Source organism: Haliotis rufescens, unplaced genomic scaffold, assembly GCF_023055435.1.
Source record: "Haliotis rufescens isolate VD_foot unplaced genomic scaffold, xgHalRufe1.0.p SCAF_7, whole genome shotgun sequence".
Taxonomy (NCBI): Eukaryota; Metazoa; Mollusca; class Gastropoda; order Lepetellida; family Haliotidae; genus Haliotis; species Haliotis rufescens.
Window position 1 is genome coordinate 3,097,883 of NW_025964361.1, and position 106,633 is coordinate 3,204,515.

General features: G+C 42.3%; 3 protein-coding genes across 14 annotated transcripts in view; 1 reads left to right on the forward strand and 2 right to left on the reverse strand.

Moving 5' to 3' along the window:
- LOC124139657 overlaps window positions 1-9,420 on the forward strand; it is a 37,009-nt gene extending 27,589 nt beyond the window's left edge. Inside the window, exons 13-18 of one of the 2 annotated variants that reach the window (XM_048387278.1) lie at window positions 1,892-2,005; window positions 2,982-3,069; window positions 4,307-4,344; window positions 5,039-5,119; window positions 6,545-6,679; window positions 8,808-9,420. In XM_048387278.1, the coding sequence (XP_048243235.1) occupies window positions 1,892-2,005; window positions 2,982-3,069; window positions 4,307-4,344; window positions 5,039-5,119; window positions 6,545-6,679; window positions 8,808-8,924 (573 nt within the window). In that variant the 3' untranslated portion in view covers window positions 8,925-9,420. The remainder of the gene's footprint in view (window positions 1-1,891; window positions 2,006-2,981; window positions 3,070-4,306; window positions 4,345-5,038; window positions 5,120-6,544; window positions 6,680-8,807) is intronic. The other variant, XM_048387279.1, reaches the window with a different exon arrangement.
- A 2,384-nt stretch (window positions 9,421-11,804) lies between these two features.
- Window positions 11,805-73,228, reverse strand: LOC124139607. 11 transcript variants are annotated; one of them, XM_048387774.1, is made up of 23 exons: window positions 73,147-73,228; window positions 65,257-65,356; window positions 48,892-49,013; window positions 41,284-41,340; window positions 40,879-40,949; window positions 39,808-39,910; window positions 38,693-38,761; window positions 36,734-36,825; window positions 32,255-32,328; window positions 29,939-30,021; window positions 29,012-29,095; window positions 28,696-28,748; window positions 28,059-28,136; window positions 26,884-26,944; window positions 25,209-25,323; window positions 24,718-24,782; window positions 23,366-23,468; window positions 21,951-22,087; window positions 20,157-20,414; window positions 19,396-19,446; window positions 15,843-15,902; window positions 15,358-15,447; window positions 11,805-14,087 (listed from the first exon to the last, which is right to left on the reverse strand). In XM_048387774.1, the coding sequence occupies exons 2-23, from the start codon at window positions 65,309-65,311 to the stop codon at window positions 13,968-13,970; spliced, it is 2,001 nt and encodes a 666-aa protein (XP_048243731.1). In that variant the 5' UTR covers window positions 65,312-65,356; window positions 73,147-73,228; the 3' UTR covers window positions 11,805-13,967. The 11 variants fall into 11 exon arrangements, with proteins under 11 accessions (XP_048243731.1, XP_048243729.1, XP_048243732.1 ...); XM_048387772.1 differs by lacking the exon at window positions 73,147-73,228 and adding an exon at window positions 71,142-71,273; XM_048387775.1 differs by lacking the exon at window positions 73,147-73,228 and adding an exon at window positions 71,149-71,272.
- Window positions 73,229-75,483: 2,255 nt separating this feature from the next.
- Window positions 75,484-81,820, reverse strand: LOC124139606 (60S ribosomal protein L31-like). The gene is made up of 5 exons (XM_046506795.2): window positions 81,728-81,820; window positions 80,157-80,257; window positions 79,026-79,151; window positions 76,263-76,375; window positions 75,484-75,553 (listed from the first exon to the last, which is right to left on the reverse strand). Exons 2-5 carry the CDS (start codon window positions 80,252-80,254, stop codon window positions 75,522-75,524), a joined length of 369 nt encoding a protein of 122 aa, XP_046362751.1. The 5' UTR covers window positions 80,255-80,257; window positions 81,728-81,820; the 3' UTR covers window positions 75,484-75,521.
- Between the last annotated feature and the right edge of the window lie 24,813 nt (window positions 81,821-106,633).

The window sequence follows — 106,633 nt, forward strand, 5'->3', positions numbered from 1 at the left end:
GTCGAGGGTGTGGAGGTTGGTCGAAGGTGTGGAGGTGGAGCGAGGGCCAAGGGTGTGGAGGTGGGTCGAGGGTGTGGTGTTGGGTCAAGCTGTGGAGCGAGGGTCGTGGGTGTGGAGGTGGGTCGAGGGTGTGGAGGTGGAGCGAGGGTCGAGGGTGTGGAGGTGGGTCGAGGGTGTGGTGGTTGGTCGAGGGTGTGGAGGTGGGTCGAGGGTGTGGAGGCGGATCGAGGGTGTGGAGGCGGATCGAGGGTGTGGAGGTGGGTCGAGGGTGTGGAGGGTGTGGAGGCGGATCGAGGGTGTGGTGTTGGGTCAAGCTGTGGAGCGAGGGTCGTGGGTGTGGAGGTGGGTCGAGGGTGTGGAGGTGGAGCGAGGGTCGAGGGTGTGGAGGTGGGTCGAGGGTGTGGTGGTTGGTCGAGGGTGTGGAGGCGGATCGAGGGTGTGGAGGCGGATCGAGGGTGTGGAGGTAGGTCGAGGGTGTGGAGGTTGGTCGAAGGTGTGGAGGTGGAGCGAGGGCCGAGGGTGTGGAGGTGGGTCGAGGGTGTGGTGTTGGGTCAAGCTGTGGAGCGAGGGTCGTGGGTGTGGAGGTGGGTCGAGGGTGTGGAGATGGATCGAGGGTGTGGAGGTTGGTCGAGGGTGTGGAGGTGGGTCGAGGGTGTTGTGGTGGGTCGAGGGTGTGGAGGTGGGTCGAGGGTGTGGAGGTGGATCGAGGGTGTGGAGGCGGATCGAGGGTGTGGAGGCGGATCGAGGGTGTGGAGGTGGGTCGAGGGTGTGGAGGTTGGTCGAAGGTGTGGAGGTGGAGCGAGGGCCGAGGGTGTGGAGGTGAGTCGAGGGTGTGGAGATGGAGCGAGGGTCGAGGGTGTGGAGGTGGGTCGAGGGTGTGGTGGTGGGTCGAGGGTGTGGAGATGGGTCTAGGGTGTGGAGGTTGATCGAGGGTGTGGAGGCGGATCGAGGGTGTGGAGGCGGATCGAGGGTGTGGAGGTGGGTCGAGGGTGTGGAGGGTGTGGAGGCGGATCGAGGGTGTGGAGGTAGGTCGAGGGTGTGGAGGTTGGTCGAAGGTGTGGAGGTGGAGCGAGGGCCGAGGGTGTGGAGGTGGGTCGAGGGTGTGGTGTTGGGTCAAGCTGTGGAGCGAGGGTCGTGGGTGTGGAGGTTGGTCGAGGGTGTGGAGGTGGGTCGAGGGTGTGGTGGTGGGTCGAGGGTGTGGAGGTGGGTCGAGGGTGTGGAGGTGGATCGAGGGTGTGGAGGCGGATCGAGGGTGTGGAGGCGGATCGAGGGTGTGGAGGTGGGTCGAGGGTGTGGAGGTTGGTCGAAGGTGTGGAGGTGGAGCGAGGGCCGAGGGTGTGGAGGTGGGTCGAGGGTGTGGTGTTGGGTCAAGCTGTGGAGCGAGGGTCGAGGGTGTGGAGGTGGGTCGAGGGTGTGGAGGTGGAGCGAGGGTCGAGGGTGTGGAGGTGAGTCGAGGGTGTGGAGGTGGGTCGAGGGTGTGGAGATATGATCGTGGGTGGAAAGTGGGACGAATGTGGGTTGGTAGAAGTGTGTGTGTGTGTGGGGGGGGGGGGGGGGGGGTTGTTAATGGTAGGAAGATGGGTAGAGTTCGAGGGTGGGCAGGAGGTAGAGGGGGAATGGAAGGTAGGGAGGTAGGTAGAGGGTGGGGAGGTGGGTAGAGGATGCGGAGGTGGGTCATTCCGGTGAGAGTTAGGAACAAACCCCACAGCTGTGTGCCGCCTACATCCGACATCGGGACATTTTACTGGAGCTTCAAAATATACATCAAGCAAAATGTGCTTTCAAAGCCTCATTTCGCGTGTCAAAAGTTTCGATGAGATGTTTCATTCACGAACATGACCTCAATATAGTAAAACCTCCCTTGGTTTCATTTGTGTATTGGTATTTACAGAGGACGGCGGGTGGGAGGAACTCACAAACTGTGAAACGTCCGCCTCCACTGCAGAAGAGTATGACCATGAGCAACTTCTTCGACAGTGTGGAGCAAGACAGGCGACGAAGTATGGTAGGTGAAGTGACATCCTCGATTATGAAGGGTATTATACCTACGTGTCATAATATAATGGAGATACAATAAATACACTGGATAATCGAGGATGATGAATAAAGTGAATAGGCCTTAGAATAGGTCTTCGGCATCACATGCTTGTCTTAAGAAGCGACCGTGCTTGTCGTAAGAGGCGACTAACGGGATCGGGTGGTCAGGCTCGCTGACTTGGTTGATGCATGTCATCGTATCCCTATTGCTGTTGTTTGTTGTTGAACGCCGCACTCAGCAATATTCGAGTCTGGGCCAGACAATCCAGTGATTGACATCATGAGAATCGATCCACGCAATTGGGATACGATGACATGCATCAACTAATTCAGCGAGCCTGACCACCCGATCCCGTTAACCGCCTCTTGACAAGCACAGGTTGCTGAAGACCTATTCTACCCCGGATCTTCACGGGGCCGTATCCAAATTGCGAAGATCGACGCTCATGATGTCAATCACTTGATTGACTGGTCCCGACTCGATTATTAAAAGACCGCCGTCATATAGCTGGTGTATTGCTGAGTGCAAACAACAAACAAACAAAACCTACATCAATTACATGTGCTTCTGTAGCTCACTCAACCATCAGTGAGTAAGTGAGTGAGTGAGTTGGGTTTAACGCGGCTTTTAACAGTATTCCAGTTATATCTCGGCGTGTCAGCTTAATGTGGGAAGAAATCCCGAAGTGATGCAGGTCTCAGACGTTTACAACTTCGGTGAAACACACGAGCACGGGATATTGTGCTGACAAACCTAGAAATATAATCGGGGCGAACCGGGATTCGAACCCACAATCATAGGTTTCTGGCGTGCCCAAGGGACGCAACTCTTCACAGCGAATCGCGGCCCCTTAGACGAATGGGCCACCCGTGCCCACCTCAACCATCAGACGGACACGTAATGCAGTGTCGGGTTAACACTGAGTTGTGTACTGTTTCCCCAGCAGGGCGGGGAGGATGGAGACAGCACGTTCTGGGCGATGAGACTGAGAGGACCATCCTTCCGTCAGATGATGAGCAAGAGGAGAATTGGTAACCACCCAAACCATCTTTCACGCTAGACGAACTCTTATTATTGTCAGGATTAAGAATATTTGCGTACGGATAATCGAAAATACATAAATTGCAAGCGCTACCTTGGTATTTGATTGGCTAACCAATACTTACTTTCATATATGTTTCTATAAACCGAATAAATATTAGGCACGGGCACTTAGACACTACTGTTTCCTGATTGGCTGATAATAGTATGGGCGGGGCTTGTTTTGAATTATTGGGCTAAACGATGTCACTGATTTCGTACTGTTGTCTACATTTTTTTGTGTTAATCGTTAAAACGCAATCTGTGAGGTAATATTTATATATATAAGAATTCAATATGTTTTGCGTCTATGGAGGGATAAACGTAAAACACACTGTGCAAACTGTGCAAATCCGCGTGACACATTTCCGGGCCTCACCTTTTCTTTTTTCGAGCCCCTTAACAATACGTGACCACACGCTTTGTGACGTAATCACGGTAGACCATTCCAAGCCCACTGAAGACATCAAACTGTTCGCCACCTGCCGTTGAAGTTGTATTGCAAATGAAGCCACACAAGGAATGCTATTCAATAAGTAATGAAAACATACCTGAAAACCTACTTTTTTATACTGGTGATAATTTTGCATCGTAACAATCGTATGTACCGATTATGTATCAGCTGTTGTTTGTAAACTTCCTGTCTGTAATGTCACGTGACCATGGTGAGCATCTATTTTTAACTTGGCTGTCATGGAGGGGCTCAAAATCAGGTGACGATAACAAAATGGCAACTGATCGACTCGTCTCGCTCGTCGAGGTATCATCGCTTTTAAATTAAGAAGACATGAGTTAACAGAAATAAATTTTCCCAAAAGTTTAGCGTACTGGGATCATTATGAGAGACGTAATCAAAATAATTCTTAGGGGCTCGAAAACCCTAAATACGAGGATACATTACTCTGTTCTACTGTTGACTATAGATTCGTTGGAATGATTCAGAATGTAATGTTTTGTTTGTTGAACAAAAATAAATTGAATATTATTACGAAATATAAAATGTATGCCGTAATATCATTGGAAGAAAATGTTGGTTCCATGCCGGGTTCTCTATGGGTCATTTCAATAATATTCATCACGTGTTCATCTGCTGAAAGAAAAAGAGGAAATAGACTATTAAATACGCTTATACCATGCCAATGGCTGTCACCACATTATTTCATCATTTATATTTATTGTTTCTGGCAGGGTCAAGGTCGAACAACAGAGCAACGTCTGCACAAAACGTAAGTCTTATCTAGGAATACCAGTTAAGATCCACTGGTGCTTGAGAGAGTGTTCTAACGACCTTTGAATGTTCACATGGTAGACTTGTGATATCCCAGAAATATACTCATCAGGAAAGAAACGTGTGTGTGTGTGTGTGTGTGTGTGTCTCTGTGTGTGTGTGTGGGGGGGGGGGGGGGGGGGGGGGGGGGGCTGTGTGGCTGTGAGCGTGTCTCTTTGTGTGTGTGTGTGTGTGTGTGTGTGTGTGTGTGTGTGGCTGTGTGGCTGTGTGGCTGTGTGGCTGGTTGATGTTCCGGACTTATGCTGGTTTTACAGCTAGCCCACTGAGATGCATCGCTGCAATTTAATATGAATACCCCGTCCTTGTTTTATTCGCTTTATGCCGAGGGCCAGGCAGGGCATCAAGAAGTACCAGCTTTTAATGTGTTTGGACATGACCCATTCCAGACAGGGATAAGGTAATGCGAGCATACGGTACAATCAAAAACGTATTCATGTAAAACTGCGACATGGTATCTCAGTGGGCTAGCACTATAAAACCGGCATTAGTCGGACAAGTACAAGCAGCCACCCACACACGTCGCAATTTAAGTGCACTTATCTTGGACGCGGCGTTAAACCCCATTTAACCTCATCTCACCGTATAGTGGGTATTTGTATGTTGTATAATGTATGGTGAATATTTTATGTCAGATGAAGAAGTTGGACTTTCTCCGAGAAAACGATTCCGTGTCATTCGCTGAAGTTGCGGAGCTGAAGCAGGGGGCTGTATTTGTAAGTATTACCGGCCGCTTATTTATTGGAATATTCATATGATATTTCACTTACATTTGTCGTTACCTTTTGCAAATTAACACGATTTGTCTTACAAATATGTGATAAATCATATGTAAAGAAGATATTGAATCGCTGAAAAGTGAAACGAAAATGTCAAAAACTAAAATGAAAATACAGATAACTATTTCCACCGCGGTGTTAAGATTTTGATTAACGAATCGCTGATGAAAGAGATCTGATCTGTCGGGGTTCAGACTATTCAGATTAACAAGATCCGGACTGTCAGGGTTCGACTTGTTAAGATGCAGATTGACGAGATCCCAACATTTGAGGTTCGATGAAGTGAGTTTGGTTTTCCGCCGCCTTGGACAGTATTCCAGTTATATTACGGCGTTTCAGGTTGATTTTTGAGGAAAACCCGAAGTGAGGCATGTTTTAGACGTTTTCCACTTTGGGGAAACCCACGAGCACGGGCATGATGGTGTCATGAAACCAAGAAACATTATCAGAGCGAACCTGGGATTCGAACCCAGGATCAAATATTTCTGGCCAGCCTAATTAATTGCGACGCCACAGATGACTGGGCCACCGGTTGCGCTATATACGAGATCCTGACTATTGGGGTTATAATAAATGACGTCCAGATTAACGAGGTCCGGTCAATCCAAGTTCGCACTACCGAGAATCAGATTAACGAGATCTAGGTTATTTTGAATAGATTAATGAGGACCGCATACCCGTGAAGATCCGGTGTAGAATAAGTCTTCAGCAACCCATGCTTGCCGTGAAAGGTGACTATGCCTGTCTTAAGAGACGAAGTAACGGGATCGGGTGGTCAGGCTCGATGACCCGGTAGATGCATGTACAACAAACAAAGAATGTCATCGTGCGTGGATCGATGCTCATGATGTCAATCACTGGATTGTCTGGTCCTTACTCGGTTATTTACAAACCGCCGTTATATAGCTGGAATATTGCTGAGTGCGGCGTTAAACAACGATCAAAACAAAATCAATCTGTTCTCAATGAAATTATTGGAAACAGACAATATTGACCTTATTCTCTCCTTACTAGTGCTGAGTGCGGCGTTAAACAACAAACAAACAAACAAACGAGGTCTGCATCGTGGATAGAGCTCAGTCCATCATTCCTTACTACGTAAAGGCGACTAACGGGATCGGGTGGTCAGGCTCGCTGACTTGGTTGATGCATGTCATCGATCCCAATTGCGTGGATCGATGCTCATGATGTTAATCACTGGATTGTCTGGTCCAGACTCGATTATTTACAGACCGCCGTCATATACCTGGAATATTGGTGAGTGTGGCGTTAAACAACAAACCAACCAACCAAATCCTTACTACAAGAACTCACTGATACATCATATCTGTATTGACCTGACCCCCTGAATCCTGTCCCCAGGGCCTGGAGTCCCTGGTACACCGCCCCGCCTCCTCCCTCACCCTGGTCAGCCACGGAGCCGAGTGCCTCTTCGTCTCCAAGAAACTCTTCTTGCAGGAAGCCAACATCAAGACTCTGCGCGTCGTTAGTGATATGGTCAGTTGGTTTAAATATATATTATTATCCCCCGCAACGCAGTGGAAGGGGGATATAGAAATTGATGCTGTCTATCGGTCCTTCCGTCCGCCACGTTTCGTTTCCGGAGCAGAACTAAAAAACCATAAGATATATCTTAACCACACATGGATAGCTCTAGTGGTTAATTGGCATCTTCCCGAGGCAAGAAAGTTAACTGATTTTAAAAGTCCAGTTTCAACCCTTGCCGAACTAGGCTAGAATTACTGGGCTCGATCGTTGCGCAACCAGTGGCTATTACCAATTATGTCCCCTCTAAGCCTCTCCTATGGACCAATCAGATTCCACCTCTCGTATCACTTGCGTTTGCTTCACACAAAATGGATAATCAAGATCCATATTTTGATAAAACGGGTCTTACATCGCGAAATGCATCAAATCACGTGAGCACCTTGATTAAAAACATGAAAGGATTTGGAAAATATCTGCTGACAACGAATTGGCGATGCACATGCTTTGCAAATCCTGCAATCGATCGAAATCTGCACGACAGTTTGCGAACCGGATTTTGATTTCGGTGCGCGATTTCGATTGGACTATACATAGACTCGTTAGTCGAGACAAAACATAACTCCATGATACCAGCCTAGTTCGGCAAAGGTGGAAACTGGACTTTTATTGTCAGTTAACTCCTTTGCCTCGGGAAGATGGTTACTTGGTGGCTTTTGATAGTTTGGGATTTTAATTTTTAAAATATTTTTCGAGTGTCCATAGCAACGACTTTGACTTATACTGAAAATGGTCCACACAACTGGACATGTCATATTGGCGGGTGATATGAGTATTTCATGCTTGTTCATAATGGGATTGGGTATTAGTTCTCCAACTTTGGACGCCTGCTATAGCCAGTTATAACGCACCCAGCTGGGATTCCGGGTTAGAATTGACCATCAACATAGGGGAGGCGACTGGAATCGGGTTGTCAGCATCTTCCCGAGGCAAGGAAGTTAACTGACTATAAAAGTCCAGTTTCCTCCCTTGCCGAACTAGGCTGCAATTTTGGAGTTACATTTTGGCTGGACTAACGAGTCTATGCATAGTCCAATCAAAATCGCGTAACGAACGGTTCGTAAACAACATTGATTTCAACGTGCAGATTTCAGTCGACTACAGGATTTGCAAAGCATGTGTACAGCCAACTGAGCGTCGACAGATATTGTCCGAATTCTTTCATGCTTTTAATCAAGATGCTCACGTGAGTTGATGCACTTTGCGGGATAAGACCCGTTTTATTACAATATAGATCTGGATCATCGAGCAGATCGTCTTGACTGGGCACCGCCATTTTGTTTGAAGCAAATGCAAGCGTTATATGAGAAATGGAATCTGATTGGTCAATAGGAGGAACATAGAAGGGATATAACTCGTAAAAGCCACTGCTGGCGCTACGATCTATCCTGGAAATTCCAGCCTAGTTCGACAAGGGTGGAAACTGGACTTTTATAGTCAGTTAACGCCCTTGCCTCGGGAGGATGGGTTGTCAGTGACGTGGTTGATCGCGTGTCAACGTTTCGACGGCGTTGATCGTTGCTTCTAATATCAATCACTTGTCTGTCTGGTCCAGATTCGATTATTTTGTTTTTACCATGTCCTTGGATGTATCAGACAAGGAAAGATATGGCGTACCACATCAAGGTGACAAGTTAATCCTAAGAGACATTTTCTTTTGGGTAGACCTTGGTTTCAATCCTAACTTATGACCACTATGTACCTGAATGTTTCCCCTCTGATGTTGCTTCGGGATGACTTAAAAATAGGGGCGGTCGGGTAGCCTAGTGGTTAAAGCGTTCGCTCGTCACGCCGAAGACCCGGGTTCGATTCCCGACATGGGTACAATGTGTGAAGCCCATTTCTGGTGACCCCCGCCGTGATATCGCTGGGATATTGCTAAAAGCGGCGTAAAACCATACTCACTCACTCACTTAAAAATAAAACTCAATTAATAATTTACTTGTGTACAAATACCATATAGTTTGTAACTATGGTTATACAGTATTTAATTTCAAAATTAATTTGCTACGACTTAATCTGTGAGGTGTAGGTGCGTTGGTAGACTGCTTTGAAAGGGGGTCTATTTTGTCTTTTAAAGGTGATGAGCTACCCATCACAGGTTTTCATCCGCGAGCAGGTCAAAGTTCACCGTGACTGGATCAAGTACAGACGCGGTCTGGTGAGCGAGGTGACGTCCAGATATGAGGGTTCTTGACGACCTCCAGCACTGTTCACACTGCCCCAACTTAACCGTTAAATGAGAATGGCTGCTCCAGGTGTCCATTCCAGTCTAGGTCGAGAACTGTAATTAGTGCCATGTGGGAAACTGGGACTTGACTCTCGTTAACGTTGGATTCACACTACGACCGCGTAAAAAGTCCGACATGATGTTTTTCCTGACATAACTAAACTCACTGGAACCGAATTTTGAATGCGTTGCGTTCCGATACTGTGAAAAAAAGCACTAGAATGACAAAACGTCCCAGAAATCTGAAAAAACAACCCCCAAACCCCCCAAAATAATCCTTAATTTCAAACTTGAGTTGGATTTTTTTCTCCAGGGTCTGATGCACCTAATGCCTGGCCAAAGAAAGTGTACACTTTGACAAAAAAATTACAAACGTTATCAAACGTTATAAGGCTGAAACACAACACACTTAATGTCCAACACAACTATGATACCCGTATCAAATACATCACGATCGAATAACCATTTCTTGTTTGTTTTATGCTTGGTCGGGTAGCCTAGTGGTTAAAGCTTTCGCTAGTCACGCTGAAGACCCGGGTCCGATTCCCGACATGGGTACAATGTGTGAAGCCCATTTCTGGTGTCCCCCGCCGTGATATTGCTGGAATATTGCTAAAAGCGACGTAAAATCATGCTGACTCACTCACTGTTTTTTTTTTTTTTTAGCAACCATCAACCAAAGTGTTTACTTTCGTTTTTATCTTACGCACCGCATTTGAATCGCAGTTCAATATACATCGCACTAACTTTAGGGTTGTAGAGTGAATCCAGACCATACTACTCAAAATAAGTTGATTCTTTCATATGACTATACTTAATCTTTCATGCCCATGCTATATTAGTTTATTTGCGTTTGTTCTTTAACGCCGAACTCCAGTCTGGACCAGACAATCAAGTGATTGACATCGTGAGCATCGATCCACGCAATTGGGATACGATGACATGCATCAACCAAGTCAGCGAGCCTGACCACCCGATCCCCTTAGTCGCCTCTTACGACAAGCATAGTCGCCTTTTACGGCAAGCATGGGTTGCTGAAGACCAATTCTACCCCTGATCTTCACGGGCACTATGACACTAACTGTAGTCATATAAAAGAATCGGGTATTCCTTAACTTCTTTTGAGTTGTATATGTTTGCTAGGACTACGGACCGACCCTGGTCCTCGCACTCATAATCATACATGGTTACTAGTTATGTTTGTAAGTGTAATTTCAGTGATCTTAATAGACTGCTGTCTAATCGTATGTGGGTTACCGCTATGCGATGATATTCGGGGCTGTCGGGTAGCCTAGTGGTTAAAGCGTTCGCTCGTCACGCCGAAGACCCGGGTTCGATTCCCGACATGGGTACAATGTGTGAAGCCCATTTCTGGTGTCCCCCGCCGAGGTATTGCTAAAAGCGGCGTTAAACCTCAATCACTCACTACGCGATTATATACAATTGTTTGGCCTTTTGTTTTTATTTGTCGGTTTATATAAGGTTTGGCCTGAAAGTCTAATTTAGGTTGTCGAAAATACCATAAAAAATTAACTGCCAGATTAGTACTGTACACATGAATGAAAAAACAAACTCGAACGTCACATCATTACAGAAGTACGATTGAGAAACGATAACGAAAGATAACTCATTGTTCTTATTTTTCTATTAGAATGAAAATGTATATATTGATTATTCACCATTTCTTACGAACTGCGGTGATAATATCTCGTGTTTTTCCTTTTCACAGTTGCCCCTATTGTATTTTTGTCAGATTCCTTGTATGTAAATGTACGCTTATGAAAGAGTAAAGAAGATTTGACAATTATATTCGTGTTTTTAACTCTGAGTATAATCAATGTTCTTTATTGTTTACTTTATATACACTAAGTATAATATTATACGTATAATCAATTATTGAGTTCTTAGCTGGGGGGGGGGGGGGGGACCTAATGCTCCTCTGGACAGAAGAAGTCCACAGTACCCCACGATTGTCGTAAGATGCGACTATCTTGAGGATTTGATGTCATAATGGATGATCTGTCTGGCCGTGTGTCATCACGCAATGATGACGTGGGGCATATCAATCACTGGTTTGTCTGGTCAAGACTCAAGTATTTACAGGCATGTGATTAAGGTGGGGTACGGGTGACTTGGAGAGAGAATAGGCTGGTTCCGGCGATTGTCCATAAAAGCATTTATGAAACAAGTTAAGCTGTTTCTCGACCCCATTACCACGTGAGGCAGTCGGTAACACGGATGTTTAAAGCGTTCGCTCACCAAGGTGTTTTTTTTTCCCTCATGGATGGACCGCCTCCGTGGTCTAGTGGTAGAGCGTCCGGGGTTCGATCCCCGGCCGCGTCATACCAAAAGACGTTAAAAGATGGTACTTGTTGTTACCCTGTCTGGCGCTCGGCAGTAAGGGACTGGTCGGCTCGGAGTCAGTATACTGTGTCTGAGTGGGGTATTCATGTTAAACTGCGGCATGGTATCTCAGTGGGCTAGCACTATAAATCGGCATCAGTCCGGTCTAGTACAAGCAGCCACACACACACACACACGTGCATGCACGTCGCTATATTAGTGCAATAATCTTGGACGCGACGTTAAACCCAATCTCACATCACTCTCCTCATGGATACAATGTCTGGAGCCTAAATCTGGTGTCTCTCGGAGTGCTATTACGAACCTGTAGCTAAAATCGGCTTCAAAACCCTACTCACTCACCCACTGTCATGTGTTATTTACATGACAGCCCAACCAATGAACATAATCTATCAAAAATATTTACCGCACTGTACTAGTAAAGTAGTAAAGTTGTTTTAGTAAAGAGTAGTTCAACCAACTGTTCAATCATCAGTGAGGAAGTCAAGACATAATGCGATTTAATTCAGTATAAAAAACGACACATTTGTCAAAAACAGTTCAAAATAGTATCTACACAATGTACAAAATATATCTCGGTCCTGACAGATCGTAACAAGGCTATCACAGATATGGGTATGACAGCTCGTGGTGGCGTTATCACAGATACTGAATACGTATCACAGATACACATCAATATCAATAAATATAATCCGACGGTGGAATAATTTTGACGAACTTGGGTCATTCGGTCAGATTAAGTGTATGGAACACACCAATAATACTAAATATAAGCGGATTGGATAAGCCTGTACAACGCAGCAGAATGTATTCGACGAAGGTCCAGTCATGTTGAAGTGCACAAGGACAGGACGTCTCTATTTAAGGCCATCAAATCCTATTGAAAACGGGACCATTCTTTCTCCATGTTATATCTTGCCTGTATAGAATGCAGTTGAAAGTGTTGAGTCGACCTAATCCATTGTTTGACATATGCAGGAGCCTCTGTAGCTAATTTACAGTTAGTATTGTAATGTTTCAAGTTGCAAGCAGTGTTCAAATTTAGTTTTGGAAACTAGGTAAGCGTGGTTTATACTGACAACCAGTAGCTGCGAAAGAAATGCGATACAAGATTTGATCAATACAACCTTTTCGAACATTGCATTTAAGATGTCCCTTTGCTGAATATTTCCATCTTCTCTTCCCAACACATCTCACTTTCCAAAATGGCGGACCGGAAGTGAAGAACTAGCATTGTTCAAGAGACGCTGTTGAGACCTAGGAGCGCCAGGTAACATACACCAGTGTGAAGTGGCCTCTCCGTGGTCTTGAGATCTCTCTTGAATTCACGTAAATTCCAATACCACACGAGAATATGGATGAGAGTTCATTGCTATACACCTGCAGTACGGGAGTAGATGGAATACTGCAAGCATCCGGGGCATTGCACTTTGTTTAGTTGTCCAGGCGGGAAAGTATGTTACAAAGTAACCGTTCGTAGTAAATTTCATATAACTGATAAACTTACAACAGAAGCGTGTGTCATGAGGTCATCCTTGACAAACTCACAACAGAAGCGTATGTCACAAGGTCATCCTTGAAAAACTCACAACAGAAGCGTATGTCACAAGGTCATCCTTGACAAACTCACAACAGAAGCGTATGTCACAAGGTCATCCTTGACAAACTCACAACAGAAGCGTATGTCATGAGGTCATCCTTGACAAACTCACAACAGAAGCGTATGTCACAAGGTCATCCTTGACAAACTCACAACAGAAGCGTATGTCATGAGGTCATCCTTGACAAACTCACAACAGAAGCGTATGTCACAAGGTCATCCTTAACAAACTCACAACAGAAGCGTATGTCACAAGGTCATCCTTGACAAACTCACAACAGAAGCGTATGTCACAAGGTCATCCTTGACAAACTCACAACAGAAGCGTATGTCACAAGGTCATCCTTGACAAACTCACAACAGAAGCGTATGGCATAAGGTCATCCTTGACAAACTCACAACAGAAGCGTATGTCATGAGTTCATCCTTGACAAACTCACAACAGAAGCGTATGTCATGAGTTCATCCTTGAAAAACTCACAACAGAAGCGTGTGTCACAAGGTCATCCTTGACAAACTCACAACAGAAGCGTATGTCACAAGGTCATCCTTGACAAACTCACAACAGAAGCGTGTGTCATAAGGTCATCCTTGACAAACTCACAACAGAAGTGTGTGTCACAAAATCACCATCCTTTTCTCAATTTGCCAATTCTCACACCATCATTGACAAACGTGCAACAGGCGCTTATCTTATTAAGTTCCCATCCATTGTAATTCTTACAACATCCTTGACAAACGTGCAGCAGAAGCTTATCTTATTTAGTTCCCATCCATTGTAATCCTTACAACATCCTCGAAAAACTCACAAGAGAAGCGTATGTTACAAAATCACCATCCATTGTAGTTCTTACAACATCCTGGACAAACGTGCAACAGAAGCTAATGGTATAAAGTCGCAATCCTTGGAACCTCTCACACCATCCTTGGCAATCTCAAGTTAGGATGTATTAAGTTATTAAGTGGCGGTCACATCTTCCACCCAATCTGACGGCCTTCGTCCCTGTCTGTGTCCCGTGACCCCGTGACCCCGACCCAAGTGTTGACTATGTCCGCGAGGTCACACTTCCGACCAACCTCTCCATCAACACGCTCTTGTATTGGCTCCAAGTCTCCTTGTTGTACAACACGTCCTTAGCCTCATCAGTCGTGATGTACTCGCGTTGCTGAAATGTAAGTGTTCGGTGTTATGATGATAATCTTTAAATTTGAAGTTTACACGACATACGGCTTTTCCATTGGACGAGAGGTCGGTCACATGACAGCCAAATTGACCATCATAAGAATAGGAATGACACAATTTGACGTTCGTACGTTTTTGACGAGACCGTGTTCTTGAAATGGCGTAAACATAGCTTATGGTAAACTTTAAACAGTTTGGCCCTCACACTATGAGTGAGTGAGTGAGTGAGTGAGTTTTTTTTTTTTTAACGCCGCTTTTAACAGTATTCCAGTTATATCATGGCGTGTCAGCTTAATGTGGGAGGAAAGCCCGAAGTGATGCAGGTCTCAGACGTTTACCACTTCGGTGAAACCCACGAGCACGGGTATCTCACACTATGAAGGTTCAAACTCCAATGAACTTACACAAAGTGAAAGTCAATTCTTAATTAAAAATCCAAGCTATTTACGAAACAAGAAATTATAGGAACATTTTTTCGTCCTCACCGGGTACGTTTATCTATACAGAAATATGACATGTAACAGTTATCTGGACAATACAGTGAAACCTCGTTTTCCAGATGGTTACTGTTGAGCACGTCTATAGATCATTAAAGGAACATTATTGAGTATTAATTCGTCCTTAAATCTAATTACTGCTTCCTCAATCACGCAATTTATTCATCCTGATTTTACCGTCAGGACGATCGAGGTTTCACGGTTTCCAACGTGTCTATCACCTGTACTGAAGTCAATTTCCGTCCAGAGCGGAATACTTACCCCTTTGGACAGAGCGGAATACTTACCCCTTTGTACAGAGCGGAATACTTACCCCTTTGGACAGAGCGGAATACTTACCCCTTTGGACAGAGCGGAATACTTACCCCTTTGGACAGAGCGGATTACTTACCCCTTTGTACAGAGCGGAATACTTACCCCTTTGTACAGAGCGGATTACTTACCCCTTTGGACATAGCGCACACAACGCTGAGGTCAACCCCTCAAAGGCCCGGTTCCACAAAGCGACATAAGCGCAAAGACATGTTAACTCCAATATTTTACGACATATATTTACGACAGTCGTAACGCTAAGATCCCTTTGAGGGGTCGGGCCATGGTGCCATAATGACGGCGTGGTAGGCCAGCGGTTAAAGTGTTCGCTGGTCATGCCAAGGACCAGGGTTCGATTCCCCACATGGTACAAAGTTCCTTTTTGGATTCGGGTCGTATTGGTGTGACTCTCTCACTCACTCACTCCTGGTGCACTATACTTACCATAGTCTCCACTCTCAACATGGTGTTGTTCTGGGCGAACTGAAGGAAGAACCTCTTGCTGATCTTCACCACTTCCGCTCCGTCGCTCACCTGCGATCAACACAAGCTATATAAACGCCTGTTAAGTGTCCCCCCGATATTTAAAGAACAGGCGTTATTTGATCAAACAATATTTTAAAATATGTAACATTGAAAGATAATAATTGTTGTTGTTATATATTTTATTATATATATTTTATATAATATATTATTATTATTTAAGATAATAATACAACAATATTGATAATAATAAATAAATGATAAATAATAATAAACAGGATTAGTCTAAAATGTCATATTATTATTATTATTATTTACAGATAATAATACAACAATAATGATAATAATAAAAAAATAAATGATAAATAATTATAAGCAAACAGAGTAATAGTCGAAAATGTCATTTTATTATTTTTATTATTATTATTATTTAATACAAGACTTACTAGACTGATGGCAGGCCCCTCCATGTACGCCAAGGGGGGAGGGTCAAGGTTCTCTAGGCCCTGGAGGAGAGGAACAGGTTTGCATGTAAAACTATGTCACAGATACTTAAATGTGTGATGATACGAGAAACTAAATGGATTTAAGTATATAACTGTTATACTTATAACACATATTATTCACTAATGATGTACATAGCACGTATTTAATTTACAAGTGTTGCATATACTACACAGACCGCCTCCGTGGTCTAGTGGTAGAGCGTCCGCCCGGAGAGCGGAAGGTCCGGGGTTCGATCCCTGATCAACCTCCCGGCCGCGTCATACCAAAAGACGTTAAAAGATGGTACTTGTTGTTACCCTGTCTGGCGCTCGGCATTAAGGGGCTAAAACAAGGACTGGTCGGCTCGGAATCAGTATACTGTGTCTGAGTGGGGTATTCTTGTTAAACTGCGGCATGGTATCTCAGTGAGCTAGCACTATAAATCGGCATCAGTCCGGACTAGTACAAGCAGCCACACAAACACACACACGTACTTACACGTCGCTATATAAGTGCAATAATCTTCGACGCGACGTTAAACCCCATTTCACCTCACCTCACCTCATATAGTACACCCCACATTTTTCAGACTCCGAGCCGACCAGTCCTTCATTTATCCCCCTAATGCCGAGCGCCATGCAGGGTAACAACAAGTACTATCTTTTAACACTTCTCAGGTGTTTAGTATCACGCGGCCGGGGGATTAAACCACTGACCTTCCGCTCTCTGGGCAGACGCTCTACCCACTACGGCACGAAGACGACCGTTGTACTAAGCATGGGCATATTGTACAATGTTGTTATGCGAAACTTAGAACATACAACTGTTGCCTTGTTTCTTTTTTCAGATTCTGCAGCGGTTTATTTTTGTGTTTCGGAAATGACGATGGAACATATGATATAATATATAATGAGTGAGTGAGTGAGTATGATTTTACGCCGCTTTTAGCAATATTCCAGCAATATCACGGCGGGGGACACCAGAAACGGGCTTCACACAATGTACCCATGTCGGGAATCGAACCCGGGTCTTCGGCGTGACGAGCGAACGCTTTAACTTTAACCACTAGGCTTAACCCGACCGACCCTGATATAATATGAACAGATATAAAAGCATGTTTTCTGTTCGAAACTCGAGGCGATGTTAAATATTAATTAGTCATAGTCTAGTCATATAGAGTAGTCTCGGTAGTCTGGACACCCCACTTTCCGGACGATTTATTTTTGGAACAATTAAATGAAGACTTGTTATTTAACGCCGCACTCAGCCGCACTCAGCAATATTCCGGCTATAGGACGGCGGTCTGTAAATAACTGAGTCGGGACCACACAATCCAGTGATTGACATCATAAGCAACGATTTTTGCAATTGGGATACGATGCGATGCATCAACCAAGTCAGCGAGTCTGTGACATTACTTAGTAACCATGATGCGTTACTCCGTAAGATTATTTAGGAACGCTACCATTCGGATTAACGAGGTTTCACTGTTCTGAAAATGGACATCAGTCCATTATCTAACAGTGAGTGAGTGAGTATGATTTTACGCCGCATTTATCAATATTCCAGCAACATCACGGCAGGGGACTCCAGAAATGAGCTTCACACATTGTACCCATGTCGGGAATCGAACCCGGATCTTCAGCGTGACGAGCGAACGCTTTAACCACTAGGCTACCCGACCGCCCCCCTTTATCTAACATTCTATAGTCTATGCAGTATGGGTTTATAATGCATGATATAGTCCCAGAGAGTCGGGAATTGTACCAGCACACGCTAGTTGTGACAGACCGCAATAAGTAGGGTAAACATGCAGTGTTTGAAATAAAACTAAATACCAGGCTGCCACCAGGACAACAAGACTTTAGAAACAGCAGGCCCTGACGAAACTCTTCAGGAAATTTTAAAAAATACCTGCATCTTACTGTGACAAATGAATTGACACGTAAATTCACTGCAGGCTACAAGGACCCATACAACTTTGAAACTACGGCCTGACTCGAAATCTACATGCAGGCGCTTATTTCGAACACTGTATACATATATAAATGATATACTTTTACTAGAATGTAATTAGTAGCTAAACAAGCACGCAGTTAATAGTGAGTATAGGTAAGCACAGGCAATATGGTGAGACAAGTGAGTTGATATTTTTTTTAACTGTACTTCAGTTATACATTTACCATCTTCCCGAGGCAAAGGAGTTAACTGACTATGAAAGTCCAGTTTCCACCTTTGCCGAACTAGGTTTGTATTATGGAGTTACGTTTTGTCTGGACTAAAGAGTCTATGCATAGTCCAATCAAAATCGCGCACCGAAATCAAAATCCGGTCCGTAAATTGTCGGGCTGATTTCGATCGATTGCAGGATTTGCAAAGCATGTGCATCGCCAATTCGTTGTCAGCAGATATTTTCCAAATCCTTTCATGTTTTTAATCAAGGTGCTCACGTGATTTGATGCATTTCGATATGTAAGACCCGTTTAATCTCAATATAGATCTTGATTATCGATCAGATCGTCCTGGCTGGGCGCCACCATTTTGTGTGAAGCAAACGCAAGTGATACGAGAGGTGGAACCTGATTGGTCCATAGGAGAGGCTTAGAAGGGACATAATTGGTAATAGCCACTGGTTGCGCAACGATCGAGCCCAGTAATTCCAGCCTATTTCGGCAAGGATGGAAACTGGACTTTTAAACGCCCTTGCCTCGGGAAGATGTACATTTACATCAGGAGAACAGTCCGAAATGACGAACCCCTTTAGTGAAGACCATGATCGATGGTATGGTGGTGATGTACCCATAAATTATATCCCTGCCGAACTGAAGCAAGTCGAAAGTATTTTACACTTACATGGAATCCATGAGACAAATAACCATGTCATGACAGCCCGCTTACTCGTTCCGTGAAACTGCAGAGCACTGTGGTGATAGACCATAGATCATACCCAGGGCTTATCTGGGATTCGAACCAACCAGTAGCGTAGCCGGGCACGGATAAGGGAGACAACTCCTCACAGTTAATTGTGGCGCTTTGGACCATGCTTTGGACCACCCGTATCTCTAAGGAGAGGCGAGAACGAGAGAGAGACACACAGAGAGCCAAAGAGAGAGGGGGGGGGGAGACAGAGAGAGAGAGAGAGAGAGAGAGAGAGAGAGAGAGAGAGAGAGAGTTGTAATAGTAGCATTTAGACAGGTCATGCTCTATACTAGCATGCTAATCATATGCCGTACATTCTTAAGAGACGCCTTAATATGTGAATGTGATATTTTGGAAAGGAAGTTCCAATAATTGTGCTTGTTTAATTATCAAAGTTGACCTTTCATCGAATGGTCGTGTGTTTTTTCATGTTTATAAGTTTGTTGAACTACGTATACAACCCTTGCTGGGTTTGGATTTCAGAAGAAATTAAAAAAACAACATGCATTCACAATATCTGCCTAAGCGTCACCAAAGGATACACGGCGTACCCAATAACCATATGACGTCATAGCTTGATGACGTCATACAAACCTCATCATCCTTGGGTTGATATCTGAACTTTACAGCGATATCGTCCAGACCCTATAGTTAGGTATAAACGTCACAACACGTTAGGAACAACAACAAGCAAATAAACAAACTGCAAATAAAATATAGGTAATAACACACATCACTAAAGAGATAAGCGGGGATTACCTTAAGTGTACGTCAACAGACTTTAGGGGGGTGTTGAATCTGAGTTGGTGAACTAAATTCAGGTCGAACTATTCGAAAGGGTATATTTGTATGCGGTTTTTGTATTGTTTCGGTAATAAATATGCATCATTTTTGCAAATGAAGACTTATAGAAAAGTGACGTGTGTTTGAAATACATAGACACATCCAAACCATGCTTTATAATTGGTTAGGTTAAAACACATTGTTATGTTAACAAAACTCACATGTTTCAATTTGTACCGATATTTGAAAAAAATGCTTTTTGAAAAATAAACGGTCTTTTGTTATGGCTGGTTGTTCATATGCGATAAATAAGCCAAACACTGTCTACAATATTGGTGAAGAAATACAAAGAAAAAACTCCAACAACATTGATTAAAACTGAAATAATTAACAATAATTAATTTACTAAACATTGCTCTTCGACACAAAGGCTCTTTGTGAAAGGAATAAAAACGGACGATCTTGACTTTTTTTTATAAAAGGACGAATAAACTCCAAAAACAAATTTAGCAATAATGTTATACAACGGCAAACATGATGTTAGCTCCCCGCTCCCACATATTCCCACTTACAAACACGTCCCCCGGGCTGAGGGTGTCCAGCTGAAGATACGCCCTCCTCTGGATCAGGTCTTTCTTTCTTCCAGGGGAGAGGCCAGCATCAAACTCCGTCTTCTCACGGGTGAGGAACGTACCGTGAGGGGTCATGTGATCTGCCCCCCTCGGAGTGGACTTAGCCAAGGTGGCACTACCCCGGGGATTTGTCCCCGGCTGTTTAGGGGTGGGGTGGGTTACAACTATTGGAGGAAGCTGGAAATGGTCTTTGCTTTTCTGAAAGAGTAGATGAGTAATATGGGAATTATAGGGTTGATAGAAAACATGAATTCATAAATTGCCGGGCAAAAGAAAGTGTACACTTGAACATTGGATTTGAGCAAAAAATTTGAAACTTTTTCAGAAGGTTACTAGGCTGAATTTTTTTGGTCCAAACACTGTAAACGTAAGATCCATACAATATTTATGAATCAAATACATCACCATCGAAAAAACATTTTTGTTTGTTTCATTTTTAGCCTCCGTCAAACATGAGTGAATACTTTCTTCTGCTGGCAGTTTATGTATGTTTGTTGTTTAACGCCGCGCTCACCAATATTCCAGCTATATGACAGCGGTCTGTAAATAATCGAGTCTGGACAAGACAATCCAGTGATTGATGTCATGAGATCGACCCACGCAATTAGGATACGATGACATGCATCAACCAAGTCAGCGAGTCTGACCACCCGAACCCGTTAGTCGCATCTTACTGCAAACATGGGTTGCTGAAGACCTATTCTACCCTAGATCTTCACGGGTAAGTTTATATATGTGAGGTGAGGTGAGGTGAAATCGGGTTTAACGTCGCATCCATGATTATTGCTTTTATATAGCCATATGTGTGTGTGTGTGTGTGTGTGTGTGTGTGTGTGTGTGTGCGTGCGTGCGTGCTTGTATAGCTGCTTGTACTTCCGGACTAATGCCGGTTTCATAGTGCTAGTTCACTGAGATATCATGCCACAGTATAACATGGAAACTCTTCACCAAGTCTAATGACTCCAAGATGGTCATCAAGTAGAGTTTGGTTTAACGCCGCTTTTAACAGTATTCCAGTTATATCACGGCGTGTCAGCTTAATGTGGGAGGTCTCAGACGTTTACCACTTCGGTGAAACCCACGAGCACGGATATGGTGCTGACAAACCTAGAAACATAATTGGGGCGAACGGGGATTCGAACCCACAATCATAGGTTTCTGGCGTGTCCAAGGGACGCAACTCTGCGTAGCGACTGGACCACCAGTGCCCTCTATTCCAGTAGAGGTGAGGTGAAATAGGGTTTACCGTCGCGTCCAAGATTATTGCAGACACAGTATACTGACTCCGAGCCGATCAGTCCTTGTTTTAGCCCCTTAATGCCGAGCGCCAGACAGGGTAACAACAAGTACCATCTTTTAACGTCTTTTGGTATGACGCGGTCGGGGATCGAACCCCGGACCTTCCGCTCTCCGGGCGGACGCTCTACCTCTAGACCACGGAGGCGGTCCTATGCCAGTAGAATATGTCATTTACTATACATATATGCAATGAAAAAAAGCATCTGGACATAAATGCAATAACATTATAGTAAAAGTCTTCTTTGGGACAAAAAGTACAGTTACTCAACGTGTAAGATTATTCTATGTAACTGTTTTTCAATCCATATTTCGCAAAATATGAAGAAAAATATAAACAAGCAGAAAAATGGAATATTGTCAGTAATGGTTATTGTATGTACACTTTATTGACTGATTGATTGAATACATTCCTACATGTATTTGAAAGCTTAATACCTTTTCTGGTGAGTCTGTGGGTGAGGACCCCGGAGACCGTTGTCCCCCTGGGGTGGTGGAGGGAGTGGTAGAGCCGGGGTTGGGGCAGGCTGAGGTGGGGCTGGTTGTCACGTGTTCAGGTTCAGCAGCAGGATCCTCTGGAGTAATAAAGTTAGCTATCATGGTTATCACTTCTCAAGAAAATGTGCTCAACAAAATATTATCAGTGCACATATGTTTGAGATAAGACTAACTTGGATCATCTAGCGTATTATATCGTCATTGTATTATTGTCATTCTCCGCGGATTCATTCAGTTTGCGACCCGTGAAGAAGCGACCCGGGTAGAATCATCTTCCTGAGGCAAGGGAGTTAACTGACTTTAAAAGTCCAGTTTCCACCCTTGCCGAACTAGGCTGGAATTACTGGGCTCGATCGTTGCGATCGTTGCGTCCCTTGGGCACGCCAGAAACCTATTATTGTGGGTTCGAATCCCGGTTCGCCCCGATTATGTTTCTAGGTTTATCAGCACCATACCCGTGCTCGTGGGTTTCACCGAAGTGGTAAACGTCTGAGACCTGCATCACTTCGGGCTTTCCTCCCACATTAAGCTGACACGCCGCGATATAACTGGAATATTGTTAAAAGCGGCGTTAAACCCAACTCACTCACTCACTCACTCTCAAAATGGTGGCGCCCATTCAGGACGATCTGGTCGATAATCAAGATCTATATTGTGATAAAACGGGTCTTACATCGCGAAATGCATCAAATCACGTGAGCACCTTGATTAAAAACATGAAAAGATTTGGAAAATATCTGCTGACAACGAATTGGCGGTGCACATGCTTTGCAAACCCTGCAATCGATCGAAATCCGCACGACAGTTTACGAACCGGATTTTGATTTCGGTGCGCGATTTTAATTGGACTATGCACAGACTCGTTAGTCCAGACAAAACGTAACTCCATAATACCAGCCTAGTTCGGCAAGGGTGGAAACTGGACTTTTATAGTCAGTTAACTCCTTTGCCTCGGGAAGATGGGTAGAATAGGTCTTCGGTAACCCATGCTCGCCCAGCCTGGTTCCCTGGGTATGCTGCGCTGGCGCAGTGTAGCGCCCGCGCAGCATACCCAGGGAACCAGGCTGATGCTTGCCGTAAAAGGTGACTCTTCTTGTTGTAAGAGGCGACTAAGGTGATCGGGTGGTCAGGCTCGCTGACTTGGTTGATGCATGTCATCGTATCTCAACTGCGTAGATCGATGCTCATGATGCCAATCACTGGATTGTCTAGTCCAGACTCGGTTATTTACAGACCGCCGTCATATGGCTGGAATGCGGCGTTAAAAACAAACAAACAAACAAACATTCAGTCTGCACATCGGTTTTACGATTCATGCCTCAAAGAACCGAAACAAAATACACAGGCAATTGTACCTTTCTCTATAAAAGTGGTTGATTTTGATTTCTTGCGGTTGTGCGATCTGTCAGTCAGTGACCCAGCTGATAGACGTCCATTCAACTTCCGCCGCTTCATCAACTACAAAGATAGATGGGTGAATGTAACAACAAATCAAGCTTCTGAAACGTATTCAAACTTTATTCAACATTAGTGTATTCCTGCTGGGGACTGCTGCGTCACGAGAAGCGCACGTAACTGTTCTCTAACTGTTCTGTGTGTCACAAGGCATGGGGCACGACAGCCTACAAGTCTAAGGCGACGCAATTCACAGCGCAGAGTTGCATCCCTTAGCCAAGCCAGGATCAGTTGGTTGTGGGTTCAAATTCCAGATCCAGCTTTAGGATACTTGGTCTGTCAGTACCATGACCGTGCCCCACATGGGTACAATGTGTGAAACCCATGTCTCATGTTCCCCGCCGTGATATTGCTGGAATATTGCTAAAAGCGGCGTAAAACCATACCCACTCTCATAACCGTGTTCGAGACATAATCAAAATGGTATTCGTAGCGGCTTAAAACTATCCCCAGTCACCCTCTCACTCGCAAATCTCCAATAAATGTGTCCTATTTGAGAAGTGTAATTTAAGATTTCAAAGTGAAAAGTTCATTTCACATTACTGACTATTTACCTACCTGAGTGCGTGTATACATGCTCCAAATGGAAGTTATAGCTTAGACACAAGGGCACAACAACAACAATAATCACAACAACAATAGCAACATTATTATTATTATTATTATTATTATTATTATTGTTGTTGTTGTTGTTGTTATTGTTATATAGAAATATATCACTTCGGGCTTTCCACCCACATTAAGCTGACACGCCATGATATACGTAACTGAAATACTGTTAAAAGCGACCTCAAACCCAACTCACCCACTCACTCACCATTTATATTGCGCTATATTTCCGCACCACAAAGGGACATGCTTAAAGCGCTACTAGCCTATACACTATTACCCCGGCCACTGGATCAGTGTGCACTCGATTCCATTCTCAGCTCCCTGGGGTGCATGCAACTCAATCTGCCTGTGAGGCGGTAGAAGGTTAACCGTCATCCTACCTGGTACCCATTCACAACTGCACGAACAGAGTCATATTTCGAACAAAGCCACTTGCCTAATGAGACACCACATGTGCTACATGTGTGGGGCAGGACCAAAGCTGAAGAAACTCTCAGAGTCAAGCCGTCACCCATCCAACTACTCACCGCCACCAACGTGGCTTAACTATGCGCTGTACACATGACCACGTGCCACCACGTAATATCAAATATTGTGAAGTAAAACAACACTCACACACTCTCACTGCCTGACATCTTACCTCGGGTAGATTGATGTCACTCTGACCCTTCAGTTTCCGCTGTTTAGCCAGTAGTCCAAGCATATCTGACGAATATACAGCAGCAATGTTGTACGAGCAGATACTTACAATTCTTAACTAAATCCCTAGAACATTGCACAGTGAGAAGCAAAGTTTAACACAACTCACTCACCCATTCCGGGTATCATGGCACATCGATATCTGATATGGATACGCGGGTTATCTTCCAAATCATACCTCTTTCATTTTGATTTCGAAGATCCGAGGTATCACAACACCTATGATTGTGGGTTCGAATCCCGGTTCGCCCCGATTATGTTTCTAGGTTTGTCTGCACCATACCGGTGCTCGTGGGTTTCACCGAAGTGGTAAACGTCTGAGACCTGCATCACTTAGGGCTTTCCTCCCACATTAAGCTGATACGCCGCGATATAACTGGAAAACTGTTAAAAGCGGCGTTAAACCCAACTCACTCACTCACTCACTCTTACCAGAGGCATGGCTAAATGCCCTTCCGCAACCTAGTTCCTCTGTGTTCTGTGACGCGAACATAGTATCATTCCGCACGTCCACAACGAACTGAACACGAACTACTTTCACGTTCCCCTGAAAAAAGTAAAATAAATGAATTTCAACGCTTTAACCACAAGGCTCCTCATCCGCCGATGAACGATCTGGTGGAGTACCATTACGCACAGCCATCCTCAATAGTCCTGGGTATTATATCGCTATTCAATTACGATATATACCTTGGACCCAGAGCTTCGTTTTGAGACCGATTGGAATAACACGATGATAAAATGAACGAACGGAATTCTGTGCTAAGGTATTGACAGAGAGCTGCATATAAAGATAGTGACGTCACTTCTGAATGGGTCCAGAGAATATATCGTAAAAGAATGAAGGTACAACACCCTGATCAGTCGTGGATGGTTTACAGCAATCATGGGTTTCATAATAACAATACCGATGCCGGACCTAGCTTGCTAGCGATCAAGGTAAGGTGAAATTGGGTTTAACGTCGCGTCCAAGATTATCTAGCGACGTGCATGCACATGTGTGTGTGGTTAATTTGTACTAGTCCGGACTGATGTCGATTGATAGTGCTAGCTCATTGATATACCATGCCGCAGTTTAACATAGATACCCCACTCAGACACAGTATACCGACTCCAAGCCGACCAGTCCTTGTTTCAGCTTCTTAATGCCGAGCGCCAGACAGGGTAACAACAAGTACCATCTTTGAACGTCTTTTGGTATGACGCGGCCGGGGATGAAACCCCGGACCTTCCGCTCGCCGGGCGGACGCTCTACCACTAGACCACGGAGGCGGCCGCTAGTGATCAAAGTGGAAGCCGTCGTTGTATTGCCGAAATATTGCCGATTATGATATGAAGTCAAATGATAACACATTAAAACGAAGCGATCACTGTAACGGGATCCGCTGTCGTTTGTTCGAATCCAAAATTCGCTTTGATCACGAGCCCAGTCGCGTAAGGCGCTGCAATTCCTATACAGAGTTGCGTCCCTTATACGCGGCCCACAAACCCAAGGTTGTGGGCTGGAGTCCCAGATTTTCCCTGAATATTGATCATTCAGATCGTGGGTTTCTGCATCAGTTCGGGCTTTGCTCCCACATTATGCTAACACAGTGTGGTATTACTGAATATTGTTGAAAGCTGCTTGAGGTTCTACTACACAAAATCAGAACCAGTTGGGACAGTGCGGTTTTAGAGCCTTCAGTGCAGATCGAGAGATATCTGCAGGCTGTGATTGGAGGATATTGTGTACGATTTTATGTCTTTTAAATGTACATCCATCCATTTATTAAAACTGACCATGTTTTTCTTTATTTAGTACTGTCTTTTTCAACATGATGACTTATGCTGAATGTGACCACAGCTATTTTCAAGTAGGTGACATTTGGTGCGAAACTGGGGTCGGTGTGTTTAGCTTCCTGTACTCGGAAAAGGAGCTGGTTAAGCTAGTCATTTATTTTGTTTTTATTGCTGCTCTAAGGCCAAACTGTGCACACACGTACATGTAATAGCTGTTGAATGCTTAGTTATTTAAGAAAATATATAACGTTACTATAGAAGCCCATGGGAAAACATTTGGTTGTGTGTAACCTTGAACGTAACAAACTCTATGTGAAGTTGTACTTACCGATTTTATAACGTAAATCCAAGGTGAATTGTGAGCATCTTTTGCTATTACTCGATTCTGACTGAAACACGAACACATGAGATGCAGTGGGCGATACTTACACATGCTAATTACCATACACATCATTAATAGGTCCATTCGCTGTGCAGAGTTGCGTCCCTTGGGCAAGCCAGAAATTTATGATCGTTGGTTCGAATCCCGGTTCGCCCCGATTATGTTTCCAGGTTTGTCAGAACCACATCCGTGCTCGTGGGTGTTACCGAAGAGGTAAACGTCTGAGACCTGCATCACTTAGAGCTTTCCTCCCACGTTAAGCTGGCACGGTGTGATATAACTGGAAAGTACTGTTCAAAGCCGCGCTAAACTCACTCAATCCTTAACAGGTTATATCGCAAATAAGTTGGCAAGTCAGAAATACATAAACGTGCTGTTAATATGAACTCTCTGATAAGACTCATTAGAAGACAACTATTTGCTGGTCGTAACGTTAGAGGTGGCTAAATGGATCGGGTGGTCGGGCTCAGTGACTTGATCGTCTGATTACATATATATCCCCATCCCCCCCCCCCCCCCACCCCACCCCCCCACCCCCACCCCCACCCCCACCCCCCACGCCCCGGATATAAAACTGACATTGATGATATTGATTGATTGTACATAAAAAAAATATATAGAAAAATTGCATTTCAGTAACCTCATTGACCTGTTTTCACCTCCAAAAATGAAAATAAAAACGTTTATCCGGTCCACACAAATCAATCGATTTTTTAACGTTTTCCCAAAAAACAAATCTTTAGTTGGGAATTATGCCCCTTTGTATAGAAGTTGACGTTTCCAACAGTAACCCAACTGACTAACTTATTCAGGCCTAGAGGCCGATTAGGTCTCATGTTTGTTTGTTTATTGTTGAACACCACACTCAGCAATATTCCAGCTATTAACGGCGGGCTGTAAATAATCGAGTCTGGAGCAGACAATCCAGTGATTGACATCATGAGCATTGAACTAAGCAATTCGGATACGATGACATGCATCAACCAAGTCAGCGAGCCTGACCACCCGATCCCGTTAGTCGCCTGTTGGGACAAGCATGGGTTGCTGAAGACCTACTCTAACCCGGATCTACACCGGTAAGGTCTCATGTAATAAGCCTCAGTGGGCTGACGTTGTGTTACCCGTAGTAGGTGAACTCTATGGCGTCATGGTTGTGCAGGAACTGGTCGCAGGGGAACTCCTTAAACAAGTCCAGTGACCTGGGAGGGAAACATGTCACCATGAATATTGACTGTGATGATAATCACTGACAGCAAATCCTAGGAAGTTAAATCATAACAAAATTAACATCGTCGCATGACGTAATAAAGTGTATTTATGTTATTGACATTGACTATATGTTTGTTTCATATATTGTGATGTATATGGCAACCTAAACAAGGTTAGCTGAAGCTTCTTCCTGGCAGTTGTATGCAGATATATCAGTAAGCTACTGGGACGGGTATGTTACGGGTATTCTAGGGGTATGCTACGGGTATGTTTGGGAAATGTTACGGGTATGTTACGGGAATATTAAGGAAATGTTTCGGGTATTCTACGGGAATGCTACGGCTATGTTTGGGAAATGTTACGGGTATGTTACGGGAATATTAAGGAAATGTTTCGGGTATGCTACGTGAATGTTACGGGTATGTTACGGGAATGCTATGGGAATATTACGGACATGTTACTGGAACGTGACGGGTATGTTACGGGTATTCTAGGGGTATGCTACGGGAATATTACGGGCACGTTACGGGTATGCTACGGGTAACCTACCATAGAAAGTCTATAGGTGGGCTCTGGGTTGTGTGCTGAAGTCGGATGAAATCCTGAAAGTAAAACATCTCTGTTTATTATTCTATGGAAGCAATGTTAATACAGAGCTTTATCATTATGCACATACTAACACCTCTGAAACGAGGGATCAATATCTAGATACTGCCAATACCTGGGTAAAACTCTCTCGCCTACTCGAATGCACATTGACCAGATTTTCTGTTTCTCAGAGTCAAACCCACTTGCATTAGAAACGACTCTGACATAGGTAGCTGTTTGGATCAAAGTCATGTACTGCGTTGCTATGGTTACTCACATCTCTGTGTAACATCAAAACCTCAACGGGTCCCTTGGCAACCAGGTGAAACTCACTGGGAAAGGTGCCCTCCACATCCTCCGGCTGAAAACAAAGGAGCACAGATGCAATGATACACATGACACGTGATTACGGCGAAACCTCGTTAATCTGGACGGTACCTTGCCATTGTAACCGTCTGGTTAGACCCATGTCCGGATTAACGAATCACGACTATGGAGGGATGTTCCCTTGTATATGCACATATGTTCCCAACAAGATCGTCCATGATTAACAGGGTCCTGGGAAAAGAGGTTTCACTGTATATGATGGTGCCAGCTGTACAAAGCGATCTTAGCGCTAAGGTAATCGTAACTCCCATACCTTAAGGTTAGAGGTACGACAGTCGTAGCGCTAAGGTTGTTTTGTACAACGGCACCCTGGATCGTAATATGAACAACAAAAGTGTTAACTACGTTACTTCATCGGGTGAAACCCCGTTAGGCCGGACAATTAACGCTTTGGAAAATTATAGTTGGGCACGTAAGCATTTGTTTGTTGACTTGTTAATCCGTCCCATTTCTATAGGAACGATACTCTTGATTAACGGGGCTTAGTTTTTGGTTTGAGTTAAGCTACATTTCCTTTCAATGTGTAGGAACGAAAGCTTATTCCTTAGAATAGTCGCTTTTACTTTTCTTTTTTACATTCATATTTTGTTTTCTGCTTTCGTGATGAAAGTGGAACTTAAAACAGTTTTCTTTTCGCAATTAAACGATTTATTGGTATTATGTTGCATTGCCGTCTATTTCGTATAATATATAAACCAAACTCTAGCCATGGCGGTGGTAAAACTCTGCTGTCAACATGATCTAAGGGTAGTAATCAGGACGGAGACAAACATACCCGCGATCTACGAGGATGGAGTTTCATAAAATTAATACTCACGTTTGACGTCATTCCCTTGCTGAGGAAACCCATGGATTTGTTTATACAGCCTGACGTCAGTCGGTACTCCCTAAGTCGCTGGACTGGAATATAGGTACATTAAACTGCGGTTATAACGAACTCAAAGGGACAACACCTTTTTTGTTCGTTATAACCGTAGTTCGTTATATGCATATATACAGCATATATACAGCAAACGAACGGGATCAAAACACGTTTCGTTATAAACGTGTTCGTTATAAACGTAGTAACACTGTATAGAATATACAAAAACCCAAATACATTCCATACATGCATATAAGAATGTATGCATGCACACTATACATTTTACACATGCATACCTAGATATATACGTATGCATGTGCACACCTATATTTAACCTACACGCACACACACGAACCTCATGCTGTATACATAGGTGAGGTGAGGTGAGGTGAGGTGAGGTGAGGTGAGATGAAATTGGGTTGAATGTCGCGTCCAAGATTATTGCACTTACATAGCGACGTGCATGTACGTGTATGTGTGTGTGTCGCTGCTTTTCTAGTCCGGACTGATGCCGATTTATAGTGCTAGCTCATTGAGATACCATGCCGCAGTTTAACATGAATACCCCATTCAGACACGGTACACTGACTCCGAGCCGACCAGTCCTTGTTTAAGGCTCTTAATGCCGAACGCCAGACAGGGTAACAACAAGTACAATCTTTTAACGTCTTTTTGTATGACGCGGCCTGGGATCGAGCCCCGGACCTTCCGCTCTCCGGGCGGACGCTCTACCACAAGACCACGGAGGCGTTCGCTGTATACATAAACGCATACCCACGAACTCAACATGCACCCTCACATTACACTGCCTTACAATCAGCATACTCCCTAGGGAGCTGAGAATACAATCGAGTGCACTCTAGTCCAGTGACCGGTATGATAATAGTGTAACGCTTTGAGCATGCTCCTGTGTGGTGTTGAATTATAGCGCAATATGAATTATTATGATTATTATGATTATCCCAACATGTCATCCACACACTCCCTCACAAATATATATTTTTAATATCCACTCACACACTCATCCATCCACTCACTCATCCACCCGTTCATCTATTGAAACATTGCGTGTTCAGATGTACATGCATATTATCCACCCACTCACTCATCGACTCGTTCATCCACTGAAACATTGCATGTTTAGATGTACATGCAGATTATTCACCCACTCACTCAACTCATCCACCCGTTCATCTACTGAAACATTGCGTGTTTAGTTGTACATGCATAATATCCACTCATTCACACGTTCATCTGCTGAAACATTGCGTGTTTAGATGTACATGCATAATATCCACCCATTTACTTATCCACACGTTCATCTACTGAAGCATTGCGTGTTTAGATGTACATGCATAATATCCACTCATTCACTCATCCACACGTTCATCTGCTGAAACATTGCGTGTTTAGATGTACATGCATAATATCCACCCACTCACTCATCCGCCCGTTCATCTACTGAAACATTGCGTGTTTAGATGTACATGCATAATATCCATCCATTCACTCATCCACCCGTTCATCTACTGAAACATTGCGTGTTTAGATGTACATGCATAATATCCACTCATTCACTCATCCACCCGTTCATCTACTAAAACATTGCGTGTTTAGATGTACATGCATAATATCCACTCATTCACTCATCCACCCGTTCATCTACTGAAACATTGAGTACGTTCATCTGCTGAAACATTGCGTGTTTAGATGTACATGCATAATATCCACTCATTCACTCATCCACCCGTTCATCTACTGAAACATTGAGTACGTTCATCTGCTGAAACATTGCGTGTTTAGATGTACATGCATATTATCCACCCACTCGCTCATCTCCCGTTCATCTGCTGAAACATTCATATTTTAGACAGGTTTGGGGGAGGGGGCAGGTGTCGCAACTCGTACCAAAAAATCTAACTCGGACTATTTTAAAAGGCAAAACATTAACAATTGGACTAGCCTCAGGGATTGAAGAGAAACGGGGGTAGGGGTGGACTGGTAAAAGCGTTAGCTCGTAATCTTTTAAAGACCTAGATTCGATTCCCACATGGGTACAATATGTGAAGCCCATTTCTGGTGTCCCTCGACACCAACATATGGTTTGAATATTTCTAGAAGTGGCGCAAAACTTGTTAACTCACTCACTAGAAAGAGAAACATGTTTTTATATGATAATGTGCCATTTCCCATCGAGACTCCAGCTTCAAGGAGGACACAGGTAGCCCAGTGATCAAATCACCATCGTTATAAACCTTTTAACCAACTTACTTCTTCCAGAGAGGATATAGTAGAATCTCTCCGGCGCCCGGCCCTGGTAGGCGAGATGGCGATTGTCATCGTACCTGTGATACATCATTATATCAATATTAAACAATACATCAGACTCGTCTACTTTCAACATAGTTATACGAGGCAACATAAACGTACATAACTGACATAACATGAAATATCTTTCAAATAAATCGATCATGGTTGAGAAGGACTTAAAGGGGCACTGATCTAACGCAATTCCCCGGACTGGTTGTTGCCTTTGTTATTGTTTTTTCCCCCGTGGGTACCCGGATGATACGCAACGCAACTGAGCGTGACCAGAGACTGGGCTACCGTCTGCAAGGACAGCTAAATAAACTTGGAGGCTGGAGGCAATATTTGTTTTACGCATTTTTGCATAAACACTGATTTGTTAACCGTGATCTAAAAAGATTTCGACAAAGGGCGCATGTTAACTAATTTCTTCAGCCTAAACTAACAGACAACAAGAACGGCGGAGCTCATCGGATGTCGTCATTTGGAAATACCCCAGATGGTTATAGTCAACACTAACAAAAGTATCCATGCAGTGAAAGCATTTTCGGTTTTTCGGATTGCGTCGATAATACGATTACTACTCCCTTGTTGTCATCCACGTTTTCTCGCATAACCCTACACTTGTGTATTTGTCGTCATTCACTTGATGCTCAGTTAATGAATTTATTACAGGTACAATTAGTGGTAGCACCACATAGATTACCTGACAAAGGTTCCCATTTGGCATTTATTGTGTCTGGGGTAATTATTCAATCTAAATCCAGGTTTGAAGTGAGGTAAAATGTGTGTTATGTAATATGCACGTGGCAGACCAGCAAGAGGGGAATGATCAGTTGATTTACTTTTTTTTGTAAATCAACGGATCGTTCCTAGTCATCAAAGGATTAACAGAAAATACGTTGATTGATTAATCACTGTTATCTTGCACAGTGGATATGTCAAAAGTGAGTGTTTACATGTCTAGGTTTACTAAAACAAAGGGAATACACACATATCATGGCGTGAAGTGCTGATGTAAAAACAACATACTTTGTTCAAATGGTGAACTGATAATACGTTGATTGATTGATCATTGTTATCAATCAATCAATGGATTTTTTAGGAACCGTGGACGTTATGAAAATAGTTGTCACGTGGGCTTTCTCAGCTGACCCTTGAGACTTGACACCTATGTGAAACACTTGAAACAATCCATGTGATCAGTTGAGAAACGAACACGGGTTATAATATCCCGAAACGATATATATATTTTAAAATATGTGATTGTTACAGAGACACGTGACATCGAATAGGTTTCTTTGTACAGCTGCAGACGAATGGGATATTGTTCCTTTGTGTGGATATTCACGGATACATTCCTCGAACAAGGAAGCTGCCTAAAATTTATACACATAAATTTGGTAGGTTGTAATTATGGTATTTGCATTTTGTTTTCCTTCATTTGCTGTAGCATTGAACCGATTCGTCCTTGTTTCTCTACGTCTTAGTTGGGAAATTCTTCAATGCGCGATATACGTTGTTTTCACAGGCCTTTTCCCTTGTAAGCGTGTATATATTACCGTCAATTTGTAAAATGTAATTCTCTCAGGCAATTTATAAAATGTGTAAATATTTCAGTCATTTTGACTAAAAAATCTGTCCAGATTGATTAAGGCGATCAAAAGGGCCTACAAACATCACAACAGATTATTATATAGGATTAGAAGCCAAACAACATAGAAATGTACTTTTCAACGTAACATTTTCAGTCTCTTGGTGATGACATTAAACATCAAAATGTTTGGAATTCGTTATCATAATAATACAGATGGAAATGTTTTTCAGTCACTTTGTTAAATAACTGAATATTTAGGCGCTGAATAAATTTGAAAATGTTACACATTTTGACAGTAAAAAATATACACACTATCAAAAAGCAATGCTCAGGTGAAATATTTACTTTGTGTTGCAAGTCAAAATAGTGTAAACGAAAATCGCAAAATTACCAAGCAAGTGACTTATCAAAACTTCTTCACCATTACCGATGCTAACCACAAAGATACCTACATTTCCTTATTATCTCCAAAACTGTATTTCATTTTGTTGATCAATGTGACCATACGCCCTCTATATTACTACCCATACAAGTGACTGTTGCGCTTACGAATGGCGCAGCAGAGGTCGCGAACTAGTCTAGATTTCTGCTATACATCCGGGTACTCACTGGGAAAAAACAATAACAAAGGCAACAACCAGTCCCGGGGAATTGCGTTAGATCAGTGCCCCTTTAAATCAACACAACATAAACGTGAAATCAACACAACCTTAACGTGAAAACAACACAACATAAACGTGAAAACAACACAACATAAACGTGAAAACAACACAACATAAACGTTAAAACAACACAACATAAACGTGAAAACAACACAACATTTTATAAACGTTAAAACAACACAACATAAACGTGAAAACAACACAACATAAACGTGAAAACAACACAACATAACCGTGAAAACAACACAACATAAACGTGAGAACAACACAACATAAACGTGAAAACAACACAACATAAACGTGAGAACAACACAACATAAACGTGAGAATAACACAACATAAACGTGAAAACAACATAACATAAACGTGAAAACAACAAAACATAAACGTGAAAACAACACAACATAAACGTGAAATCAACACAACATAAACGTGAAAACAACACAACACGCTAACGCCGAGAGGGCTATTTAAGTGTATGTGTTACGTAGATCACTGAAATATAAGCAACAAAACACTTTCCATATTCAATGGAAATCTTTGCTAAAATCAGAGTCGATTGTACGATTCCGACTATATCACGAGCATGTGTTTAAGAATCACTACCAAATAGCGATGATACCAGGTGTTCGCGAAAAGAAATCAGACAAGCAATCACAGCACTATGACAACCCAATTTTCACAGGGGACTAGGCACGGATCGGTTGGCATTATTTTCAGAGGACAAGGTATGATAAGGGCACGTGTCGTCCACAGTATTTCCATATCTTATAAAATGAACGAAACTTTTATGAGGTTTTCAGGAGGCATTTTTTAAATATTTGAAAATGTGCATGTCTTTGAATCAAGTTTTCTTAGATGTAGATACATACAGTGCAAGACAAAAAAGGCTAGTTGTCAACAATAAACATTGCTGATAATTTACATACCAATATAAGTTTTCAATAACTCCAAAATTCTACATTTCTTGCGGGCTAAAAAGGTTCCCCTATGTCTCTTTTTATTAATAATTCTTGTACATTCTACAACTTTTGTGTCTGGTAGCTCATGTTATGTATATCTGTCTAGTTAATGATGACTCTACTATCACACAGTTTCATTCCAGTCACTATTTACAATGGGTAGACCTGGGCTCACTTGCACAAAGCGATCTTAGCGCTGCGACTAGTGTAAGCCTATGTTAAAATATGGGAGTTACGATCATCGCTGGCAATAGCCAGAGTGTGGAACATGGTCTCCCTGTATAGTACTGGAGTACGGTAGTCACAGAATGGAATGCGGTCTTGGCATTGCCTTCTCTTGTGAGTGAAAGGGGTTTCTTGTCCAAGTTAGCAGGCGAGGAAAACAAACCATATCGTCGGTTACGAAGATACACATCTAGAAAGGCCACAGTATAGACTACGGTTATAACGAACTCGAGGGACCACTATGTTTAGTTCGTAATAACCGTAGTTCGTTATAAGCATACAGCATATATAAATTTACAACAAATGATCTTGACTAAAAATAAGTTCGTTATATCCGTCAGTTCGTTATAAGCGTGTTCGTTATAAACGTAGTTTACTGTACTAGTATATCCCTGATATAAACCCACTGAGGTTCTGTGACTGTTCAGATATTTTCACCAGTGGTTTCTCTGTTTGATCACCTAGGACACCAAGTGTCTGGCAGCAGGATATCGCGAGCTTGACATAAACGAATCACAAGAACCCTACGCCTATAGAGCTACCTGGCAAAAGAAAGCACACACCCGTGTGTGTTGGTGGTTAATATGAAACAAACAAGAATCGATTACCGATGGTGATGCATTTGATACGAGTTATATACAGTAAACTACGGTTATAACGAACACGCTTATAACGAACTGACGGATATAACAAACTTACTTTTTTGGTCCGACTATTTGCTGTAGTTATACTGTATATATACTTATAACGAACTACGGTTATAACAAACTAAAATTAGTAGTCCTTTTGAGTTCGTTATAACCGTACTTTACTGTAGCTGTTTTGAACCTTAAGCAGTGTTCCGGAGCCTGTTTTCAGCTTGGTGCGGTTTTGGTCAAATCCGATTTCCAAGTGTTTACTTTCTTTTGCCCGGCTGTTTAGTTAAAATAACGGCTTACAACTCTTTTTTGTCCCTTCTTGGGGCAGTACGAGAGGGAAATTGACAAGGGACACCCACCTTTCGTATGCGACAACTCGGGCTAGCTCCCTCTCCATCTCCGATGGGAACAGATGCTTGAAGGCCTTCGTGGCGCGCAGCACCCACGACACCTGCATTGAGAGAGAGAGAGAGTGAGTGAGTGAGTGAGTGAGTGAGTGAGTGAGTGAGTGAGTGAGTGAGTGAGTGAGTGAGTGAGTATGGTTTTACGCCGCTTTTAGCAATATTCCAGCAATATCACGGCGGGGGACACCAGAAATGGGCTTCACACATTGTACCCATATCGGGAATCGAACCCGGGTCTTCAGCGTGAAGAGCGAACGCTTTAACCAGTAGGCTACCCGACCGCCCCTGAGAGAGGGAGGGACGTCTTCTATTTGACTAACAGGCATAATTCGTGACCAGGGCACCGTTCCACAAAGTGATCTATCGTAAGCCAGTGTTAAAGTATGGGAGTTACGATCACCTTAGCGCTAAGATAGCTTTGTGGAACGGGCCCCAGGCGAAAAGGAACCTTATGGGTGCTGGGATACAATTGAGATATGACGTCATTAAGAAACACGTGTGACGTCAGCTTACTTCCGTTAAAAAATGTGTGCAGACTGCACAAAATTATTATTTTTTTCACCCCTTAGATCGTAATGTAATAACATTATTTCAAAACATTTCAGCATATATGTCTACTTTCAATTAATCAGACATTATATCTAAAGGATGCAATTATAAAAACAGTTAAGCGTGTGAATTGGGGCTTTGCATTTGGGAGTTCAAATGTTTGATACCACGTCACGCTGTAATAAATGTGAATTGAAACTTATGAATTGTATTTCTCTGATAGCAGAGGTTTACTGTAATTTTAAAATATAATAAGAAGTCAAAATGTTATATTTCGCCCATAAGGTCCCTTATCTCTGGGTTGGTCACATGTTGTCTGATAATGGAGATGTCCAAAGTGGCAAGAGACCCACAAGGCTTGGTGCACCCATCGTGTAAGTCTTCCAAATACTGGGGGCGGTCGGGTAGCCTAGTGGTTAAAGCGTTCGCTCGTCACGCCGAAGACCCGGGTTCGATTCCCGACATGGGTACAATGTGTGAAGCTCATTTCAGGTGTCCCCCGCCGTGATATTGCTGGAATATTGCTAAAAGCGGCGTAAAACCACACTCACTCACTCACTCCAAATACTGACGAAGCTTTTAGTGAGTTGATGTTTGCTTGATACATCCAGATAGCTTTCATCCCTATTTTGCCTTTTACGCCCAACAGTTTCGCCTGATTAACGAGCTTGTATTGGCTGGCGATGACGTTATACATTTACACTAGTCAGCGATATTTCAGCGACAGTAAAGCAGTTTGTAATAAATCGGGTGTCTTCAGGTACACCTGTGCTTGAAGTGAGTGAGTGAGTATGGTTTTACGCCGCTTTTAGCAATATTTCAGCAATATCACGGCGGGGGACACCAGAAATGGGCTTCACACATTGTACCCATGTTGGGAATCGAACCCGGGTCTTCGGCGTGACGCGCGAACGCTTTAACCACTAGGCTACCCGACCGCCCCCTGTGCTTGAAAGTATAGTGTGATCATCGCTAGTCGTCGCTGGGGAACGTTGCCACAGAATTAGAAAAGTCACCATTGTGATCCACATGATATTGTGGGGCACGGGTGGCCCAGTCGCCCCAATTCGCTGTGCAGAGTTGCGTCCCTTGGGCACGACAGAAACATATGACTTGGGGTTCGAATCCCGGTTTGTCAGCACCATACCCGTGCTCGTGGGTTTCAACAAAGTGGTAAACGACTGAGACCTGTATCACTTCGGGCTTTCCTCCCACATTAAGCTGACACGCCGTGATATAACTCAAAGACTTCAGAAGCGGCGTTAAACCGCGACTGATATTAACTATAGATAATAACTCTTCTTATTTCCGCCTATAATCCTTCACGAAACAAAAGATTATAAATGTGATGGATTGTGAACTTACCCTCTTCAGGTGGTAGTTACTCCTGTATTCGGGCTGTGTTGTAAGAGCTAACTGCATGTCAAAACTGAGCTGGAAACAAAAGCGAAAATATATTGTTTACATACATGTCAAAGTTTAACTGCTCATCTACAAAAGAAGGGGACATTCGTCTATAGCGCCGCAATTCACTGTGAAGAGTTGTCTCCCTTAGACGTGCAAGAATCCTAAGATTATGAGTGAGTTCGAATCCCAGTTTCACTTTGATTGTGTGCCTCATATCCGTGCTCGTCTTTTTCACCAAGGTAGACGCTCAAGGCCTTCGCCATTCCTTGGCTGTTCCAAGTTTAGCCACCATCAAACATGTGTGTGTAACTATCTTTTGCCCGGGAGTGTACTTGTCAAAATCGTACCGCGTCCTAAGTATAATGTGATGAAGCACATATGACTATGGTATCATCGAAATGCCAGACTGTCATGTACCGTGGACCCTGGTTCACAAAGCGATCGTAGCTCTACGACTGTTACGACTAAGTCAGTACTAGTCCTATTTTTGTTTGTTTAACGCCACACTCAGCAATATTCACGCTATATGTTTGTTTGTTCAATAACGCCGCACTTAACAATTTTCCATCTACGGGAAGGCGGTCTGAAAATAATCGATCCTGGACCAGGCAATCCAATGATTGACATCATGAGTATCGGTCCACGTAATTGGGATACGATCACATGCATCAACCATGTCAGCGAGCCTGACCACTCGATCCCGTTAGTCGCCTCTTACGACAAGCATGGGTTGCTGAAGGCCTATTCTACTCCGGATCTTTACGGGTCACTAGAGATAGTACTAGGATTGATTCGTGGAACCTGGGGGAGAGGGGGAACGGGGGGCCCAGTCGTCTACAGAAACCTATGATTGTGGGTTCGAATCCCGGTTCGTCCCGATTATGTTTCTAGGTTTGTCAGCACCATACCCGTGCTCGTGGGTTTCACCGAAGTGGTAAACGTCTGATATCTGCATCACTTCGGGCTTTCCTCCCACATTTAGCTGACACGCCGCGATATAACTGGAATACTGTTAAAAGCGGCGTTAAACCCAACTCACTCACTCACTCGTGGAACCTGGGACTGTTACTTACACTAGACTTGAACGCTGTTTTCGGTTGGCCATTAGTGGCCTGTTTCCGTCGCATTCGTCTGAGAACTGAAGTGGACACTTCCGGGTCATTCTCGTTAAAATGTCTGCAAATGAAACGGCGAAGAATGTCAAAGTCTATTCGGAACAGATGACCTGGCATTATTGCTGTGTGTTAACTGAAGTCTTCAGGCAAAACCATGCGAAAACAACCAAATCACAACACGTATAAATACTATTACAACAGGTAACATCACCTTATTGAATAAAAGCGTATTTGAATATGTGAATACGCCTCATCTCCATGGGTATATTGCTCTTTCATCCACTCTATATATAACCAGAAGAGGGGTCTTGCGATATGGCGTAATAGCATCTCACTGTCGCTTCATATCTCTTCGGGCGGTCGGGTAGCCTAGTGGTTTAAGCGTTCGCTCGTCCCGCCGAAGACCCGGGTTCGATTCCCGACATGGGTACAATGTGTGAAGCCCATATCTGGTGTCCCTCGCCGCGATACTGCTGGAACATTGCTAAAAGCGGCGTAAAACCATACTCACTCTCACTCATATCTCTTCATCCCTTCATACCCTTCGTCATCTCCCTCCCCCTCTTTCTCTCCCATCCCCCCTCTCTCTTTTTCTCTGTGTGTCTCTCTCTACCTCTCTCGCTCTCTCTGTCTCTTCCCCCTCTCTCTGTCTCTCTCTCTCGTTTTCTCCTTCCTTTCTCTCTCTTACTATCCCCCCCCTCTCTCACTTCTGTGTTTTGGTCTTCCTCAATCGACCATGCATTCATAAATATTTGATACACAACACTATACACCAGAGGTAAAGGAAAGGATTGTAAAATGAAGACATCCATCGATACCAAAAGGCCAGAAGACCTGAAGCAACACCTGACCTAAATACGTCACAATGGAATCCCTTTCTGCACAATAGACGGTGTTATAACCACAAGAAAACCAAAATGACGCTTAAAATAACGAAAGGCTCGTTTGTGGATTAAGCGCTTTATATACGAGCTCAGTAGCTTCTTTTATCTAGACTACAACGCGAATCCCATAACAGTACATACGTACCTCCTCCTGGGCACGGCTGACCGTGCTATCAGCCCCACCATATTGACGGCATAGGCCAAGCGATCCTGGGGCTGCAAACACATACACGTCTTCATTGGAATAGAATTCCAAACCAAACAATCCAGTGATTGATATCATGAACATCGATCCTAGCAATTGAATAGCGTTGTTATTAGTGAGTAAGTTTGTGAGTGAATATTTATAGTCACATCGGCAAAATTGCAGCCATATCATGACTAGATCAAGTTATACAGTATTAAAGCATACAGTTTGATCATAAAAAACAAGGGACAGTAAAACAACTGGATTATCACAGATCTATATCGTTTTGTTATTAGCACACGGGGTAGGTAGTACTTCGCCTTCACATAACGTATTGTGAAACACGTTTCCACACTCACTTACCCGCCATCCTTTGCGTCTCTCCTCCCGTATCTTCTGCGCGTCTGTATTTGTCACCTTCTGAAACATATATTTAGATCAGGTGTTAATGTATGTCTTCAAGCCTTTTCATATCGATCGATGGCTTCCTTTAAATCTCTAAATCATCACGAGGCACGTGTGGCCCACTGGCCTAAGAGACGTCCCTTGCGCTTGCAAAAAGCCTATGATTGTGAGTTCGAATCCCAGGTTCTCAATGATAAGGTTTCTAGGTTTGTTAGCACAAAGTGGGTTTCACCATAGTGGTAAACGTCTAAGACCTGTATCACTTCGGGCCTTCCTCCCACGGCTGACAAGCTGCGATATAACTGATATAACTTCAGTGCGGCGAAAAACCAAAGTCAGTCACTTCGGGCCTTCCTCCCACGGCTGACAAGCTGCGATATAACTGATATAACTTCAGTGCGGCGAAAAACCAAAGTCAGTCACTCGAAATCTAAGACGCGCACCTGTACAGAGTGGTTGATGCATGTCATCAATCCCAATTGCGTACATCGATGCTCATGATATTAATCACTGGATTGTCTGGTCCAGACTCGATTATTTACAGACCGCCTTCATATGGCTGGAATATTGCTGAGTGCGGCGTTAAACAACAAACAAACAACCAACGATCAAGCACGCAAAATTACCAAGGTTTCATTAGTAGGTTCACATGACGTCAGATTAACAAGGCTTAGATCGGACGATAAAGTGCTGTTGTACTTTGATGTGCGGCGCCTATCCAGCCAACAGCCTGAACACATCTCCAGGTGATACATGTTCAAAGTCTTGTGTACACGTCATAAATCATGAGGAGATTACGTCCTATGGTTGTCAACTGGGACATGGCTAAATCAAACAGTATAATTGTAATGTCATCTTGAATGGAATGTGTACAATAAACACATATGCTTGCGTGCTTGCGTGCTTGCGTGCTTGCGTGTGTATTCTTCCCGTAATAGTGGGGGGCACGGGTGGCCCAGTCGTCTAAGACGCCGCGATTCGCTGTGCAGAGTTGCGTCCCTTTGGCACGCCAGAAACCTATGATTTTGGGTTCGAATCCCGGTTCTCCCCGATTATGTTTCTAGGTTTGTCAGCACCATACCCGTGCTCGTGGGTTTCACCGAAGTGGTAAACGTCTGAGACCTGCATCACTTCGGGCTTTCCTCCCACATTAAGCTAACACGCTGTGATATAACTTGAAAAATGTTAAAAGCGGCGTTAAACCCAACTCACTCACTGTAATAGTGACTTTGATTCCATATCAACAGTTTTTGTTTCCCGTCACCGACCGACCCGGAATATTAAAAACCTAATGCATTCTTAATCCGGTTCCGCATTCAAAATGTTTGAAGTTTTTTGTCGTAAACCTTCATGGTAAAAAGTCATTGCATTCCTGATATATTTTCTAACAGAAGCCACATTGACCTATTTACTACTTAACTACATCTTTGTTTTCATTTAGCACGATTGTGAATACGTTCGGAGTCGTTCAGAAAAAAACAAAAAACAAACCATAATTAGACCTACCAATCCCTATATTTTTTAAGCGACGAGAAACGAGAACCTCTTAGTGAGTGAGTGAGTATGATTTTACGCCGCTGTAAGCAATATTCCAGCAATATCACGGCGGGGACACCAGAAATGGGCATCATACATTGTACCCATGTCGGTAATCGAACCCGGGTCGTCGGCGTGACGAGCGAACGCTTTAACCACCAGGCTACCCGACCGCCCCTCGAACTTCTTAGTAGATCACCGGAGTGGGCAACAGTAATCAAAGCAGCCATGCTGTCGTATAGTCAGGTTGTGAAGTTAACTGTCCATCACGCAATATTTACCCATGCAGATCAGCCCAGGGACTGCTATTAATTGATTAATGAAGATAACAGCTAATAATAACTCACTGAGAATATTAAGATGAATCAGGCGTGAAGATAATACAATCTGACCAGCAGAAGCAGCGAGGTAAAGACTATTGTGAATTGTAGTGTTAAACGAGATGGAGAGTAAGTAAATGCGTTGCTGATGAGGTGAACTCAGGTCAGCTAACAACAGCACGAAATGATCGTGTTGTTCTACACACACGTACCCGTATGTAGGACACCGATCACGTGCGGATTTCGAGGATGATGGTGAGGTGAGGTGAAATGGGGTTTAACGTCGCGTCCAAGATTATTGCACTTATATAGCGACGTGCATGTACGTGTGTGTGTGTGTGTGTGTGGCTGCTTGTACTAGACCGGACTGATGCCGATTTATAGTGCTAGCTCACTGAGATACCATGCCGTAGTTTAACATGAATACCCCACTTGCAGTATACTGACTCCGAGCAGACCAGTCCTTGTTTTAGCCCCTTAATGCCGAGCGCCAGACAGGGTAACAACAAGTACCATCTTTTAACGTCTTTTGGTATGACGCGGCTGGGGATTGAACCCCGAACCTTCCGCTCTCCGGGCGGACGCTCTACCATTAGACCACGGAGGCGGTCGAGGATGATGGGCTGAACACGTTGACCCTGACCTTGGCGCATCCTCGATAATGCAGTATATGTGTATGTATTTCTGTTATGATGAATGCCGTATTGCCTCTAAAAGACGCTCTCGTATTTTTCGGATGTAATAATAACTAAGCGTTGACTGACCGATGATCGGGCATTCACCAAATCATTCGCGTTGCATAATTGAATTTTGCCAGAACCAAAATAACGTTAGTCTCCGTTATGGCATGAGAACGAGAGGTGCTAGGACATATTTCATCATGTATCAAGTCAGTCACATACCCGTTACTACTTAGCTCTTTGTCGGAATAAATGAGAAGCATATCTCATCTATAGTTCTCGTCAATTGAAACAGAATCACGAAGTATCGTGACGGTTAATTAACGAAGATAGCTGCATGTGTGCTAATACTTATAATAAAAAAACAAGTAATTCCGGCGGAAGGAAAAAACCTGCAGACTGCGCTTTTACGAAAATATCCATTTTGCTAGCGATAAACATCATCATTGTGTTTTCATCACATAACCTATACAGTAGGATATCTCTCATGAGAGACACCTGTGAAGATCCGGGTTAGAATTGGTCTTCAGCAACCTATGCTTGCGACTATATTTATCGAACCACAAAACCGCTGTCGGGATATTTAGCGACTGACAACGTCGTTATCGGGATACTTATCGAACCAAAAAACATTTATCGGGATATTTATAGAATGACAAAACCGTTACCGGGATAATTATCGAATAAAAACATCGTTATCGGGGTATTTATCGAATAAAAACATCGTTATCGGGGTATTTATCGAATTACAACATCGTTATCGGGGTATTTATCGAATAACAACATCGTTATCGGGATATTTATCGAATTACAATATCGTTATCGGGGTATTTATCGAATTACAACATCGTTATCGGGGTATTTATCGAATTACAACATCGTTATCGGGGTATTTATCGAATAACAACATCGTTATCGGGGTATTTATCGAATTACAACATCGTTATCGGGGTATTTACCGAATTACATCATTGTTTTCGGGATATTTATGGAAGCGTCACACTTTGGTCAAAATATACATTTGATCAGGCTATTTATCGAACCACAAAACCGTTATCGGGATAGTTATCGAATAATAACGTCATCAGTACATTTATCAAATTAAAACACATTTATCGGGATATGTATCGAATGACAACTTCGTTATCAGGATAATTATGGAACCGTAACACCGTTTTCAAAATATTTGATCGGGATAATTATCGAAAAGCTACAACATTACGTGGATAATTATCGAACAGGTTCAATGATATCGGCATATCGAACTTGGACATTGCTACCATTTTATAGACATGTGTATAGAACAGTTGCAATGACATCGGAATATGCAGCGAATCAGAACCTTGGTAAGCATACAATATCGATAAAATGTAGATTGGATAGTTTAAAGTCTTGACTTACAGTTCCTAAATCTTGTTTTTTCGAATTTACCAAAAAAACATTCACAATCAAAGACGGTGTGTTAAAGTGCAGGTATTTATTTGTCAGATGACGTCACAACCCAGCAGCGTTGTGTACAGTGTCAGGTGTCTTCCCCTATACCGCGGTGGTATTCCCCCGTTATATCGCGCTATCGGAAACTATCAGCATAACAACAACTTAAGGTTTTTGTCTCCATTGATCTCCCAGGGTTTGTCTTGCATTCAACGTGATAAATGAATCGGGAATAAGCTCATTAATATAAGCCGACGCTAGTCCTTGATAATGCCTTGCGAAACCAATAGCTCGTTTTTTCATGCCTGCTTGTTGTCGGGGAATGTTGAAGACTTAACCTTTTCATGGGTTCTCGCTTGATTGAGGGACGCTAGTGAGACTGGAGAAGGGTGTTGGGGGTGTTTAGTAAGTGAGTGAGTGAGTACAGTCTTACGCCGCTTTTAGCAATATTCCAGCAATATCACGACGGGGGACACCACAAATGGGCTTCACACATTGTACCCATGTCGGGAATCGAACCCGGGTCTTCGGCGTGACGAGCGAACACTTTAACCACTAGGCTACCCGACCGCCCCGTTTAGTAAGTGACTAGGTGAGTTAGTTAGTGAGTGAGTGAGAATGAGTGAGTATGGTTTTAAGCCGTTTTTAGCTATATTCTAGCAATTTACGGCACGTAACACCAGAAATGGGCTTCAGACAATTTACTCATGTGGGGAATCGAACCCGTGTCTTAGGCGTGACGAGAACGCTTTAACCACTAGGCTACCCCACCGCGCCAAGGTCTCTTAATGCATAGTCACAAGGCAGGGTATCAGAAACATGCTCTAAATAAACACTAGGTAGTCACGTGGGTGAAGTGTTGGTTATACACGCAGAAGACCCGGGTTCGTTTCCCAAGATTGGTACAGTGTGTAACTACCAACTCTCCCTCTTATTGAATTGCGGGGACACGGGTGGCCCAGTCGTCTAAGGCGCCGCGATTCGCTGTGCAGAGTTGCGTCCCTTGGGCACGCCAGAAACCTATGATTTTGGGTTCGAATCCCGGTTCGCCCCGATTATGTTTCTAGGTTTGTCAGCACCATACCCGTGCTCGTGGGTTTCACCGAAGTGGTAAACGTCTGAGACCTGCATCACTTCGGGCTTTCCTCCAGCATTAAGCTGACACGCCGTAATATAATTGGAATACTGTTAAAAGCGGCGTAAAACCAAACTCACTCACTCACTCTTATTGAATTGCACATATATTGCTACCCCTGTAATTCTGTATAAATATACATGCATGCTCGTCAAAGATGTTTTGTATATATTCTATACTTATATGTATATGTATTAATTTGCTGAAATAATTTTGTACCTCTGATGCCGCTGATAGCGGCCTGAGTGTAAATCAAAGTTCAGTTCAGTAAAGCCTGTTTCTGGGGATGTTGCGGGAATATTGCTGAAAGCACTCACTCTCACACTAAAACATTACATCAGGAAGGCACGTGATAGATAATTAATTTCACACTTTTTCTAGCTTAAGTAATACTATACACATGATATTGTTTGTTCATATTATTTCGTCACTACATTTTTACTTGTGCAAGTATGTGCCTATTAAAGTGAAAAAAGCACTAATATTTAAGGAATATTCTTCTAAATTTACAAAAATATTGATGATAACCTTCAAATATATGCCAAACTGTATACCATTTAAAGGTATGTATAATTTGAAAACTATCACAAAATGTATGTTTAAAATGACCGATTACATTGGATAAAAATGGAAAATAAAGTTCACTTAATTAAAGATTAAAGTTCACTAATATTTGAGGATTACTCATTAATTCTAGAAATATGAGGTTGATGGGAATTCTAAACTTGTTTTGCAAGCTTTGAAGTGTTATGTTAAATTTCAGAAAATCAGAACTTATAACCATGACACTAATGATTTAAATGGTACATTTTATAAGAAAACAAACCGCATGTGGAGAAGAGAACGTTTATCAAAATATTACAAAATTCACCAATATCCGATGACGTATGAAACAATAAAACCGGTGATTTATATCTTTCGTAAATGCTGTGTTGTTTTCGTAAAAATACAATAATATAATTCTTGTTACATAATATATTTTTGTTGTTGCTTTCGTTGGATAACTTCAATAACAACACTGTTCATCGGCATAGATTTATTCTTTCTGAATATAAAAAATGTACCAAAACGCACCCTTTAATTGTCTAAAGGAACCATCCAAATTCTGAGTGAGTGAGTGAGTTGGGTTTAACGCCGCTTTTAACAGTATTCCAGTCATATCACGGCGTGTCAGCTTAATGTGGGAGGAAAGCCCGAAGTGATGCAGGTCTTAGACGTTTACCACTTTGATGAAACCCACGAGCACGGGTATGGTGCTGACAAACCTAGAAACATAATCGGGGCGAATCGGGATTCGAACCCACAATCATAGGTTTCTGGCGTGCCTAAGGCACGCAACTCTGCAGAGCGAATCGCGGCGCCTTAGACGACACCCGTGCCCCCTCCAAATTCTGAAGAAACATATTGTCCCTTCTCACCCAACCAGCCGTTTCGCCAAGGTCGAATTCTGACCGCACGTTATGTACACAAAATACCACATACCCCAGGACCTACATTGTACTATGGTGTTATACCTCAGATGATCAGCTGATTGGCAGGGCCAATCACTAATCAATCAGATATTGATTATACGTTTTCCGAACCATTCATTTCCTAAAGGTTGGACAGGGCAGTGGTAGATAGCACCGAGCCATATAATCTGACAGTCACCCCAGACAGAGTTGATCTGATTTGTATTAAGCGCTTATCGTTAGCAGATTAAAGGATTAGTAATATCCACAACCTGGAACCTTGTATTTACACTTACATATTTGGTAAATTCGAGATATTACAATAATAATAATTCAGGTTTTCGTCATATGCATCAGTTCAAAGAGGTGTTGGAGTGTCATCGAAAATGAAACATTTAAAATCGGTAACACAGTGTACAGGCGTGTACACTTTGTCTTATAATTGATATAATTGTTAAAAAATATGATGTCGGATTTTTTTATTGACATCATCATGCAAATGATACACGCAGTGATAACATATATTAATAATCGGGTCAGTTATTAATGTCAATGTATTTTAGTGTATGATGTCAATAGTGTTTAATTTTTTTTCAAAACTAAATTTATTAACTTCAAAAATAGAAGAAAACACACGACTATCAGTCTACTTATAATCGGTGTCTTCCTTAAATGTTTCAGGGGCGATTAAAGTAGGCCATGGTTGAAGTGTTTGCTCATCACGTCGAAAATCTGGGTTCGAATCTCTACATGATTTTTGCCAAAGCGGCGTAAACCTTAATCACTAACCCGTTTGCAGATAGAACATGTCACCTTGCGTAGGCTTGGATACATACAGCGCTTTTATAAATATCCCACTATGGGGGACACCACAATGGCTTTAATACATTGTACCAATAAAGATTCAACCTGGTTCTTTGGCGTGACGTGCGAACGCTTTCCCAACAAGGGTACCCGACAGTCTTCAACCAGGATGCATCTTGCGGACGTTAAAAGAAAATCGTACTCACCAGTATTCTTTCCATCTGCTGAGGATCCAAGTCCTTGATGAAGCTGGACATCTCAGCCCGTGGCTTGACCATCGCTTGGATCTCCGCCAGACGGTGGTTTATGTTCTCGATAGGGTCCTCATCTGGAAGATAGATAGCCACTCTCCGTTTTAAGGAGTCAAACTTCTTATACTGCCTTTCCTCAGCTTCTTTCAGCATCCAGTTGTGCTCCACCTCAAACTCAGCAGCCCTCTCGGCTCGTCGTCGGCCACCCTCCGCGGTGTCGTCTTCGTAAGACGCTGTTGACTCCGTCGCCCCGAACTCACTGAACTTCTCTTCCATCTCCCCAGCTCCAGCATATAACGCGTGGCCATAGCTTCCCTTCTCACCTCCACCCTCAAAAGATATACCTCCAAGATCCAAGGATTTTAAATTGGAACTGCTTAAAGAAACTCTATTGACCGATCCCTGTCGTTTAATCAAAGGTAACGTGAACTCGCGGTCTTGTAGAGTCGCCATGGCTTGGTGTCTGTTCTCCCTGAAGGGTTCGGTATCCAATGACGAACCGTTTGACTGGGTCAGCTCGCTGTTGTATTACGTATATCTAATCTACACAACAACGGCGTTTCACGGACAAATCGGGCGTAATAACACATAGGATTAATCAAGTCCGGGTATTATTAATCAGGGCTCGATTTCTCTGCACCGTTCGTCCACGTGCTGTGATTGTTACCCTGAGACATGTAACGTGATTTGTACCTGGTCCAACACGAGGGAGGCGACACGGGATTCAAGTAACTGTTATTGTTTCGCGCCGCCGGTTCAGCGCATATTGATCTTAATCAGTCACACGTAACGCTCAGGATTGTCTTTGAAGACGGGTCCCAGTCTTTCGTGCCGTCAGGCAAGGGATTGTCACACGCAGGTGCAGTTTTGTATGTCCATCACGTCCAGATGACCAGACAGTGGACACACCTTCACCGGTCACAGGTGTGCCCAAGTTCATTAACGCTCTGTACAACACGCCTCTCACCTGTGCAACAGGTATCTACAGGTAAAAACAGGTAACTTCAGACAACCCTTCTTTACAATGTCTCACGTAATAAATCGTAAAGAAATATATCCACAACTGAATGTTTTCGTCCAAGGTGTGACCTGGTTCATTAACACTTTGTACAACACGCCTCTCACCTGTGCAACAGGTATCTACAGGTAACAACAGGTAACTTCAGACAACCGATCTATTATCCCCCACGAATATATAGCAAATTATAAAAATCCATTTCTGAGTGTTTTCCTCATCGGTTTGACCCGGTTCCTTAACGCTCTGTTCAACACGCCTCTCACCTGTTGATTACAGGTAACAATTGGCTGCTTGACATAACGCTTCTAAATCCCCTCACACGTAATATATCGTATAGAATAATAAACTACTTATGGATGTTTTTTGTCCTAGGTGTGACCAAGTTCATTAGCACTCTGCACAGTCCGCCTCTCACGTGCACATCACAGGAAACAACCGGTAACTTGAGATGACGCTTGTATATTCTCTCTCATGTTTTATATCGTATTGAATAATAATCCACTGGTGAATGTTTTATGAGATCTATGATTGACTTGCGTGTTCCTCCAGTGTCGTGATTGAGAAACCCACTGGAAACCTGCTGTAAGGAATTGGGACAAAGTTTTACGACAACATAAATACACGTTTGATCAAATTGCAAGCAACGCCAGTAAGATTACATCGAGCATATTTATCTGGGACAATTTTGAATGCATTGTAAAACAATATTATATGAAAGAATCTTCGCATGCCAACAATGAGCAGGAAAGCAAACAAAAGACTGTCATAAAGATTGAACTGGCCCTGGCAAGGAGAATATTGTGTTTTTGTATGCCTTACAAAGAGGGCAAGAAAAACTAAAGATGTGTAAGTGGCATGGCAGCAGATAACATGAAGACTAGGACATCGAAGAGGCAGGAACGTAACACTGTGGGTTTAAATGGGGAGTCAAACAGAGCAGAAAGGGTCTGGTCCTTCTAAACCGAGGAAGGAGAGAATGTGATGTACCGGGTAGGTTTTGTATGCGAGGTTCTCGTTTAATTCTGGGAGTGTTGAGTATGTCTTTGAGGTGAGGTGAGGTGAGGTGAGGTGAAATGGGGTTTAACGTCGCGTCCAAGATTATTGCACTTATATAGCGACGTGTATGTACGTGTGTGTGTGTGTGTATGCGTGTTTGTGTGTGTGTGCGTGCGGCTGCTTGTACTAGTCCGGACTAATGCCGATTTATAGTGCTAGCCCACTGAGATACCATGCCGCAGTTTAACATGAATACCCCACTCAGACACAGTATACTGACTCCGAGCCGACCAGTCCTTGTTTTAGCCCCTTTAATGCCCAGCGCCAGACAGGGTAACAACAAGTACCATCTTTTAACGTCTTTTCGAACCCCGGACCTTCCGCTCTCCGGGCGGACGCTCTACCACTGGACCACAGAGGCGGTCGAATATGTCTTTGAGAACTCCCGAAGTAGGAGAATAGACTATCTGTGGGCTCCGGTACCGTGAACATGAATAGCGGATACTTTGGTTAAGGATGTGGGCGTGTTGAGTGAGTGAGTGAGTGAGTGAGTGCGTATGGTTTTACGCCGCTTTTAGCAATATTCCAGCAATATCACGGCGGGGGACACCAGAAATGGGTTTCACACAATGTAGCCACGTCGGGAATCGAACCTGGGTCTTCGCCGTGATGAGCGAACGCGTTAACCACTAGGCTACCAGACCGTCCCTCGTGTTGAGGGTCCGGGTAAAGAGATGGTAAAATGATCTCCACGGTTCGTTATCTTGAATTATCAGAAGTGGAGGCTGTCTTAGAAAGATCAGATCTTGGATATTACAAGGGTTGAGATCCTAATTAAAAAGTAAGGGACTGGTTGATGTGCTGGACGGGGAGGTCTGATCATGGGGATATTTAGTCCGAGTTCCAAGATTTAGGGAGAAAACGATGTTCAGGGTTTGGTCTTTGAATTAATGGTAGTAGAGGGTGTCGTAGACAAGCAGACCTAATCTAGGAGCTTTTTAGGGCCCGAGGTCCAATTATTGGAAGAGGGCATCGTATGAAAAGGCAAACGTAATCTTGGCGCTTTTTAGGGTCCGAGCCCTAATCATTGAAAGAAGAGGATGTCTTGGTCAAGAAGACCTTATCTTGGAGTTTCTGGTGTCCGAACTTCTGAACTATGGGGTAGAGGATATCTATTGTTCGGACTCCTGATCTGAAGGAATAGAGGATATCTATGGTTTAGGATCCTGACCTGAGAGTGGAGAAGATATATATGCTCCGGAATCTTGACCTGAGGGAGGAGAAGATATATATGGTCTTGAATCTTGACCTGGGAGAGAAGATTTCTATGGTCCGGAGTCCTAAACTAAGGGAGAATATATCTATGGTCCGGATTCCTAAACTGAGAGAGAAGATATCTATGGTCCGGAGTCCTAAACTAAGGGAGAATATATCTATGGTCCGGAGTCCTAAACTTGCTGCCACATGGACACTTAGGACATAGGTGTAAACGGAATGGGTGAGAAATGATTAAACACAATGGGGTCCATTTCACATGTTCCAGCCAATAGTCCCCCCACACTGACACAATACACCCATTACTGAACACAAAGCTGCGTAAATGCGAGCACTCTGACACATCTCGGCACGGAGCAAATGGGAGCACTCTGACACACCTCGGCACAGAGTAAATGGGAGCACTCTGACACACCTCGGCACAGAGTAAATGGGAGCACTCTGACACACCTCGGCACAGAGTAAATGGGAGCACTCTGACACACCTCGGCACAGAGTAAATGGGAGCACTCTGACACACCTCGGCACAGAGTAAATGGGAGCACTCTGACACACCTCGGCACAGAGTAAATGGGAGCACTCTGACACATCTCGGCACAGAGTAAATGGGAGCACTCTGACACACCTCGGCACAGAGTAAATGCGAGCACTCTGACACACCTCGGCACAGAGGAGGTCTGTTACTGGAGGTTGCATGGGGCATGACCTTGTCTTAGCAACTTTTGGAATAAACAACAACAACAATGATGCAAAACATTTACTTCATACGACAATCTAGTATGTTGTAGATGTCCATGGCAACCAGAACGTCAACAGACTTTCACAATGATTTGACACTGGTGATGACAAAAATAAACCTCGCCCTGAGACCATTAGTGGCAAGTGGTAATGTTTTTTTGACACAGTTATGTAGTTTTAGTCATTGCATTGAAACTAAGTGCAATCAGCGTGACAGGGGTGGGTAATTGACACACAAGCGTGTAGGTGGCACTCCAGGAGACCAACAGCTTGACTGGCTCTGCCTAATACACTTGTCGTAAATCTGAAAGAGTGACTGTAATTTATGTTCTGAGATGGGATTTGGTCTGATGGTTCCGCGAACGACCCTCAACACACGACGTACTTATTTTGAAGCCAGTGATTACTTAATGTAGGTGTATTGTAGACTTGAGATCCAGTTTCCTTCACTGCAATGGGGCACTGTTCCTTATACTCGGCGGGAGTGCGATTAAAGAACAATTTAACATGAGTCTATTTAAGGACGATACAACCAGACTATAGCCAGTGGGCCGTTTGAAATTGATTTTGCACGTCAATAGGACGACGGCAACAAATAATCTCACTTTTGATTAATAGTTTCAACATAACCATAAAATCTATAGTTTTTGTTGGACGATGAGACATAAAAAATGTACACTGGCGTACGTTTTCATTACCGGAGTAAATTACACTACACTTCATGCAAGCAGTGACGTCAGGGACGTTGTCCCGTTAGCACGGCTCTGCGCTATTGGGTTGATTCTGTTGTGGTTTGTGGGGCAAAACGATCGTAAATAACGTTTTACGGTTCCATGACTGATAGAAACATTTGAAACGTCTCAGATGAAATCAATATCGATAACTTGGTAATGAAATAATCAATTATGTACTGTCCTTATAAAAATTCATGAAATCGACTGCTGTGTGTGCGTGTGCGTGTGCGTGTGTGTGTGCGTGTGCGCGTGCGTGTACGTGAGTGTATGTTTTTATGTGGCGCTATTATATAGACTAACACTTTTATATAACGGTACTGCGAGCGGTTACCACGCAACTGTAGCCCTGTTAACAAACTAAGACATAATTTAACCCGAACAAATCATCAAATGAAGTAAGTAAACAAGTACACATGAATAATTAAACAACACCCACTCAACAAATAATCCAAAGAATGGATAGACAGATAGACAGACAGACACACATACAGACAGACAGACACACACATATACAGACAGCCATATAGATAGATAGCTAGATAGCTAGATATAGACAGGCAGACAGATAGATACATCGAAAGATAGAAAGGTAGACAGCTAGGTAGATAGATAGACAGCTGGGTAGATAGATAGATAGATAGATAGATATGCGGTACCTAAAAGATAGACAGACAGACAGGATAGATAGATATATAGTTAGATAGATAGATAGATAGATAGATAGGCTGTACCTAAAAGATAGACAGACAGACAGGATAGATAGATAGATACAAAGGTAGACAGCTAGGTGGATAGATAGACAGGTAGATAGATAGATAGATAGATAGATAGATAGGCGGTACCTTAAAGATAGACAGACAGACAGACATGATAGATAGACAGACAGACAGACAGACAGACAGATAGATAGATAGATAGATAGATAGATGGTACCTAACCAGCAGGAGATCCTCCCTCACGATAAGTATCCTCCTCAGTTTCTTGTCCTCAGGAATGAAAACCACACACACCACCAACAGTTTACCCTACCTCTTCCCTCTTCATCCAGAGGACCTAACTAAACTAGAATTAGTAAAACATGACACTGCCCTGCGATGATCGAAGTGACTGGCTCGGCTGATTGCCCGGCAACATGGCCACCAAGTGAGACATGCGACGTCTGCTGCCTCTCACAGCAGACGACAGGCAACGGGATCACCCGCGTCTCCGTGTGGCCAATAATGACTCGGAACAGCACAACGCTGTCTCAGCTGGGACATTGACGGCTTCATGCCTGGGAAGCGTGGTCGTCGGCGTGACTACATTGACACGCACCTGCTAGTCTGAAGGATTATATGAAGTCGTGTGGTTTTCAATATTATTGACTTCCAGCAGTTGAACCAGAAATGATAGCTTCTAGATACGGTAGTGGTGGATGGCGTACCGGTTAATGCGTTCGATCGTATCTCATGAGACTACGTTCGACTTTCTCAGTATAATAACATTTGAAGACCATTGTTAGTGTCACCTTAATATTCCTGTACTGAACTATTCGCGCTACTGAGTTACGTCCCTTAGACGTGCCAGGAACCTCAGATCGTGGGTATTGATGATGAGGATGATCTTAGTTTGGCTTCCCCAAAGTGGTATTCGCCCACCGCCTATATCATTTTGGTATTTCCTTCAACATGAAGCTGGCACGTCGTGATATAACTGAAATTTTGTTCAAAGTGGAGTTAAAATTTAACCACTCTCATTTTCCTATACTGGACATAGGGTAGCCTAGCGGTTAAAGCGTTCGCTTGTCACGCCGAAGACCCGGGTTCGAATCCCGGCATGGGTACAATGTGTGAAGCCCGTTTCTGGTGTCCCCCGCCGTGATATTGCTGGAATATTGCTAAAATCGGCGTAAAACCATACTCACTCACTATACTGGACATAGAAACGCGTGTCCTATGCGCTTACACACTATATATAGACTCCATGGCAGTTGAGTGCGAGTCTGTCTACCCATCCCAACACGAGCAAAATCAGTTGTGTGCAAAAACACAATTACATGCTGGACTATCTGTCCAGTTAATCTATTGTCTGCGAGAGGTGGCCATCTTTACATTATCAACTCCACACGCGATGTCAGGAATTCCCCCACACCTCTAAAATATTAATGGCAAGAAGACGAGTCTGCCTAATGGACCGTTTGTCATAGACTGTACACCCAGGATCCTCTCCAAGAAGCAGTCAGTTGTGACCCGGGGGCAATTGGTTTCAGAATGGAAGATGCACTCAGTCGTGGGATGGGGTACAGAAACAGGATATGAATCATGGGATGAGTTCTTCATTTCTATTGGAGGATGACTGGTCCTTCATCACACTATACCGCACAGAAAGCGTCGTTAGTCCTGGAGCAACGTAATGTATTCAAAGCCAAGAAGTAGTGGTTTTTTTTGGTTAACGCCGCACTCATCAATAGTCCAGCTATATGACATCGGTCTGTAAATAATCGAGTCTGGACCAGAGAATCCAGTGATTGGTATAATATTGGTATAATGAGGATCGATCTACGCAATTGGAATACGATGACATGCATCAACCAAGTCAGCAAGCCTGACCACTCGATCCTTAGTTGCCTCTTACGGCAAGCATGGGTTGCTGAAGACCTATTCTAACCCTGATCTTCATGGGAAGTAGTGACGACGTACCGAAAGGGAATATGGCAGTTTTAAACAAATGCTTATTTTGTTTTGTACGTGTGCCAGTGTGATATTCAGAATTAATGGATCTTTGAAAAATAAGTATGAAATTTCCATACGCAGTCAAGGGATCAGACCCCGAGACTTGACTGATTTCTTGTCATACTCCCTTACGGCGTGGACTGTTGCTCATAATATCAATCAATGGTTTGTCTGGTCCAGACTCGATTATTTACAGGCCTCCGTCATTTAACGGGAAATAACGCGGAACTTCGCGTCAAACAACGAGAAAACAAACAACAAACTGCATACGATTGTAGGTTCATGTCACAACTATACCATGGTTACGTCAAAGTGCTACATCTATAAGAGAGTCATACATAAACGATATCTCAGCAGTAACCTGGCTATATCAAAGGTATATCTCAACGATAGCATAGCTAAATGAACGCTACATTAAATTTGTCTGGCGGCTCTATCCTAAATCCATCATGACAACAGCCCAAGTGTGACAAGAGCTAGTGGTTGATAGTGTGAAGAGCAGCCTCCTCCCTGATGGTAAAACAAACACCACTTACCTAAGAAGGCCTATCGTTGCCACTTTGGTAGCAAATATATTGTTTTAAATCGAATTTGTTTATTTTCTCGAAATATCGAGTTTTTTTCTTGAGAAAATAACCGAAATAACGAGAAAATAATCGAAGCAGCGAGAAAAAATTCGATTTTCTTTTAGATAAACTTGAAATAACGAAAAAATATTAAAAGTACCGAGAAAAAGTCGTTATATCGTGAAACAATTTAAATAACGAGAAAATAACAGAAGTATCGGAAAAAAAGTCACGAAAAAGAACTCGAAATTTCGATTAAAAACATATATTAATGCCACCATTAGGCTTTCGTACTTATCAATTCTTCGCCAAATGAACAAAAAAAATGTAGTTTCGTAAACCACACACTGAACAATCAATGTATATGCATAAATAGACATATTCAATACTTAATACGCTTGGACAAATGCGGACAACACAAGCAGTAAGAGCGTCAGTAAAATCCCGGCTGTGCCTGAAACCATATCTCATGCACGACAGGCATCCAGTACAATATGTTCCATTCAATGCGACGTGATATTCAGTACGATTAGTTCCTCCGCCCATATAAGTGCCATTACACGACTTCAAGTGTCCTTTGAACAGTTCGTATTGAGCAAACAAAACCAAATCAGGTGAACTGTTTATGACCCATTTAATGAGAGAGAGTGATTCGGGTAATTCGGCTAATATAATCCTCGAATCACAGGCACGAACAACAAAACACAATTGGTCATATACCTCCATGCCTACACCTCGTTCACTGGCGGAGTACTTCTTTACTAAATGCGAAATCGATAATCGATTTTCGATCAGGCGATTCTTGACAAAAACAAGCGAGCAACGAGAACCACTCAAGCAGTCAACTAAACAGACGGACTTTCTATTATCTGTGTCTGATAGGGTATTAACACGAGGCGGTAACGCTAATGGTGGAGATGTTTGTTCACCTGGCGAGAAGTGACAGAACCGTGGACGTTCACTTGGAGATCCTCTGTTCCCTGTGTTGAAGCCCAACAATACAGGAAGTCCAAGGACAACATTGAAACACAATCATATCGGATCACATAAGGATTTACAAACTAAATCTTTTAAATTTATAAATATTCATATGTAGGGAAGGAACCGCTATTCAAAACATTGAATAAAATTAGTTCATGTAATGTCATGGCATTAGAAACATAATAATAATAATTCTGAGTGTACGAATTATTATAGTTTTGACGCCACTTTTAGCAATAATAAGCTTACTACTACTGCTACTACTACTACTACTACTACTACTACTACTACTGATGGTGTTGCTACTGCTGCTGCTACTAATGATAATAACAACACCAACAACAATAAAGGAGTAATTGAAGCAGTTAAACCCAATTAATAACACGACACAAACATGTATAGTGCAAGACACAACTGTTCACAACACTGAAGCAGTTAAACCCAATTAATAACACGACACAAACATGTATAGTGCAAGACACAACTGTTCACAACACTGAAGCAGTTAAACCCAATTAATAACACGACACAAACATGTATAGTGCAAGACACAACTGTTCACAACACTGAAGCAGTTAAACCCAATTAATAACACGACACAAACATGTATAGTGCAAGACACAACTGTTCACAACACTGAAGCAGTTAAACCCAATTAATAACACGACACAAACATGTATAGTGCAAGACACAACTGTTCACAACACTGAAGCAGTTAAACCCAATTAATAACACGACACAAACATGTATAGTGCAAGACACAACTGTTCACAACACTGAAGCAGTTAAACCCAATTAATAACACGACACAAACATGTATAGTGCAAGACACTACTATTCACAACACTGAAGCAGTTAAACCCAATTAATAACACGACACAAACATGTATAGTGCAAGACACAACTGTTCACAACACTGAAGCAGTTAAACCCAATTAATAACACGACACAAACATGTATAGTGCAAGACACAACTATTCACAACACTGAAACAGTTAAACCCAATTAATAACACGACACAAACATGTATAGTGCAAGACACAACTGTTCACATCACTGAAGCAGTTAAACCCAATTAATAACACGACACAAACATGTATAGTGCAAGACACAACTGTTCACAACACTGAAGCAGTTAAACCCAATTAATAACACGACACAAACATGTATAGTGCAGGACACAACTGTTCACAACACTGAAGCAGTTAAACCCAATTAATAACACGACACAAACATGTATAGTGCAAGACACAACTGTTCACAACACTGAAGCAGTTAAACCCAATTAATAACACGACACAAACATGTATAGTGCAAGACACAACTGTTCACAACACTGAAGCAGTATAACCCAATTAATAACACGACACAAACATGTATAGTGCAAGACACAACTGCTCACAACACTGACGCAGTATAACCCTACTTACTAACACGACAAAAACTTGTATAGTGCAAGACACAACTGTTCACAACACTGAAACAGTATAACCCTACTTAATACCACGACACAACATGTATTGTGCCAGACACAACTGTTCACAACACTGACGCAGTATAACCCTACTTAATACCACGACACAAACATGTATAGTGCCAGACACAACTGTTCACAACACTGAAGCAGTATAACCCTACTTAATAACACGACACAAACATGTATAGTGCCAGACACAACTGTTCACAACACTTAAGCAGTATAACCCTACTTAATAACACGACACAAACATGTATAGTGCAGGACACAACTGTTCACAACACTGAAGCAGTTAAACCCAATTAATAACACGACACAAACATGCATAGTTCAAGACACAACTATTCACAACACTGAAGCAGTTAAACCCAATTAATAACACGACACAAACATGTATAGTGCAAGACACAACTGTTCACAACACTGAAGCAGTTAAACCCAATTAATAACACGACACAAACATGTATAGTGCAAGACACAACTGTTCACAACGCTGAAGCAGTTAAACCCAATTAATAACACGACACAAACATGTATTGTGCAAGACACGACTGTTCACAACACTGAAGCAGTTAAACCCAATTAATAACACGACACAAACATGTATAGTGCAAGACACAACTGTTCACAACACTGAAGCAGTATAACCCTACTTGATAACACGACACAAACATGTATAGTGCAAGACACAACTGCTCACAACACTGACGCAGTATAACCCTACTTAATAACACGACACAAACATGTATAGTGCAAGACACAACTGTTCACAACACTGAAGCAGTATAACCCTACTTAATACCACGACACAACATGTATTGTGCCAGACACAACTGTTCACAACACTGACGCAGTGTAACCCTACTTAATAACACGACACAAACATGTATAGTGCCAGACACAACTGTTCACAACACTTAAGCAGTATAACCCTACTTAATAACACGACACAAACATGTATAGTGCCAGACACAACTGTTCACAACACTGAAGCAGTATAACCCTACTTAATAACACGACACAAACATGTATAGTGCAAGACTCAACTGTTCACAACACTGACGCAGTATAACCCTACTTAATACCACGACACAAACTTGTATAGTGCCAGACACAACTGTACACAACTGAAACAGTAAAATACCACTAAATACCACGACACAACATGTATAGTGCCAGACACAACTATTCACAACACTGACGCAGTATAACCCCACTTAATACCACGGCACTAACATGTATAGTGCAAGACACAACTGTTCACAACACTGACGCAGTATAACCCTACTTAATAACACGACACAAACATGTATAGTGCAAGACACAACTATTCACAACACTGACGCAGTATAACCCCACTTAATACCACGGCACTAACATGTATAGTGCAAGACACAACTGTTCACAACACTGACGCAGTATAACCCTACTTAATAACACGACACAAACATGTATAGTGCAAGACACAACTCTTCACAACACTGAAGTAGTTTAACCCTACTTAATACCACGACACAAACATGTATAGTGCAAGACACAACTGTTCACAACACTGAAGCAGTTTAACCCTACTTAATACCACGACACAAACATGTATAGTGCAAGACACAACTATTCACAACACTGACGCAGTATAACCCCAATTAATTAACCGACACAAACATGTATAGTACAAGACACAACTCTTCACAACACTGACGCAGTATAACCCCAATTAATAAACCGACACAAACATGTATAGTGCAAGACACAACTCTTCACAACACTAAAGCAGTATAACCCCAATTAATAAACCGACACAAACATGTATAGTGCAAGACACAACTCTTCACAACACTAAAGCAGCATAATACCACGACACAAACAAACACGCAGGCCAGGGACCACTATTCACAACACATCACAGGACAGCAACCTCTAACAACGCCACGACACAAACAAACACGCAGGACTCGGACCACTATTCACAACACATCACAGGACACCAACCTCTAACAACGCCACGACACAAACACGCAGGACTCGGACCACTATTCACAACACATCACAGGACACCAACCTCTAACAACGCCACGACACAAACACGCAGGACTCGGACCACTATTCACAACACATCACAGGACACCAACCACTAACAACGCCACGACACAAACAAACACGCAGGACTCGGACCACTATTCACAACACATCACAGGACACCAACCTCTAACAACGCCACGACACAAACAAACACGCAGGACTCGGACCACTATTCACAACACATCACAGGACACCAACCTCTAACAACGCCACGACACAAACACGCAGGACTCGGACCACTATTCACAACACATCACAGGACACCAACCTCTAACAACGCCACGACACAAACACGCAGGACTCGGACCACTATTCACAACACATCACAGGACACCAACCTCTAACAACGCCACGACACAAACAAACACGCAGGACTCGGACCACTATTCACAACACATCACAGGACACCAACCTCTAACAACGCCACGACACAAACAAACACGCAGGACTCGGACCACTATTCACAACACATCACAGGACACCAACCTCTAACAACGCCACGACACAAACAAACACGCAGGACTCGGACCACTATTCACAACACATCACAGGACACCAACCACTAACAACGCCACGACACAAACACGCAGGACTCGGACCACTATTCACAACACATCACAGGACACCAACCTCTAACAACGCCACGACACAAACACGCAGGACTCGGACCACTATTCACAACACATCACAGGACACCAACCTCTAACAACGCCACGACACAAACAAACACGCAGGACTCGGACCACTATTCACAACACATCACAGGACACCAACCTCTAACAACGCCACGACACAAACAAACACGCAGGACTCGGACCACTATTCACAACACATCACAGGACACCAACCTCTAACAACGCCACGACACAAACAAACACGCAGGACTCGGACCACTATTCACAACACATCACAGGACACCAACCACTAACAACGCCACGACACAAACACGCAGGACTCGGACCACTATTCACAACACATCACAGGACACCAACCACTAACAACGCCACGACACAAACACGCAGGACTCGGACCACTATTCGCAACACATCACAGGACACCAATCTCTAACAACGCCACGACACAAATACACACAACACAGAAAGATATTGATCATTACGTTGAAGCACATTGTTTCAAAACGATGCCATATCCTACATATATTATACATCTCCAAACCAAGAAGATCTTACATGGATTGAATCTCGCAATGTCCGTATGGTTTCGATTATACAATCGCATACATGGCAGCATATTGTGGTCTAATTGGTAGTGGCATGCCTCTTGACGCCGAAAGCCCAAATCCCTTCACTTCGCGAATGATTCATTACTTATTGCTTTTTCCGACTTAGTGTCGTTTTTTGTGAGAACCGTTTCTGGAGAACGTTTAATATTTCTCGTAATCAATAAATTGATCAGCCTCGTAGGTGATTCAAATCTAACCAAAGCAGGCATGAAAATGATCGGGATCACATGACTCAAACATGACTTTACAATTTTGGCTCAAATGATATTGACGTAATTTCCTGGTAAATCAAGTTGAGGACGTGGTTGAGATTTATCAGCTCTATTACATCAGTGCAGCTGTACCAAGACTTCCTTAAAGTGAACATAGCCATGCCGTCGGGGTAGGAGACCACACGTCTTCCGAGTTGGGCACCGAGTTCGGATCATTTACTCGTTCCCTATTTCCGTCGGTTAGAGTGAAAAACATTAGTTGCCATTGTCACCAAATCATTGTGACAAGCATGGGGTACTGGGGACCTGTTCTATCAACAAATCATTGTGACAAGCATGGAGTACTGGGGACCTGTTCTGTCATCAAATCATTGTGACAAGCATGGGGTACTGGGGACTTGTTCTGTCATCAAATCATTGTGACAAGCATGGGGTACTGGGGACCTGTTCTGTCACCAAATCATTGTGACAAGCATGGTATACTGTGGATCTGTTCTATCACCAAATCATTGTGACAAGCATGGGGTACGGGGGACCTATTCTATCACCAAATCATTGTGACAAGCATGGGGTACTGGGGACCTATTCTATCACCAAATCATTGTGACAAGTATGGGGTACTGGGGACATGTTCTATCACCAAATTATCGTGAAAAGCATGGGGTAGTGGGGACCTGTTCTGTCACCAAATCATTGTGACAAGCATGGGGTAGTGGGGACCTGTTCTGTCACCAAATCATTGTGACAAGCAAGGGGTAGTGGGGACCTGTTCTGTCACCAAATCATTGTGACAAGTATGGGGTAATGGGGACCTGTTCTGTCACCAAATCATTGTGACAAGTATGGGGTACTGGGGACCTGTTCTATCACCAAATCATTGTGACAAGCATGGGGTAGTGGGGACCTGTTCTGTCACCAAATCATTGTGACAAGTATGGGGTAGTGGGGACCTGTTCTGTCACCAAATCATTGTGACAAGTATGGGGTAGTGGGGACCTGTTCTGTCACCAAATCATTGTGACAAGCATGGGGTAGTGGGGACCTGTTCTGTCACCAAATCATTGTGACAAGCATGGGGTTCTGGGGACCTGTTCTGTCACCAAATCATTGTGACAAGCATGGGGTACTGGGGACCTGTTCTGTCACCAAATCATTGTGACAAGCATGGAGTACTGGGGACCTGTTCTGTCACCAAATCATTGTGACAAGCATGGGGTAGTGGGGACCTGTTCTGTCACCAAATCATTGTGACAAGTATGGGGTAGTGGGGACCTGTTCTGTCACCAAATCATTGTGACAAGCATGGGGTAGTGGGGACCTGTTCTGTCACCAAATCATTGTGACAAGCATGGGGTTCTGGGGACCTGTTCTGTCACCAAATCATTGTGACAAGTATGGGGTAGTGGGGACCTGTTCTGTCACCAAATCATTGTGACAAGCATGGGGTAGTGGGGACCTGTTCTGTCACCAAATCATTGTGACAAGCATGGGGTTCTGGGGACCTGTTCTGTCACCAAATCATTGTGACAAGCATGGGGTACTGGGGACCTGTTCTGTCACCAAATCATTGTGACAAGCATGGAGTACTGGGGACCTGTTCTGTCACCAAATCATTGTGACAAGCATGGGGTAGTGGGGACCTGTTCTGTCACCAAATCATTGTGACAAGCATGGGGTTCTGGGGACCTGTTCTGTCACCAAATCATTGTGACAAGCATGGGGTAGTGGGGACCTGTTCTGTCACCAAATCATTGTGACAAGCATGGAGTACTGGGGACCTGTTCTGTCACCAAATCATTGTGACAAGCATGGGGTAGTGGGGACCTGTTCTGTCACCGAATAATCATAACAAACATTCCCTTGGGGTACTAGGGACCCACAAAACACCAAATTACTTCCGAATCGTACCGGATAAATTCTAAAGGCATTCTATTTCGTTCTTAAATACCTTCGGCCAGAATGAAAAGACAAACTACAGACATGCTCTTTAATCCCCTTTATTTCCCATTAGCTTACATATTATACAATTTATACATATTTATCACATACACGCCATCATCACAATCTTACATTATAGTGCAAGGCTGAAATGAAGATTTATAAGATCTATACATAATTTTCAAAATTCAAATCTAAAATTCAAAATTCTGTATTTTTACTGAAGAATCTTTTTAGCGAAATATTCTTTAACTGTAAATCTTTTAAAACTTGCAGTACAAATAGTAATGTTGTAAGAAGAAACACATTGATAAACCATTTATAAGTCTAGTTATAGCACACGTCAACCTACCTTCCTCGTGGAGGCTCTCCAGTTGGAGTTGCTTGAGTTTGGTGTAAGCTGTCATCCTTTCTTCTCATCCAGTCCGTTTGGCATCAACATTCAGTGGCTTCTAGACACGCAAACAGGAAACGTTCAATAATAGAAGCATACTGACTAACATGAGTGAGTGAATATTGTGTTACGCCGCATTTTGTCTGGGGACACGAGAACTGTGCTTCACACATGTAGGCAATCGAACCCGGGCGTTTGGTGTGACTAGGGAATACAGCTAACCCACAGCCTCAATGCAAGAAAGAGTGAGTGAATGTGGTTTTATGCCGCTTTAAGCAATATTCCAGCAATATCACGGCGGGGGACACCAGAAATGGGCTTCACACATTGTACCCATGTCGGGAATCGAACCCGAGTCTTCGGCATGACGAGCGAACGCTTTAATAACTAGGCTACCCCACCGCCCTTAAAAGAAGGAGATTTGAGTAATTTAAGATTACAACTTCAGTTTGTTGTTTGGCAGTCGCGTAAATATTACAAAGTTTAAGTATTATTTCTGCACGCTATTTCTTTCTTTCTTTTTCTGTTCTAACATTGAATACTTTAACCACATTCTTCTATAATTGTATATTGAAACTGGGTCAATGTATTGATACAGTGTATGCTAATCTGTATTTATTGTATCCTTACAGTTAATGTTAAAATTAATTTATCATATTTCTAAAAATATTGTATTTGTACAACGTTGTTAAGACTAAATCCTTGTATCTGTAAAGAATATTTGACTGAATATATCTGGACTATACTATACTGATTATTGCTGTGATGTCATTTTAACTTTTAAAATCAGTCTATTTAAGATAAATGAACGCAACCCAAGTACCGAATATCCAACATTGCGACTACTCGCATGAAAGCTGAAAAAATATGTTTAAGAAACACATGTATTTAAGGTTTCAAAAGAAGAATGTGTATGATATTAATCATGTGTACATACTTTTAAAATCATTCGGTGAGACATTTACCAGGGGATTCATATAATCAACAGTGAAATGCCTATTCCAATCTATACTAATAACGAGTGAGTAAATGTCATTTTACGCCGCAGTAAGCAGTATCCCAGCGATAGCACGGCGGACGGAAAATGATCGAGTCTGGGTTAGACAAACTAGTGGCCGATAGCAAGAGCAATAGTCTACGCCATCGGCGCATGACGTCACACAATCAGTCACACATCGCAGCCACCTGGACCTCACAGATGAAGTAAACTTGGGAAAACCAGCCTCGATTATTTACAGACTACCGTCATATAGTGAGTGAGTGAGTGAGTGAGTGAGTGAAATTTAACGTCGCATCAGCTTTATTTCAGGCATATAGCGACGAGGCAGTCATACAGCTGGAATGCTGAGTACGGCGTTAAACAACAAAGAAACAAAACAAACTAGTGAAAAACAATCATAAATCATGAAAACCTGCAAATATATGATCATTATGAAAAATATACCACCATTGACACTTTATAGTAATAATAATAATGATAAAAGTAATGATAAGATAGTAAAAGTACCACCCCACCTTGGCCTCCGCTGCAGCCAATGTATGTTCCGTCATATATAGATTCCTACTATAAACACTCAACCCACCACAGACAGGTTTGACCCAGGGTAATATACAGCACATCGTAGATTTATCAAAGACGTTTAGAAAACACATGACACTCAACATCAGTTATCTCCCCTTTGATCAATGGCCATATTGATAATACATTAAGTTCAGTATTGATTGCTTTCGTCAGGTTCATTCAGAGCTCAATAAAACAGCTATCGTATGCGACACTTGAAAAGGTATTTGCTGTAGATAGATCAACTTAGTTTTAAAGCCACCGTTTGGAGCAAGGTGAAAACCCGAGTTTGAGTTTCTGATTATCGTAATGGGATGTGCTGGGCCGCGACCGTCTATTGAGCCTCTCAACACGTTCGTAACACACAGGCACATGTACGACGTGGAATATCTTATAAGTAGATGTGCTTGTGGCAAGCTCCGTGTGTATAGGAATATTGTACTATGTGATATCACCTGTTCTATATGGAAGCATGTAAAGGACAACCGTCTCCGTGGTCTTGTGCTAGCGCGTCCGCCCGGAGACGGAAGGTCCGGGGTTCGATCCCCGACCGCGTCATACCAGAAGACGTTAAAAGATGGTACTTGTTGTTATCCTGCCTGGTGCTCGGCATTAAGGGGCTAAAACAAGGACTGGTCGGCTCGGAGTCAGTATACTGTGTCTGAGTGGGGTATTCATGTTAAACTGCGGCATGGTATCAGTCCATGCATGCACGTCGTTATATAAGTGCAATAATAACGCGACGTTAAACCCAATTTCAGCTCACCTCACCTGTAAAGGACATTCTAGCGATATCGCGATCTCGGCATTTGGAAGCCATACAGAAATGAACAAAATACGACAATGCAAATATAACCCTTGGAGACATTACCGCGTTCTCGCGTTGACCTCTCTCCCTCGAAAAGGCGCGATTATGGCCGTTTTTAGCTGACTTTTTGCATTTTGGGCTGGTTTACAAAGGTCCAAATCGCGAATTCATAAAATCGCGAGAACGCGATAATGTTCGTTAGGATATTCCCCAATTATAAAACGCAAGATTTTCTTGAAGTCTCGCGTTTTCTCGATCTTGCATTTTTTGCTGTTTCTCAAAGGTCGATATCGCGAAATCGCGAGAATGTCCCTTATAGAATGCCATATATATTATTGCCTGTCCGTCACACAACAACCCCTTTTATGCGTATACAGACATGTAACCCGACCCCCGGAGTCAACACTAGTCGACACACCGGGCGACACGGCTAATGTACTCCATGCTGACATATCTACTTATGTCGGGGAATCCAGTTCTGTTGTTTGTAAACTTTAAGAATTTGCATGGAGTACCTTTTTTATCTTTCGCAAGGACCACTCCGACTATGAATTGGTGTAATGAAAAATGTATACAGAATTCTTAAACATTGTCAAACATGCGGAATACGTCGATATAATCGGATGGACGGGTGAAGGAGTATGGTCAACGCTTTAAACAAAAATTCCAGCCTCGTCACGGTGGGGGACACCAAAAATGCGCTTGACGTTGTGAATGTTTTAAACCAATTGGGTACGTTAAATAAGTAAATGAACATGAAGCAAAAACTACCCCCACCCCCTCGAACTAGTGAATGAATGAATGACGTAGATAGATAGGGAGATGGGAGATCACACGTTGCACCTAAGTTGGACATTGAACTCGGGCCTTCGGCATTGCAAAACAACGTGTTAACCACTTGAATACCTCACAGAATATGAATGGCGGTCTGTAAATAATCGCGTCTGGACCAGACAACCGAGAGATTGATACTATGAGTAGCATTACACACACAGACACACAGACACACACACACACACACACACACACACACACACACACACACACACACACACACACACACACACACACACACACACACACACACACACAGATGCGCACACAGACAGAGAGACAGACAGACACACTCACGCGCACACAGACACACATTCTCACACACCCACCCTGTCACCTACACACCAAACCCATACACACAGACAGACATAGAGACACACACACACACCACAGACACATCCACACCACAGACACACACGCGCACACAGACACACACCCACTCCCACACCCACACCCACACCCTATCACCCACACCCATACACCCATGTGTGTGTGTGCATAGTGCATATATACGTGTGATATGTGCGATGAGATGTTAAAGCTGAGATGATTGGAGTGGTGTTGGTCATAATGATGATTTTGCGCATTCAATGATTGACATCAACCTCACTGTTGAAAACTGTCCCCATTTTACCTCACCTCACCCGAATACAGCGGCCCGACACCGCTCTTGAACTACATGTGTAATAGAAACTTACCCTAAGGACCGGCTACACCGTCTTCAAACCCACATAGATGTAATAAAACCAAGTCCCCATGCACTTCCCTAAAGAAAATGCATATCAATATACACCCTAACCACTCAAATAATCCAGCTTCATTTCTTTAGACGTGTTGTAACTGTCCATTAAACAGCCCAGTGGCCGTGTGTCAACATGCCGCTATCAAATCTCATATGAAAATATCACAGATATAATAAAATTTGATTATGTGGACATTGAGAGCGCCATGGCTAATCCCCTGGAGTAAGGGGGGTTTAATGAATTCCAGCGTCGCCATCATTGTTGTGGGTTTGTCCGTTCACTTTCTTTCATTACTCCCGACAACACACCAGAGCTCATAACAGCGTAGATCAAGGTGACAATGAAGTACAGTGGATACATATAACATTAATCTACCATTATGGGTGAGGATAATTGCCACATTACACACGCAGTGTGAGGAGCTTTCAGAAGATTATATGTACATCCTGGAGCATTGCAAACATTTGAGAGAACAGGAATAATTGCTGTGTGGCATTTGATGAGGTGTCACATTCGACATTTTCCAGGGGGCTAAGAGAGTCTCTTTTCATCGTGTGGTGATGTATATAAACTAAGAGACACAAAAAAGTATACCGAGTTTGTTTTTTATGTATTGTAAATTGAAAGAACTGTTGTTACATTTGATTATGTCTATTTAACCATCACTCACTCCTGCAGTTTGTGGGAAGGAAATTCTGCGTAAATATACATTGGTTCAATAGAGACTGAGGTAAGACATGAATTTACAAACACATAAGTAAGGATAAGAATTTATGGATGAACAACTTCTTTATTACAATTAAGAGCGACGTTTCGGTGTAGGTTCTAACACCGTTATCTAACACCAAGTCGTCACTTGCTTGATAACGGTGTTAGAACCTACACCGAAACGTCGCTCTTAATTGTAATAAAGAAGTTGTTTATCCATAAATTCTTATCCTTACTTAGTACTCCAACTTCTAAATGCCTATCAAAGAAGTAACAAACACATGACCACTACCATGTTTGAAATGTTGTAAATTTGAGTCGAAAAAAACCCAAAGTTATTAATTTTCAAAGATAAGATGTCTAACATGCCCACACCAGGTGTGTATTATGCGAATCGTTATTATTCTTTTTAAAAGTTTTAAATCAAATTATATTTTTTTAAAAACCATGTAGAAGTATTCTTTGAGTGCTGACCGAGGGAAAAGTACAGTTAATGTTTTGGATAGTATCGCTAACTTAAGATATTGTATTTAATAATTAACATTTTTTTAAACCAACTGAGAGGAATAGTTTCTTTTACTCCTCAGTTTAAAACACTATAGACCTATCAAAAGTGACGAATTTAACAGGGAAACATTGACACATTGTGAACGTGTTAGTCCCTTACAACTGAATATTGCGCCACAACGAGCAGTGCAGAGTTACGTCCCTTAGCTACGCCCTAATCACCCGATCATGGGTTCGAAGCCAAGATTCATCCCAATTAAGACCCTCAGCAGCATCATAACACTACTCGTGGTTTCAGCACTTGAAAATGAGTAAGGGAGTTGGGTTTAACGCCGCTTTTAACAGTATTCCAGTTATATCACGGCGTGTCAGCTTAATGTGGGAGGAAAGCCCGAAGTGATGCAGGTCTCAGACGTTTACCACTTTGGTGAAACCCACGAGCACGGGTATGGTGCTGACAAACCTAGAAACATAATCGGGGCGAACCGGGATTCGAACCCACCATCATAGGTTTCTGGCGTGCCGAAGGGACGCAACTCTGCACAGCGAATCGCGACGCCTTAGACGACGGGGCCACCCGTGCCCCCTACTTGAAAATGCCTACGATCAGTGACAGGTGAAACTTTCGTCCCATGTCAAGCAGACGTGCAGAAACAGGTAAAGCTTAAAGCCACTTACTCACCACTGACCATGAGTATGCCTGGGGTGAAAAAGGTTCATATGCTAGAATAAACAGCAAAGAATTCCTCAAAGCAAGGCGTCTAGACCACCAGTTTCATGTTAAGGCCCAATACATGTACAGGCAGACCTTCTTCGTCAGTCACGTGGTTTGTGCGTACAGTAAGATCGGCTAACGTGACGACGTGACTTGACTATGGTTATGTAATTTATAACGCGATATATTTCTTCTACACTTGTTCATGTTCCTTTTCAACATAAGTATGTACTTACATACACACACGCACGCACGCACGCACACACACACACACACACGCATACACGCACGCACGCACGCACGCACACGCACACATACATACATACATAATGTTTGTTTGTTTGTTGTTTAAAGCAACTCCGCAACATTCCAGCTATATGGCGGCGGTCTAAATAATCGAATCTGAATCAGACAATCCAGTGATTGATATCATGAGCATTGATCCACGTAATTTGGACACAATGACATGCAGCAACCAAGTCAGTGAGCCTGACCACCCGATCCCCTTAGTCGCCTCTTACGAGCGAGTGAGTGAGTGAGTGAGTATGGTTTTACGCCGCTTTTAGCAATATTCAAGCAATATCACGGCGGGGGACACCAGAAATGGGCTTCACACATTGTAACCATGTCGGGAATCGAACCCGGGTCTTCGGCGTGACGAGCGAACGCTTAAACCACTAGGCTACCCGACCGCCCCCTCGCCTCTTACGACAAGCATTGTTGCCTTTTACAGCAAGCGTGGGTTTCAGAAGACCTATTCTAACCCGAATCTTCACGGGGCACACACATAATGAATATGAATACGTCCTCCCTAGTTATAATGCCATGTTTTTCTCAGAACGGATTTCCGCCGTGGTCGATTCACTGGTAATAATGCCACGTTCGAAAAGTTACCTGTTCCAATTCCCTGGTTATAATTATTATGCCATTTGTTTTTAAATGTTGATAAAAAAAATGACAGTGTAGCTAATCTTTTGGAGGTCCTCCCTTTTTCTAAATCAGAAAAACATTTGCATTGATCTCATTTTTTTCACGGCTCACAGACAGAATAATACTTTATGATTTGTTCACACACACACACACACACACACACACACACACACACACACACACACACGGATATATATCTATCTTTCTATCTATATATCTATATATATATATATAAATATATAAATATATATATATATATATTACAGTGTCAAATGACTGAAATTTTCACTTAGGCAATTTACGAATTTTTAGCCGATGGTTTACCTGGACCAAACAAGCCGCTTTGATACAGCTGAAGTAGTTCTAATCCGGGCATAAGATAATTTAATCCTTCTTTACTACATGTTTTCGATCCCAAAACAAACGCTTACTATTTTATGCAAAATGTGTGAGTGGTGAGTGCTACAGGCAAGGCAGGACATGCTTACCCGTTTCGCGATCACCAGGTGTCACCATGGATTATCATTGATCCATTCCTATAATTTTCACCGTTATATTGCCTTTTACGCCCAAAGGAATATCTTTCGGGGGATAATCGAGACTGGTTAATCTCTGGCATTGACGTTTTATGTGTAAAGTCAACATAGGACTGTAGAGTTAATCGAGGCTGGATATGTTGTAGAGTTTCCTTCATTATGGATCCTGGATGTGTTTGTGACAAAAGCTGGCTGGTATATGTGTTACATACAACTGGCTAACCGATCCTAAAAATGTTTCAGGAGAAAACTGAAATAACTAATTTCCTTACACCGACGCAAGACATCTAACATCCACATCCTCGTTCACAACGTTGACGACCGCGACACTGCCGCCATCGACTTCTATAACCGTAGCTACCAGATCTAATCTCATGGAGAGTCAGTTAGACTGCTTACTTCATAGATACGATATAACATAAATTGAAATTCAACATTTTTATCAATACACAAGACAAATAAGCTAAAGAAAAAATCAAATCAAACGAATATATTGAAATACCTACATAATGGCGGCCATGTCGACATCTTATGAGAGCTGTCTAACACGCCGAACTATTCCACACAAACAACAATAACTTAAACAAACATAAACTCTAACATGGTACAATCCATGACGTTTATAAGGCGGTTCAAGCCATACAGTGCTGTCATAAACAATTATACCACACTGCCGTGCATTCCGCCCAACCCCCGTGTCACCGCGAGCCGGCGTTACGCGCTGTCCCCATTCAACGGCCCAGTCAGGGGGGCGAGGTACTATATTAAATTGACATAAGTAATCCTTGCTGGGATCGATATGATTGAAGCATAAGCTTTAAGAGATTAGGAATTACAATATATATTGTCTGGTGGATAATGTGTGGTAACGTTGTTCACATAGAGAGCGAGAGACTAGTGTTTTGTGTACTTGTGGAACAGTTGAGAGCTGTGTGATGTGTTTGTACGCAATGGTTGAAGCTTAATTGGTTTTGTTGAAATTGAAATAAAAATGAATAAAAAACTCGTTATCTGATCAATAGAATTCGACCTGGATGTTCTGTGTTATGAATAGTGTAATCTACCTGGCCGCTGTGATTGATAAATATTTTCATTGTCAGGTAGTCACCGAGCTTTTTTTACAAATACGAAGAGATTTCAAGTCTGCGTGCATTTTGTACGTCTAGTCACCAACATACTAAGGTAATCGTTAAAAGGGGACACGTTAGAGTTGGTGACAGGGTTTGGGCGTCGGTCTGAAATATCAGCTGTAAACCTGGTTATAAGCAAAGCACCGCCCTTTTTGTTTTCTTTTATACTACTCAAAAGAAGCATCTGATGAATGATTGTTTGTTTGTTGTTTAACGCCGCAGTCGGCAATATTCCAGCTTTATGACGGCGGTCTGTAAATAATCGAGTCTGGACCAGACAATCCAGTGATTAATACATGAGCATCAATCAGCGCAAATGGGATACGATGATATGCATCAACCAAGACAGCGAGCCTGAACACCCTATCCCGTTAGTCGCCTCATACGACAACATATTCTCTAAGAAGACTCAAGTACTGGGTAATTTATGATGCAGTGATTGAATGAAAGAGTAATTACGGTACATATTGCCATATGGAACAGTTACAAAACATAGCATTAAATTATCAATTTCGAGTTCTATTTCAGTACGAGACACTGGTTTAGGTTTATTGTAATGTTAATAACACCAATCACCAATTATGATATTAAATGAATACTAGACCCCGCTCAAAATTAAAAACACATGTCATGTTCCTGGTCCCAATATTGGCGATGGAAATATAACGACATATAGAGTATTCGGTGCTAAACTTTTTTCTGGGAGTATATATGACGCAGATTGTGGTGCGCGTCCGGCGAGAGAATACCCTATGGGGGTAAAAGCTGACAAGGACATGTGACCTGACCGACTATGTGTCACCGTGCCCTGATGGCACTCACTCATTCCCTCTTACCAGGGCTTTCCTTCTGAATACTCTTTCAGTCGTCATTGCAAAGCATGGCCATCTGGGTGGGGTGGGCAAGTCCAGTTGAACAATGCTTTGAGCTGTATTTCAGCCTGAACATCCGATCCGTCATCGCATCCCAATTGCATGGATCGATTCTTATATCCATCATTTGATTGTCTGGTCCAGACTCGTTTATTTACAGTGAGTATGGTTTTACGCTGCTTTTAGCAATATTCCATCATGGCGGGGGACACCAGAAATGGGCTTCACACATTGTACTTATGTATGGAATCAAACCCGGGCCTTCGGCGTGACGAGCGAACGCCTTAACCAGTAGGCTACCCAAGCGCCCTGATTATTTACAGACTTGATTGTGTACAGACCACCATCATATAGCTGGAATATTGCTGAGTGTGGCGTTAAACAAACAAACAGTAGTTGATAATATGAGCACTGTTACACACTCCAGTTCGGAATGCTTGTCGTAAAAGGCGACTAACAGGATCGGGTGGTCAGGCTCGCTGACTTGGGTGATGCATGTCATCGATCCCAATTGCGTGGATCGATGCTCATGATATTAATCACTGGATGGTCTGGTCTAGACTCGATTATTTACAGACCGCCATCATATAGCTGGAATATTGCTGAGTGCTGTGTTAAACAACAAACCAACCAACCACTCCAGTTCGGATGACACAATCAACCAGGTCACCAAAACTGATTACCTGACCTTTGTTGCCTATAACGACAAGCATAGGTTACCCAGGCTGTGATTCAATAGATGACAAACACAATTTTACACACTCATCTGTTATACACCCCTAGGTCTGGGCAGCAATCAACTTGCACAACTAATTTCGCAAGGCAGAAAACACAAGAACAGTCAGATTTTTTTCTTTTTATTCACCCTAATGTACACTTTTACTCGTTATCCACATTGATGGTCTGTTTACCTGTAAACAAGAAATAACAAGTTACAGGTGAGTATATCATGTGCACACTCTTAATACTTGCTGATAGTTCATAATAACTGGGAAAACCCTTAAACTATGAATACACACAATGTCCTCTATTAGGATGATTATTTACCAGTAACATGCAAAAACATAAATTAAACTTCACTAGTTTACATTCAAGCGTATTTAGCATTTGTTGCCCACAAAACTTTTGTATGAATTATAAAATTTAGCAATAGTAGATACACAAAGCATGTAAAATTAATATTTAACCACTGGATATGGGATAACATGATATTCAGTGAAGTTATTATTCCATCCATAGGATGAGTGTGCTACCTGTTCATAGATTTCTTGATGAACAGAACAATTCTCACTTCAGCTCCTCTCATAAAATACCCCAACCACCAACCCCAAAAAGGACAAAAACAACAACAAAACCAAAAAAAACCCAAAACAAACGAAACCCTGCAATCTCCAGCAGAACCTGGCAAGTTACAACTCTGAATAAAGATTTGGGGCACCATTTTGAAAATAAGCCCTGAAGAGTTACTTCCCTTTAGAGTGGGCTTTCAACATTTTATCAGTTTATCAATCTGTCAACAAACTGCAGTCCTAACATGCTGTCCCAATATAAACGCTTCCCTGTCTTCACGTACTAAATGTATCCACAACAAAACCTAGCTTTCCACATGTGAAGTCTTACCCTTAAACTCCACACAGGGTACGTAGGTGACAAGGGTGTACAATCTGTGAGTGGAGTCTTCATCTTCGTTCCTCTTACGGGCAAGGCGGACTCGGACTCTGAATGGGACATTCCTAAAATACAGAAACAAAAGAGTTTTAGTCATCAAGATTCACAAGTAGATGAGGAAGTATGATTTTACACCTCTTCAAGCAACTAACGACTTGGGAACACCTAAAATGGGCTCCAGACATTGTACACTTGTGGGAATTGAACCTGGCTGCAGCAGGGATGTAAAGTAGCCAAGAGAGTCAACCCTGTTGCCAACCAAGCCTATCCACCCAATCCATTAAGTCACTTCTTACAACCAGCATAGAGTTGCACACCTGTGAAGTTTCGGTTAGAATAGGTCTTCAGCAACCCATGCTTGTTGTAAGAGGTGACTAATGGGATCAGGTGTCAGACTCGCTGACTTGGTTGATGCATGTCATTGTATCCTAATTCCGTGGATCGATGCTTATGATACCGATCACTGTTGTGTGGACTGCAGACTGCCGTCATATAGCTGGAATATTGCAAGGTGTGGTGTTTAACAACAAACAAGGTGGGGGACCAGTTCAAACCACGGATCCTGACTGTGCCAGGAATGAGAGAGTGATTCAAGTTCCACCCAGCTGTTATACATATCCTATCACATCACAAGTTGGGACACCAGAAATGGGCTCCCCATTTTGTACCCAAGTGGGGAATCAAACCAGGGCCTTTGGTGTGATGAGCAAATGCTTAAGCCACATGGCTACCCCACATGCACATGTAACATTTGCAGGAAATCCATGCAGAATTGAGAAAAGTAATAAATCAATGACAAAACCAAATGACTCTTTGTCGTGGATACTGTTGGTAACCCTGTGACTATACTTACATAATTTGTGGGAGAGTTGGTTATAATTCTGCTTATAATTCTGCTTTTAATTCTATTTCCATTCCATCAGAGAGTCAGATAAATGTGGGATTGTGGTGAAACCCATGAGCATGTGTGTGATGTTGACAGACCAAGCATTATCATTGGGGCCAGTCGCAGACTTGAAGCCATGACCACTAGATTCTGTAACAGTGTTCTGCGGAGAGCATGGCATGGCATTGCTGTCGATGTCATGAAATATTGCATGTCATGTTGCAAGAACAATCTCCCACGTGACATGGGATGCACAGTACAAATGCAACTATCACTATCCCCTGCCATGTAGCACATTAGAATTGTTTTTGTTCATATGGTCAGTGACTGATGGTAGGGAATATAAAAAAAGGGTCCTATAAAGCTTTAAGAACATGGAGGCACTAGGGTCGCTTTGTCAGAAAAAATGATTAAATGTGAAATTAATACACAGAAAAGGCCCCTTCTCTGGAAATAAAACTTAGTCAAGATAAATATCTCTTAGACAAGATAACTTCAGTAGTTTCTGACACTATGCACTTTGTAAAATAACATGGATCAAGGGTCATAACTGTGTATGCTCAAAATGTAAACAGGTAGGAAGGGAAGTAACTCTGGAAAAAATACCTTATGGCACCAATTCGAACTCAGTATTGATAAGCATGTCTTAGAAAAGCTTGCAAAGTTTCATTGATGTAACTTCAGAAGATTCTGAGAAAACTTGTCCCAATTGCATACAATATGCACTAAGTAGAAAGGCAAGGAGCAAGGGCAGTAACTCTGTGAACGAGTTTTCAGGAGATGACATATCTCTTCCGTCTGGTGTAGTTGGGCTACTATTACCCTACTTTTGGTTCATTGCCATTGGACACCTTCAGTTTAGTGAAGAACAAGAAAAATGCTGTTCAATATGTTTCAAAATCCCAAATCATCAAAAGGCTCCAGTTCACCACTCGACTGATCTGTAGAGTAAGTATCATCTAGAAATATTCAACGGTTTTGTAGGGGAAAAAATTAAAATTAATTTAAGACACCAATTTTGATAGATTAAATAAAAAGCTATGTGTGAAATTTTACCACTTTTGTGAAACCCATTAGCACAGGCATGGTGCCGACAAGCCTAGAAAAATAATCAGGGTGATCTGGGTTTCGAACACACAATCATAGGTTTCTGGTATGCCCAAGGGGTGCAACTCTGCCCAGTAAACTGCAGTGCCTTATACGACCGATCCACTCGTGCCCCCAATACAAGAAAGTGAATAAGCTTTAAGATTGTTTTAGCATTATGCCAGCCAAATCAGGGGGACAGGAAAAATGGAATCCACACATTGTACCCTGTTGAGAAACAAACCAGGTCTGCCTCATAAGATGGGAATGTGCCAGACTCCTTTAGCAAGGGCTTGTCCAACCCAACTGATAATTTGTTTTGTTGTTTATTGCGGTACTCAGCAATATTCCAGCTGTATGACATAAATTGTTTGATAGGCATTACATAGAAAGTTGATGGATGATAAAGTAGAGACAATTTATGGATAACAACTTCTTTATTAACTGTAAAACGTTTGCTTGACAACGGTTTAATGATCTATACCGAAACGCTGCCTTTACAGAAAATAATGAAGTCGTTATCCATAAATTGTATCTACATCATATGACAACAGTCCATAAATGATTGAGACTGGACCAGACAGTTCAGTGATTGACATAAGCATCAGTCGACGCAACTGGGATACGATGGGAGGCATCAAAGAAGCCACAGATCCCGACCATCCGATCCATTTAGTCGTCTCTATGACAAACATAGGTTGTTGCGCATGCTGACTCTCTTTGACATGTGCTTGTTGACCTACCTGACTCCCTTAGACCACATGTGCTTGTTCAGCCTGGTGTCCACACGAACATCAGGGGTTCCCATCATCTTCTCAGCAAATTTACGGATCTCCTTGATGGATCTGGGGGCCCTCTTTTTGAAGCCACTGTAAATTGTAAAGTAATTGTAACTACCATGTTGCTGAATTTATAGTAGTCTCTTACAGACCCTTGTCTTGAGCATATATTTTATTGAACAATCATATCCCCTTCACCAATTTTCACCCCTTTCCAAGCTCTAGCATACCATTCTTATTCCCTTCACAGCGCTAGCAATGAAATAAAAAAAATTTACCCTCATATCAAACTCCACTTTGGTTACAAAATGTTCCTCTATCTTGTTCAAGTTTAGTAGGTGAGGTGAAATGGGGTTTAACGTCGCGTTCAATATTATTGCACTTACATAGCGACGTGCATGCATGTGTGTGTGTGTGTGTGTGTGTGTGCGGCTGCTTGTACTAGACCGGACTGATGCCGATTTATAGTGCTAGCTCATCGAGATACAATGCCACAGTTTATCATGAATACCCCACTCAGACACAGTATACTGACTCCAGTCCTTGTTTTAGCCCCTTAATGCCGAGCACCAGACAGGGTAACAACAAGTACCATCTTTTAAAGTCTTTTGGTATGACGCTGCTGGGGATCGAACTCTGGACATTCCGCTCTCCAGGCGGACGCTCTACCACTAGACCACGGAGGCGGTCTCAAGTTCAGTATGTTAATTGATAACAGGTGAACTGATAAAATTAGAACATGGAAGTTTATCCATTAAATCTACTGCTTTGAAAATTGAAAACAAGCTAAGGAAAGTTAAATTACAAACTTTACAACTAAGGTATGGCAGCACCTGTACGTACACAAGTCTGGACCACACAATCCAATGATTGATATGAACAACAATCCACACCATCAGCGTATGGTGATATGCAATCAACCAAGACACTGAGCTTAACCAACTGGTCAATTATTTATTAAGTTGCCTCTTACTACCAGCATAGTTTGCTAGGGAACTTTTCTAACTGGAATCACCACGGGGTTAAGAAAAGATGTGTTGAAAATGACAAAGGTGTCTGGACCATAGCTATATAAGGAACATTCCATCAACTTACATGCCATGGATCCTTTTGTGAATATGAATGGTGCACTCCTTGGTGATCACCTCATTTGTCACAGACTTCTTCTTTTCCCTTCTGCGTGGTGGGGCCATTTTCTGGAACACAAGTCAAAAGAGGTTAACGCTCAAGTCCAATGGACTGCAGAAAGTATGAACAAGTCCAGTAAACATAGCTGATAGTTAATGTATTCAGAACTAAGTAATTGAAAACTATAGTCAGTTTTGGCCACTAATGGGACATGGCCGAAAGCTATGTGTATTAGGGCTGCAACGAAAACACTATTAGGTGAGTACGATTCGTATCATGAATATAGGGTAACGAATACAAATATTAATTCACGAATACAATAACAAGTCAGCAGTTGATGTATTATTTGTTATATTCAGTGAAACATTAACACATTTTTTGACATGGTTTGTTAATTATAAATATATTATACATTTGTATACTGCACTTATCAAGTTGGTAGTATCTGCTCAAATGCGACAATGACCAGTGACCTCAATACTGTTAAATCAAATATTTTAAGAGTGCTGTCTTTGAAGAAATCTATTCATATAATATGTTCTTATGGATACTTTTATGTACAGGGTATGTAAATGCACATACTTGTATATTCATAAATATTCAATTCTAATGGCAACGAAAAACGAATTCAATTCATGAATGGATACGGTTCGATTCACCGAATACGCGAGTGAATCGTAACAGCCCTAATGTGTATGAATAGCTTTCGGCCATGGGAGCCGTGCCAATTTACACTTGTCAGAGGGGTACACAAAGTACGTGATCTGGACTACCAGTTGTTGATTTTCATTTTGTGGAAGCCTCGGTGGCAGACTGTGTGCTGGCCATTTGGTGCCTCACTCCGGCATTGTAGGTTTAAATCCCTGATGGGACTCAATAAAGTACTAGAATCTGTACTTTACTTAGGAAGTGTTATCCCAAATATAACATTTGTTACAATCATTTATCTTGATACACATTCCAAATAAAATAAGACTAAATGCTTAGCACACTGAACCCCATATCTGATCATTCTTCATACAAATAGTAGATAACTATTAATCGTGTGGCCAGTTTCGTTCCTTTGTAGGCCATAATACATTTAGGTCTTAGACTCGGAGACACAAATTGCGTGAAATCGCGACTTTTATAAATAGGAATAACAAACTGATAGGCCCTGTGCGACGAATGAACAAGCTGGCCATTTTGAGATTTGTCTTCAAGTTGAATGACAAATCTCGAGCCACGCCAAAGAACATTATCATTTTCATGTAGCCTTATAGGTACATAAAACGGAAACGATGTTTTACGGGCAGTTAATACCTCTTGTGTGTAACATTGTTATGGAATTTATTTACAATTACTGTACTAGCGATAGATGTAGGCTACATACCGTCGAATGGTCAGTATTTTTCTTAGCAATCTACGATTACAAATAACAAATATCACAATTATTGGATGCAGTATTGACCACTGTTGCTTTATCGGTCTTGTCCCTGTGGTGAATAGGTTTATTGGTGGAGATGGGAACAGATTTGAGATTGAATTGGTGAATATACCTAGTATCGAAGGGATGGCAATGTGTTGAAAGGAAGTTGCAGGGGATGCCGGGTAAAAAGGAAGTTCGCCAGGGGAGGTAACTCTGCTGTCTTTAGCTATATTTACTATAATCTATCGGTAGGGCGCACTGACTCAAATGGAAATGATCGCCGTTTACTGAAACGCCCATATCTCCACGTATTGACTGATGTGGCGTAACTTTTCTTGGAGTACCTGGTGAATTCTTTGATTGACAGATTAAAATTTGGGTGAGGTAATAATGAACACTTGTATAAACGCAAACAAAGAAGTTATCAGCCAAACATATAGGCCTTCTTGTTTTTATCCCTGATAAAATCGTTAAGTTGAAATGCCCTGGCAGTATATTTCGTGTTAGAAGGTTGCACTACTGTAGACTGCAAATCATTAATAAAACTATTGAATCAAACAAAGAATTCTATTTATCGTTTTTTTAATGTTTTTAAAAAAAAAAGAAGTTCTATGACAGTAACGGACATAAACCGAGGAACGTAAGAAACTTTACCTCTCAGTTGATTTTATCATATGTTCGATTTTCTATTGAAAATATCTTAAGTTTGCGATATTATTTCCAACAGATTAATTTACTGGCGCTTACTCAGCACACAAAGAATACTTTTTATTAAAAAAAAAATAATTTGAGTGAAAATTAAAAAAAAATGGGTATCTCAGATATCTTTTTTTTAAAACAATTAAATTTGCTTTTTTTCCGGCACACATTTACAACACTGCAAACATCATAGGGGTCATGTGGTTGCAAATTCATTTTTTACCGGTCTACATTGAACCATTCTACTTTTACACACAATGATCCAACCACAAATTACTTTTTTACAAACCGTTGCAGGAATGAGTGATGATTAAATAGACATAATCAAATTTGACAACAGTTCTTTTAAAATTCAATTAATAAAAAACAGAACTCGGTACATTTTCTTTTGCCCATCGGAAAATAATTAATAAAACTATAGAAACAAAAAACAAAAAAAACCGAAAACCTATTTATATGATTTGCTAGTGTTCTTTAAATGTTTATACACCTTTGATAAAACATATTAGATTAGATATCACTGGCCTAGATTTCAAACAGACATATTATGTTACGAGAGACGCTTTCTAGAATTAGCTGCTTTGATTTAAATAAATTGCGACGTCTAGTAAAATAATGTCGCCATTGTTTTCGTGCACTGGGGTACCGTCAGGACAAGTCACACATCACCTGTAATTAGTTCTCAGGTAACATCGATGATAGATTTGTACATTCACTACTGATCCATACCTGGACCAACGCGAATTACCTGTCTCGTCTCACCTGGGCGTCAGCTCACCCGTGATTATCCAGACACTCTCACTGGCGCTGATAAGAAACACAGTTGTACTAGTTTGGCCCATTCTTTTGCTTTTTGAGTTTCCATTAATAAAAATAATTCTATTATATACCCATGTGAATGTGTGACGACATTATTCATAAACACAATGCGGCACGATTGGCGCAGTTGTCCAAATTGCCGCAATCCGTTGTGCAGAGTTGCGCCCCTTTACGTGCCCGGAATCTATAATCGTGGGTTCGAATCCCGGTGCGCGCTGGTTATGGTTCTAGGTGCGTCAGCACCATACCCGTTCTTGTTGGTTTGACCAAAGTCGTAAACGTCAACGACGTAGAGCTTTCCACCCATATTAAACTGACACGCCGTGATATAACTGAAATAGTGTTAAAAACGGCGTTAAACCGGACTCACTCACTCACTCAATCACTCCCATATCAACGACGTGACTAACTGCAATACTGTTAAAAGCGGCGTTAAACCAAACTCACCCCTCACCCATAAATACAAATAGGCACATTTTTAAACATCTTCCTATTTTCAATCAACACTCTTTATTTTTAAGTAACATTAAAATAACCTCGAATCGTGATATTAACATATATACTACTATTTCAACAAGTACTCGCCATAATTTGGTCAAGGTGAACTAAATGTTTCAAAACAAACTAACATAAACTTTATTATCTCACTGAGGCTAGATAAAGCCAGTTAAGAACATATATCATTAGCCAGACATTAGTTAACCCCATATCTTTTCGATATACCACGGATTAGCCAATTATATCAGATCAGTGCCTATCAATCCTCGCCAAACTAATCACGGCCGAATTCCGTACTCGCCGCTTTCCATTGGATGCCAGATAGAAATATAAAGCATTGGTACTTAATTTATAGCGTTTATCTTGACCCTGACCCTGTTTTGTAACAAATGTTTCTGCTCGGTTTATTTTCTCATTTGACTTTGTAATAAATCACATTTGGAGGGTATCCGGTTGAAAATGTAGTTTAACTGTGTGGAAAAACACCGAGTTGAAAATTAAGCGCACGTACGCTTATGTGATCTCAGGTGTGTTCTGAATGACAACCTGCAGGCGATCCTTGTTTGAATCGTCTCAGTTGATTACACCACTAAAATGCTTGCCAACAACACGGACTCAATAAACAAAACACTAACTGGAATTGTGTGAGATGGAAACAAATATGGGAGGGTCCCCGTGTGCTTGTGACATGGTATATACACCTGGATAACTAAGAACAGCTTACTAAACTGCCTGGCAAAAATATATATAATTGAAAATTGGATTTGACCAATAAATTACAAGTTATCAAAACGTTACTAGGCTGACATCTGTCGCAGAAACACTTCAAACTTAAGGTTCAAAACACAGCTATCATACCCGTATCAAATACATCCCCGTCGGGAACCATTTCTTGTTTGTTTCAATTTTAGCCACCATCAAATATAGATGTATACTTTCCTTTGCCCGTGTTTTTATACATTTCCAAAAACATTAGCCATTTTTGAAATCGTATTCTTGTTAGATGTTGACAAACAAATTTATATTTGTTTACAAAGTTACGTATGCTACATCCCGGAAAGAAGTTCGGGGTATATGAAAATATGGAATGTTGGTACTTAAGCTTTTTAAGTGTGTATTAATATTTACAAATGCCATTTACGTCTGTGTTTTCTATCGATAAAAGAATAAAGTATTGTTATTTTGGCGCTAAGACCATGCTCATCATGATCAGTGAGTGAGTGAGTATTGTTTTACCCCGCTTTTAGCAATATTCCAGCAATATCACGGCGGGGTACGCCAGAAATGGGCTTCACACATTGTACCCATGTGGGGAATCGAACCCGGGTCTTCGGCGTGACGAGCGAAGGCTTTAACCACTAGGCTCCCCGGCCGCGCCTCATCCGGATCAGCAAAGGAAATTGATGAGGTCTCAAATGAGTGAGTGATTTGGGTTTTCAACGCTTTAAAAACTACTCCAGTTACATCACGACGCATCAGCTTGATGTTGGAGGAAAGCCCAAACTGATGCCGTTCTGAGACGTTTACATCTTTTGTGAACCCACAAGCACGGGTATGCTGCCGACAAACCTAGAAACATTATCAGGTCGAACTGAGATTCGAACCCACGAGCACAGGGTTCTGGCACGCCTAAGGGACGCAACTCCACACAGCAAATTGCGACGCTTTAGACGACTGGGACACCCATACCCACTGTAGGAAATGAATTGTAGTACTTGTACATGTAAACGACAGCCCAAAGTGATGTTTACATGTCCATGTACTTCAATACTTGACTTTTCTGCGGGAATGTTGAGGATAAATCACAAAGCAATATCAAACAGTCTCAGTACATTATCATGTGTTGTCTAGTTGACCTAGAACATAATCATGTGTTGTCTAAAACATAATCATGTGTTGTCTAAATGTATAACCATATGTTGTCCTGTACAGTGTCATGTACATACTCATGCATAATCATATATTACCCTCATGTTTTCTCTAAGTTCCTAAACATTCATTCACTCACTCACTCACTCACTCACTCACTCACTCTCACTCACTTACTCACTCACTCACTCATTCACTCATTCACTCACTCAGAGGAAATAAACGTTTGTTATTCTAGAACATAATAGCGTGTTGTCCATGCACATACATATGTTGTCCTAGCCCATAAATTTGTTGCCCTTGAACATAATAACATATTGTCCCAGAACATAATCACATATTGTCCAAGAACATAATAACATGTTGTCCCAGAACATAATAACATGTTGTCCCAGAAATTAATCATATATTGTCCCATAATATAATCATATATTGTTCAAGAACATCATCATATATTGTCCCAGAACACCATCATATATTGTCCCAGAACATAATAACATGTTGTCCCAGAACTTGATCATATATTGTCCCATAACATAATCATATATTGTTACAGAACATCATGATATATTGTCCCAGAACATAATCATGTATTGTTCCAGAACATTATCATATATTGTCCCAGAACATCATCATATATTGTCCCATAACAAAATCATATAATGTTCCAGAACATCATCATACATTGTCCCAGAACATAATCATATATTGTTCCAGACCATCATCATATATTGTTCCAGACCATAATTATATATTGTTCAAGAACATAATAACATGTTGTCCCAGAACATAATCACATATTGTCCCAGAACATAATAACATGTTGTCCCTGAATATAATAACATGTTGTCCCAGAACATAATGACATGTTGTCCCAGAACATAATAGCATGTTGTCCCAGAACATAATCATATATTGTTCCAGAACATCATCATATATTGTCTATAACAAAATCATATATTGTCCCAGAACATAATAACATGTTGTCCCAGAACATAATCATATATTGTTCTAGAACATCATGATATATTGTCCCAGAACATAATCATGTATTGTTCCAGAACATTATCATATATTGTCCCAGAACATCATCATATATTGTTCCATAACAAAATCATATATTGTTCCAGAACATGATCATATATTGTTCCAGAACATGATCATATATTGTCCCAGAACATAATCATATATTGTTCCAGAACATCATCATATATTGTTCCAGAACATCATCATATATTGCCCCATAACAAAATCATATATTGTTCCAGACCATAATTATATATTGTTCCAGAACATAATCACATGTTGTCCCAGAAAATTATCATATATTGTCCCAGAACATCATCATATATTGTCCCATAACAAAATCATATATTGTTCCAGACCATCATTATATATTGTTCCAGAACATAATCACATGTTGTCCCAGAACATAATCATATATTGTCCCAGAACATCATCATATGTTGTCCCAGAGCATAATCAAATATTGTTCCAGAACATAATTATATATTGTCCAAGAACATAATCATATATTGTTCCAGAACATAAAGATATATTGTCCCGGAACATAATCATATGTTAATCAAGTAAATAATCCAACGTTTCCCATTACTGTATCCTATAATGTCCCATACGTGGTGTCACATCTTGTGTCACATCACGGTCATCCCGTGTGAAGGTCTTATGCTGTGTTTTGCAAAGGTCGTACAAGGGTTACTTTTTATTCACACACGTGAATCATCTATTATCGTAAGAGCTAACGATATTCTCTATTTGCACCTCACAAGGTTATGAATTACAGCTGCTCTATTGACCTCAAGAGCAGAACGTGATTAGCCTGCTGTGTTGTAATAAAAACCTCCTACAGGTGCTACTTGCCTGCCTACAAATGCTACATTTGTCTTTGTCATGTTTCAACACAGACACCTACACGTTGAAACCTATCCTTGAAATGCCACTCTCCCTGTTCGTTCAAGCAACTATTAACCATTCATGAATACCAAGCCTTTGCATTCTATAGGCATACTGTGTCTGTCCGTGTCTGGGAGTGTGTATGGGTGCAGACACTCGGGAACGTCTTGGATACGCCGGCTCCCATGGGGGTTATTGCAGACATCTTGACATACAATTATCTCACTCGTCTCCGGGCCTGTCACTCCGCAGCTACTTCTGACTAGTTGTTAGGGAGGCGTAATAGTTCTCAAGAAGCCTACAAGGGGTGTTTTCAGTTTGCAGGGGAACAGTATCGTCGAGGGTTGGGCTTGACGAACGCAAGAAATTCGACTGTTCAGTTAATCAGAAACACGCGTCGCATCAATCATCTATTTTGACGATACTACTGTCTTGATATTTCAGGAAAGTGAAATTAAATTGTTCTTGTCAAGACTTTAATGTCGTGAGCGAATGATCAGATGTATATTTAACATAAAATGAGATTTTGCAGATGTAAAGAAATGTTAAATTATATGTAAGTATGTTGAAAATGGGCTCTCAAAAGCCAATGCAATAATCTGATTTTGAACCTTTTACAGTATTTGTAGGAATACGTTTGAGGTGAGGTCATATATTCTCTCTTTTTGTCATGAATCCATGTCAGTTGTATCTGGTAGCAAAACAGAACTCGAACTATGTGATCTGGTATCGAATTATCTGACCTTTTTACAACGTACATGGTCACAAGCATTTAAACGCGGGTTCAAATGGGTACGAACGTGTGAGTTAAAGTATCATGATAAATCATTCAGCTGAACCATCAAAGTCCACAATCGCCTAATCTTTGTTTGTTTGTTGTTTAACGCCGCACAGCAATATTCAAGCTATGGCGGCGGTCTGTACATAATGAACTCTGACCACCCGATCCCGTTAGTCGCCTCTGACGACAAGCATAGTCGCATTTTACGGCAAGCATGGGTTGCTGAAGACCTATTCTACTCCGGATCTTCACGGGTGAGTCTAATAAATATTCACACATACACACAGTGAAACCTCATTAAATATAAGCCCTGGGAAATGACACACCTCAACTTACCCGTAGTTCGAGACAAGCAGATTGCCGATTGTTGGAATTCTGCTGTGACCACGAAGTTCGCCCTTTCGCGGAGACCTGGGGCCTGTTCGGCAAAGCGATCTTAGTGCTATGATTGTCGTAAGCCTATGTTAAAGTAAGGGAGTTACGATTATCTTAGCGCTAAGATCGTTTTGTGGAACGGGGCCCTGGTGTAATGACGACTGATTTCAGGGACCCATTCCTATTATTTTCACCGTTGTTTTGCTTTTTGCGCTCAGTGGAATCTGTGTCGTCGGATGGTCGAGACCTGTTAGTTCCTTGGCGTTGACGTTATTTTTACATCGTCTTAAGCGGTGTATTCAGTAAAAGAGGGTTTCGCTGTACACTAATGTAAGCATCTATATTTACAATAACCTTGAAAAAATCCAATGTTTTAATGCACAGACCAAATCCATAAGGCCGCATAAAAATAGCTCTAGGTCTACTCAAAGGTGTAGTTTATAAAACTGAATCTAACTGGTCAATCTAATGAAGGTGAAACATCCCGCCCCATCAACACCAGAGCCAAAGAGCACAAACTTCAACCATCAAATCAGACAGTAAATCAGCCATCTCGAACTATATCAGCAACTGTCCAATCCCAACATCAATTGGGAAAACGTCCAAATCCTCTCCAACAACCTCCATGACTTCACTAAAAGAAAACAAGCAGAAACAGAAGCTGCCCGCCACAAACCTTCTATCAGCTGAGGTCAAGGCCATTTCATCATCAAGCTGTAGTTTTGTCAATCATCCCACCTAAGTATCTAATCCGGTTTAATTGGCCTCCTGTTCATTTGATTTCCTCATCGTGTGTTTTCTATCCACCATGTTGTTACAGTTTTATCCTTCTGTTGCTATCAGTTAACCTCCTCATGTTAATCCCTCTAGGGGCGGTCGGGTAGCCTAGTGGTTAAAGCGTTCGCTCGTCACGCAGAAGACCCGGGTTCGATTCCCGACATGGGTACAATGTGTGAAGACCATTTATGGTGTCCACTGCCGTGATATTGCTGGAATATTGCTAAAAGCGGCGTAAAACCATACGCATAAACTAATCCCTCTCATGTATGATAATTATTGTTACTGTTAACCCTTCACCTACCACATATATTTCTATACCTCGTTCATAATACCGTCGGTATAACAGTGTAATAACACGTTGTTACCCATAACCCTTTGTCTACTTTGAAAACCACCAAGACAAGTAATATGATTTCATTGATGCGTTATGCAAATACAATAATCCAATATGTTCCTCGTAAATAATCACGAGAAAATAAACACGGTCGGATTATACTAATCCACTTGGTTGTATTAATCCCGACGCCGCCTCAGCAAGTAGTCTGATGTCGCGAGGATTTCTCCCGTACTGCCATATACTGTACAGTGTGTGGCTGACCTCTGTCAATAGGTTATTGTCATGTGGAAAATACGTGTATGTAAATACGCAGATCAACAGCCATATCAATTAGAAGTCGTCTTGGGTTATACCGGTCACCGAGGTCAAAAGAGACTTCTCGCCATGGCATGATCTGTTTGTGTTTTGTATCGTAGGTCGTGGGTACGTATGGACGATATGAATCGAAGTCGTGTCTTTCTCTTGACGAGCAAAACTACCGGGCCTCCTTCGTGCACCTTATTAAAAGTGAGTTAGTTGAGTTTTTACCGCCTCTATAATCCAGAGTATATCACGGCTGAAATACCAAAAATGGGCTTCCAGTTTGTCCCCATGTGTGGAATAGAACCCGGGTCTGTGGCGTGGCGAATGCTTTGCCCACTTGGCTACCCAACATCCTCTTAAATACTTGAAAGCTGTATACCATGTAAAATGGTCGAATATTTTAAAACCAATTGATTAGTACCCACAAAAGAAATCAATTATCGTTCGTATTTTCGATAACGGGGTCACCGATGCGCGCTGTTGTCTGAGGCGTTTTTACCCAATGTACAGAGTTATGTCCCTTTGTTGTCCGGAACCGCTGGTCGTGGGTTCAATCCCATGATGCTTCAGTATTTATCATGTAAGGCATATCCATCTACGATTTGGGTAACTTCGTCTCATATAGAAATCGACGTTAAAGTCAACCGTGTGATAAAACTGCAAAAGAAATTATACACCGATGTTTGATGGTTCTGAAAAGGAACAAACAGGGAATGGTTATTTGACGTGATGTGTTTGATACGGGTACCATAGTTGTGTTTGGGAAAATCCCATTTTAAAATTTTCATTTGCCTCAGGCGTCTTAGAGTAGTACACACATCGACACCCATCTACCCAGGTGCTTAGACAGTACTAACGCGCGGATCGATGCTCATGATATTAATCACTGGATTGTCTGGTCCAGACGCGATTATTTACAGACCGCCGTCATATAGCTGGAATATGGCTGAGTGCGGCGTAACACAACACACCAACCAACCAACCAACCAACTTAGACAGTACTGGTACGCACGCACGCACGCACGCACACACGCACGCGTACATAATGTAATGAATACGTCCTCCCTAGTTATATTATTCCATGTTTTTCTCAGAACGGATTTCCGCCGTGGTCGATTCCCTGGTAATAATGCCACGTTCGTTATAAAGCCAATGCCACTATTTTTCACTACCTGGTTTAAAAACCCATATCTCTTCATAACAATTCATAACATGCATACTGGGCTTAATAGTTGCTTTGTTTACTCACTGAACTATGAGCGGACTTATAAATTGGTAACAGAGTCGATCACGTCCATAAATCAGCGATGTGACTGGTGTGTGGCATGCAGCCTGCTTGTATTATCACTGTTGTTGTGTAAGCAGGTAAATTTACAGCCCCATTGTCACTGTCAGACACCACCACTAACAAATACTCAGGTTAACACACGCATTGATAAACACATGGCGTGAGTGAGTATTATTTTTTGCCGCTTTTAGCACTATTCCAGCAATATCACGTCGAGCGATACCAGAAATGGGCTTCACACATTGCGCCCAATGGGGAATCGAACTTTGGCATTGGGCCTGACGAGTGACGCTTTAACTTCTAGGTTACCTCACTGTAACACACATGGAGTGAGTGTGTTGGGATTTACCCCGCTATAACACGACTGGACACATAACAAATAGTCTCCACACATTATACCCATGGTTTCGACAGGATGAGCCACGGCTTTAACCACTACGTCACCACTCTATTAATACAAGCAGAGCGACGTGTTTTTTGTTGATTATGTATTTGATGTTATTAATTGATAATTATAGAACGTTCTGGTCACGTGCTAGAAACAGGGACGTGCTGGAACTGTTGTACGAGTGTACTGAAGAATGTTTTCGAAGTCGTCGCACTTACATGGCTATGATCCCGAGGGACCACTAAACAGCAACTCGGAACAGAAATCCGATCAGCAGACGGGAGTCAGCAGTCGGACCGAGTACCTCTACACCCCTAGTGAAAAACATTTATGTATGATTGGTTCTGATGCGATGCGACGCGACGCTAAGCGATGGATGTGATGCGACGCGACGCGACGCTAAGCGATGGATGTGATGCGATGTGACGCGACGCGACGCTAAGCGATGGATGTGATGCGATGTGACGCGACGCGACGCTAAGCGATGGATGTGATGCGATGCGACGCGACGCTAAGCAATGGATGTGATGCGATGCGACGCGACGCGACGCTAAGCGATGGATGTGATGCGATGCGATGCGATTGACAGGAATCTTCAGAGGTTTAAGGTCAACTAGGTTCGGACTGTTTGAAATCCCAGCAAATTTGATCTATTCCCCCCCAAACACCACACAATTTGATTTATGTATTTTGTGTAGTTCAATTTAACAATTAAAGGTAACCCCAATTAAACAAAACAGTTTGCCCAACTTATGATATTTTAAGACACATTTTCCCAACAATAACTTAAGAAATGAGTATTCCCTCAGAACTTTACTACAAACTTCTAACATTGAAACCTTGTCATTATGTGCTAAATACATTAAAGATGCCCAATTTGTACTTTAATTGCACTCTGTACCTCTTGATATTGTACCACCACTTTGTATATAATACATATATCTATGTTGTACTTGGGCCTGTGGCCTTTATACTGAAATAGGTCAGGTGAAATGGGGTATAACGTTGCGTCCAAGATTATTGCACTTTTATAGCGACGTGCATGCACGTGTGTGTGTGTGTGTGTGTGTGTGTGTGGCTGAGGTGAGGTGAGGTGAAATTGGGTTTAACGCCGCGTCCAAGATTGAACTTATATAGCGACGTGCATGCACGTGTGTGTGTGGCTGCTTGTACTAGTCCGGACTGATGCCGATTTATAGTGCTACCTCACTGAGATACCATGCCGCAGATTAACTTGAATACCCTACTCAGACACAGTATACTGACTCCGAGCCGACCAGTCCTTGTTTTAGCCCCTAAATGCCGAGCGCCAGACAGGGTAACAACAAGTGCCATCTTTTAACGTCTTTTGGTATGACGCGACCGGGGATCGAACCCCGAACCTTCCGCTCTCCGGGCGGAGACTCTACCACTAGACCACGGAGGCGGTCTTATACTGAAATAAACTTCTATCTATGAAACAACGTACCCCCAGATATACCCAAGACAATGACAAAAGCAAGTTATAAGAACTTATATAAGAACACATGATGATTATTACACTTAAAACACGCCTGAAGAGATCTCCAACTTGAATACATCTAATTCCACTGAAGCACAATCGACGCACGATACGGCCGTTGTTCAACGAGCTATGTTAACCTCATTGCCTGGTATTAAATTAAACATTGACGTTCACCTCTCTTCAATCAGAAGTGATATAAACAAACATACACAGTTAAACAAGCATTTGCCAACGTATAGCTCCTATATATAGTAACTATAGACGGCAAGATCAACAAGACCACAAGTACTAATGGATGTCCCGTGTTCAACATTACTCATGTTACGACAATCACAGATTAGCTGCGTTTGGTTTAATGGAGCAGGGTCGTAGGTATGGGGGAACCAGGGTCACGCGCCCGCCGCGTGCAACTCGGGGTCAAGGTCCCTCTGACGTTGCAATTCAAATGTGAAGTACAAGAAAACTTTGATGCGAGTCATCGACACGGTAGCAACAAGTTATCATGTTATTAAAATAGCAAACAAACAATTTCCAATAAAATAATTCCCCCAAAATGTTTATTTAACACAGGCATGTTTAAAACAATATGAACAATATTTGTTTCAATTCATTCCCTGTTTTACATCTTACACAATGTTTTTGACTACCATACTGAACTTGATAAACGAAGATACGGATTAGAAAAGGTCTTCAGCAGCCCATGCTTGTTGTAAGTGGCGACTAACAGGATCAGGTGGTCAGGCTCGCTGACTTGGTTGATGCATGTCGTCGATCCCAATAGCGTGGATCGATGCCCATGATGTCATTCACTGGATTGTCTGGTCTAGAATCGATTATTTTCAGACCGCCGTCATATAGCTGGAATATTGCCTAGTGCAGCGTTAAAAAAACAACAAAACAAACTCGGTCTTTCTAAAGAAAATGAGGGCTGTGGGGTAGACGAGTGGTTTAATCGCTCATCACACCGAAGACCCGGGTTCGATTACCGACATGGGTACAATGTGTGAAGTCCATTTCTGGTGTCCCCGCCGTGATATTGCTGGAATATTGCTGGAAGCGGCGTAAAACCATACTCACTCACTATAGTAAATGAGGACAGCATTGTATCCCTCCCATTATTGCGGTAAACGTTCTACAAATGTCATGCATGTCAGACTTAAATAAAACTGAAAAACTAACATATCGAGATTTTGAAGATGATGTAGGCCAAACATGCCATTTGTTTTGACATACATGTACTTTCTATTCAATAACCTAGTTCCATAGACCTTTCAGGAAGCTACATTGTATTACAAATAGACCACGGCGGCCTCATGCAGAATAAGGGCGGTCGGGTAGCCTAGTGGTTAAAGCGTTTGCTCGTCACGCCGAAGACCCGGGTTCGATTCCCGACATGGGTACAACGTGTGAAGCCCATTTCTGGTGTCCCCGCCGTGATATAGCTGGAATATTGCTAAAAGCGGCGTAAAACCATACTCACTCATGCAGTATAACGTGTGAAGCCTATTTCTAGTGTCCATCCGCTGTTGCTGGAATACTACAGTAAGCGGCGCATTCTTTCCTACTCACCTTAAATATTAAACTTTGAAAGTCGAACCAATGCATTCACTCATGCATTCGGAGGAACAATGATATAGAATGTCTGTAATGGGATATTTGACAAATGACTCATGATAGAAATATGATTATAATGATTTTGACAATGCTTATGGACCCGTGAAGACCCGGGTTAGAACTCATCTTCAGCAACTCGTTTTTGTCGTAAGAGGCGGCTAATCGGATCAGGCGGTTAGGCTCGGTGACTTGATTTATGATTATATATTATGATCGATGTTCTTGATGTCAATCACAGGATTGTCTGGTCCAGACTCTATTATTTACAGCCCGCCGTCATATAGTTGGAATATTGCTGAGTGATTATTTTTTATGGTAATGAAAGTATTCTCCGCGCCATCGAAATAGAGACTTGTCAGTGATAGATAATGTCTTAAATATTGTCAGTTTATTTTGTTCTACCGTTTCTGAGCATTGAAGAGTACTGTTCAGAAACTAAATTATTGTCTAAAGTTACAAAAACACTTTTTATATTTTATTACAGTGTGTATATTATTATTAAGCGGATCCGTGGTCTAGTGGTAGAGCGTCCGCCCGGAGAGCGGAAGGTCCGGGGTTCAATCCCCAGCCGCGTCATACCAAAAGACGTTAAAAGATGGTACTTGTTGTTACCCTGTCTGGCGCTCGGCATTAAGGAGCTAAAACAAGGACTGGTCGGCTCGGAGTCAGTATACTGTGTCTGAGTGGGGTATTCATGTTAAACTGCGGCATGGTATCTCAGTGAGCTAGCACTATAAATCGGCATCAGTCCGCACTAGTACAAGCAGCCACACACACACGTGCATGCACGTCGCTATATAAGTGCAATAATCTTGGACGCGACGTTAAACCCCATTTCACCTCACCTTTCACCTTATTTAGCGGAAGTATGCTCTTGAGAGAAATCATTAATGAAATGTCTTTTCTGGATAGATAAAGTGTTTGTTTGTCTGATTGTTGTTAAACGCCACACTTATTTACTGCACTTACAGCAATATTTCCAGCTATATGACGGCACTTTGTAAATAATCGAGTCTGGACCAGTCAATCCAATGCGGACCGATGACATGCATCAACCAAATCAGCGAGCCTGACCCCCCGATCCCGTTAATCGCTCTAACGACAAGCATGGGTTGCTGACGACAAATTCTAACGCGGATCTTCACGGGTTCAAGATTAAGTGGTCATTTGACTATCGCTAACACACACCATACCTAAATACGAGTAATAAAAGAATACTTAAACAATTTTGATTATAATTTGTTTATGTCTCGTTGAAATAACAGATACAGATTACGAAAGGACATGTACAGCACACATTTAATCAACATTTAAACATGTATGAAAACTATCATATAAAAATTAAAGACGAGTCAGTGATATACAGAATACAATTTAAAGGTTTATTAACAGCATATAAAAAATCAGATTATCATACAAATAATTAATAACACAAATAATAAAAAAGGAACATATACAACCAGAATATTAATAAATAAGTTAACATTTAATACCGGTTAATTACAATGTCTTTAAGTACAAAGAAACCTCGTTAACTCGAAATCGACATATACAAGTAAGTGAAGACGATCTGACTTTATGGCCCAGACAGGGGGGCATCTATTGGAATTATCGTTGTCAAATACGGATAACTCGATACACTGAACAAAATAAGTTAGGGATCATGAATATTTTTGGGCATATTTTTGTAGTGAACACTGAGCACACAATTTCATGAAAAATATCCCAAAAAATATTCATGATCTCATACGTTTTTGGTTCAGTATATTTTGTCGATGGTGCCAAAAATTTCGTTTTAACGAGGTGACATCGAGTATTCCTACCCTTCATTGGATCTTAGGAAATGGCGAAATAATCTGAACCAAAATATAATACATTGGTAGCGTTGAAAAAACATTGAATACAATCTCCAATATTTTCACATAATACTGATAATGGACGGCACTGTTGAATACCATTGCACAGAATCAATAAGCTTATTCACGTGGAAAAAAGGTGAATGTATATTTTATGTTTTTTGCTTCCTATACTGTGTTCATAGTGGGTCAGCACTAGTCCAGGTATATCTCGGTATATGTAAAAAATCCAGTCTGGACCAAGCGAACCAGTGGTTGATAGCATGAACAATGATGATAAATAGTCAGTTAGGTCACACAGTGTCATCATGGCCACCCGAGTGAGTGAGTTGAGTTTAACGCCGCATTGATCAGTATTCCAGTTATATCGCGGCGTGTCAGCTTAATGTGGGAGGAAAGCCCGAAGTGATGCAGGTCTGACGTTTACCACTTTGGTGAAACCCAGGAGCAAGGATATTCCTCATTTAGATAATCATAATAAAAACGACTAAACCCTTTCCATATTCACAGGAAATCTCTACCAAAATGAGAGTCGATTTACGGTTGCGACAAGATCATGAGCATGTGTTAATGAATCACTATCAAATGAGCGTATCCTGCTCCATCGGTGTCACCGTCACAAACACATGCAAAGGCAAGTTCTTACAAGTGAATTGCGTTCCTATTCATTATTAAAATCCCAAAAGGGTAGACAAGCATGGAGTACCGGGGAGCTATTCTTCCCCGGCATCCCAATGAGAGAAACGGTATTCATAACATCAAGACCGCCTCCGTGGTCTTGTGGTAGAGCGTCCGCCCGGAGAGCGGAAGGTCCGGAGTTCGATCCCCGGCCGCGTCATACCAAAAGACGTTAAAAGATGGCACTTGTTGTTACCCTGTCTGACGCTCGGCATTAAGGGGCTAAAACAAGGACTGGTCAGCTCGGAGTCAGTATACTGTGTCTGAGTGGGGTATTCATGTTAAACTGCGACATGGTATCTCAGTGAGCAAGCACTATAAATCGGCATCAGTCCGGACTAGTACAAGCAGCCACACACACGTGCATGCACATCGCTATATAAGTGCAATAATCTTGGACGCGACGTTAAACCCAATTTCATCTCACCTTACCTCATAACACCAGTGATTCCAGGCATAATCAGAGAGAGCGAGTAAGACCTAACGCTTCCTTTAGCACTATTCAAGTCTGGAGACAAGAAATAGGCCTAACACCTTGTAACAACGAAGGGATTCGAACTCGGGTTTTCGATGTAACGAGCGTACCTGATCGCCCCTACGCCAAAGAGTACCTTGAATACTGTATTCTATGGAAGCCCGGATCAATCATAGTCACGAAAGCGTTTAGGAACACACACCCATCATAGATAGCCTGTTCTATAGGCACTTGACGTATGGGCAGCACCTACTGCTGTATAACTGAGGTAGGTTATATTCAACGGCTTACCCGAAACAGCTCTCTGAAAGAAGTCCAAATTGGAACCATTTGTTGGAAAGATTGTCAATATAGCGCGACTCAGTACTCAGTTTACGATACCCGTTTCAATAATAAATCACAATTCATATGAAGCGTATAGGCATTTGTAGCCTAACATACCTGTATAAATAATGCATTGACATGCCTTGATAATACATCGTCTGTATACGCCTGGTGTTGCTATAACCATTATTCATTGCAACGGGATGTTTCTTCATAAGTTGAGACGTCTCCTGGAGCCATTGTCTGTATCAACAAGATATTTGTCCTTGGCGGCTTTAATATGTCACGAGGCATGTTTACTTGTCGCAAACAACTCCATGTGGCGAGCTCTGAACAACATTGTGTTTGTGTTTTGTACTCGGTTACATGTCCGGAACGTCGCTGAGAGGAGTCATGCTTACACGTACAAATAAACCAATCACACGTCTTAGTGTCTTTTGTCACATTAGTCTTGCTGGGTTGTGAGTGAGTTGGGTTTAATGCCGCTCTTTTAACAGTATTCCAGTTATATCACGGCGTGTCAGCTTAATGTGGGAGGAAAGCCTGAAGTGATGCAGGTCTCAGACGTTTACCACTTCGGTGAAACCCACGAGCACGGGTACGGTGCTGACAAACCTAGAAACGTAATTGGGGCGAACCGGGATTCGAACCCATAATCATAGGTTTCTGGCGCCCCCAAGGGACGCAACTCTGCACAGCGAATCGCTTCGCCTTAGACGACTGGGCCACCCGTGCCCCGTCTTGCTGGGACGTCATTAATGTGATAGCACTACTCACATGTAGGTTCGGGGTGGGTTATTAGCATAACGTATACCCAGGGTCACTGGGTGATGATTATACTAAGTCGGATTAGCTGTTTCTCTTCAAAGTCGTATCTTCCATCCTCGAAATCGGTTAATACGAATAGTCTCTATCCCGATGTCCGATTACACTTCCATACCATTTTGAATATCTCGAAGTCACGATATGGCTGAAATATTATTCAACTCTATCAACATCTCGAATTATTGCTTATCACGAAGTACAAATCCGTGGTCTTTCCCGTTCTCGAATCTTAGGGTTACTCCAACCTTGAGACGCCTAGAGTACATCTCAGTACATCTCATAGCGCATCAGTACATCACACCCCAGCACATCTCACCATCAAGAGTCATCCACGTGAACAAGGGGTTGAGTCACGAGATGCATTCCTGAAAATTTGTCCGGAAGCGCTTCCATCCAACGTAAACATTTCTCGATGGTTGGCGTCCTCTCGCCGCCATATTTGATTTCTACCGCAGCGGCACGCACCCCTTCCGACGACGTCGTGTTATTGGTGGAGTTTGTGGTGTCGGAGACGTCGGATTTTCTTGCAGTGGCTGTCCGTGGCCTCTTGGTCCGGAGAGCTGACCCCCCTCGTCTAAGACTGACCAGTCCCTGGCGTCTAGGACGCCTTGGCGTAGGGGTACACGTCGACCTTTCCCGGTGCCAATCGGCGCGTGGTGTTTGTGTCGACATCACGTTCCAACAATACGTTTACGACCAATACTGGTATAAACAAACTATGTGAACTGGGGCGTCGTACGATCAAATAATATATTCAATCCTCCGCTAGATAAATATATTTAAAAAACAAACACTGACCAGTAGAAAAACAACTCGCTGTGTTTGTTTGTTGCGTGCGTCTTTGGCAACCGGATCACCAACTTAGTGAATGTGCGAGTTCTCGTCAGTATATATACAAACACGACACTCCTAGATTTGATATATTTACTCGGCACTTGAAAATAATTGATGTGAGGCGATCTGTTGCTTGTGTGTTCAACGGTAGGAGCGTTGTCTTGTCATATTGACGAACCGAGGAACCGGATTTGACACGGCGATGACAACGACGCAAAAAGAGATGTCATAAAACCCAGAGCGAATCCAGTTCACCAAGTTGTCCAAGTCAACAAGTATTCACTGATTGAGAAATCACACCGAACCTCAACACAAGAATCTTATCCAAAGTCACAGTGTTGTGTTTAATTAGTTCCGGTCCTACCTACCAGCAATCACCGGATATTTTTGTCGGATGTCAGAAAAATTGTTCCAAACGAAATCCATTCTGACACAGCCTTGTGAATTATCCAACGTTATTTTAAGACAAACAGTCCCACAACTTGAACCGGCTTCTGTAATTTTACACAATTCAAGTCGTATATGTTAAATGAAATCTGTAATCAATGTTCACGAATTAAAACAATAAAGACTCCTCCACTGTCACGCGATCCACAGAATTCCCACACAACGTTGTAATATAACGCTAAGATCCAACTGTCCCCCGCTATGGTGGAGAGTCCGATTGACGAGAACCCTGCTGACACACTAATTTAATCCAGCACCACCGCCAAACAACGCATGCTGTATCGCTATATCGCTAAATCCACTCTCGCGATACTTAGCATAGCGCACGCCTCTCAGCCTATCACCGTGCGGTCGCTAGTTAATCTCTTGTTTCTCGGTTTGAAATTGTCTAGCGACAGCACAGTCCTTTCGGGTGCGTGCAATGCTGCCTCTATTTTATTGTCACTCAGACAGAGTAGATCATCAGGTTGTTATAGCGTGAGTCGGACAGAGGTGGGTAGGTGACAGTAGGTTGTATCGCTGAAGGTGCGTGTTTGATTTTTGGACGATAGGATCAGGGGACCGTGGTTTTCATTTCACTAATTTACGTTGTTTGTTTATTTCGTTGTATAGGTCGCATTTTTACTGTGTTTTTTTTTAAGAATCCGGGGGCAAGTTATTTCAAACGTTGACAAAATAATTTCGGAAATGAAATTTCATATGACATGAAAGTGTGACTTTAGAAAAAATGTGGACGCGTTAATGTCCTGTGTAACGGTATAATACTATTATTTGTTTGTTTGTTGTTTAACGCCGCGGCGGTTTGTAAATAATCAAGTTTGGACCAGACAATCCAGTGATTAACATCATAAACATCGATCCACGCAATTGGGATCGATGACATGCATCAACCAGCGAGCCTGACCACCCGATCCCGTTAGTCGCCTTTAACGAGAAGCATAGTCGCCTTTTACGGCAAGCATGGGTTGCTGAGGACCTATTCTACCCCGAATCTTCTCGGGTCGTAACGGTATTGTGGCATTATAGGGATATGATCCTGACTGCGGTATATATATATAATATACAACAACAGTCAGTGCAGCAAAGTAATCAGTTTTCTGTTCCAGTAGGGATTTTGGAACGGAATAGGTTCCTACCACAACGAGGGGAGATCACTCGTGCAAATATCACTTCCAGTGTATGGTTTACTTCCTCCGGACGGATTGTCACTCTAGAAACGACGTCATAGTAGAAGCAGTGACGTCAGTCGACAATTATAGTTTTCAGAGACGGTCGTAATCAGTGCATTGTTTTCTAAAGGAGGAGGAGGAGGGAGGGTGGAGGAGAGGGCGGTCGGGTAGCCTAGTGGTTAAAGCGTTCGCTCGTCCCGCCGAAGTACCGGGTTCGATTCCCGACATGGGTACAATGTGTGAAGCCCATTTGTGGTTTCCCCCGCCGTGATATTGCCGGAATATTGCTAAAAGCGGCGTAAAACCATACTCACTCACTTACTCACTCAAAAGGAGGGCATTGTTTTCTAAAGGAGGGCTAAAAATGATCAAGAAATATTGTAACAAACAAAGTATTACACTCGCATGTGCGTCATACTGATTTTACGAAACTTGTGTAAGGCTTAATATATTCCCTCGCTCTCGCTCGCGAAATACAAGAATTCTGACACTCGTAAAATGAGTGTGACGCACATGCTCGTTTAATAATTTATATTTATCACCAAAAATTTATGATAATCAAACTACTTGTAATAACCCTCTGTTTCAAGACGTCGTTTTTGTCTGGGTAACTAAACGTTTGCTGATATTTAATTGTTTTACAAATGTCAGCTTATACTTTTTAGCCAGGCATCGTACCGGTGAGTGAGTGAGTATGGTTTTACGCCGCTTTTAGCAATATTTCGGCAATATCACGGCGGGGGACACCAGGAAGTGGCTTCACACATTGTACCCATGTCGGGAATCGAACCCGGGTCTTCGGCGTGACTACCCCACCACCCTTGCAACGTAGCTATGTCCAAGCATGTGGCGCTGTTTTCAAACTTGACATGTTTTCAAGAGCCTGTATCTACTACTCTGATTTCAACACACGTCAACGCGTCCTCTCTAAACCTGTTCCAAGGGTATGACGTCATCTGGCTTTTATATGTTTAAAACTGTTGTTGTAAACACTCACTGTCAGTGACACATGCGAGTGATGTTACAAGGCATTCTCTTGTTAAAGGTAGAGTCTTTCCTTGACGCATTAAACTGCTGTGTCTACAAGTAAACTCCTGGGCAAAAGAAGTATACACTTGAAAATTGGATTTGACAAAAAGTACAAGGCTGAAAACAGTCGCCGAAACACAGCAAACCTTAGGTTAAAAAAACATTCATGACACCCGTTTCAAATACATCACCACCGAACACCCATTTATTGTTTATTTCACTTTTAGCCACAATCAAACATGGGTGTATACTTTCTTCTGCTCGGTAGTTTATGGTTTGACTTCAATGGTTTCGATTGAATGGTATTTGGGTTGGTGAAAAACTAAGAGACCCACATTCATCATTTATTTGTTTGTTTGTTTGTTTGTTGTTTAACGCCACACTCTGCAGTATTCCAGCTATATGACGGCGGTCTGTAAATAATCGAGTCTGGACCAGACACTCCAGTGATTGACATCATGAGCATCGATCCACGCATTTGGGATCGATGACATGCATCAACCAAGTCAGCGAGCCTGAAACACCTGTTCCCGATAATCGCCTCTTTCGACGAGCATGGGTTGCAATTCTTATCCGGATCTACACGGATTTTTCTCAACTTAATGAATTAATCTTTGCATTTGACATCAAACAAAAACTGTCCCCTAAATCTCCTGTTATGCCCGAGATCTGCCGACAATAGCGTGAAATAACATTCATATAATTATTTAACTTTAACCAACCACCTTCAAATACCCATATATTTAATTTTTGTCGAAAACAAACCGTGAATAAGGATTCGAAATCGAAAACCGGAAGTAGTAACATGACCGTTTTGTCTTCTAGCATGTCATCTCAACCAGCATTGGGTGAGTCCAGTTCCTACTGGATTTGCCAGTTTTACTTTACCAGTTGGCAATATCAAAACATTATCTGTCGGCAGTCGTGACTCTTGAATAAATGCTGCTCGATATTAAATTGTAAGGCTAATTTCTACTTTAGTTGACGTGTTGACGTACACATGTGTGTACTTTAATTGACGTGTTGACATACACATGTGTGTACTTTAGTTGACGTACACAGGTGTACTTTAGTTCAGGCATTGGCGTAAACAGGTGTACTTTAGTTGACGTATTGGCGTACACAGGTGTACTTTAGTTGACGTGTTGGCGTACACAGGTGTACTTTAGTTGACGTGTTGGCGTACACAGGTGTACTTTAGTTGACGTGTTGGCGTACACATGTGTGTACTTTAGTTCAGGCGTTGGCGTACACAGGTGTACTTTAGTTGACGTGTTGGCGTACACAGGTGTACTTTAGTTGACGTGTTGGCGTACACAGGTGTACTTTAGTTGATGTGTTGACGTACACATGTGTGTACTTTAGTTGACGTGTTGACGTACACAGGTGTTACTTTAGTTGATGTGTTGACGTACACAGGTGTCTACTTTAGTTCAGGTGATGACGTACACAGGTGTTACTTTAGTTGATGTGTTGACGTACACAGGTGTGTACTTTAGTTCAGGTGATGACGTACACAGGTGTTACTTTAGTTGATGTGTTGACGTACACAGGTGTGTACTTTAGTTCAGGCGTTGGCGTACACAGGTGTACTTTAGTTGACGTGTTGGCGTACACAGGTGTACTTTAGTTGACGTGTTGACGTACACATGTGTGTACTTTAGTTGACGTGTTGGCGTACACAGGTGTTACTTTAGTTGACGTGTTGGCGTACACAGGTGTACTTAAGTTGATGTGTTGACGTACACAGGTGTGTACTTTACTTCAGGTGATGACGTACACAGGTGTGTACTTTAGTTGATGTGTTGACGTACACAGGTGTGTACTTTAGTTCAGGTGATGACGTACACAGGTGTTACTTTAGTTGATGTGTTGACGTACACAGGTGTGTACTTTAGTTCAGGCGTTGGCGTACACAGGTGTACTTTAGTTGACGTGTTGGCGTACACAGGTGTTACTTTAGTTGACGTGTTGGCGTACACAGGTGTACTTTAGTTGACGTGTTGGCGTACACAGGTGTACTTTAGTCGAGTATTGGCGTACACAGGTGTACTTTAGTTGATGTGTTGACGTACACAGGTGTGTACCCTTTAGTTTAGGTGTTGACGTACACAGGTGTTACTTTAGTTGACGTGTTGGCGTACACAGGTGTACTTTAGTTGACGTGTTGGCGTACACAGGTGTACTTTAGTCGAGTATTGGCGTACACAGGTGTACTTTAGTTGATGTGTTGACGTACACAGGTGTGTACCCTTTAGTTTAGGTGTTGACGTACACAGGTGTACTTTAGTTCAGGTGTTGGCGTACACAGGTGTACTTAAGTCGAGGTATTGGCGTACACAGGTGTACTTTAGTTGAGGTATTTGCGTACACAGGTGTACTTTAGTTGACGTATTGGCGTACACAGGTGTGTACTTTAGTTGTGTTGGCGTGCACAGGTGTGTACTTTAGTTGACGTATTGGCGTACACAGTTGTGTACTTTAGTTGACGTACACATGTGTGTACTTTAGTTGACGTGTTGGAGTACACATGTGTTACTTTAGTTGAGGTATTGGCGTACACAGTTGTGTGCTTTAGTTGAGGTATTGGCGTACACAGGTGTTACTTTAGCTGAGGTGTTGGCGTACACGGGTGTGTACTTTAGTTCAGGTGTTGGCGTACACAGGTGTGTACTTTAGTTGAGGTATTGGCGTACACAGTTGTGTGCTTTAGTTGAGGTATTGGCGTACACAGGTGTACTTTAGTCGAGGTATTGGCGTACACAGGTGTGTACCCTTTAGTTCAGGTGTTGACGTACACAGGTGTACTTTAGTTGAGGTATTGGCGTACACAGGTGTACTTTAGTCGAGGTATTGGCGTACACAGGTGTACTTTAGTTGAGGTATTTGCGCACACAGGTGTACTTTAGTTGACGTATTGGCGTACACAGGTGTACTTTAGTTGACGTGTTGGCCTACACAGTTGTGTACTTTAGTTGACGTGTTGGCGTACACAGTTGTACTTTAGTTGACGTGTTGGCGTAAACAGGTGTACTTTAGTTGACGTGTTGGCGTACACAGGTGTACTTTAGTTGACGTGTTGGCGTACACAGGTGTACTTTAGTTGACGTGTTGGCGTACACAGGTGTACTTTAGTTGACGTGTGTTCCAATGTGTTTTTAGTGGAGATGTAACAAGTTCACGTTTGGTGGTCAGTAGTTTGACATTCGTAGGTAGTGATTCTTTAATCGCACTGACGCGCAACAATGAATAGTGTGCACTTCTTCCTATAGACCTGCATGAGTTATGTCCCTTTATACTGTCCCCTGCCCTACTGTGATTGTCGTACGAGGCGTCTAACGGGATAGGGTCGTCATGCTCGCTGATGGTTGATGAATGCATAGACGGTTCCAGAGGGAGGTCCATGGGCTCCGGGACCCTCCTTTTGAACACCAAATGTGGTATGTTGTTGGCAAACGCCCCACGAGAAAGAATTTTGATATTTTGGACCCCCCCCTCCCTTTTTAAAAATCCGCCCTTGGATCCATGTTATCTTATCCCAGTTGCGTGGATCGATGCTCATGATATCAATCACTGGATTGTCTGGTCCAGATTCGATTATTTACCGACCGCCGTCATATAGCTGGAATATGGCTGAGTGCGTCGTTTAACAACAAACCAACCAACCAATCATAAACTGTAATATCACCATGACTTTCGGGGACTGACGATTCTGATTTGTCCGTCAGATGTTTCAACTAACACGTACATGCCTCTGTAACCGCCTGGTATTTCCTTCCTTGTGTTCAACACCTAGTCAATCATTAGAATTGCCTTTCCTTGTGTTCAACACCTGGTCAATCATTAGAGTTTCCTATCCTTGTGTTCAACACCTAGTCAATCATTAGAATTTCCTTCCTTGTGTTCAACACCTAGTCAATCATTAGAATTTCCTATCCTTATGTTCAACACCTAGTCAACCATTAGAATTTCCTTTCCTTGTGTTCAACACCTAGTCAATCATTAGAATTTCCTATCCTTATGTTCAACACCTAGTCAATCATTAGAATTTCCTTCCTTGTGTTCAACACCTAGTCAATCATTAGAATTTCCTATCCTTATGTTCAACACCTAGTTAATCATTAGAATTTCCTCTCCTTGTGTTCAACACCTAGTCAATCATAAGAATTTCCCCTACGGTGTGTTTAACATAGTCACCTCGTCAATCATTCGTGTTTCCTTACTTCTATC

Excerpts from the sequence above, each read along its gene's own strand:
- LOC124139607 (XM_048387770.1), bottom strand. The coding sequence starts at position 49,389 with ATGGCGACTCTACAAGACCGCGAGTTCACGTTACCTTTGATTAAACGA. Across the intron at positions 38,762-39,807 it reads AAACAGCGTTCAAGTCTAGT|CTCAGTTTTGACATGCAGTT; the intron begins GTAAGTAACAGT and ends TTTTGTTTCCAG. Across the intron at positions 19,447-20,156 it reads TCAGCCCGGGGGACGTGTTT|GGTCTGGACGATATCGCTGT; the intron begins GTAAGTGGGAAT and ends ACCTAACTATAG.
- LOC124139606 (XM_046506795.2), bottom strand. The coding sequence starts at position 80,254 with ATGGCCCCACCACGCAGAAGGGAAAAGAAGAAGTCTGTGACAAATGAG. Across the intron at positions 76,376-79,025 it reads ATGTGGTCTAAGGGAGTCAG|GAATGTCCCATTCAGAGTCC; the intron begins GTAGGTCAACAA and ends TCTGTATTTTAG. Across the intron at positions 75,554-76,262 it reads ACCCTGTGTGGAGTTTAAGG|GTAAACAGACCATCAATGTG; the intron begins GTAAGACTTCAC and ends TCTTGTTTACAG.